Source organism: Eulemur rufifrons, chromosome 19, assembly GCF_041146395.1.
Source record: "Eulemur rufifrons isolate Redbay chromosome 19, OSU_ERuf_1, whole genome shotgun sequence".
Classification (NCBI taxonomy): Eukaryota; Metazoa; Chordata; class Mammalia; order Primates; family Lemuridae; genus Eulemur; species Eulemur rufifrons.
Window position 1 is genome coordinate 8,107,752 of NC_091001.1, and position 144,179 is coordinate 8,251,930.

The following is a 144,179-nucleotide window of genomic DNA, read 5'->3' on the forward strand; positions in this document are numbered from 1 at the left end:
AAAGACAAACAAGGGACTAATATAATGTCTAGAATATACAAGGAACTCAAGGACCTGAACAGCAAAAAACAAACCAAACCAAACCAACAACCCCCACAAACCAAACAATCCACTTAAAAAATGAGCAAAAAGGATCTGAATAGACATTACTCAAAAGAAGACATACTTATGGCCAACAAGTATATGAAAAAATGCTCAACATCACTAATTATCAGGGAAATATAAATCAAAACCACAGTGAGATATCATCTCATCTCAGAATGACTACTATCAAAAAGACAAAAAATAAAAAATGCTGGCAAGGATGCTGAGAAAAGGGAACTCTTATATACCATTGGTGAGAATGTAAGCTGGTACAGCAATGAAGGAAAATAGTATGGAGATTTCTTAAAAAACTAAAAATAGAATAACCATATTATCCAGTAATGCTACTACTGGGCATTCATCCAAAGGAAAGGAAGTCAGAATATTGAAGAAATATCTGTGCCCTCACGTTAATTGCAGCACTATTCACAGTAGTCAAGATCAACCTAAATGTCCATCAACACAGGATGGATAAAGAAAATGAGGTAGGTATACACAATGGAATATTATTCATCCATAAAAAGAATGAAATCCTGTCATTCACAGCAACATGAATGAGCCTGGAGGACATAATGTTAAGTGGAATGTCAGGCACAGAAAGATAAATTCTGCATGTTCTCACTTATATGTGGGAGCTAAAAAAGTTGAGCTCAAAGAAGTAGAGAGTAGAATTGTGGTTACTAGCGGCTGGGAGGGGTGGTGGGGGAAAGGATAGGGAGAGGCTGTTTCATGGATACAAAATTACGGCTAGATGGGAGGAGTAAGTTCTAGTGCTCTGTAGCACCACTGGGTGAATATAGTTCACAATAATTTATTATATAGTTTCAAACAGCTAGAAGAGAGGATTTTGAATGTTTCACAACACAAAGAAATGATAAACGTTTGAGGTGATGGATATGCTAATTACCCTGGATTTGCTCATTACACATTGTATACATGTATTACAACATCACTATATAGCCCATAAATATGAACATTTTTTATATGTCAACGACAAATATTAGATAACAGGAAAAAATGATACTTTCATCTGCAAATAACAGAAGGCGTAAGTCAAAATGACTTAAATGATGAGATGATTTTTTTATTTAGCTAAGAGGACATTCTGAATAGGATGCTTCCCGGATGGTTAATTCAAGACTCACATCACCAAGCACTCAAGTTCTTTCCTCGCTTCCCTCTCTGCCATCTTCAGCCGGTTGGCTTTCGTCTTCAGGCTCCCCTTTCATGCTTTCCAGGAGATTGTGCTCAATGGTGGTGCCACAGCACTAAAAAGCATCACATCTTATACACGACGTCCTTCTTAAGAGTAAAGAAACCTTGACACGAAGCCTCCTCTACCCCCAGAGATGTCTTCTCATGTCAGAGCACCTAGAACTGGGTCACAGGGCCACCCAGTGGCAGAGGAATGGGACCATCACGACCAGTTCAGACCAATCAGGATTGACCTAATTTTCAACTGGGGGAGGGGAATTGATCATCAGAATAAAAACAGGGCTCTGTAAAGAAGGAAAAAGAAAAATGACTATTGGGCGCCTCTGTAAATGTTACAGCTTGATGCGCAAAGAGAGAAACATTTAAAACAAAACGCAGACGTGTTTTTTTCCCCTACCACACTCTCTTGAGGCAGAAAAGGCTGTTCTGCAACAGCCTCTATCTGAAGTTACTTCTATTTTCAGATGGGCTGTGAAAATAGTCCATCTATTTTCGCTTAGGAAAGGTCTGTCCGTGCGTGGTCACCCAGACAGACACAGTAGTTTGTAGTGAGGAGTTGCACAGGCAGTCTACCCTTCTCACAGCCCTACCCCAGTGTCCTCTTAGAGAACTGAGTGGCGTCGTGGTGGGACTGTAAATTGAGGTTTCTCGTCCACCAGCCGAAGGGTTGCATGTGACCTGAGCGAGACCAGTTTGACCCTCCATCCCAGGACTTGGAATTTTGGGTGCAATGACATGAGGGTGGAAAAAATGACTGGAATTTATTCATTCCAGTAGCAGATGTCAGTTGTTCCTAATTCTAAACACCCGATGCCTCGCCTGCCCCACCAGATTGCCTTGATTCTGAGCCGGGTTTTCCAAGCCTTTCCTTCGACTCTGTGAGCTCCCGCGATAGCCATGCAAAATCCTGCTTCCGTTTCCACAGTTAGTTTCTGTTGCCTGCTGGATACAACTTCTGACAACTGTTTTATTTTATAGAGTCATGGCATGTCTGAGCTGTAAGAAATCTTATAGATCATCTAGTTTAACTCCCTCATCCTACAGCTGAGGACACTGATGCCCCTAGAAGTTGAGGGTTTCACCCAAGGTCACATAACAGAGCTCATCAGTGACAGAACTTGGAACAAAGACAAAGTCTCTCCATCCCTCAGGGTAGTGCAGGCTGCTGCTGCTGCTTTTTTTTTTTTTTTTTTTTTTTTGCTTTTTTTTTTTTTTAGAAATTCCCTTTTGGTATAAAGCTCAGCTTCCTCTCTCTCTCTCTCTCTCTCTCTCTGTAACTGCAATATTTAATAGAAGATGGTGACTTAAAAATCTTCATTTTTCTCCCCAGACTGACAATTTGCTTTGTGTAGTTTAAAGACTTGTTTTAAGAAACAAAAGTTTTAAGAAAACTTGTCGTTTCAGGGATTTAGCATCTGGTAAAGACAGGCATCAGGCCGGGCGCGGTGGCTCACGCCTGTAATCCTAGCACTCTGGGAGGCTGAGGCGGGTTGATCGCTCGAGGTCAGGAGTTCGAGACCAGCCTGAGCAAGAGCGAGACCCCGTCTCTACTAAAAATAGAAAGAAATTATCTGGCCAACTAAAAATATATATAGAAAAAATTAGCCGGGCATGGTGGCGCATGGCCCATGCCTGTAGTCCCAGCTACTCTGGAGGCTGAGGCAGGAGGATCGCTTGAGCCCAGGAGTTTGAGGTTGCTGTGAGCTAGGCTGACGCCACAGCACTCACTCTAGCCCGGGCAACAGAGCAAGACTCTGTCTCAAAAAAAAAAAAAAAGACAGGTATCAGTTTATATCCTTCTATGGATCCTTGCTTTTTTCCAGCTCTCTATACATGTTTATTCTCTTCCATGAAATGTGTTTGGAAAGGAAGGGATTTGCCCTAGGGAAACATATGGGCTAGAGTTCTGATTGTTTACAATTTCTAAGTCTGTCCCTTCTAGCTGTGTGTATTTGGGGAGCACCTTCCTCCACTCACACCAGAAGATATATATCTGCTCCAGTTTTTCAGTTGCCTAAGGGCAGTCATAGCTCATGTAACCATTGCCAGAATAGCCCAAGGCTGAGGTAGGAGTTGGGAAGGGAAGTAGTAACAGTCCTGGGTATATGCCAGGCAATATTTGAAGCACTTAGATATGTACTCGTTAATTTTCTCCTCACAAGGCTGGGAGGGAAGTAGTATTATCATTATTTTCTTTCATAGGTGAAGAAATGAAGGCAAAGAGAGGCTAAGTAACTTGCTCAAAATTACATAGCATTTAAGCTGCACAATGGAAATTTGAACCCGGGCAGTCTGGTTTCAAAGTCCATGCTCTTGGTCCTCTGCTCTGTTGCATCTTAATCGCTGAATCTTACCCTTTTGAGGTACAAGTGGATCCTTTTTCTTAGGAAAAAAAAAAAGATTGTCTGAGATAGAAAATTGCCTTTCCATAAATACTTCTAGTGGGGAGTTCTGTATTTCAAATCTTTTTTGTCCCAACAGTGCTTGGAAGTTCTGCGTACAAACAATCTTCTTCCACAAGTATCCTACACAACAAATACTTTTGTTGTCTTGACCCATATAACAAAGTACCTCAAAAAACTCAATTATTTGGTAGTTGTGAGAAGAATTGCACATTCTGAAGCTTTTTGCTCTGAATGCTCATAAAATAGGATCAATAAGGAATGTGTTAATTGATTTTTTTAAAAGAAATTCTTTTAAACCACCTCAAAGTCCCCTGTGGTAAAAAATCTTTTCTCTCTCTCTCTCTCTCTTTATTTCAATAGATTTAGGGGGTACAAGTGTTTTTTGTTACATGGATGAATTGTGAATGCTGAAGTCAGAGCTTTTAGTGTACTTGTCACCAGAATAGTGTACACTGTACCTGATAGGTAGATTTTTATATCTCATTCCCTAACTCCCTCCTGACTTCTTAGTTTTCAGTGCCCAATACATGGCTTTATGACCATATGTATCCTTTGTTTAGCTCCCACTTATAAGTGAGAACATGTGATATTTGGTTTTTCATTCCTGAGATCCTTCACTTAGGATAATGGTCTCCAGTTCCATCCAAGTTGCTGTAAAAGACATCATTTCATTCCTTTTTATGGCTGAGTGGTAGTCCATGGTATATACATACTACGTTTTCTTTATCTACTCATCAGTTGATGGGCACTTAGGTTGATTCCATATCTCTGCAATTGTGAGTTGTGCTATGATAAACATTCAGGTGCAGGTTTTTTTTGTTTATTTTTTTATGAAATGACTTCTTTTCCTTTGGGCAGATATCCAGTAGCGGGATTGCTGGATTGAATGGTAGGTCTACATTTTGTTCTTTGAGGCATCTCCATACTGCTTTCCCTAGAGGTTGTACTAGTTTACATTCCCATCAACAGTGTATAAGTGTTCCCTTTTCACTGCATTCGCATCAACATCTATTGTTTCTTGACTTTTTAATAATGGCCATTCTGACAGGGGTAAGATGGTACCGCATTATGGTTTTGATTTGCATTCCCTTGATGATTAGTGATGTTGAGCATTTTTCGTGTTTGTTAGCCATTTGTCTATTCTTTGAAAAAAATCTGTTCATGTCTTTCACCCACTTTTTGGTAGGGATATTTGTTTTTTTCTTGCTGATTTATTTGAGGTTTTTTTTGAGACAGAGTCTCACTCTTTTGCCTGGGCTAGAGTGCTGTCAGCCTGGCTCACAGCAACCTCAAACTCCTGGGCTCAAGTGACCCTCCTGCCTCAGCCTCCCGGGCAGCTGGGACTACAGGCTCATACCACCGTGCTTGGCTAATTTTTTCTATTTTTAGTTGTTTGGCTAATTTCTTTCTATTTTTATAGTAGAGACAGGGTCTCCCTCTTGCTCAGGCTGGTCTCGAACTCCTGACCTCAAGTGATCCTCCTGCCTTGGCGTCCCAGAGTGCTAGGATTACAGGCGTGAGCCACTGCGCCCGGCCCCCCACTTGTTTATTTTTGTTATTGCTGCATTTGCTTTTGGGGTCTTAGTCATAAATTCTTTACTGAGGCCAATATCCAGAAGAGTTTTTCCTACATTTCATTCTATAATTTTTATGTTTTCAGGTCTTACATTTAAGTGTTTTATCCATCTTGAGTTAATTTTTTATATGGTGAGGGGTAGGGATCCAGTTTCATTCTTTTGCATGTGGCTATTCAATTTTCCCACCACCGTTTATTGAACCAGGTGTCTTTTTCCCAGCAGTTTGTTGAAAATCAGTTGATTGTAACTATATAGCTTTATTTCTGGGTCCCCTATTCTGTTCCATTGGTCTATGTGTCCACCTTTGTACCAGTACCATACTGTTTTGGTTACTATAGCCTTGTGGTATAATTTGAATTCAGGTAATGTGATGCCTCCAAATTTGTTCTTTTTGTATACAATCACTTTGGCTAATTGGGCTATTTTGGGTTCCATATGAAATTTAGGATTGTTTTTTCTAGATATGTGAGAAATGATGTTGGTATTTTTATGGGAGTTGTGTTGAATCTGTAAATCACTTTGGGCAGTATGGACATTTTAACAATATTGATTCTTCCAATCCATGAGCATGGGATGTTTTCCATTTGTTTGTGTCATCTATGATTTCTTTCATCAGTGTTTTGTAGTTCTCTTTGGAGAGATCTTTCACATCCTTGGTTAAATATATTCCTAGGTATTTTATTTATTTTCTTTGCAGCTATTGTAAATAGTATTGAGTTCTTATTTATTTATTTTTGAGATACAGTCTCACTCTGTTGCCCACGGGAGTGCCATGGCGTCATCCTAGCTCACAGCAACCTCAAACTCCTGGGCTCAAGTGATCCTCCTGCCTCAGCCTCCTGAGTAGCTGGGACTACAGGTGTGCACCACCATGCCTGGCTAATTTTTTCAATTTTTAGTAGAGATGGGGTCTTGCTCTTGCTCAGGCTGGTCTCAAACTATCCTCCCACCTCTGCCTCCCAGAGTGCTAGTATTACAGGTGTGAGCCACCATGTCAACCTGAATTCTTGATTTGACTCTCAGCTTGACTGGTATTAGTGTATAGAAATGCTACTGATTTGTGTATATTAATTTTGTAACCTGAGACTTTACTGAATTTATCAATTCTAGGGGTCTTTTGGTGGAGTCTTAGGATTTTCTAGATGTGAGATAATATCACTGGTGAACAGATAGTTTGACCTCCTCTTTCCTGATTTGGATGCCCTTTATTTCCCTCTCTTGTCTGATTGCTCTGGCTAGGACTTCCAGTACTATGTTGAATAGAAGTGGTGACAGTGGGCATCCTTGTCTTGTTCCAGTTCTTAGGGGGAATACTTTCAACTTTTCCCCATTCTGTAGGATGTTGACTATGAGTTTGTCATATATGGCTCCTATTATTTTGAGGTATGTTCCTTCTACGCCTAGTTTGTTGAGGGCTTTTTTCATGAAGCGTGCTGGATTTTATTGAATGCTTTTTTTGCATCTATTGAGATGATCATATGGTTTTTGCTTTTAATTCTGTTTATGTGATAAATCACATTTATTGATTTGTGATTGTTGAACCATCCTTCCATCCCTGGGATGAAACCCACTTGATTATGGTGAATTATCTTTTTGATGTGAGATTTGATTCAGTTTGCTAGTGTTTAGTTGAAGATATTTGCATCTACATTAATGAAGGATATTGGTTTGTAGTTTTCTTTTCTTTTTTTTTTTTTTTTTGTTTTGTCCTTTCTTGGCTTTGGTATCAGGGTGACATTGGCTTTGTCAAATGAATAAGGAAGGATTTCCTCCTTCTCAATGATATGGAACAGTTTCAGTAGGATAGGTACCAGTTCTTCTTTGTAGGTCTGGTAGAATTTGGCTGTAAATCTGTGTGGTCGTGGGGTTTTTTTTTTTTTTTTTTGTTGTTGTTGTTGTTGAAAGAATTTTTATTACTGTTTTAACCTCGCTACTTGTTATTGGTCTGTTCAGGATTTCTAGTTCTCCCTGATTCAAGTTTAGGAGGCTGTATGTTTCCAAAAATGTATCTATTTCCTCTAAATTTTCTAGTTTGTGTGCACAGAGGTTTTCATAGCAGTCACAGATATTTTGTATTTCTGTGCTATCAGTTGTAGTGTCTCCTTTTTCATTTCTGATTGAGCTTATTTGAATCCTTTCTCTTCTATTTCTGGTTAATCTACCGAGTGATCTATTGATTTTGCCTATCTTTTAAAACAGTCAACTTTTTGTTTTGTTGAGCCTTTGCAGTTTTTTGTTTGTTTGTTTGTTTGTTTCCATTTCATTTAATTCTGCTTTGATCTTTGTTATTCCTTTTCTTCTGCTAGCTTTGGGTTTAGTTTGTTCTTTTTTTTCCCCGGTACCTTGAGATGTGACATTAGGTTGTTAATTTGTGATCTTTCTGGCTTTTTGATATAGGCATTTAGTGCTAGTATCTTCCCTCCTAGCACTGCTTTTGCTGTGTCCCAGAGATTTTTGGAAGCTTGTGTTGCCTTTGTTGTTCAATACATGGTATGATTTTGACTTTTCTAAATTTTCTGAGACTTGTTTTATGGCCTAACATATGACCTATCTTGGAAAATGTGCCATGTGCAATGAGAAGAATGTATATTCTGCAGTTTTGGGACAGAATGTTCTGTAAATGACTGCTGGGTCCATTTGTTCTAGAGTCCCACTGGACTTACAGTGTTTCTTTGTTGATTTTCTGCCTTGATGATCTGTCTAGTTCTCTCAGTGGAGTGTTAAAGTCCTCAGCTATTATGATGTTGCTGTGTATTTCTTTCCTTAGATCTAGTAGAATTTGTTTTATGAAAAACATTAATTACAATGCAAAAATGCCCAAGGAATAAGAAAAGGCTGTGTACTGAGTACCTGAAAAGTCCCCTTTCCTCTTAGTGAGCTCAGAACACATTTTTCTACTTGAAATTTGCTCAGAGAGACAGGAAATCATCTCTACTGCATTCTTATTTTGTCAAACAGATAATGTAGGTTTTCTTATTCAACAATCTATCAATACAGAGTCCTATCATGCCAAAACAAAACAACAATGCTTATTGATTACATCATAGTAATAAGAAGGTTTTTTTTGTTGTAATACTCTATTCAGAGTGAAAAATTCAGTAGGAAAAAAAGCATATTCAAAAATTATTGACTTTATTTCAGCTATCTAAATAACAATTAGATTACTAGTAGAAGAAAAGTTCTTCAGGATTCTCAGTAATTGTTGCTTTTTATAGAAGAATTAGTTCAATATGAGCAAAAGAACCTCTTTCAATGCCATGTTTTCGTGTCAGCGATTTCATCAGAGACAGAGCACACAGGCTGTATTCTGGAGACTCTCAGCTGGTTGGGATGGAATGGATGAGAGTGGAGGAGCAGCAGGGAGGTGAGGGAAGAAGAGAGGAGGCTATTGCCTGTCTTGGGAACCATCGTATGTGCCCTGTATATGTAGGCTTCCCCTCCCTGGGACCCAGGTTAGCCTACCTGTGCCCGGAACAAGCCAATGCTGACACTCCATCTTCCCTGCCTGTTTAACACTTCCACAATGGTGGAGCAGCGTGGAACCTCCCCCATCATCTCAGCACCCAGACCTAGCTTATTAGAAGTTTTTTCAGTGAAATTTAGTTGAAGTTTGTTATATATTAAAGCCCTGGATGAGCCCCCTTTTGATTATTTAAATATTGCTGAAGTGGAGGTCTTTTATTTATCCATTTATCTATTAATATAACACCTACCATATGCGAGGCACAGTCTGATACTAGAGACAGGTTAACCCGAACAATTAGCAGTCTGGAAAGGGGATAGGCTGGGTTTTAACTCCTTGAGGGACTAGTTTTGTCTGTCTCTGAATTCCCAGTATCAGGTCAGGTACCTGACATCGGAATTACCCAGTAAGTGCTGATTAAATGAATGGAGTGCTGTGGGGGCTCAGACAAGGGTATCTAAATCCAAGTAGAAGACAGAAGTGAAGGAAGACTTCCTGGAGGAGGAGACATGTCTGATAAGGATAAGTTAAAGTAGCCTTAAAGGATAAGTTTGCCAGGGTAGGAAGAACACATAATAAAGGTACTTGGGTGGTGGTGTATAGAAAATGAAGCCCTAATTCAAGGTCTACATATCCTCCAACACACACACACACACACACACACACACACATACACACACAGACACACATGTCGTGTACATATGCATGGGCTCTTGACATTCAGGAGACAGAAGTATGCTCTCTTTGCAAATAATAATAACTATGCTGTTCTCTGTTCCAAGGACATTGCAGTAATTAATGTGAGAAGAGAGAGAGCCAGAGGTGGGCTTTATTAAGCTTGAAAATGTCAAAGTTCTGCAGGGGAAAACTGACAGTACTGTGATCTATTGCAGTATTTTTTTCACTATATAATTTGAACTTGTAGCTGCTTACCCAATTAAAGATTAAGCAGGCAGGTCTTAAATGCTACTGCACAGCTGAAAGAATGATTTATTACACCAAAGGTTGTTGGAATACAGAGAAGCCAGAGTGCATTCAAAGAAATACCACTATAGGTAGCGGTTAATTGGTGCTCCAGAACCAGTTTCCTTGTTCAACCTGGAGAAAAGCTGCTCCCTAAATCTTCCTCTTGCGTAGAGGTGACAGGGAGCACAGTGCAAGGGATAACCCACGAGGGTTTCTGTGGGGTTTATACTTGAGTTTTGTGGGAGGAATTGATGAAGGTGCCTGAAAATATAGGCAGAGACCAGACTGTAAAAGGCCTTGTTTGGGCATTTTCCTAACTGCTGGGGTGAGCCAGTGAAGGTTTCAGAGGCATGAAACTATGCCAACACTACTGTCAGGGATGAATCAGAAGGGGACTGAGACCTGTGCTGAGACGAGGCTGGTATCGATCACACTGGTTTGCAGGAAGAACAAGAAGAAAGTGAAGAAAAACCAAGGCAAGGAGATAAAGGAAGATGTACAAAGAAGGAGTAATTGACAGCAATTGGAAATTGATTGGGTGTTGAAGGTGAGAAAGAGCAACAATCTAGGGTGATGGCTGGACTTCTGGCAGAGGTCACACTACACAACGAATTAAGACAGAATTTAGGAAGAGGGGGCTAGATGATGAATTCAATTTGGGCATGTTTAGATTAGGTTCAGTGAGGTATGCAAATACTGATGTGTAGAGTTCTGGCGGGAAGTCCACGACGAGGCTGGAATTCAGGAGCGATGTCCAGGCTCCACAGAGAAACTTGGTTGCCATCAGCACACAGGTGGGGGGTTGAAGAAGCCATGGATCCGTCCAGTGGATTTCTTTTTTCAAGCTGAGATGCAATTTTGGATGAAAGAAGTGCAAAGTGAATTTCGAACTGAACCTTATTTTACTTAGGAGAGTGTAAAAGTTGCCGTAAATGCTGTGGACTGACTGGATGGACGTACGGATGGATAGCTGACTAAGTGAGCAGACAATGGAGGTTTATGAAAATCAATAGATGTTCTCTTTTACTTTATCTCAGGATTCATTTCAGTTTTGGCTCTGGCATGAAAAAAGCATGACTAAAAGAAGCAAAAAAGCAACATTTGGATGCAATACATGGAGAACTTTAAAAACCAATGAGCCTTTCATTTTTTAAGCCTATAATTTCAGACCATTTGATGTCCATTATTCCCATTTGGCACTGATGGCCTAGCAGTGACTGACCAACTGCTGCCTCTGCAGCAAACCCAGACAGAGATGACCAGCGGGTGACAGACAGGGTACGGTTCAGCAAGCAAACATGTCAGTTTGTGCACGACTTCCCCTGAGTAAATGTGGGTCTTCACTCTGTATTCCTTGCCAGAGACCAGGTGGTTCTAAAATAAAGAGACGTGTGATACCAGGCATTGGCTTGTAACACCCATATCTTATAAAAAATGGCCACATTGTGGTCCCAGGGGCTGCAGAATAGACCAAGACTGTTTATGGGGCACTCAGTCACGCCCCATCAAGGCAGCAGACAGAGCCGGCTGGAAGCGAGTCTTCCACTGTCACTGATGAAAAATTTTACCTGAGGTAAAAGGTAGTTACGACCCTTCCTGAGTCATTTGAGGAAATGTTTAAAATGCACAGTTGTGGCCCCAAAATGGCCCAAATGCTTTAACACCCCCAAACAGGCACCAAATGGCTTGGGCAAAGCCAAGTAAATTACAAACCCACTTTGCAGTTCAGGAAGGTCATTAGGACTCAGATTCATTATGTGCTGAGACTTTCGCTTCCCATTTATTGCTCTCCTTTGAGTGCAACGAAGCAGCGAGAGCAAGCAGAGACCTCAGTTCGTTCGACCCTGACGCGTTACTGGTGTCTACAATTTCGCCATGAATTTGGAGAGGGAGACACAGACATTGCAAATGCAGGGATTCAAATCCCCGTGTGCTACATTTGTGAAGCTGAGCAGATTGTAAACTGCCTCTTGCAAATATGATATGCATCTGGGCATCGAGCTAATAACTCTGAACCACAGAACCATTCATTTGTGTGGTGTTGCTCTCCAGAAGTTTCTGAAATTGCTTCTGTAGTCATTACGTTATCCCAGTGCTGTTCAGGTTTGGTAGCAAGATTAGAGAGACTGTCTGGCTAAGGAAGTTGGAGGCATTTTTCAATGAGATGGAAATGACAAATTTTTCTGTTTACATCATCACAATCTTTACAAATTATATATTTAGAATACTTGGTTTTGGCTTTTCTGAGGATAGCAAGGAGAGATTTGTATAATCAACTTTGTCTTAGAAACTTATAGGAACATTGATGGCAAAAAATTTCAAATCATTTAGACACTCTCACTGATACTTCTGGCTCTTCTACTGAAGAATAATCTGTGTATTTTATACTTTCCATCTCTGGCAGGGCCCTAGCCTCTTATCTCCCTGATGAGAAGCAAATTGTTTTGCTTCTTGTTTTGATTTTTTACATAAGTCATCCATTAATACATTTTCATTGTAAAAAATTTAAATATTACAAATAACACTGAAGTCCCCTTGGATCACTGTGTCAAACTCTGACATTTTGCCCCACATATAACACCCCTTCCACTTCTGGTTACAAGCACTGTTAACAGCTTCGTGTGTATCCTTCCAGATCTTCCAGGGGTGTGTGTGTGTGTTTGTAGTATTTTTGTGTGTTTGTACCTGTGTTATTTTAGATAAAAATCATACTACAGATTCTTTTTTCATTCAGCAATACTTCTTGGAGCTGTTAGTATGGAGATCTATTCCATTCTTTTTATTCTTTTTTACTGTTGCATAATATTCTAGACTATTGGTGCACCAGAGTTAACTTATTGAGTTAACTATAGTCTCACTATAGTCTACCCTACCTTGAAGAGTGTTGAGTGAATTCTTCAAAGTAAAAATGTAAATTTTATTCATTTTATTCAAAACATTTATGCATTTCTAAGCCTCCAGATCATACCCATTTGTGCTACAACACCAAATACCATTAAAATGGACATAATTACTTCATAACATTTTGTAATTTAACTCAACCAGACATTTTCCCATCAATTACCCTGTAATGATAATGGCTGCTTCCATTATCTCAGTCAACATTTACAGATTGTACACTGAAGACTTTGACCTATTTATTCGTGTGACAAATAGTTATTGAGCATTTACTTACTATGTGCCAAGCACTGCTTTGGGTGTTGGGAATATGGTAACAAACAAAGCAGAGAAAAATCTCTGCTCTCAGGCAGGTAATAGACAAACAGGTAAGATACAAAGGATGTTACTGATACCTCCTAAAGAGAAAAACAAATGAAGCAGGGAAAGGTGCTTTATTCAAAATGTAGCTTTTGAATAAAGCCCTGAAAGAAGTGAGGGAGGGAGCTGCAAGGTGTCTGGGAGAAAAGGATCCACAAGATGCTCTCTGGGACCAAATGATATTTTCCCACGGAGAAATGGCCGGAGTTTTCTGTCCTGCAATTCATCATTTGGTTCTTGTCCTTTATCACTTCCTAGCAGTGAGATTTTTTTCCCCCAAAGATAGTAGACTAGAACTGTCCTGCAGAAGTGTCAAAAGGCAATCCTGGTTTTCAGGAAGAAATGAATGATTCTACATCCAAGGTTTATAACATGAGAGAGAATGGGGCACATAGACTGCTCACTCTCTCCTGGGATCAGAGGAACTTGAAGGAAACTGTGGGCAGCCTTCTGACTGGGAGATTTGTGAAGAAATTTGTCTCTGCTTGAGGCCACAGGATAGAGAGAGGGGAGCCCAGGTATCAGCTGAAAGAGGGGAACTCAGCCTAAGGAAAAATGAGCAACTTTTCTTTTTTATGACCAAATATCTGCTCTTCTGTGGGCTCTGTCTAGCATTTTATGTACTGCCTAGATGTAAATCCCAGCTCTTCTAGTTATTAATATTAGTTGGATAATCATAGGCAGGTTACTTAATCTCTCTGAGCTTCAGTTTCATTCATCTGTAAAATGGGTATGACAGTAGCTATCTCGTAAGGTTGATACGGAGGATTACATGAGATCGTAGATGTAAAATGCGTGTACTATGTGTCTGAAGCATACACAGTACATACTCAATTGGTAACTACGCCATCATCCTCATCACCACTATCACGACCACTATGGGATCATCATTTCCCGGGCTTACCAGGGAACAGCACCAAGTTCAGGGGCAAGAAGGCATTATTCAGTACTTCTTTAAAACATTAATCAGTATCTCACAGGACTTAGAACTGATGATTTAGCTTAAAGGATGTCTAGACAAGTCTAATCTTCAAGGGAAAGCATAAAAAAAAACAAAACAAAAAAACCCAAAAAAAACCCCCATGTTCCAGGAAGGCAGTAGAGGGTTAAGGATTTCCAGGAATGATAGTGATTTACAGAGGGCTTCCCTGGCACCAGAGAAGGGAAAGGGAGGAGGAAATGGAGACATCGTAGTGATATCAAAGGCACCTGTGAGACAGGATGCTGTGTAGACGATGGCCAGGAGGCTGCTTGATGTAAGCGTCTGTGATATGATGAAGAGGCGTGCGGTGAGAACCACCAGGGGCCAAATGACCTCACGTGGCTTCATTCTGTGTCTCTTTAGTCTCAGTTTGTTCTCAGTTGCATGGAAACAACCAAAGCTGACAACCACATCTTTCAGCTACAGATCTACCTCGCAGCTCAAAGAGAGCTAAACATATAAATCTGACCGTTCAGATGGCTCTAAAAATAACATGTTACATTTCTGTTCTATTGGGAAGCCTGTCTTTAAAAGTCTTAAAAGTGAAAAATGCTAGCTAGTCAGGTTAAATTGACCCAGGTTTGAATCCTGGCTCTGTTTTACTGGTTGTGTAAATCTGGACGAGTTATGCAACATCCCTGGGTCCCAATGTTCTCATCTGTACATGGAAATTGTAATCATATCTACACAATAGGGTGATTATGGAGATTAAATGGGATAATGCAAATGAAATACTCAACACGATGCCTAGCATATAGTAAATGTATATTAATGATTATGATTGAAATCTTTTGTACAGATTGTTTTCTGGCAAATGGGGAAAGGAGAGTAAAAATATAGAGAAAGAGTAAGGGATATGGAAAGATATGGAAATGAGCGGCAGGATTTTAAAAGCTGATCCTGGAGGTCAGGTACTTGGTGACTGTCAAAAAAAAAAAAAAAATTCCTGAGAGAGAAAAAGGATAAAGATGGCAGAGACTCAAAGGCAGAAGCTCAGCTTTGTTTTTTGCCAAGGTTTCATCCATCTGGCCTTGGCTTCTACGCTGGCTTTTTCCTCCAAACGGCAGCTTGCAAGCCTAGCGAAACCCAGGGCAGGGAGATAGAACAGCTCTGAGTTGCCCTAATCTTCTGCACTCAGTGAAGGCGTTTAAGAAATGTACATATTATTCTTCTGCAATACAGAATTCCTTTGAGGCTAGTAGGAGAGACAGGCCTGTCAAGAGAGTCAGCAGTGACCACAGGCTGACATAACCCTACTGCTTTGTGGCTGGCAGCTCACGCAGAGAAAAATCCTCTCTGATCTAGACAAAGGTAAATGGAGTTTAAATCCCAACACAAAATTCTGACCCTCCATAATCAGCATCTATTCCCAGTCTATGATGACCCTGGACACCAGAAACAGCACCCATGCATTTCTTCCTGTCTGGGGTGTACTAATTCAATCATTACTAAAGGTAAAATGTTCAAAGGGTAGAATAACTCAGATTATTTTTAGCGTCTAAGAAAAGAATGAGTAGAATGGTGTCTTTCCTTAAATTTGTTTAATAGCAGATATTCTAGGGGAGCATCTCATATGGACGAATACATAGAAAATGAACATAAACCTGCCTAAGTGATACCTAGAAAAATAAAACACACACTTAACCACATAGCTTTTTCTTTTATGTGAAGAATGGCTGGTCTGAATCCACTCCTATGATATTATGAATCCTAATCATCTACAAAACCAGAGCAGAATTGCAGTTCTGAGACAGATTTTCAGTATGATCTCTTTGATGTACCTTTATAAACATGGTAATTTAAGAAACCAAACAGAAGCTTGGATCTGAATATCAGAATGTAGGGCATGCTCAAGAGGAAGATCAAAGGGTAGTTTTTACATTATACAAAAAACTACCTTGACCCCGAAGGATAACTGCTTTTATAAAATTAAATATCATTTGAAGTTATATGTTGTGATCAACCCCATCTGTTCTGTTCAGCACACACACACACACACACACACACACCCCAACCCCCCACACACAGTGTTTAGGAAGAGAAATAAAATGTTTATTTCAAATTTTTGCTAAATTGCTTCCCTGAGATGTTATGTCCTGGACTTCTGGATGGCTATGATTGAAATCTGTCTGCCTTTGTAGCTGAGGTAAACGCAGCACGGCCTGCCTGTGCAGAAGGTGACCTTCCGGATCTTTGAGCACTTTGGGGCAGCTGATGTCTACCAGGTGCAAGGAAACGCTCTCACTTCCGTGCTCAGGCCTCTGTCCTGAACTTCCTTCATCCGTTTGAGCTCTGCAGCTGAGGTCCACAGCCCCTTAGCTGCGCTTCTGAGGGAGCTGCCTGTCCTCACAGGCTCCTGCCACAACCGCAGTTTGCCGTCACACCTCTCCTTTAACTCCGAGCTCCACTGCAGCCCCGCGTGGGAGCCAGAGGAAACGGTCTTCTCAGTGGGACAGCACGTGTGAGCTACGCCTGTGCTTTACGATTTGGGACTCAGTTTTGCCCTTTAGATCTGTATGTGTCAATACTTGACAGCAATTTTTCTTGAACGCATTTTACTTTGAATGTGAAATCTGCTTTTGATGCTTTTTATTTAATAAGGCATAGGCACAGGACATTCATTATTTAGACTAGAACTTACTTTGCACTTGATGTAAGAAAAAGACTGGCACGCTTGTTCAGGGTAATTGCATAGAGTGAAATGAATCCAATTTATGTAAAGGATTATTGAAGGAATACAACACTTCCAAGGGAAGCCTGTTAAATCATTCATTCAGTAACTGATTGACATTTGCCCAGATCTGGATCCTGTGTTTGCCAGGTTTTAAAGCAAAGAAGCAATTACATTATTTAAAAGTGATGGTGAAAAACAGTATTGAAAGAAATTCTGGAGGGTGGATGTATTCTAAGTGATTATGCTCTCTTCAAGAATGTCATTCACAGACCATGGAACTAGGCCCAGGGAGTCACCTCTCAGCCTCTGTCTCCACCTGGCAACCTTCGACATCCTGCCACGAAGAGATAAATGCAACATCAATAATGCCAACCACTTCTTTATGAATAATTATCTTCTTATTCTTTTAAAGATTTCCATTTTATTGTATGATTAAAATTTTTGCTATGTACTAAATGGGTGGAGTTAGGCAAAAAGTCTTTTTGGAAATTTAGCTCCTTGGAGAAAATATTTGTTTCTCTTTTACATTTTCAGTTAATGTCTAAACTGATCTGATGCTAAAAAGAAAACCTGATGTGAAGAAATTGTAAATCTAAATCATTTCCTCTGCTCTCTATATTAAAAAGTCTAAAATTTATGAAGAGGCAAATACAACATTTTCATCAGTTAATCATTCTCTGGCATTAATAAGAGAAACGTTTCAGGCAATCAAAAGGGCGGAAAAAAAATCTTTAATTGATTCCTCAGAGAATTATTTTCTAGATTGTAAATAAATTGTTCTTATGCTTCTATGGCTGTTTCAGGAGATACACAAATAAAATACAGGACTCAGACAAAGCCAATAAACGTAGGGTGACGTGAAAACGCCCCACATTGCCTGGAAGGAAGAAAGGCAGTTTCTTCCATGAGGGAATAAAAGCAGACACGAACAGGAGATTTTCACCCTTGCAGAACTACAAGCTTCACTCGCCCGGCGAGGGCTGCCGGGCCAGGCTCCTCGCGCAGCGCCCGTGGTGTCGCCGGCGTTCGGGCACCGCGCAGAGCCGGCCTCCTCGCCGACGGCTCCTGCGGACCGGCACGCCTGTCGGTGGGAACACGCGGCGTATTTCTGTCTTTACAAGCAATAACGGTGTTTGCCACCAGCTAGTGTAGTGTAGTAGATTTTCAAACGCAGTCTCGGGATTCTACTGTGTTAAAACCCGTTTAATTTTCTGACTACTGTGTGGACAGACTGACTTTATTTTGTTTAAATGCTAAGCCGCCTGGCTAACCTCGAATCTGGGAAAGCCTCCAAAACGTCTAGCTGATGTGCTATTCTTTACACAGGAACACCTGCTCACCGTGCGTCTGGCCTGTCCTCTGGCACCCGCGCTGCCGCCGCAGCGTCCTCCCGGCCACCCAACGTTCCGTCCAGGGCCTGGGTGCTCCTTCCCGGACAGTACAGGCCCGGGACTGGGGGTAGCCGTGCAGAGCTCGACCTGTCTTGCGCCCACCGAGACCACGCTTCTGTCTGTAAGTCCCCCTAATAAATCATCCTAAGGCAACAAACTGGATCTGTCTGCCTTATTCTTCGGTCTCTCAGCTCCTCCAGCATTTGGGGGGTCACTCTGCATACACGACTCTTTCATGGGACAAACGCTTCCCAGCTTTGTGACTCCGCCAGCACGCGCGTAGGATCAGAGGAGGTCGACTGTAAACCACACACTCTTCAATGCCCCTTTTCATACATATGTTCACCCCAAATATGAAGTCTGGGATAAACTAGTTCAGGGAGTGTGGGAAAACATAATCAAATGAAAGGTAAACCACCAATTTTTTTAAACAACCAATTTATCCTGTTCTTAAAATTTTTTAAGTTTTCAAAAATTTGCTAGGATTTTTAAGCATTTTAAGAATCATTGTAAACCCTGATATCTGTCTCTGTTGGAGTGAGATCATGCTCCTTTATTGTAGGCTCACAGTAGGTACTCAATAAATGCTTCTGCAAGAATGAATGACTATAAAGAGATACTTATGTTCCTCTTTTACCATAATTGGTAAAACCTGTAAGTAGTGTTATTTTTGCCCATAACATTTATGTAACAAAAGTTCAATATAAGAATTGATTTAAAGTAATACTATAAGAATGGGACATTTAAAGGGAGAAATTTAAAGGATTAAAAAAACCTAGGGTCTGCCCATGAATTTTTAAATATGGCGTGCTTGACCAGGAAAGTGGACATGAATAGTTGTGAATGAATTTCAGACTAAAGGAAATTTTCAATAGAAGCCATGTAAGTTTAAATTAACATGAAGAAAACATAATTATTTGTCAAAACAACCATATACATTAAGAGAAAAGACAACTCTCTTTAAACTTGCATTCTCAGTACTGTCTGTGCAAAATTGCTTGTAGTGTCCTCAAATGGGTGTCCGTGGCCAGCCGTATAGAAAACATCCGCTTAGATACGGGAGCAACGTGGCCTGCCGTTTCCTTTGGCTCCGCGGAGCCTGGCGGGTCAGGGCTGCGCTTTCAAACAGCTGGTCTGGATGTGCGAAGCCTGCAGAACGGGCAGCAGCAGCTGGAGGGCGTCCAGTACGTACGTGGTGCTATTGCAGCCCTGTGACGGGGAAGAATGGGGTTGAAGGGTTTTTTTCAAAGTTTAATCTTGACAATTCTCTCAATTTGATAATGTTCCCTCTCCTCAACCCCCCCAATATTGGATTATATTTTTCTTTTGATATTGGTGCTTAAAGCCAGTGTGAACACATTCTCTTGGATGGAGCGTGCCCAGCTCCTAATTAGCTACACTAGCAGAGAGAAGAATTCACGCGAGGGGAGGGACAGACATCAGTGTGTGTCTGCTCATGGCCCCGTGTGTTCAGTCTCATCTATCCTTCCCCCAGATCAACTCCGCTGCCCTGAACTAACACAGAAGCACGGTGGGAAGGAGGTCAGTTTGTCCTACCCTACAGACAAACAAACAAGGGTGGTTTACATAAAGCTACTTGGAGGTATGGTTGGGTAACTGTTCATGGCAAATCCTCGAATGCTGTCATCCTCCTATGCATGGTCCTTTCTGCTGCGTCTGAGCATCTGCTAGCACTATGCGCTGGTTTGTCAGCGTGGTGCTAACAAACAGCAGGAGAGGCCAGTAAAGGGTAGGGTAACGAAAACACGCGAAAACTTCCACTGGGAAAATGAAAAAACACTTGACCTAATGTTCTCATGACTGACATGGTAAGTTAATCTGCTGATGACTTCTGGGTGGCCAGGGCGGAGATTTCCTTACGCCATATTCTGCCTTTGCCTTTCAGGGTTTCCTCTGAGCTGTGTCTGTCCTTCTAGGACCCGCCCTGTAGCCCTGTCCTTTCTGATCAACTCCGTCCCACTGCAGGGCTGCGTCCTAAACAGGAGCACTCGTGCCACCACTTTGCTAGTTTTGTACCTTGGTAGTTTCCTTAACAGTAAGGTGCAACTCCCCAAAACATTTCTATAAATATATAGGTAGCCCTCTTGAAGTTATGTAATTTTCAAATTTTGCAATTTACTACATAAAGCAAAACACTGCATATGCACTGCCCGTGTTCAAATGTGGCTTGTTAACACCCTGTGGCTTCAGCGGGTGTCCTGTGGCTACAGACGTGCCAGTTTCTTAGTCTGGCCCTTCCCGGAAGACCTTGTTCCACCCGTCGTCCACCCGTTCCCCACAGGCAGAACACGGTGCCGTGCTGCAGCTCGAGAGGGCCTCCCGGGCCTCTTCTCCTACACGGCTGTTTCCGGAAAACCTACAGCAGTGTTGGGGCAGCTTCATGCAACTGATGCCACCAAGTCCTGGCAGGTGCGCAGGCCACAGAGTAGACGGTCATAGAGGATGGTGCCCCTTGTCACTGAATGGGCAAAGGCTAAACACTCTACTTGTCATTTTTGCCTGGAGCTTGGACCCAGCTAAACCAAAGGTTATTGTGAATGGGTGGGGGGAGTACTCATTTTGATGAAAATCACCACTGAGCAATAATCCCTCATTGCAGCCAATAATCACAGTGTTACATCTAGCGTCAAACTTGGCAGCAGAAATCTGCTTCTGCTGGAGGGAACAGTGACAGAAATAACATGCAAGCTTAGCGTTTCTTTTTATAATCAGGAATTCTTGAAAATTAGGTATTGTTGCTTCCTCACAGGGTTTACAGCTGGTTGAGCTACATAAATGTACTAAAAAAAAAAAAACTGTTGATGATAAGATTTAGAATTGCAAGAACACTTGCTGCCTGGGAGAAGGACAAAAAAAAAAAAAAAAGTAGCTCTAACATTTGCTTTGATTCAGAAGTACTTTCTCTCTGGGGGCCACTTACCTCTAACAATACACTATTGATCATGGGGCTGAGGACCTCGGCCTTCTTGTCACTCTGTGGAATCAAAAGCATGAAATGGACAGATTAGGCGCTCATACTGCAAGGCTGGCCACACAGAACGGAACACACTGGCTTTGCTGAGGGATCTCTCAGAGAGGAAGAGGAGAAGTGGAATGCTCACTGCAGACCAGGCTTTGTATTTGGTGTTTCACCTATACGGTCTCATTTAATTTCTACAGACACCTTAGGAGATCGTTGGATACCATCATAACTCCAAATTAAAGAGAAGAAAATAGGGTTCAGGAAGGTCAGGTAACTTGTTTGAGTTCACACAGCTAGAAATTTCAGACCTTTTAAACTATTTAAAGTTTGCAGCAAGTCTAAGATTAGGGTGAGAGGAGTGAGGATGAGTTGTACAAGTGTGGTGTGGGATCCTGCCTTTACTTAAAATCTTAATATTTTGTTGATCCTTTTTTTGCATTTTAATTTTCTTAAAAATGTTGCCTTAAAATATCTATCTAGATTACTATTTTTCTTTTTCTTTTTTGTGTGCCCTTCAATTTTGCAGGCAAGTTAAATCTCTCACTCATCTAACCTAGTCCAAGCCCTGGTTTAGTCATTTTTTTCTTTCTTCTTTTAAATGTAAACAGGGATACTTGGTTATAGAGAATCTTCAGGAAGAGCAGCAAATTTAAAACATTCTTAAATATAACTTGCAAACAGGTCTGCAGATCCAAATTTGAAAAACACAAATATATGTAAGGCATGGAGCACAGAACCTGGTATAAAGTAGGTGCTCAAAAAGCAAAAGCTGGTGTTAGTATCAGTCAAGAGTCTTCTCTATCTGAAAATGTTCAGTCACTCTTAGGCCATAAATGATTAAAGGGAGAGGGCAATCTCTTTAGGTTGGTTTCTCTTACTTTACCAGGAAGAGTTCATTGTAAGCAAAAATACGTAAATTAAAAATATCTGCCAGAGCAGCCTACTTTCACTGGCATCACTCTACTGAGGGCAAAGGAACGTCTTACTGGGAAACCATAATGGAGTCTTGGGAAAAAACTCTTTAAAATCCCAGTCATTTTAGTTAAGTGACCACAAAACCCATTACAGTATTTGCTTTCTTTCCTGTTTCTTTGATTATCAATAAACCTCTAAAATATAATCAAAATGAGGGCAATAAAATGACATTGGTTTCCAGAATCAATGAGATGAGTGAGCAACGTAAGGGGGTCTGGAGAGCAGTGGACACTCACTAACTGCACGTCTTGAGTCCCGGCTGCTGCAGGGAACAGAGGTGCAGCGACGGAAGTGAGCCGCACAGCGCGGTGTCCGGCGTTGTGTGGTAAGCTGGCATTTCAGCAAACTCTATTTTAAATTCAGCTTTTTCTTCTCCAAAATGATAACCATGTGTTCTTGATTTTGTGCATGAAAACATCTGTACACATATGTGTACGTACATGTACACATATAAGTTCACGTACACATCGTCTGCTGGAGCCTGGCTCCGTGAGCTGTGGACGGTGGGTCTGGAACATTGTCATCACCTGAGAACCTGTTAGAAATGTCAAGTCTCAGTCCTCATCCCAGACCTCCTGGATCAGAGCCTGCGTTTTGCCGAGACTTCCAGGTGACTTGCCTGCACTTTAAGGTGTGAGAAGCACTGTGCTGGACCACAGCACGTTAAAAGGAAAGGAAAGCAATACACTAAGGAATATTATGCACTGATGTAGATAAACGTTTAACACGAATCAAACATAACACACACAAATACACATGCACAGACACACATGCAGACGCACACACCCTCAACCCCAGACAGCCAGAGACCCAGACCGTTGGCCATCTGTCTGATGTATCTGACAGGCAGCCAACTGCCCGCTGGGAAATCAATTGAGAGGCCAGGATGGATCAATTCACCCCTGTGGGTCTCAGTTTCTTCACCTTGTAAACCGTGGCGAGAGTGACAAGAAGGTACAATAGAGCCTTGGGAACCTGGGTTGCCACGGCTATCCTGACAAAGACCTCACAGCTCTCTGCAAATCTAGCATTTGCACCAAAGTCTGTGGGCATCAGGTAACTTAGACCACACGGAACACACAAGTGCGTGTCATCCAGACTGCCGTGCCGGCGAGCGCGCCCCTCCCCCGGCTCTCCTCGTATGCAGTGAAGCTCTGCTGCTGAGGGCCCAAATCTAGACAATCACAGAAGCTGCTGTTTTATAAAATAGGAGACGCAAACCAGATCGCATGACAGCAGAACAGGTGGTATGTACCTTACCCCTTACTCACTGAGTCACTTACAGAAGTGTGGGGGACAGAAATCTTTGGGGTGACAGCCAGGCCCATGATCATTTCTCACTTCTTCTGAGAACAGCTCTTGGCCGAGGTGGGGGAAGAGGTGCACCCCAGCAGCCAGGTAGCTCCGCAAGATCTGACCCTGTCCCTAGCTGCTGCCGAGTGATACCGAGGTGGACATCTGGCCCATGCTGACGAGCTTATCCAGGAGCCAGGACCGTGACTGGAGGGACACGCCAGGGCTGGCACTGCCGCCGCTGAGTCACGCTAATGGCAACACTTCAGACAGAGGGTGCATGAGCTGTGCTGCTGCGTCCCCACAGCTGCTCACGTTCTTCCTCTGCCTTTCATAAAGCTCCTTTTCTCTTTAAATCATTTGGTGCTTGTTTCTGTTGCTTCCTGTTATGGGCTGAATTAGACACACTAAGGTCCTGACCTCCAGCACCGAGGCCTGTGGCCTGGTCTGGAGCTGGGGCTGCCTCGGGGGCAGCAGGTCAGGAGGAGGTCCCGGAGGTCACACCCCAACCCAGCAGGGCTGGTGTCCTTGTGAGAAGAGGGAAATCTGGACACAGACACGCAGGGAAGGAAGGAAGACGATGAAAAGACACAGAGACAGATCGGAGTTTTGCAGCCACAGCCAGGGAACGCCTGGGGCTGCCGGAAGCAGGAGGAAGCAAGGAAGGAGGGTCCGCTCCCAGAGGCTTGGGAGGGAGCACGGCCCTGCCAACACCTTAATTTCAGACCTCTAGTTTCCAGAACGGTGAGAGAATAAGTATCCGCTGTTCAAGCCACGCAGGTACTTTGTTACGACAGCCCTAGGAAAGCAATACACTGGCAATCACGAAAACACCCCAACTCAAACAGGAAGGGAACCTGCTGTTTCTCATGGAAAGAATCATCAGAACTTGCATCGAGGGCTTTAAAAGAAAAAGTAGGAAGGTTAAAAGGGAATACTTTCCACCTGTCTTCTCTGGCACCACTAAGCTGATTTCAAAAGAAAACAGCCAGAAGCCGCACCTTCAAATGAATGCTGAGCCTTTCGAAGTTGTTACCCTGAGAATAGAAACACTTAAACCAATCGGTAACATTTTTCTTTTGATTAAAGTTGGAGTGTGACAATAAAACCAAGAAACTTCTTGTATGGCTTACGAGATAGGCTCTGAGGGCAACAGTGAATGAAAATATTCAAGATTCATTATTTTAATAAAGATTCCTGGATTATATATGTGACAGATATAGCCATCTATCTGTAATGGAAGGACCCTTCATCTGACACTTGAGAAAACATGAAGAAAACGAGGCCTGTGGCGGTTTGAAAGCCCCCCACGTCGTGTGTCTGGGACGGCGGCTGCAGCCCGGACCCGTCAGCGGCCGCGCCGCCCCGAGGCCCCGTCTGAGTTGGGTCACAGCCTCTGTGTCACGCGCCGTGAGAGACGGTGCTGCGTCGCCCACGTTGCCTCCAAGCCCCTTGCAGATCCACTGCCCTTAAAAAAGGTGAAAAAAAGTCAATATTGTAATCTTACCCCAACAGTGGTTAAAGAATTCGTAAACTTCTTTGATAAGGAGGCCACTTCACTGCACATCGCAGTAGTTAATCTGAAACAAGAAAGAAGAGGTTTGGGGGTTGTCAATGAGGTAAAATGATTTCGCTGTCTGACAACTGTTGATACTAACACAGCATTACGTTTAAAAGGACGGCAGGCCCGCTTGGAGATGCCATTACACGGAAATGGGCAATCAGACAGTTCCCCACTAATCTTCCATGGTTCACAACCATGGCTTAAGCTAATCCTGGTTTTCTCTCCATGCTTAATGAAAGAATAATCATCTAACTCACTTGGCCTCTTTTTAGAATCAAAATCAAGTGCAGGAAAATACCAGGCTGGAGCTCCACACGTACAGAGGCACAAACTCTTGCCAGGTGGCTTCTCTCCAGCTTCTTGGTCATTTTAAAATAATAATGAACATTTATTGAGGCACTATGTTCAGTACTTTTGTATGCCTAATCATTTTTTAATACTCGTAGTGACCTTACGCGTTAATGTTCCTATTATTAATACATACAGACGAAAAAACTGACATTGTAGGTTAAGTAGCCCACTCAGGACACACAGTGGTGCGCAGGAGAGTGGGATTCAGACTCAGGGGTCTCTTGAAACTTTGATTATGCCTTTATTGGATGACCCAAAATAGAGATCTTGTAGAATATGTTTTTATGAATTATATCAAAATTCCAAGTTTATTCTAGCCATTGTATTTCTAGGACTTTATGCCAAGAAAATAATGCAAGATGGACACAAATATTTAACCAAAACAATATTTATCCTAATATTATGGATGACAAAAACTGAAAACAATCTAATAACCTAATAATGTGGCTACCGTCTGATATTTTTCTAACAATTATTATATATAACTTTTATAAAAAGTGATTAAAATGCTATTGGACAAAACAATAACCCCAAGTTAAGAATCTTAATTGTCAGAAGATAAAGTCAAGTCAGTAGAGGTGAGTTTTGTTTTGATAAGTAGGGGCCTCTCTAACGTACATACTTAGGTTTGATGAGCTATATCCATCCAGCCAGCCAGCCATCCAAAGCTTATCTGCAGAAAGGGTTGAGAGCAAGGCCAGGGTGGCCCAGAGCCATTCTGTCTATGCTCTTGGGCAGGTGGGTGGGGCAGCACCTACTGCACAGACCAATCAAGGGCTTGGTGCAGCTTGGTAAGGTTGGGACAGAAAGGAGCTAAGAGTAAGGTCCTCCTGTCCTACCCTACCCTTTCTATCCTACCCCATCCTATCCTACACTTTCCTATCCTATCCTATCCTACCCTTTCCTATCCTATCCTATCCTACCATTTTCTATCCTACCCCTTCCTTTCCTATCCTATCCTATCCTACCATTTCCTATCCTACCCCTTCCTTTCCTATCCTAGCCTACCCTACCCTATCCTATCCTACACTTTCCTATCCTATCCTATCCTACCATTTCCTATCCTACCCCATCCTATCCTACCCCTTCCTATTCTATCCTAGCCTACCCTACCCTACTCTTTCCTACCCTACCCTTTCCTATCCTATCCTATCCTACCCTTTCCTATCCTATCCTACCCCTTCCTTTCCTATCCTACCCCATCCTATCCTACCCTTTCCTATCCTACCCTACCCTACTCTTTCCTACCCTACCCTTTCCTATCCTACCCCTTCCTATCCTATCCTATCCTACCCTTTCCTATCCTACTCCATCCTATCCTACCCTTTCCTATCCTACCCTACCCTACCCTTTCCTATCCTACCCTACCCTTTCCTATCTTACCCCCTCCTATCCTATCCTATCCTATCCTACCCTACCCTTTCCTATCCTATCCTATCCTACCCTTTCCTATCCTATCCTACCCTACCCTTTCCTATCCTACCCCATCCTATCCTACCCTTTCCTATCCTATCCTATCCTACCATTTCCTATCCTACCCTATCCTACCCTTTCCTATCCTACCCTACCCTTTCCTATCTTACCCCCTCCTATCCTATCCTATCCTATCCTACCCTACCCTTTCCTATCCTATCCTATCCTACCCTTTCCTATCCTATCCTACCCTACCCTTTCCTATCCTACCCCATCCTATCCTACCCTTTCCTATCCTATCCTATCCTACCATTTCCTATCCTACCCCATCCTATCCTACTCCATCCTATCCTATCCTATCCTACCCTTTCCTATCCTATCCTACCCTACCCTACTCTTTCATACCCTACCCTTTCCTATCCTATCCTATCCTACCCTTTCCTATCCTATCCTACCCCTTCCTTTCCTATCCTACCCCATCCTATCCTACCCTATCCTATCCTACCCTACCCTACTCTTTCCTACCCTACCCTTTCCTATCCTACCCCTTCCTATCCTATCCTATCCTACCCTTTCCTATCCTACTCCATCCTATCCTACCCTACCCTACCCTTTCCTATCCTATCCTATCCTACCCTACCCTACTCTTTCCTACCCTACCCTTTCCTATCCTACCCCTTCCTATCCTATCCTATCCTACCCTTTCCTATCCTACCCCATCCTATCCTACCCTTTCCTATCCTACCCTATCCTACCCTTTCCTATCCTACCCTACCCTTTCCTATCTTACCCCCTCCTATCCTATCCTATCCTACCCTACCCTTTCCTATCCTATCCTATCCTACCCCATTCTATCCTACCCTTTCCTATCCTACCCTACCCTTTCCTATCCTACCTGTCCTACCCTACCCTTTCCTATCCTATCCTGTCCTACCCTACCTTTTCCTATCCTATCCTATCCACACTCAGGGACTTCTGAACTCCAGCCCTCCGCTTTCAAATCGGTACTACCAAGATAAAATAGTGCCTAGATATTGTCCTCAATATTTTAAACTTTTCCTATTTTGCCCTTTCCTCTTCCTTCTATATGTTAAGGTGAGTACGTATTCTTTCTAGGAATATTAAGGGAGGTATTATGTGGTTCTTATATTTGGTTTTTATATGCTTAGATATGAAAATCTGATGAAATTACCAATCTTTACAAGTGAGGAAAAATGCCACCAGTACAAAGACACTAATACTGACCTTCTGAAAGGTCCTTCCACTAAAAACTCACTCCTCAAGCTACCATGTCAAATGTGGTGATAAGCAAAGACCAAGTAGCTGGCAAAGTGAATGAGTGTGCTGAGACGTGTGTGTGTGGTATGTGTGTGTCCCCATGTTTCCAGAGGGCTCTGATTTTGGCTCCTGTGTCTGTATAACAAGAGGGTACTTGGACCTGTGCTAATTTCCTATATTATAATATATAGTCACATATATAAAAGTTAAGAACTTACTCTTCAGCGCCATACTGACTATTTTCATGTATAAATATTCCCTAGATCTCATATACATATATGTTACATATATACACATTTTTATTTCACTCATTAAACTAGCAAATAGCTACTATTTATTGAAGAACACAATACATGACACCACGTATGTGCACAGGTGCAGTCCTCAGGGAACTGGCTCACATGAGCCACCGTCACTACAGGGTTCAGACGCAGAGCTGGCGACGGTCCCCAGGAACAGTGCAGTGTGTCTGTCTGCTTCTGGGGAGCGAGCTGAGACGCTGTATTAGTGTTTCCTTTCTATTCATATGGTAGGTTGAAAATGGAATTGTCCTCGAAAGTCTGCACTTTCAAGACTTTGATCTATTAAAATAAACACTTTTGTGGCTCTGAATGATTTAGCGTATCTTCCCTTTAATCTCTTCATAAATAATTCCTAGTCAATTCTTCTTCTTCTTGTTAACATAATGCATTTCTTAAAGGAGCCCTTATTTCTCAAGATGACCATGGAACAATGGAAGACTTGAAATCTGAGTCTTTAGTGGCCTAGGATATTTGTGTGTGAGTGTGCATCTGAATGTCACATAAATATATAAAATTGGAAAGTTAAGAATTAGATGTAACATGTATCAGAAATAAAATAATGATTATTTACTTTATCAGAACTTTTGCTTGGTCCTGAGCTGGTTTTTCCTCTTCTTGCCCATGAAGAATCAGTTCTGCCACTTTATGAAGCTGCTCGATACAGCGAGCTGTTACTTCTGCCAGACTCTCAATGGACAGCATGTAGACTTCCTGGAATAAATGAATACAAAGAAGAAAATGAGTCACTGAGCAGGTGCTTTTTGTTTTAAACCCTGTGACATTAAAAATTACAGAATTCTTTTAAAAAACCCAAATACAACATGGAAAAGTTTACCCAAACATTATGGGCACGGCTAAGACTTTGCTAGGTAGAATGGTGTTGTAAAATGGAAGTGCCACCTGGTCCCCAGGGATGCGGCAACCTATTCACAGCTGTGTCCCCAATACTTAGAGCTACGCTGGGCACATGGCAGACAGGTGCCAAAGAAGGTGTCTGGAAGGGAGGCTGAATGAATACACCTCAATGGATATTTTTCCTTAGAGTGATCTAATTTAAAAAAATTTCATTACAATTAAAATTCAATGTAAGATGAAGTTATTGCAAACTTCTTTTTTGAACACAGGCAGGGTATAAATTATGCACACATAAATTTATTAAACTACAGAATAAAAGCTGCAGCAATGAAATTTTTAAAAAAAAGCTTCAATTACTTCATTAGTTATAAGGCATAAAGACATTTTATAGTAACACATTTGCATATGAGATAGAAATCTACCCTCAAGATAAATCAACTATGTTCTTAAAGATCTCTTTCCCTTTAAATTATAATTGTAAAGCTATAAAGAAAAAGCTATAAAATCTGCACTAAGCCATGAATTGTCTTGGCATAGAGAAATTTTAGTGTTTATCACATTCCTACTCATATTTCTATATTACGGAACAGGGTACAAATGAAAGAGAAATGGCCTCTCCTCACTTAAAATTGGGATGCCAATAAAATGAATATATTACTGTCCTGGAGGTGGACAATCTAGAATAAATTTACCTCTACAGTCTTAGTTCTCTTTTCTTCATTTTTGTCTTCTTGAGGGTCTTCAAGTTTCTCTTCTTTTTCTTCCTTCTTCATTTCCTCCTCTGGGTCTTTCGCCACATCTACTGACACCGTGGTTTGAGCCTCATCCACCCAGGTGCGAGCTTTTCTCATGGCCTGCAAAGGCCCCAGCCAAGCAACACAGTCACTGTGCAATGTGGAAACTAAGCAACTCCTGCCCCAAGACTAGAATCACATGTCTCTAAACCTTCAAGGAAGAATCACCGTATGCTGAGGGGGTGGAGTGGCAATGCCTCAGCCCTCTTAAAAGATAACCTTGATGTTGATTTCTGGTAGATATAAAGTAGGAAAAAGGAGACAGAATAGAAAGTACGGAGAGAACATGGCAGGACTTGAGGATTCTTTAAAAAGCATTTTAAAATGATGTTCCGATAAGAAGAAAAATGACAGTCACATCGAAAAATCTATGGTATATTTTTCACTTTTCATGACTAACTTTATAGTTAACAGTATTTTTTTAAAATACAGGTTAGAAATTGAGCCAGGGCCATGGCTAAAGCCAATTTCCTCATCTGACATATCTCGTGAAGCTCTAAATGTTTCATGAACCTAATAGCTGCCATGTGGGGTGGGCAAGGACGGCTCTGCGCCCTCTAGGGGAAGGAGGCAGGGGCTGCAGGGAAGACCCGGCGACGCTCTGTGGCGAGTTCAAGTTCACGCAAGTGCAGTTTAAGTGACCTGTGGTCTTAAAAGTCATGGCCGAATTAAACGAGCAGAAACCATCTCCCCTGTTATTTCCTCAATTTAGAACAGGCGGACTCATCTACATTTTACCATTATAGTTTAAGCTGTTTACTTCAGTAAAAATTGCTTCTGAGCTCATGCTGAACTTACTTCTCACCTTAAAGCTTAACGGTCGAAGTTAGTATGTCAGCGTGCTGAATGGCAAGTTAACAGTAAGAAGATCTGGGGAGAGAAAACCCAAAAGACCTGTCCTTGGTGTGATCTGTTTTAGGGCAAAGGCTGACCCTGACGGTGTAAATAAGCCCGTGGGAGCTGGGAGCCGCCACACGCCCCTCTGGGCCAGGGCAGGGGCTGCCGGAGATGAAGGCGGCAATTTCCCACGTGCTCAAGTCACCGACCTGCAGAGTCAGTGACCCTCTCGGGGACAAAGACATTACTCACACTGCCACCTCACCGCTGCATTCTGCCCTGTCCTCACCCACCTTGATGAATGAGTGAATGCCTAGATGAACCGCGGCTCGCAGAAAAGGAAGGGGAAAAAGAGAGCGAGCGAGAGAGCGAACGGAAACACATCGCACAGTTTTAGGTAATTAATGAACAGTGTCCTCTAAAGGAACCTCACAGCAAGACCTTGTACTACGCACTGTGGTGTTACTAGAGGAACCCAGACTGCCACAGCTGGACGGTGCTCAGACATGCTTCAGCACCTGTATTCCAGGTGGGGGAAATGCATGGTCAACCTGGCCAATGTGCTGCTCTCTGCCGAATTGTGGCATTTCTGTTTACAAGGGAGACCGGGAGGTGGAATTTGGAAAAGCCCCTTGGTGATTCTGTCCCCCTCTTCCATCTCCTATCCTGATGATAACCACTGCTTTGATATAACGTTCTATTTTGCCACAAAAAGGTAAATGACTGGTTCAAGGTCACAGGTAATTATTAGTAAAATTACAACTAAAACGCAGGTCTCATAACAGCATAGCATGTTCTTTACTATCACTTTTTATTATGTTGCCTCTTCAAATCTTGACTACTGACCTCAAACTCCCCTCTCCCCACTGTGCCATATGGGATTTTTCCATTTCAGGTGGATCTCTGGAATTTTACAATTTTTTTTACAAAAAATTTTACAATTTTACAAAATTTGGGAATTTTTCGCAAACACTGTTTGTTTGGGAAAACAAAGTGTTCGTTTGAGAAAATGGTGCTGACCTTATTGAGTTTGTCAGGTGTGGCCGCGACATGTAATTCAAAGAGAAGCTCTGTAAGCATGCTGGCAAATTCTTCTCCCTTTTCTTCCAAGCCTAGAAATGGAAGATGACAGAAGAAGCATGATTTATTTTTCATTCTTCAGAATGTGGCAGCTCCCCCAGCTTTCCCGCCTGCAGTCAGGGCAGACCGAGGGCAGGGGCCGCGGCAGCCCCGCGTGAGGGCAGCGAGGCCACCAGGACACCACACCTGGCCCCCGCGGCCACCACACCTGGCCGCCGCGGACACCTCACCTGGCCGCCGCGGACACCACACCTGGCCCCCGCGGACACCACACCTGGCCCCCGCGGACACCTCACCTGGCCCCCGCGGACACCTCACCTGGCCCCCGCGGACACCACACCTGGCCCCCGCGGCCCGACGGGGACACCGCGGCGGCTCTCACAGCAGCAAGAGGGCAGGCGGGCCTCGCCTGTCTCGTTCACAGCCATAGGTGGTCAATAGCTACGTGCTGAAAGAATGACCGAGCGAATGAATGTACGACCCTTCCGAGGCCTAAGGGACCTGGGGCGACAGCGGGTCTCTGACATGCCCAGCACGGCAGAGGCGAGGGCCGAGCGAGGGATCAGCCTCCACCGCGCTCTGCGGAAACCGCCCAGGGCTCCCTCGGACCCCGCCGGGGCCACACTGTTTCTTAATGCTCTGTCTCCCCTTCACACTGGGAACTACCGAAGGACAGAGATAGTATGTTTTGCTTGTTCCTGAATCCAGACCATCTAACATACTACCTGGAACATAAAAGGTGCTAAAACGAGTATTTAATGAATAAATAATTTATTAAATAAATTACCTACCATACAATAATATATTAATTATATATACCAGATGTTATACATGATACATTAATATATATCATAAAATGAAAATAAATTAGTATCACTGGTGGGCAATAAAGAGAATCTAATTTCTCTCATTTTTATCTCTATACAAGGCAATGCCATTTTAAAAGTTTCTGACAGGTGCCACAGAACTGACTCCACAAGGGGTTTACCAGGAGTCTGGGGGACAGTAAGAGCATCGCTGACCTGGCCTGGTCACACGCTCTCCAGCCCTCTGAGAAGAAACTGCTCCCCGGTACCCCAGCCGGGGAGGCAGCGCCCTCAGGGAGCACCAAGCCGTGGAGAAAGACTGTATCTAGCGCTTGTCTGGATATGCCATTTTCTGTTTTATGACAAAATGGTTAATCAGAAGCTCATGAAGATAGCCAGGGTAGCTTGTAGGGTTTTGTTCAAAACATTCGGCTTAGATCGGTTTATTATTACCTGTAATTCACATATTCTCAGGAGGGAGACACATCAATAATCAAAACAGATAAGTAAAACACATCTGTCAAATGGCAAGTTTGATGGAGAAGGATAAACCGAGGAAGAGGAAGAGAGGCAGCTGGGGTTTGGGAGGTGTGAATCGGAGGAGCTGTGGTCTGAATGTTTGCACCTGCCCATTCACGTGTTGAAACCTAATCACTGGTGTGATGCTGGTAAGAGTGAGGCTTTGGGGAGGTGATCAGATCATGAGGGTGGAGCCCTTGTGAATGAGATTAGCGCCCCAGTACAAGTCCCATGGTGCTAGCTGGTCCCTTGAAGGCACCGTCTATGAATCAGAGGGCAGGGACCCTCCCTGGATACGGAATCTGCCGGCACTCTGATCTCGGACTTCCCAGTGTCCGTAACTGTGAGAAATAAATTTGGTTGTTTATAAGCCACCTAGTCTGTGGTATTTTGACATAGTAGCCTGAATGGACTAAGACAGCAGGGAAGCTAAGCAGGTGACATTTGAGTAATGACCTGGAGGAGGAGAGTGGTGAGCCACGATGTCGAGATGTCGGTGGGAAGTGGGGAAGGGCCTTCCAGCAGTGGTGCGGCGGGAGCAGGTGCAGGAGGGAGTGTGCCCAGGAAGTTCAGGGAGGACTAAGGAGGTCCACGTGGCTGCAGCAGAGCGAGCGAGGGGCGTGTGTGTGTGTGTGTGTGTGTGTGTCCTGGAGAGTGGGGGGGGGGGCAGAGAGAGATGATTGTCTTTGCTCAGGATGAAGTTGCAACAACCAAATGATTTTAACCCAAAGAGGTAGGTGCTCTGAGGGGGCTTTTGCACACTTAATCCAGTTCTTACAGGGATGTTAAGAAGGCTTCCTGGCAAGTACATGTGGTGCCTATTCTTCCATTCTTGTGATACCTCACTTCGGAGGATGGGCTCAAGCTCTATCCAGGAAAATATAAGAGGTGCTAGATCACCATCATTTCTTATAATTGAGTAGTATTCCACTGTATATTTTATTAATCCACTCATGGACTGACAGGCACTTGAGTAGTTTCCACATCCTTGCTATGGTGAATTGCACTGCCATAAATATTCGAGTAGAGATGTCTTCACAGTAGTAATATTCTTTGGGGGTGGGTAAACTCGAAACTATTGGACACAGTGAGCATTGTAGGGAGGGAGAGGCATGTCTCAAATCATGGTTGGGATGTGGCAAAGTCATAATATGTAACCAAAATGTTTGTACCCCCATAATTTCCTGAAATAAAAAAATTATTTAAAAAAAAGGCGGCTTCCTGGAGGAGGTGATGCCTGAACAGAACCTTCAAGAATAAGAATGCATTAGCCATGCAAGGGAGAGCTGTGGGGCTAGTGGGTGTCAGAGATAGAGAGAGAGAGAGAGAGAGAGGGAGAGAGAGAGATTCCACTAAAAGCTGAGATTCTCTCTCTGCTGGGCAGAGGTGTAGGTAGGCAAGTTAGACGGGCAGGGCCACACCTGGGCAGCATCGACAAGGTCTCCTTCCTATACTTCCTGCTCCTTCTCATTCTGCACGAGGCACTGCTGCAGGGCACAAAGAGCCCTGGACTGAGACCTGGGAGGTGTGGGTTCTCCCCGCCTCTGCCACCAGTCACAGGGCTCCCTCAGCTTCCACAGCTCTCTGTGAATTGAGGATAATGACCCCGCCACTCTCCTCGGTAGAGTTGTTATAAGGACCAGGTACTACAACAAATCTGAAAGTGTTTTGTAAACATGAAAGTTTTATGTAAATAAATGCTTATGTGCTACACAGATATAAACATAGGGAGATTAACTTTTTAGTAAATATTTCAGGGGAAAAAAACCATAGAGAAAAATGGAAGTAAATAAAAACAGATGATGATAAATGTTGCAACGAAGAATACCTATTACTACAATTCTTGATCTGTGCACAGAGCCAAGATCTTCACCAAGGCAATAAAAATAGAAAATGGCCTTTAAAAATCTCTTCTCAGCCGTGGTAAATCAAATTAGAGACCTACGGCAGTGTGATAAAATTACAGTCTGCTAGAAAGACAAACATGCAAATCATTAGCTAACATTATTAACTGCAGAGGAGAATGATATTAAATTTATCTAAAAATGAAAGTTTATTACATTTTCTGAGAGTATCAAATAAATTATTTAGTTGTTAGGAGGCTTTTAGGAATATAAGTGCTTACAAGGAAAAAATTTGATGAGTATGCTGTTTTCTCCCAGAATTTTGCTCCTGGATTTTCTGTCCACCTCCAGTGATAAGATTCTCCTCTGTAGCTTTTGGGTAATCATTCACCCTTTTTGGAGTCATGACACTCCATCATAGCTGGATTAATGTAATGACAATGCCTCTGTTCTATTTTCCCAGTTCTTCATTAAGTGTTTGAATGACAATTTATTTATTAAATTAAGTTAATTAAAATTAATAGTGTTTTGATAATCTGGAGATGCCCTTTGGGAAAATGGATATATTACGGGGGATAATAGGGTTTTGTCACTTACGGAGAGACAAATCTATCATTTCTTAAAGCATGCTATTGAGCACTTCAATTTTGTGTGTGTTTGTGCATGTGTGTGAATGAGATCTTCAAAAATCCTGATTCATTAAATGTCTACAGTCAGACTGGAACATATCACCTACAGCAACATTTTCTATTTAACAGGGTTAAGCTTCCTCTCTCCCCTGCTGCGCCAAGTGGGAGTGCTGTGATGCTTTAACCCGCATCGCAACAGCGCCTTGATGTCAGGGCAGAATCTGGGAGAGCCTTTTTATCCTCCCTAGGAGACGTCCCTACCAGGATCAAGGTCTACCTCAGGCATCATGAGACTTGAACAGGAACAGCCTGATTCTCTTTGGTGATTGTAAGTCTGGGACAGGGGCATCTACCAGTTCATCTTGGGCCTACAATGTGAGCTTCATGACCTTTAACAGCTAGTGTTTTAGTTTCTTCATTAGGAATAAAAAACAGACCCGGCTGTCATCCTTTGTGACTTTTGTAGAAACATACAAATGCTCAAAAACATTATTCCCCAACTGTATCTTTGACACTGACCTCTTTCTATACTTCAGAATAATTGATTCTTTTATTTTGATGCAATGAGAATAAATCTCATTAAGCTGAAGGCAACTAAGGTCAGTATGTGGGCTATAGAGGGAAATGGTGTTTAAATGACAGTTTATGAATGCTTAGAATAACTTTGCCCTGAGCACTGAGGTTCAAGCATTTGAACTCTTGTGTTTGAACTCTGAAAAAAGGATGCAACACACTTGGGCACAAAACACTGCCAGTGACTTATGACTGCACATTATCGTTAATAATTACCTACTTTGCATGGTAGGTAATAACAAGCAGAATAATAAATAAAAGCTGCAATTTATTGCACCTTTGCTATTTTCCTGACATTGTGTTAGCACTTTAAATAATAAGAACAGCTAACATTTTGAGCAGTTTTGTGTGCTAGGCACTGTAGTATATGTGTTTACAAATATTATCTAACATATGTAAATGGCCCTTGGGAATATATATCATTGTTTCCATTTTACAACTTTAGATACTGAGTTTCAGAAAGATTACATAACTTTTTTAAGGCCATACAGCAGAAGAGTGGTGAAACTGTTTCAGATGGGACCCTTCCTATGGTTCTAGGAGAGGCCAGCCTCGTGTCCATGGCTGCTGGACCCTTCAGCGTAGCCTACATGCAACAACTGTGGCGCGGTGCTTGGCTACGCTGTCAGCAAGAAATCACTCTGCAGGTACATAACAAATGGTTTACTCTACTCTCAGATGGAAAGCCTAAAGTAATCATTAAGCATGCTCAACTTTGAGAATAATTTTCCCCCTCTGAAGGAAGCCTTGCTTCTCATAAAATAGGTTCTAGTCTCCTTGGGGTTCAGTCACCGTCTGGCCAGGAGACTACCGGGAAGTGTGCACCTGGGTCGCTGCAGTGACTGCCAGCCAACACATCCCGTCCTGGTGCACTGCAGAAAAATGGCACAGCCTTTGTCAGAACTGTGCTTTTTAGGTGGAGTGTAGGACACTTACTAATACACTCTGACTCCTAGACATATAAATTAAAATAAGAAAAATATGCAAAGAAATCATTGAAAGGTTTTCCCACCAGCAACATGAATCATATTAAACAAGCAGATAAAAATTAGAAGTGGGGCATAAACTCTATTCATCAGGGCCCTGTTTAGCATGCTGCACTCTTTGCTCATTTGACCATACACATTTATTATGTGCCCGAGATGTGCCAAGGATTGTGCAGAACATCAGAGAAATAACAGGCGTTCCCGCCCAGTGAAAAAGAGGATTTAAATCAATGTACCATGAGCAGATGCCAAGGGTGTTTTAGAAGCACAGAGGGGGAACGCTTGAATGAGATAATTCCACCCTGCCCAAAGGGCTGTGTTTGTTAACAGCAGTTTCATAAGGATTCTGCCAACAGATCCTCTTGCTATTTAACTTATTTTCCTTTACCTTCTTCTTGATTCTCTTCATTCTCTAATTCTTTGGCTGCAAAGATGTCTTTAATGGAAATTAGGTCATTTTTTAAGAGTTCCAGCTTCTCTCCATCAAGTGATGCTAAAAATGACTGAACCTGAAAAAAGAAATAGGTCAGTATAACTGTCGTCTTTCTTCTCATTAACAACGTTTCCATACAGCTGTCCCCAGTCTGCCTGGGGACGGATTCACGTGTGGGAGGCGATGCTGTTGGCTTCACTGCGTATCAACTGTGCAACTCTGGACAAGTTCCACGAGCCCTCTGGGCCTCAGTTTTCTTATTTTTAAAGCAAGATTCTTTGTGGGGTAAATGAGATAAAGAATATGAAATACACAGTAGATGCTAAATAAACGGTGGTGGTAGCTTCTCTATCACACTTTGGCATCAACCCGGGGGTCAAATATCAGCTCCTCACTTACTATAACCTTGGGTAATTATTAAGCCTTTCTTCCTTGTTTGTAAAATGGGGATTAACCACATCTACCTTACAAGCTTGTTTTGAGGGTTAAGTGAAATAATGTACTGAAAATACTTAGAGTGATGCTCAATATTTACACACATGTGTATATGTATGTATGCACACGGAAACACATAAGTGTTATGTATATCCACATATACACTTGCTAGATGTCAGTTATTGTACCAGGGTCACAGAAATGCACAAGACACATTTTCCTTCTCTGAGATGTTGCAGGCTAGAGGAGAGAGGCCTGTGTCCACCAAGAACGGCCACAACAGATGTGAATGGAGGGCACACCCGGGGCACTGGGGAGGCGAGAGGGTGTGCAGGGAGGACTTCACAGAGGAGGTGACACTTGGACTGATGCCGTCCCCGTTCACTGTCTTCAGAGCCCCTCTTTTGAAACTGTCCTCTGTACCCACTTAAAAAATTATTTGTACAAAGGGGCAGTCATCCTCTGAAGATTAATCTGAATTTCTAAAACGGTCAAAGGGCATGGAGCACCAGATAAAAAGTGAAGTATGACTGCAAAGTAGTAAGGTTTTCTGGTTTCATTCTACAGGCTGAACACTTGCTCTGGAGGCAGGGCCAGCAGAGGAGCTGCCGTCCCCTCTGGAGTATGTTTGAATATTCGTTATGGTAGTAGACGCGCACATCACGCATCAGGACGAGTGAGAGAGTTGGAGAGGGCATCCCAGATGCCAGAATGCCACTTTCCTAAAAGTTGCTAACGTGTATCTCCATAACGCAGCCGGTGCAGAGGCTGGAGGAGGCGCGGCAGGAAGTCCTCAACACAAACCCCGTCCGCACAAGGCTCAGCAGACGCCCTGCACGGTGGCTCCGGGACTCTCCCTTCTGCCCGGACCTCAGAGGCTTCACTTCAGCTCACACATACATGTGTTGCCGCCAGGGTCCCAGATACGTGCACATCACAGTCCTGTGCTTCACGTGTATTTTCTGAACACCAGTTTTCTAACAGTAATTATAAATGTGTTTGAATACAATGCTTAGTGAAAATGTATGTAAGGCGTGTGGGACATTTTGGTTTCCTGTGTTCTTGTGGCGATGGCAATCTTCCTGGAGGGAGCACACCGGGGTTTTATGTTTTGGGCACCTCCTGGGAAGGGTTCTTTTTAGCCTAGGACTTTGTTGTTAGCATCTTTCTATTAATATTATAGCATCTCTTGCTTCCACCTAGTTCATTCCATTATGCCAAGGCAATATGCATGGAATCTTTAGTTCAATCCAATAACAAATAATAAATAATCACAGATTCCTCAATAAATATTTGTGGAATGCTGACTGTACGCTTGGCACTGTGCTAAGGGTCGTCTGAACACAAGGGTAGGCAGTCTGCCTTATAACTCTTTTCCTTGAAAGGTGGTGTGTGCTGCCATTTTGAGGATTTTGTTTACTATTTAACTAGTGAGTAAAATGGCAGTGAAAATGATTAATGTTTCTATAACTTTTATTAAACACCACCTTGCCATGCCTGTTGTCACCCTAGAATCAATCTAGTCAAATGATAATAAGAGTTCCTTATATTTCCATTACAGTGTCTGAGTTTTAGCCAACGGAATGTCAGCAGGGATGATGTGCATCATTTCTGGGCCAAGATTTTAAAAACTGGGAGTGTCCCCTCTACACTCTCTTTAGGATGCTGATGCAATTCAGAAGATGATAATGCCCTGGAGGACGGTGAGGTCCAATACTGCCTTTAGACTCAGACACAGGGGAGTCCACAAGGCCCAAGGGATGTGCCTACCAGAGCCTGTACTCTCCCTTCCAGAATACTCTCCCGGTTACTGTGGCTTCTCTCTCATGGCCTGCATGGGCCTCTTCCCTAGGCGGTGCTCCTCATGGGGGTCCACGCCACTGGCCTGTGTCCCACTGGGCCCAGGGGACAGCCAAGAGTGGCTGTCTGCAGGAGGCATGGGTGAAGCTTGAACTAGGGCATCCTCACACATGCACACCAGGTTCCCTGAGGGGAGAGCCAGAGCGGGGGACACAAGGCAGGGACAGGCTGAAGGGGGCTGTAGAAATTTGAGGAGTCTGAGAATTCTGAATGGGAAGGTGGCCTTCCAGGTCATTTGAAAGGATGTTTGTCAAGGCAGGAGAACAAAATATATTTTCTTTAACAGCTTGTTTCAAAAGTTCTTTAACTTTTAAATATTTGGTATATGTAGAGCTGCCAGATAAAATATAGGATGCCTAGCTAAACTTGAATTTCAGATAAACAATGAATATGTTCTCAGTATAAGTGTATGTCCCCAATACTGCATGGGACATATGTATACCAAAAAAAAATTCACTGTTTATCTAAAGTTAAAATTTAACTAGTCAGGCTGTATTTTTATTTTTTAAATCTGGCAAACCCAGTCTAGGTCTCCATTTGTATTCTTGCTGGAGGCCTGTGGACACTGGGAGGGGCCTGGTGAGCCACAGGAGGGAGAGAGCCTGGTTCCTCAACTCCTAAATGCAGGAAGCTGCCTGCTGACCAGGCACTCCTGTCTCGGACTGTTATAGGAGTGAAGAATAAATTCAACTGTTTTAGACCCATACATTTTTAGAGCTGTTTATTATAGCACCCAGTAACCATCATTACTAAGTCAAGAAAAAATTCTGCATGCCTTACTATGAATACCACAAAAACCTCCAGGCTAGAGAAAGAGAGCAGAGCTTACGGAAGCAGTGTGCAAACAGAAGAAAATATATCCCTCCAAGGAGCAAATTTCCTTCCCAGCAACATAAGTCCTTTGGGGCTCCTTTCCAAAGGGCTGCTTCACAGCTGAAACCTGTGATAGAAATAGTCGGAACGGAATCTCTCTCCACCATGATAGCTCGTAATGTTTTTACAGGGGGGCCATGCTCCCTTGTAATACATATATTTTTAAAGTTTGGTAGAGACAGGGTCTTGCTATGCTGCTCAGGTTGGTCTTGAACTCCTGGCCTCAAGTGATCCTTCTGCCTTAGCCTCCCAAAGTGCTGGGATCATAGGTGTGAGCCACCATGGTTGGCCTCTGTAATATTTTTAATAACAATAATAAATACATGTAACATAAGCATGCATATAAAAATCAAATGTCATCAACATTATATATACATTGTTGAGTGCTTATTATGTTTTAAGCATGCTGTTACTAGCTCCACACATAATCTCGTTTGATTCTGTTAATAACCCTACGAGGTAGGTTTCATTATTATTCCCATTTTGTAGATAAGGATATTGAGGGAAGAGGAGCCCAAAACACAGCTACTGCATGGTGTTTAACAACATGTCTGACTCTAGACCCCACCTTTGCAGGGAAAACTTGTGCTTCAGCAGAGAACTGCACCGACTAGAGCGTGGGCTACTGGACTAGCAGGTTCTGAGTCTACGGGAGCAACTTCACAACTCTGAATTGTAGACAGCTGGTAACAGTGCAAACTCACTCTTGTCTGTGGACATGTGGGTGAATCCTGGGTAGCAGGGGGACAGCCTCCCCTGCTGTGGAAAAACCAGGCTCGTGTCTAAACCAGGTTTGTCGCACATTCATTTTAACATTCCCTTACTCCATATAAATTGGTGCCTCTTTGGCTTTTCCTTTGAACTGGTTACAATATCTGCCTGGTTCCCTCATTTAATTAATGAGCTAAATAAATTCTTTAACACATGGTCATTTTGTATCTGTATGAGAATCACAATTTTTCCTTTATTTTTTGAAAATTATCTTTGAACAGTTTTAACCACAAGACTCTCCCTGAAGGCTCATGGCTCACAAAAAAGGAAATAAACACAGAGAGTGACATGTCACTCGATAGTGTGGGCTGGGGAAGGGCGTCTCCATCCTGTCTGGGGCCTGTGGGTGGTGCCACGGCAGGGGTGGTCTCTCCCTGCTTAGGCTTCAGGAACTGCCTCCTCAGAGTCCACACGCAAAGCTTAGAGTCAGAAATGGCTCTGCATTGGAAGGCTCACTTCCAAATTCAGCTTCCTGTCTGAGGACCTGCCCCTCTGCAGGGAATGTCCCCAGAACGGCCCAAGGCCCATCCTTCACGGGAGGTCCAGAGGGTACTGTCCTGTGGCCTCCCCTGGAAACCGACCCCAGAGTACAGTCAGCCTGACAGCCACACGAAAGAGCCATATAAACAATTAAGTGAGTTTATAGTTTTATGGTGTTTAGAATAGTGACTAAATAAGTGCCATGTAAGTGCTCGCTAAATAATGACACACACACACACACACACACACACACGCACACACTCACATCTCACTGCAGAACCTTTAAGGAAAGAACATCACCAAACCCTGCTGATGCCGCTGCTCATCTGTTGTTTTCTGGGGGTTGCAGCGGGGGAGTGTGAACGAGCAAGGCAGGCTGGGTCTCCCAGGTTTTCTGCATGGGGGAATTCTCAAATAGAACTTCAACCCTCAGTAAGATAATTCTGCCCTTTGTGGCCCAGGCATTCTAACAGAGGGCCAAATAAATAACTATATAGACCACAAAACAAAATGCATTAAAATCTTGCCGTCTAAAAGCAGTATTAGGTGCTTTGTTTTTACTGGGTAGGAATGAAGACGGGGGGCTTGCGGGGCGTCTCCCATCTGAGTGCTATGTTACCAAGTGGAGGCAGGGGGCCGGGAGCCTGATGGCCGTGGTTTTGAGCAGCCCCGATGCAGGGCAGTGGCGACTCTTCCTGTGCTGGGTCTCTTGGGGTTGGGGTGGGGTAATAGGTTGGCACACGACAGAGAGGAGATTATACGGAGCTTGAGGGGCATCAGCCTGGGGTGTATCTGTGACCTCAGCACAATAATGAGGCTCTAAAAATGAGATATTTTAATGGCAGACTTTTCTAGTTTCTTTCATGTTTAAGATAACACGTTAAAACCTTGCTATTTCAAACGAGCAGTGCAGACATACCTTGCTTTCGCTTTCACTGGACAGAATTTCCAGGGCTTCCAGGTGTGACAGACCTTGATACTCATCGAACAGCATCCCGTAGTGCGCAGCTCTCTCCGCTGGGAGCTGCTGTGCCCGTCTCTGCCTTTCTTTCTCCTTGGCTTCCCTCAGCATCTGCAGAAACACACACTGTCGGTACACTGGATGGGGGACACGGGGAGGACTGACTTTGTATTTGAGAAGGGTGGATTTCGGTCACCTTGGAATTTCTAAAAAATGATTTTTTGATTGATGCTATTGATAATTTTTACATAATGCTCCACTTTGAATTTCACATGTTCATAATGTGCAAGGCAAAACAAAACAGAAATTCTAGGTTGGTAAGAAGCACACCACAAGCTTGACAGTGGTTTCCACCAAAGTGTCCCCACTTATATGACTGACTTTCTTAGTTTCTAAAATGCCTAAATTTTCCATAATGACCTAGTTTTATGTATACTGGGAAAGTTTAATCTCTTATGACAGGATTAATTGCAACTTTTGTACCCCAGGCAGAGTTCCAAGCAGAAATAAGCTGGTCTGATTTGATCTGAGTTCCATTATTTTTAAAATTTTGTGCGTATGGTTATTGAATATCTTCAATGAAAAAAATTAATAAATATAAACTCATAATGTATTTGTTATCAGATACTTAATACAATTAAGACTATTAGTTTATAGATTGTTAGGCTGGTTTCCAAAAGTATTGATGGTGAACCAAGTTCCTTATCCACATTAATAATTTTTCTCTGGTTATTTTTTGGTGATTAAATAAAAAGACAACAAAATGAACCCAAGTCCATCAGTTATGCCCAATTTTCTGCATTTGCTTTCTTTGATTCTAAGCATCTTTTATTTGATTCCTCATTAAGTTTACTAGGGCATTAACTTTATAGGGTTCTTTAATTTCTGTGGAGAGCCCCATAAATACACCAGCCATCACTACAAGGTCACAAGGGGAAGAACACCGAAGAGCAGACTTCCGTTTTTATTGTGTGCCAATAAAACAATCAGTCTCATTCTCCTTTTGGGTTCTTTAGGGTGCTGGCCAATAACCCACTGGGCTTCAGAGAGAACTCTCTCTCCTGTCTGTCTTGAAGACTAAATTAGTACAGGCTCTGAATTTTAGAGTTTTCCAAACAACCCAATAAAGTCATCACCGTGAATTTTTTAACACTTGCAGTAAAACCCAAGACCCCCACTTATCGCAGGGCTTGGTGGTGGCAAAATAAAATAACAAAGTGACAAGGGAATCACTTCCTTTCTCCACACCAACTTCCATCTCTAAATCTGTCCTTTGGGGTAGAGGGAAGAAGGGGTATAATGGAAGGGAAAGGGAAAACGTCACTTCGGAATGGGCAGGATTCACTCAAAGACAGGGACTGAAATTAAAACTGTCTACGGGATAAACGGGATAAACAGCTTGACAAGGGACGCTGGTTCTGTTTTCCCTCTGGAAAGAAAAGGGGAGGGGTTTTAACAGCAGTGAGTGTGATTCTGGCCTGGAGGAATTCCTGGGAGGGAAGCCATGGAGACTTACATTGGTGAGATTCCAGCACCACCTGTCCCGGTGTTATTCAGAGTGTTCCCTGTACCACCGTGACAGCACATGGGAGCAACTGAGGTAGTGCACGTATGCAATTTAGGGCGTTTGTACAGTTATGTATTCCTTTAGTGTATAAAGGAAAAATATAACAGACTGCCCTATCTCAGTGGATGAGAGCTTCATCCTTCCAGTTACTCAAAAGACCTTAGATTCATCCTTGATGACTCCTTTTATCTCATAGCTCACTTTCACTCCATCGGAAACTCTGGATCTATCTTCAAATTACACTCGGCATCAGGCATTCATCACTACCTGCCAGCCCTCCATGCTGTTCTGAGCCACCATAATCTCTTGTTTAGATACTGGCAATTGCAATTGCCCCTGGCGAGGGTGTAGGGGAGCACCCTGCAGACCACCCTCCTATTCCCAGGAGCATAAGTGAGCAAGGGCCCGGTGGCTGGGCTTGAAATCCATCCCTGAGCCTCCCAGGACTCCTCCCTACCAATCACTGGTGCAGTAGGGACACTAAGGCAGACAGTTCCTAGGAGATGGGGAACTCCTTTGTCAGCAGACTTTATGGAAGGACTCTCCCATGGCTTCACCCAGCCTTCCTCAGGCTGCACAGCAGTCTAGGACACGTCACCCAATCCTCTCTCCCTCTCCCCTTTGCTGGGGAGGGACCTGCATCTTGGTCTAATGGCTCTCCCAGCCTTCTTGGACTCCCTCCCCATCTTCTCTCATGTAGGCAATTCCCCTGATGCAAGTCTTGCACATTTAAGCCCATGTTGGTGTCTGCTTCTGGGAAGACCTAGACTGAGACACGCCGTAGCTGGTTTCTTCAACAGTCTCACCCTGGCTCCCTCCTCCCCCTACCACGTAGCACGTTGCTGTTCCTTGTTCAGACCAGACACACAGACACTCCTGCCTCGGGCCCTCTGCCTGGAATGAGTGTCTCCCAGATTTCTGCATGGTCAAGTCCCCTCTCCTTCGAGTATTTGCTCTAATGTCATCATCTGCATAAGGCCCCTCATCGTCCTCCTTAATATTTAACCTGCCCCTCACCCCACTTCCTGACGGCCTCTTCCTGCTTTGCTTTGTCTTGTTTTCTCCACAGCACCCATCATCTTCTAAAATACTAAATAATGTTTGTCTCTCCTCGCTAGATCAAAAGCTCCGTAAGGGCAGGGATTTTCATCCATTTTGGCTACCGATGTATCTCAAGTGCTTGGAACAGTGCCTGGCAGAGAGCGGACACGCAGGGTGCATCTGTGGAATGGCTGGCTGGCTGGCTGAAGTGTTACTGTTCGGAAGGAGGTTAGATCAGTAGTGTTGTGGTGATCCAGCTTAAGCAGGCCACGGGACTTGCGGGTGCAATGTTCAGGGGTGCCCCAGAATGTTCCGTACCACACTTCCTGCCATAATGGTTCAGATGTGAGATTAGGACACACACTGCAGATGGCTTGTGTGGTTCCGGGGTGACATATTTCTAGGAGCAGTGCTACCTTTTAACAGTAGATTACATGAAGATGTGATAAAAATGGTGACGGGAGCACAAAAGTTACAGTAATATGGGGAACTAACCTAGTCCAATTCTTCATGTTACAGCCGAACGGGCCACGGAGTGAGCTAGCTTCTGGACTCAGTCTCATTTCTCTCACCTCATCACCATCTTACCTAGAATATTCCCATGTGCTCATCAAATATTCTTTTGCTCCTAGACACATGGCGAACCAGTATTTCTCAGCCCCCTGAATTGAGTTAGGTGGACCATGTGACAAGTTTTGGCCAAGGGCACGAGGGTGAAAGCAACGTGTGCACTTCCAGCGCTGGTCCTCAATCGTCCCATGTGGCCCTCCACATCTTGCCCTCCCCTCTGAGGCTGGAATTAAAGGATTTCAAGACAATGGAGCCAGAAGATGTGGGCTCCGAAGAGAGCTACCCATGAAGAGCCCCCCGGGACGGAGCCTCCCATGTGAGTAGCCATACTCCTGCTGTACACTGTGGCACAAAAGGTCCTAAGCCTCACAGATATGGGGGGGTTGTTCTTTTACAACATGTGGTGTTCATTACCTCACTAATACTAATCTACCTTCTTTTTTAAGGAAGAGGAGGGCGATGGCCTGGATGATCCTGCAAAGTCCCTACCCGGGCCATAACATCAGAGTGGTCATACTTGGGTTATTTTGGAAGAGATGAGAAGAAACAGCCCGAAGTTGAAGGTTTCGGGGAGCTGCCGTGCACATGCTCCCAGGGACAGCTCTCTGTGAAGACAGCCTTCATGGGCTCCTAGTGCCCAGCCACGAGAAGATATTCTGGTCCTGCCTCTGATGTCTACAAAATCTGCTGCTGCATCAGCTGCCCCTGATTTTAATGAGGCACAGAGAGACCTGGTGTCTCAGGCTCTCGCAGAGGAAGTGGGGCGGGGCATGCCTGCACTCTGGGGATAGACTGGCGGCATGTGCCATCTGGAAGAGCAAGTTCAATGTTAGAGCTTGATATTTGGAAAATAAGATAAATATTATTTTTAATTTTCTTGACTACCGTGAGTAAGCAAAGAGATTATTATGTTTCTTAAGGAGGGCTGGAAAACTTTAGTGCTGCGCTGGAAGTGTGAGAGGAGAAGCCCATCCTTGCACATATCGAGAGAAACAGAAATTAAAATTCCAATAAGATACCATTTCCACCTCATATATTGATACATAACAATGACCACAACAACAACTAACATTTCTGAGTGTTAAGTATGAGCTGGGTTCTATTCTAACTCATTTAATCCTCATAACGAAGTTATTAGTAAGTACTGTCGTTATACCCAGTGTACAGATGAGTAAACTGAGGCACAGAGGAACTAAGTAACCTGTCCAAGGTCATGCAGCTAATAAATGGTTGAGCTGGGATACATACAATGGCATATATGGAACAATCTTCAAGAAATTATTATGTGAATAAAGTATAAAAGAGTATCATTAGTATGCCACCATTTGGTTGAAAAAGTATGTGTATATGTATGTGCATGCATGTACACATGTATAGATACGTATATATATGTATGTATGTATAGCTACATATGCATTCATATATCTATATGTATAAGATTACCTGTATCTCTCTTCACATATTCATATTTAGGTGACATCTCTGATAGACTCCATAAGAAAACTGTTAACAGTGGTTTCTCCTTTGAGGAATTGAGTGGCTGAGGAAAGGGGTGTATTAGAAATTCAATTTTCATTCTCTACTCTTTGGTGCCATTTGAATTTGGATTATGTGCTTTAAATCCCCTATTCAAAAAGATAAACAAAAATTTATTTACTTTATTGACTGGAAGAGAAAATTGCAATAGTATACAATCCAACCTGAGACAAGGAAACGGTTCTCTCCATGAGGGTCTTGGTCCGCTTAAAGCCTGGATCACTTTCCGCGAGGACATTCATGGTTTTCTTGCCGATGAACTCCAGAGCATCGAGACCTCCAGCCAGGACGCTCTTACCCTGTGGAGGAGACGACTGCATGAGCCTGGAGTTCCAGGTTTTGCTGCTTCACAGCAGTCAGCAACTCCTAGGTAAGTGGCACTATCTACCTTCATATATTAAAATCAATATGAAGTCACAATTTTTTCTCATCAGATTTATCACCCATTTGATCCTTTTTTTTTCCTTTGGAAAAGCATATGTTATATAATTTGTAGGACATACAATGTTATTAAAAATGATGCTTAGAAAAAAACTACAGCACATTAGGGATGCAGTTTACTGACGCTGTGCATGAACAGATATGTATTTCAGACATGAAATTAACAGTGACCTAGTTGCTGTTTTCATTTGAAAAATTTTTAAACGAAGTAACAGAATTATTTGGAACAGTCCATTAAAATGGCAAATACTCTTGCTAATTTAGGGAATTCTTTAATCTAAGGCCTTGGAGCGTAGGACCTTCAGGCTGTGTCAGACAGCTCTGGAATACTTTCAGAAACTAGCAATAACTGCCATTAATTAGTACATTCATGAACTAAGATAGGTTGATTTCCATGTACTTCTGGCTTTAGAAACTGTTCTGTTATATAGTTATCCCCCTATAAATCCCTTTGTCAGCCACTGTCTTCTTGAAAAAAAATTAAGATAACCAAGACCTACCCACATAAACTATTCAAGTGAACAGAACTGTGTACATTTTTTGCGACCTCCTCTGTATATACATCTCAACTGTTTAACTGTAATTACAATATGCACACATCTGTGTTTTTTCCCACCATACATAAAAAGATATAAATTATATTTTATTATATTATTAACTATATGCATTTTCTAATCTTCGTAATTATCATTAAATAGCAATATTCAATTTCATTGAATTAATATACTTTATTAGTCACGTCCATCTTGGGCATTTAGACTTTGTTTTCAGATCTGGGAGACGATCAATAATCATGCTGTGAAATGGATTTTCAAATGAATGTACTTTGGGAGGATGATGGGATCTCAGTCATTCACACTTCTGTGTAATCTGACTTATTGTCTACTACCATCCTGAGAGGGGTTACTTTAGCACAAAGTAAAATGGGGACGTTTCGTAAGGCAGACCTGGGGGGTGGGTGCCTGGCACTTGGGAAAAGGGGGTCATGGAGGCTGCAGAGAGCACAGAAAGGAACATGAAGATACCAAAGCAAACGCAGAGTGCCCTGTGTCCTACAGGCAGGCTGTGAATTCGTGTCTTAGACCAGAGACCCTGAAGGAGCTTCCCCATCCCCAATTCTACAGACTCCTCCGTGGGGGTGCCTGACTCGAACTGCTACTTGGCTCCGAAAACATACTTGCTGCTGCTCCTTCACTCTACCCAGTCCAGAGTCCTCAAGCAGCAAGGAGGAGAGCAGGCGTTTTCTGTATTTCTGCCATGCCCTGACCCCAGAGTCTGGGTAAGATATTCTCACACTGTCCATAGCCCTCGTTTCTTTCCATGCTACACTGCGTTTATCTGCCGAGCTGCCTCAGTCTTCCAGGATGTCGTGCCCTCTTGTTTGCCAGCCGATGTCCAGCATCTAGCATAGCTCCTGGCACACGGTGAGGGCTAATCACGTTTGTGTTTTTATACATGAATGAAAAACGGGACACAAACCGTATTGTATAAAAACTAGTTAATTGGTTCTATGTATTAGAACATAAACCTTTTCCTCCTGACCCTGAGCACCAGCAAGCTGCCTCTTCTCAGTCGAGGTGCTTTTTTCCTTTTCTCATTGCTCATCAGTGTGCTGTTGTCAATATCGAGCTTCTTTTAAGAGGCAGGCAGGGATCTGGGGGGATAAACTTAGGGTGATGTGAGTTGGGGGAGAGTGGGAATTAGGAGGTAGGGATGGAGCAAGAACGTTGATCTGTGTCTGGAAACACTTTAGAAACATATCCGAGCTATTATTCCTGACTCATTACTCGTACTTTTTTATTTGAACGGTTTTATGATTTTTCAAATTTAGGGTTCAGAGAAACAGACCATTTAGGAAAAACAGTTGTCCCAGCTCTGACAAAGACTCCTCTCTCCCTGCAACCAGAGGCTGTCCTTGCTGCAGTTAGAAAGGACACTGTTAAATCAGACTGAAAAATGTTCCACTAAACAGCTCCTTTCTTTTAAACCTAAAACATATTTCATTTTGCCCTTATTATTCTGGATACAAGGTTATTCCTACTCTGTAGCAGAAAGCATTAAAAAGCCCATAATGCAAAGTTATGAGCAAGGCCATCTTTTCTCTGATGTATCTAGGTCATCGGTAAATAGAAATATCAAAAGAAGGCCCTGGGAAACACACGGGGACAGAGAGGAAGCAGCTAATGACTTACTGTGTTTTGAACCACATTGGTGATGGCTGACAGCATGCCCCGAGACCCTGACGAAGGAGAAGTGGGTGGGCTTTCTGCAGGCCCCTGATCTGCAGTCACATCTGTTACTAAAGAGAAAAAAAATCCTTTTAGAGTTCATTTTGCAGATCCTAACTCGGAGACCTTGTAGTCGTGCACATGGTACAATAAAGCCCAAGTCCAAGAACACCCAAAGTAAACACACTACTCACTTTCAGGGACTCTGTTTTCAGTATCAGTTTGAGCCCCTTCGGAAGATCCCGAATTTACACTATGAATCCGTAGGGTGGCTCCTGCTTTTTCCTTGACTGCTGTCAATCCATGACCTGTTGGGAAATAAAAATATGGTTCATGGATACATTAGAAATCCATGGTGTGCAGATCTTCTAATCTTATAAAAGTTGTAGATGTACGTCTTGACTGAAAGCAAGTGGTCAAGAGCAGAGGAATGCCTGCTCCCTCAGACGTTGGTTCCGATCTGAGCACAGCTTCGCCACTGGCTGGGTGAGTGACCTTGGAGAAGTTACCTAGCCTCCCTGTGACTCAGTTTCCTCATGGGGTTACTGTGAGAAGCAAATGAGATAAATGTACATGAAGTCCTCCCAGATGTTGTCTTGTTCTCTTTTTGCTGCTCAGCCACCTCGCTATCCACCTGGGGTTCCAAACCGAAGACGCTGTCTTTGCATGGCGGACCTGTCTTATTCCCTCTGCTCCTCTGTGAGTTTCTCACGGCACATAGTCCTCATCCGTTTTCTCATTCCTTGCAGGCCCAGCACATCGCAGGTGCTCGATTAGTGCTGCTCGAATTGAAATCAGCTGGGCCTCAACATGCTCCTTCCAAGGCTCAGGCATTCCTTCAGGCTCGGAGAACAAGGGGTCTGGAGCCCACGTCCCCACATCAAAAGGCAAGTCAGTGAGGAAACCAGGAAGGTCACTCAGTAACTCTGATAGCCGTCTTAAGCAGGAATGGTCCAAACAAGCTTTCGCAGGGTCAGCAGGCTGAAGGGCACTGGTCTTACTCCATCTGAGCAGGGGCAGTAGCTATATTCTCCGGGGCCAGCACAGTGAGTATTCAATAACTGCTGCGTGAATACAGAGCTGACCTTACTGCCCACACAGGAAAACCCCAACCCCTAACCTGATAGGGAAATAGCCCTGTCTACATTTTATTCTGGAGAGATTCTTCCCCTTTTGAGACCCTTCTGATGAGCTATAGCTTTTCTTAGTTGCCAAACGCAATGAAGGAATTCATAGCCTACTGACGGTCCCAAGTGGCCCTCGGAGTTCTTGAAGGAGAAGCAGCATGGGCTGCCATCGTCACACACTCACATCGCCCTTTCCTAAGGGACCTGGGCAACCTCAGGCTGTTAAAACGCAAGGCAGCGGCAATATTAATAAGTCCCAAGTCACAGCAGGACTTGAGAGCTAAATAGAACCACCTAGTCTTAGAAGGCACTGGTAAAATGACGAGCTAGTTGTCCATCTCCTGAATATGAAAGAGGAAAACATGGATGAATCCCAAACCCAAAGAGTAGTATTTTATCAACTGTAACCTTACTTATCAGAGGGTCTTAACATAAATAAGACACTGATATTTACCAAATATAGGACTAATTATATCCAGTGGAAACCACCTGTCATTATACATGACCCAGAAAACTCTGAAACTTAAGAAACATTATTTACCCTATCTACAACTTTAATTACATATAGAAATATCTCTCTATTCATGTGCAGATCATTAGACACAATCAGAACTCATTAAGGAGTTACTTGAAAAACTGAAGACGTTCTATAATTGCTAAAATTAAGACTTGAATTCTCTCTAGCTTCCAGTGAATTCCAAGCATTTCAATGGAAACGTAACTGAAGTTTCGGTAACACATTTAAGTAATAGCATATAATCATCTAACTCTTTTACATATTGAGTCCATACTCCCTGCCATTAAAAAAAAAACCATATGTCTTCCAGAAGGAAATGATGTACATCCAGATCTCACCCCATGATTCTCATCTAGATTCTGAGAGCCGCATCAAGGAATAAATGAGCTGAGGAGGCGGGGAGGCACCGTCTGCTTCACTGTCTTTGCTTAAGTTATACGAGAAAGATGAGTACACAGCCTTCCCTCAGATCATTTCAGGGTTTAATGAACCTCATATTCATTATCTTCTCTTTTACCTTATCCGCCCCGTGCAGGTTAGGGCCATATCTGGTTCTTTTTGAAGGGAAAAACAGCTTCTCACAGTCTCAGAACACAAACGATCATGAATATGTATGTATAAACTGCCTCTAGAAAAACCACTTTGTTTCTGGAAGGAAACACCATTTTTATGTGCATACAAATGGGATGTGTCTGTTTAGGAGACATGAAAAGAGGCTGCTACGCCAACTATATTTTCTGATTAACAATTCTTTTTCTGATTTTTTTTTGTTAGTCAAAGTATCTCTTTACTGCATTCTACTAGAAATATAAAGTTAGGCTTTATATATATGTATAAGCTGTAATTTTTCATAGACAAGGTTTAGACACTATGCCACACCCTACTCTGAAGAGTAACTTCTAAAAACTTTACTTAGTCTGACATCTAGTGCCCAGAACAAGAAAATAATAACATGGAGTCACTGTCACCTTTTGACTGGGAGTGATTCATTTCCAGAGGTATTGATTGGGTTCTACTAATAAGAGAAAAATAACAAATATGAGTAACACTATATGTATAGTTCATGGATTAATTTCTTCATGTCATCATGAACCCTAAGTATCCTCAAAATATGAGACCCCTCTAAATTCCATGGTTCTAAGGATGGAATATCCCCCCTCCTTGACTTATTGCAGTAAAAGGTGATTACTGCAATGAAGATAATAAGAATGTTGTATAAATGCTGTTGCACTGTATCATTTTAAAATAAATGTTAAACAATTGCCTGGTGTTTAATTTATCAGCTATACTCTAGTGGAAAACACCTTAAACTTAGGAGCCAAGAGTCTTGTGGAGGAATTCTGGTTCCATCACTTCTTAGCTGTGTGATGTTGGTGAGCTATTTAACCTGAGTCTCTGCTGCTGTGTCTTCTCTGAAAGGAGAATTACAACACCTACCTCCCAGGGTTTTGTGAGACTAAGGAGAAACATGTGAAACCCCTGCTATAGCCAACACTTATTGAGCACTTACTATGTTCCAGGCACTGTACTAAATACTTTTATAAGGCAAATTATCTCATTCAATAATCTCACCAACCTTATGAGGTAAGGGACAGTATTATACCCATTTCACAACTCAGAAATCTGAGATCTGGTGAGATGAAATCACTTGCCCAAGTTCCTAAAGCCAATTAGTGATAGAGGCAGGATTCCAACCCAGTCATTCCGACTCTAAAACCCATGTTATATAAAGAAAGTTTTATATGTCATTTATAGCTGATTAAATGTCATTTCAATCCCATGTCTATAACTTCTTGGTAGGAGCGTCCTCCTTTCTAAAACATTGTTTTTTCCAAAATGAGCTTGACTTGCTTTACCTTGACCAAAAACCAAGGTGAAGGTCACCTCCACTGTGAAACCTTGCCCTAACCCTCCCCCTCCCAGCTGTGTCTTGTGGTAGCACAGCTGGTGATTTTAGGATCATCTCTGTGCTGTGCAGGCTGAGTTCTCAAGACACTGGGTCATGCTATCTTAACACATCTACTTCAATTTTTCTTCTCAAAATGCACTGTGGTTTTACCAAGCCCTCTTCTTGTTAGTTCCACTGAGATAAAAAAGCCATTGAAGGGACACCTCTCCTTTTTCTGGAAAGATGAAATAATTTGCTGCTGGTGGGAGGTTCTCTCTGACCAAGTGCTAACTCAGGGAAGCAACAGTGGTTCTCCATAGCACCCTAAGGGACTGGGTGCTCAGCGGGTACTTTCTGTGGGGCCCATATGCTGAAAGACACCAAAGAGGGCACCAGCTAATTCATCAGGAGAGTTTCTCTCTTTTAGATTACTTCATTTAAAAGTACATTTCCTTCTTTTTCTTTTCTTTTTACTTTGTTTTTCTTCTTTTTAAAAAATGTATATACAAAAAAGAAATTAAAAAAAACCCATAATATCATTTCCCTGATATATCTGGATGAATTTGTTTCCTCATTTTTTGTGGTAAAATGCACATAAGATTTATCAGCTTAACCATTCCTAAGTGTAACATTCAGTAAAATCAAATATACTCACAATGTTGCACAACCATCACCACCATCCATCTCCAGGACTCTTTTCCTCTTATAAAACCGAAAACCTATGCCCACTGAACAATAATTCCCCATTGCCCCTTCCCACCAGCTCCTGGCAACCATCATTCTTTCTGTCTCTACGATTTTGACTACTCTGAGCACCTCATGTAATGGAACCACATAGCATTTGTCTGTCTGTCACTGACTTCTTTCACTTGGCATGATGTCCTTAAAGTTCATCCATGTTGGATCATGTGTGAGAAGTGCCTTCCTTTTCGAGGCTCAGTAATATTCCTTTGCAGGTATATAGCACATTTTGCTTATCCGGTCATCTGTGGATAGTCACTGGGGCTGCTTCCATGTTTTAGCTCTTGTGAATAATGCTGCTGTGATCATGGGTCTCTTACAGACCGTGTGTTCAACTCTTTGGGATATAGACCCAGAAGTGGAACTGCTGGATCATATGGTAATTCTCTTTTTACTTTTTTGAGGAACTGCTATACCATCTTCTACAGTGGCAGCACCATTTTTTTATTCCACCAACACCATGCAAAGGTTCCAATCACTTCCCATCAGCACCAACACTTGTTTTCTGCTTTTTTGATAGTGCTCATCCTAATGGGTGGGAGCCAGTGTCTCCCTGGAGTTTTGATTTGCATTTCTCTAGTGCTGTTGAGCACCTTTCCACATGCTAATTTTTAACATGAAAATATTTGTAATATTAGGAAATCCAAAGAGTACAGAAACACAGACAGCAGAAGGTGAACCAGCCTCTTTGTGCTTAGACAGCTTCTAGGGACATAACAGGCAATAGGGTGTGTGAGCTTTTAAGGGCCTCTGGAAATAATTAAGACCTGGAAAAATTGTTGGCTTTAAAAGACAAAAAAGAAAATTGCAAATTAGAAATTAATATTTACTTAAATGTATTCAAAACACAATATTGGATCAACTGGTCAACCTATCATTCAAATAAATTCAACTCTTATGTATTTTTTTATATTTTTAAATTATATTTAATGAGAGATGTGGGTGCATTTTGATGCATTTGGTGTAATATAGGAGGGACTTCCAAAAGGAGGAGTGCTCAGAGCTTTTAAAAGCTTTTAAAAGCTTTTAAAAGTGGCCCTGTCTCTCCCCTCCACCATTTCCTCCTGAAGATAACAACTCTAATTTACTTCTTGTGATTCCCTTCAGGAAAAAAAAAAGCACATATACCTACATATAAGTATTGTGGACCCGGCTTTTTCCACTTGGCAACATGTAGTTGAAGTCTCAGCACACACAGACAGTGGTAGATGCTGTGTGTTGTCTGGGACCACGGTGCTCATTCTCCCTGATGCTGGGAGTGTGGTCTACTGACAGCTCTCAACTAAATGCCTCCTTCTGAATTGCCCTTGTTCCAGGCAGTTCCCCAGGTTTCCCCAAGACTGTACTACAATGACTGATGAACGGGGGGGCTTGGTGATACAAAGGCCCTGCCCCATTAACGGGAGACATCTCTGAAGAGTCATTCAAACCCCAAGCTCCCTACAGGACAGGCTGAGACCGCTGCTGCAACTGCACGTAGTCCAACTTCTCCCTTGGCCCAGCTCTGCTTCCCAATCCTTCCCTCCCTTGCAAAGCTTGTTCTCTGGGGGGTTGGTGTGTATGGAAGGTACTAACATCTGATGTGTTTATTTACTTTTCGAAATTACTATTGTTCCCCTTCAAAGCCCTGGGGTTGATATTATGAGAGAGAGAGAGTGTGTGTGTGTGTGTGTGTGTGTGTATTCTGTATATATACACACACACACACACACACACACATTGTGTTTCTGACTCTTCTGTCAATGGATTCAAGATATTATAAAAAGTGGTGAAGTGCAGTTGTTTAGAAAAACATGTTGCTACTGCCACGCTCAACTAAAAGCAAACTATAGTGTGGCAAAAACAGGAACTGATTAACCTTCCTTTTGGAAAAGTCTTCCTTCTCCATAATCACGGTTGATGTCCACTCTGTAATCAAATGCTCACTTCCCTTTAGGTTCAAAATTGACAAGAAGTGTTACTGCACTGACAATGTCTGCCTAGCAGTCCAACAGAAATTCATTACCCCTGAGACTTATTCACAGATTCTACAGGATTGTGGACAAACTCCAAGTATTAATCCTATTATCTTTGTATCAATGATCCTTGAGAATTTCCACATCGTCAGCAATGTCACCTTCAGAAATGAATCTATGCCATAGTGATTTACACAGTGCGGAGTTCTCATCGTAGTACCAGTTTGACAAGTTTGCCATTCTCTGTAACAAACACTGTCATTATTTCTGACAGGACTGGTAGAAGAGTTTCATTAGAATGTGCAGAAGGAAAAAACTGTGTAACTTGGGAGAGGATGGGGAAAGGGAACAGTGGTAATTTTGAAAAGTAAATAAACAGATCAGATACATTCCACATACGCCAACCCCCAACCCTAGGCACTCTTGCATAAGGTGTTCAGACTCATAAAACTGTCACAGCTAGAATTCCAAATAAACAGTCAGGTCTTTGGTGTATCTAGAAATAAATTACTCTGTTCTACTATAGAGTTTTTTCTTTGGTATACTTGCGTATGTTACAGCTCATTTTCATTATTGGTCTATCACTCTCAGCTTAGCGATATATTTTAGGAATAAGTCGAGTCTATAAGATGCTCGTGGGAAATCAGCTGGTTCTCACATCACTTAGAAATTACCATCAAAATTCCTTTTTTTGTTACATTTTCCTACATTGTTTTTTTTTTTATATTTCCCACTATGGTTTTTGCCTAGAAAAAGTAAGCATTTTTACTGTATTTTATGAACGTGTCTAAAGGCACGAGTGGCAGATGATCAAGTCTTAGAATGCGGTGATGGTGCGGCTATGGGTGAACCTAACACAACAGTTAAGGCCTGTCCGAAAAGAATTGCTGACCGGAAAGTGTCTGACATCATGCATGCGTTGAGCAGGTCACTTTTTCTCACTTTCCCTTAACCTTAGGGTCAAAGCAGTGAGGCAAAAGATAAACTATAAAAGTAAACAGCAGGTAAATGTCAATCAATTTTCTGTATTTTTCCACTCAGCACAGTGGTTACAAATATCTTTCTCCTTCTAACATACCCACACTTTATGGAATCATCAAATTCTGGAAGTTGGAAGGGACTTTAGAATATCTCAAGTTCCCCTACCCACATTTTTCCATATAAAGAACCTGAATCTGAGAGAGGTTAAGTGCATGGTGTAGCTAGTTGGTGCCAGTCTCTTATGATCACAAGGTTAGTAGCATTCAGGACCTGGTCTTGGGTCTTATGACCCATGGTACTGTGCTCATTCCCCAAGAACACCGCCTTCCCAATGTTTCTATCCTCCAATTACTCCCCTGCCAACTCTCAACAGTTCTAACTATTCTAACTGCAGTTTTTCAACAACTGGTAGAAGTATTGGTTTCTATTTCTAGTGCTCAATTGACAGCTTTGTGTTTTGTTAAGGACTATGTGTTTCGCACTCCTATCTGCAACTGGAATTACCCTGGGGGTAGCATGAGCTTTCTGAGTGGAAATCAATTGCAATTGAACATGCGGTTATTTTCTTTCTTTACTTTCCACAGGCAATTTGTAAACCTTCATGAGCTTGTCTACCGCTGTGAGTGATCTGTTTTCCAATAGTTTCTTTGCCCAATGATAATAAACTGTTCGTGCTGCAAAGCCCTGGGGTTGATATTATGCCTGTACATAATGGCATCTGTGTCTAACCTGCCTCTCTCAACCCCAAGACAGCAGCTCAGCACAGACCCCAGTCCAGGAAGGCACCCACAACTTCTTCAAGCCTGTGTGTACAGATGGTTGAGCTCCATTCCAACCTCTGCTTCAGGCCGTGGGACTGGCTATGGCATCTCCCCATGTGTGGGATACCTGCGACCCCTGTTACCTTTCGGGAATCAAATTCCCAGCCACTCCTTCTTGTTTCCAGCCTTGGAACCCATGACTTCAGCCTCTTCTTATGCTACATGATTTAGTTCTGTATAAGGTCCACAAAGATGCTTATCTAGTTGTGAAGTATACACTGTTATTGTTTTAGCTATTATTACTACGTAAAAGTCACAGCATGTCCTGAACAGAAGTGTCTAAACTATGCTTTAGGAGCAACTTAGGGATGGTACTCCCATTTATATTTCTACTGCATTTATTGAGGTAATGATGACGGGTGGTGATGAACAATTTTAGTGCCTGCTTTTCTAAAAATAGCTCTAAAATTTTTCCAAAGGCATTTTTAGAAAGAGCATCAATATTTCAACAATTTTATGATCTTCCTCATGTACCCTTTGCCATTGTGGGTGCAAACAAGAGAAAATGCCAAGACTCACTTGGTTTTCAAAATTCTAGCATGTCGCCAGCACCATTAAAAAATACAGAGTTTCTGGGGTTGGTGGTGTAACTCATAAGGATTTCGAACGGAAAAGAGAAGTGTGGTAGGAGGTACGGCCACGCAGCACACAGTGACGTCTCCGTCAGCAGTGGGCCACAGGCACGACAGCGGTCTTGTGAGATTACAATGCCTATTTTTACTGTACCTTTTCAGTTTAGATATGTTTAGATGCACAAATACTTACCATTGTGCTCCAACTGCAGTATTAGTCCAGTAACGTGCTGCCCAGGTCTGTCTGCGGATACAGTGAGCCACCCCACACAGATGTGTGTGAATACACTCTGTGATGCTCGCACAATGATGAAATCACCTAACAAAGCGCTTCTCAGAATGTACGCCCATACTGAGAAATGGCCCCCAAGACTCTTGTCCCCCCCCCACCCCCAGGTGTATACACCCTATGTAATCCTCTCCCTTTTGAGTGTGGGCAGGAGTGTGAATATGATGGAATTTCATTCCCGTGATTAGGCTACTCTATCTGACAAAAGTGAAGGGACTTTTCAGATGTAATTAAGGGCCTTAATCATTTGAATTTGAGTGAATCCAAAGAGAGCATCCTTGGTGGGCCTGAACCAATCAGGAGACCCTTTACAAGGGATTGGGCCTTCCTCAAGGTAGAGATTTGACACATAAGAGAGATTATCCTGCGGGCTTTGAAGGACTTGAGGGCAGCCTCTTGGAGGTGGGAGTGGCCCCTGGCCAATAAGCAGGAGGAGAATGGGGACCTCAGCCTTATCGCCACTGAATCTGCCAAAAACCTGCATGACCTTGAAGGATGACTCCTTCAACGCAGGGGTGCCAGCTGAGTAGGCAGAGCCGCCGGCCCCTTCTCGTGTGTGGGCCCCTCCTGGCTGCACCAGCCCACCTGCGCGGTTACAGCCGCCACGCTGCCCCAGCAAAGGCGAGCCTCGGATGAGAATGCAGCTGGCCGGCACTGTGACTTCAGCCTGGTAAAATGCTGGGCAGCTACCCCAGACCTGGGCTCCCGACCCACAGAAACTGTACTATAATAAATGTATGTTGTTTTAAGCCTCTAAATTTGTGGTTATTTCTTACAGAACAACAGAAACTAATACAAGACGATATACTGAACTTCACTCTGATATTGCATGGGCCAATGTGCAAATGTCACACGATCTCAGAGAAACCATATCTTTACCAGCCATATCAGGGAAGGTGGCAAGTGACTGGCACAACGATCACGTTGCTTCACAGGCAGTTACCTCTTTAGGCTCTTCTGGATCAATTACTACACAGAGCCAGGTGAGAACCACCAGAAAAATTTGCAGTTGTTGTGAAGGTAACAAGATGCAATTTAGCATCTGCACAGTGCCTCAGACACAGGGAAATTTAAAGAGCAAGTCCAAACACAAGCACTGACTCCAGATCAAGCCCGAAGGGACCAGCCACAGAAGCAACATCCTGCTTTCTAAGCAGGAAAGCTGGCACCATCTGCTGGCTGTGTTTGACCAGGGCATCAAAGCCCGAGGCCTTGAGCACAGCGCGCTGGCGCCACAGCAGCACCAGTGCAAGGTCAGATCACAACAGGACACCTAAGAAGATGCTGGAGAGCTCAATGGTAAGCTGTCCGTCGGTAACCTTGTGAGGATCTAGCAAAGCCCAAGTCAAATGAGGAGCTGCAGCCACTGACTGATGAGAAACAACCGCGAATGGCCTGACAGATCGGGGGCGGAGCAGTTACAGGCAGGTGTACCTTTAAGTGTGAACAAAAAGCACTTGCAAGTGCTGCCCACAGGGTGGATGGTTTCTGTATCTGCTGTGACAGAAACCTATAGTTAAAATTTTAATGCAAAAGTAAATATCTGTGATAGGACCTTCCTAAGCACCAAATTCATTATAAACCAGACTGGTTTTGGACACCATTGTAACTGGCAGCATCCAGGACACTTTATTGTTTTATGATATAAACCATGAGAGCTGTGTGATTTTGGTGACAATATTATTTACTTTTCCATGACTTGCTCCAATTTAAAAAATCTTTTCAAGCCCCCATTTTGAGTTTCTGGTTCAGAGGCACGCTACTCCTAAGTGCTGCCGTGGCAAGACCCATTTCGGGCAAGAAATCAGCGGCAAGGCCTCTCCACTTTCAAGACGAGACGCCTTTGCTAAATTACTTTAGACATGTTGATGTTATGCCTTCAGTTTTTATGAGGAGTAGACATAGGAAATGGTAACATGACTATCTTAACAAATTTACACCGATGAAGACACTGTCCATTATACTTTCTCTTTGTATTGGAACAAATACAGAAAATTTCTTTAAAAATTTAAAACCTGGAAAATATACTTATTTAGATAAGTTAAATTGTGTTTTATTATTCAATGAGAATAAACAATGTACTGGCAGCCAAGAAGCTCAGGGTTAAGGTCAATGCTCAAGTACAAGTAACTCTATTAGCCTTGGGAGATATATTAATATATATAGTATACATTTATGGTCACAAAATATAAAATGTCCGATTTTGAATCAAAAGTGTAGTTTCTTATATCTCAAAAAAGCAGTACAATTAATCAAAGTATGCACCTAAACTATTGACACAGTTTTGCCATCTTAACAGTAGCTTGTTTATGCCAACAGTGAAGAAGCCTGGAGAGCAAGTGGCAATGAAATCGTGAAAGGCATTTTCCACAGCTTGTTGAGAATTGAATATTTTTTCTTGCAAGAAGTGGTCCAAAGCCTGGAAGAAGTGGGAGTCGGTGCAAGGTCCGGTGAATACGGTGGATGACAGAGAGTTTCCAAATCCAGCTTCTGTAGTTTGAGCAGCGTTGTTTGTGTGACATGTGGCTGAGCCTTGTCTTGCAAGAGGATTGGCCTGTCTCTATTCACCAAACTTGGCTGCTTAATCATAAGCATCCTCATCATTTCATCCAATTGGTCACATTAGACTTCCCCTATAAGGGATTGCCTAGGTTTCATGAAGCTGTAGTGGATCATACCAGTGATGGACCAAATAGACACCATTAGCTTTTTTAGATGAATATTTGGTTTTGGACTGTGTCTTGGTATTTTATCTTTATCCAACCATTGTGCCGAATGCTTGTTATTGTCAAAAAGAATCCATTTTTCATCACACGTAATAATACAGTGTAGAAATGGTTTACCTTTATGTCATGACAGCAAAGAAAGGCAAGCTTTGAGACGATTTCTCTTCTGATGCTCGTTTTATTCATGGAATAACATCAAACCTTGCTGCTAATTCACATCTAGGTTGGGATGGATTGGCTTCCACTACAGCTTTCAGCTCATTGTTATCCACCTTAGTTTCAGGCCACCCATGTGGTTCATTTTCAAGATTAAGATCACCAGAACAGAACTTGTCAAATTATTGGTGTACTGTGCGTTCATTAGCCACATCCTTCCAAATATGTCATTGATATTTGGAGCTGTCTGCACAGCATTGGTTCCATAATGGAACTCATATTTGAAAATAATCTGAATTTTTGACTTATCCATGGTTTCACAAAAATGGCTCTTAAAAAAATTTGAAAGACAGGCCGGGCGCGGTGGCTCACGCCTGTAATCCTAGCACTCTGGGAGGCCGAGGTGGGCGGATCGTTTGAGCTCAGGAGTTCGAGACCAGCCTGAGCAAGAGCGAGACCCCATCTCTACTAAAAATAGAAAGAAATTATATGGACAGCTAAAAATATATATAAAAAATATTAGCCGGGCATGGTGGTGCATGCCTGTAGTCCCAGCTACTCGGGAGGCTGAGACAGGAGAATCGCTTGAGCTCAGGAGTTTGAGGTTGCTGTGAGCTAGGCTGATGCCACGGCACTCACTCTAGCCTGGGCAACAGAGTGAGACTCTGTCTCAAAAAAAAAAAAAAAAAAAAAATTGAAAGATAATCATAAGCCAAACATGCATTTGAAAGACTGAGGAGGTTGAGGATGTTCCTTCATAATAAAAATAAAACAAGAAGTGTCAAAGTGAAATGTCCGAGATATAAACTGTCACATTTAGTACTTAAGGAAATCAGACATTTCATATTTAATAACCATATATAATATATATTTTATATGTATGCATATAAAATATAGCCCTCCTACCTGCATATTTTTTTCTATGTATATTTTAATGCCCTGCTGATGAAATGCTTTTTATCAAGCTACCTCAAATCCTTTCAGGGAATAGGTGAGTTGTACATGAAAAAAAAAAATCAATTGGGATGATAAACACAAAGCTTTAAGAACATTTGGTTCTTAAAACCAACATTTGGGTTATAAAAGCCCAAATCTTATATGTTAAAAGACAATATAATACAGTGGTTAAAAGCCATACTATTTGGTTTTCAAATCCCAACCCAGACATTCCTGACTTTGGTCAGCGTCTTAGTCTGTGATTCAGCTTCCCTATCTGTAAAACTGAGAAAATGTGCGTACCTCCTTATAGGGTTATTTTGAGGAATAATTAATGAAGCACTTAGAACAGTAAGCACTACACATGGTTTGCTTATGTGCCAATGTCAAACTCTATCGGTATGTGGTATAATCAAAACATCTCCCCATCAGGCTCCTGGACTTTGTTCCAGTGCAACGTGTGACACTTACCTACTGTGGCTGATGCCGAGGAGAGCAGAGACTTGCCCCAGGAGCCCCAGCCTGCCCATCCTGCTCCACCTGGGGGGAGGTCCACAGCCTGCAGAGAACACATCAGCCACAGGTCAGCAATTCCGTCCACCCCCAAATGGAAAAGCACCCACTGGTTTGAAACAAAGAGAAGGCTTAAAAAAAACCACCCACAATCACATCTCACTGGCTTCTAGTTTATAAGGGTCATAAAGGAATATGCTGACCCACACTGTAATGTGTGCTTTGGAAGCAAACTGCTCAGTAGTGGTGTTGGCTTCTGAGGGCTTGGTTTGAAGTGAGAAGGGAGTTTGATGTTAACTGAGCCTCAATTCTCTCTCTACCTGCAAGACAGGGACAAGGTGTGTGTGGGGGAAAAGATATAACACATTAGGGCACAAGAGTGATTTGAAAAACTTCAAGATAGCCTGGACCCAGGCAATTCTTACAGAGCTAAACAAATGTGCTCTGCAAGGGGGAGTGAAAGTTCAAATCTCTGGAACGGTGGGTGGAGCCTTGGTGCAGAGGGTGGGCAACGTGTCTAGAAAAGCCACCACAAGCAGTGCACAGGAAGCTTGCTGAGGTGGACACCTTTGACTCAAGTTGTCTGCTCCACTCTCAGTGACCCCTGTCACACCTGGGGAAGACTGTCCCTGGCCTCAGTGGATGCAAATTCTTTTGCCTAGGCTTTTGGAATTGTGACTGAGAGATTGCGGTTAGTGCGAGCTGTCTGAATGGAAGATGAAAACTCAGGCTATGTGGGTCACCATATTTTACCCCCCATGCAGATGAAATAGTAAGAGAAAGTGGAGTGTGCAGAATGAAGGAGATAGGTCAGAAGAGCTGCTGGATTTCTGATGGCTTCTCAGCCCCTGGTTTCTGTCCCTTCCCAAGGCCCTGCTGCATTCCTGTCTTTGGAGTCTACGAGATTCCCTCATATTCTTGCTCACTCTTTTTTTTTCAATGTTTTGGTCACTGATATATCCCCAGCGCCTATAAGAGTACCTGGAATATAACGAGTGCTTAACAAATGTCTGCTGAATAAATGACTGAAATGCATCCATTTTCTCAGTTAGGTGTGCATTCATTTCTGTTACTTGCAACCAACCAGTTCTGACTCAATTAGTGAAACCACAGCTTTCTGTTTCTATCTGGGAATACATTCTAGAAAACAAGGTGAGTATACTACATTAGGAGTTAACTATATGAAGAATCATAGCTCTTTCAGTCAAAACAGAAGGACAAAGAAAACAAAAGAAGTTAAGGAGGAAGTGGAAAATTCCTATAGAGCTTGTAGATTCTGTAACGTTCTACCCAGAGCGGGCCCCTCCTTCTTTCTCCCTTGCAGTCTACCACCCTTGCAGATAGGGTGGCCGTGAGAAACAGTTTTCGACCAATTCAGTGATCCCTAGCCTTTTTGGCACCAGGGACCATTTTCACGGAAGACAATTTTTCCACTGACAGCTGGTTTCAGGCTGATTCAAGCACATTACATTTATTGTACACTTTATTATTTCTATTATTATTACACTGTAATATATAATGAAATAATTATACCACTCACCATAGGTTGGGGACCCCTGAGATACGCAAATGGGAAAGTTTTTGCTTTCCTGATAAGTTACATGGTTATGGACGAAGCAATCATTTTTCCTGCCAGGAGAGAAGGGCCAGGGACACTGGTCCCAGCTCTGCAGAGCTACTAAACCAGCATGGCCAGCTGCCTCTCTCCACTCTTCTATTAAGTGAGGAAAAAAAGTAATTTTGTAAACTACTATATTTTAGATTTTAGTTATTTCCACCTAAATGCATTCCTAACAGATTCGCCTAGTAAATATCAAACACTATCCATCAGCGCAGAGTTCTACTCAAGAGAAAAGGTTATGGAATTAAATTGCTTGGATTTGACTCCAGGCTTTGCCATTTTGGACAATAAATTACTCAAGTTCTTTTAAGCCTTCTTTTCCTCATTACAACAAGAACCGTAAGTATAAGAACCAATAATCTCAGAGGGCTATTGTGAAGATTGAAAAAAAATTTATATAAAGTTGTAAACATAGTGTCTGGCATATAATAAATACTCCATAAATGTTAGCTAATAAGAAGAAGAAACTATACTTTCAAGACTAAGAAGCAAAAATATTTGAAAGTTGGCTGTCATTATTTTCTGTCTGGAAACCATGAGACGCTTGTTAACATGAATGGAAATACTCATGACTCATGACTGTCTGCTTTCATTTTTGGTGTCTACACTGATTTACTTCACTTCAGCAATGGAACCCAGTGGCAATTTTTTATACCATCATGAAGACAGATGGAAGTTGGTGATTAATATTACTCTTTTAGAAGACAAATCACTACCTATGATTAGGAAGAGTTTAATACAGTTAGGGGTGACAGCTTCTGACTCAGATTTACAATATTTATTATGCTCTGACAGCCAGTAATTGACTAGCAAATGGAAATAAATGTTAAATGAATCTAGAACTTTTGCTGAATTATAAGTGACTACTTCAATTGCTTTATTAATAAAGTCCTTTGACATTGAACTGTGACTTCTTGATTAGCTACAAAGAGTATTTATCAATGGCAAATACTCTAATGACTAAATACACACATGTAATATAAGAACATCAGCTAAACGTTAAATATGAATTATAAATATACATCATCACGTATATTGGCTCCACTTTAAATGACCTTAATGTCACATATTTATGAGACTATAAAATAGGCAGCATGGATCTCAAATCTCCCATTATGAAATATAGTTATTTTAAAGCTTTTTTCTCACTCTTCCCCTTGTAACTCCCACCACCTTTAACAGACAACTTGACATCCTAATTCATAGAGAAAACAGAAGCTAACAGATGAGAACTCTCTCAACTTCCTGTCTACTCCCCATATACTCTCAGCACAATGACCTCATATGTTAACAGCTAATCAGACTTGGCTTGGTCAACAGCGATATCCAAAACTCAACTGGGGATCATTTAAACACTGTGGTTCCAAGAATGTGAAAGAATGCAGGATTCTATCAAGTTCAAATTTCTTTAAATAGAAAAGATATTTAAATATCTAGTATCCTATTTAAAGGTCTTTATCATTAAATATAAAATACATTCATTTATTTTATTTATGTATTTTGATTTATTTATTTATTTTGAAACAGAGTCTTGCTCTGTCACCTGGGCTAGAGTACAGTGGTGTCATCATAGCTTACTGAAACCTCAAACTTTCGAGCTCAAGCAATCCTTCTGTCTCAGCCTCCTGAGTAGCTCAGACTACAGGCACACACCACCACGCCCAGCTAATTTTTCCATTATATTGTTGAGATGGGGTCTCATTCTTGCTCAAGCTGGTCTCCAACTCCCGCCTCAGCCTTCCAAAGTGCTAGGATTACAGGTGTGAGCCATGGCGTCCAACCCATTTATTTATTTTAGGCTAGGAAGTTTGAAGGTATCATTAGATAGAAAAAAAATTTACAAACCTTAGAATTCCATCAAATTCAAAGGTCTTTAACATTTAGATGGAAAATATATGTACCTATCTTAAAGATCAAAGATCAACCTGGTTGTCCAGATCCTAGCTGCTTGAGTAGATTGAGAATCAGGTACTGTGTATAATTTGCATCCCAGGATGTGGGCAATGGGACCTATGAGACCAAACGCTTGCTGAGTTTTGTAACTTGTGACATAGCTACTTTAAAAAAGGGCTCAGTACGACAGTTAGGAGGATGTAAATTGCTCTGGAGCCTGCAGCTCCATCAAAAGATCTGACCGAAAATGGCCTCAGTTATTTCCAAGTAATTTTCTTTCTTGGTGAGTATGCATCATTCAACTCTACGAAGATTTAAGAATTAAATACAGAAAGGATATCCTATTAATATTTTTATGCATATTTGGTCTTTTCTGTACTACTAGTATTTAAGGAATCTGACCTCTTAGGGTGACAATTTTTGAAAAGCAATTTAAACTGAATAATTGAATTATTAGACTTCTGATTTTTAAGTTGAAATCTAAGTTTACGCATACTTTTACAACATCTAAGAGGTCTTTAAGTCCACTATATAAATTTAATTCAGTGGCTTTATAACCATTATTAAGTACTAAGCAAGGTTTTATATAAGTAGACAAATGAGGTACTTAAAAAGGAAATAGAATGTATTACACTTATACATTTATACACTTACACACAAATGCAGTTTAAAATATTTGAACATGTTTAAGTTGGTAAAAAGGATCAAACCAAACATTAATCAAAAGTCCCTTGAAAATGACTGTTCAATTTTGCTAGATGTCTAAACAGAGTAAGATTTGTGAAATGAACGTAAAGCCTAAGGAAGAACCGAGTTTTTGAATTTGTAATCTTAATAAATTGAACACCAATTGTTTAAACTAAATTAAATGTCTGAGTAGTTCTTTTTATGTACAAAAGATACACTGGCTTGCACCAAAAACCCATCTAAACATAAATCTAACTATACTATTCCCTGACTCACAATGACTTCTGCCCTTTTATTATTGTGGAAATGACGTCTTCCTCTGAGTTACCACCATCTTTTCCACTCTACGTCCTCCAGCCTAGGTAGGTTGGTTATCCTCTGTCCTGGGTTCTCAACCGTTCACTATACAGGATACTTCCTGTAAGGCTGGTGGCAGGCACCCCTCCCTTCCCTAATGAAAAAAGAAGAAGCCCCTCCTATTCCTCAGTACCTGCCCTAAAGCTGAAACAAAGGAATTCCTCACCCTTCCCGTGGAAACCTTCCCTCCGGAAAAACTCCCATCCCCCAGCCCTAAAAATGTATATAAGCCCACCCAGACTTCTGGGCGGGGTGACTTCTCTGGTCCACTCGTGGAACCGTGAAGCTCACCCGGGTCCCTCTCTTGGGACTCGTTACCCCCCACCCGGGAGCGTCCCAATAAAGTCTCTTTACTTATCCCTTTCAACTCTGCTCGTCTCTATTTCTCTGGCGCCGGCCAGTCCAAAAAACCTTACACTTCCCACATTTAATCATGCACACGATTCCTCCATCTTAAAACCAACAAATGAAAATTACAAGGACAAAACGTTACTTTCAAATCTATCTGGTGTCTGCTCCAAATCTTTCTTCTTTACCTTTTGAAAAGGGTGCCTACCTTCTGTATCCACCCCCTCTTCACTCCTCTACCACCACAGCAAGACTCCCTCAGGTTCTTATCAAGGTCACAGTGGCCTCCTGTTGTCAGAGCCCTGGTCCCATTTTAGCCTTTTTATTACTTGACCTCTCAGTAATTCCAAAGCTTAACTACTTTTACATCCTTAGAGCATTCTGTTCTGATGGCATCCATGCTCCATCTTCTGACTCTTACTTTTTTGCCATCCTTTAGCACTGTGATTTCAGTCATTTGCTTTAGAATGTTTCTTCATGCATATTGTGATATTATGGGTGCTTCGTAGATTAAGTTACAATCCAAGCACTGGCATTCCAATAAATTATACACATGTTGTACAGTCCAGGGTGGTCAGCCAGCATTCTAATCAGGAAAGCCGTACTCCGGAGGCAGCTTTAATGAGCAGTTCTATATCTCTAGGAACACCTGATGCTTTGCTGTTTAGCAAACTGAATTGCAAAAATGGGCTTTCACTGGTAAACATGGTGGACTATTTACTAGCATTCTCAAAATCTGAAAGGGTTCTAGATGGTGTAATTAAAGGTATTCAAGATTTGTAGATGGTTAAGTGTATTTTAGAGACTCTTCCTACCTTTGCATGAATGGGGTGTAAGAAAGGATTTTGCCCTGTGCAGATGGTCTTCCACCCAGCTTTGAGCTCTGGGGAACTCTGGTTCCTTGATGCCAGTAATCAGGGAAGAAAGCCTACCTGTAAAATCCAGGCAGGTGCCTTGAGTGAGCCTTTCACTCAAGGTGGTGGGCAAAGCACCTATAAGGATAAACAGAACAATGGGACGTTCTCAAGTCTACATGAGAAATTTCTCATGAACTGTTTTTAACTCTCTTGTTAATTAATATTTCATTTAAAAATGTCATTGTGGTACAATGTAATCTAAGACTTGTTTTCATTTAGAGAACGTCATGGTAAGATTGCAGAGGGAAGAAGTAACTCTCATCACTTTAACTTCTTTGCTGGCTACCATAATCTATCAGGAAAAATCTAAGAGCTGTGCATGAGCCAACTGGTGTAGAGACAGGAGGCTTCCAGGGCTAAGTCCTTGGCCTCTGTTCTTCTTTATTTATATCTAACACCTGGGCAATCTCACCTACTTCCATTACTTAAAGAACCATCCAAGTGCCGATAGCCTCTAAATCACCTCTCTGTCCAGACTGTCATAACCAACTGTCCACAAAATATCTTCACTTGGACGTCTGATGGCATGTTCAATACTGAACTCACCATCTTCTCAATTCCTTCCTGTGCCCCAACTAGCTCTTTCTGTGTCCCAGTATTAGGGGTTCCTGAACACTGGTCCACAGACTGACTGCAAGAGTATCATCTACAGGGGAACTCATTAAAAATACAGAACCTCAGCTTCCACTACGATCTTTTGAATAAGACCCTCTAAGGGCACAGCCCAGGAACCTGAAGTTTTGTTTTTTTTTGAGATAAAGTCTTGCTCGGTTGCCCGGGCTAGAGTGCCGTGGCGTCAGCCTAGCTCACAGCAACCTCAAACTCCTGGGCTCAAGTGATCCTTCTGCCTCAGCCTCCCGAGTAGCTACAGGCATGTGCCACCACGTCCAGTTAATTTTTTCTATATATATTTTTAGTTGTCCAGATAATTTCTTCTTATTTTTAGTAGAGACAGGGGCTCGCTCTTGTTCAGGCTGGTCTTGAACTCCTGACCTCGAGCGATCCTCCCGCCTCAGCCTCCCAGAGTGCTAGGATTACAGGTGTGAGCCACCACGCCCAGCCAGGAACCTGAATTTTTAACAAGCTCCCCAGGTGATTCCAATGCACCCACCAGAGTTGGGGGGCACTGCCCTCTATGGCCAAACAGCACCACCATCCATCTGCCTGCCCAAGCCAAAAACTGGATGTTATCATGTAGAGCAGGCTTAAAAGGGGAAAAATACTCAACAGAACTGGAACCAACTCACTCATCCAGCAATTAGGAGGCAGAAAGCTGCCATCAGCATTTCTTGCCCTGTGTTCCCTCCTCTTTGTCTCTTCTGACAGCAGTTTCATGGCACTTAAACACTCTGCTTTTCCTTTTCTAAGGAGAGGACGATTCCAGTGGTGGTCCATCATCTCATGTTTTCCTTTGAGAGTACTTTCAGTGATAACACTGGAATTCTTTACCTTCTCCATAATTGGCCTTATGTACTGGTGTTGGGCAGTAGGGATGACATTTTTAAATTCTGGGTAACACTTCTTAGTGTTAATAACTTAGAGAAATTCGATCCAAATTGGGTCTTTTAAGAGTCAACAGGGTAGTATTTCATAAGGTCCCACAAGATCTTCAGGAACAAACGTGACTCCCAACCAGTACCCAAGACACACATATCTGAAGTGAGACTGAAGGCTTCCCTGACTCCTTCAGATTGATTTACGTGCTCCACCTGACGCCTCCCTCGTGCCTGTCCTATCTAGTACAACAGGACATACTGCAATTGTTTTCCTACAACACTGCCTTCCCCGACTGGTCTGTAGGCATCCTGAAGATAGTTATACCGCCCAGATTCCTGGGCATACCGCATGCTGTCATGGGGCTGGTAGAGGCCTTAGAGCACCGGATCCAACCCCCAATGTTAGAGTGAGGCTGGGGACCATTTCTCATGGATGTTGTACAGTGGATTCCTGGGGAAGGCTCAGCTCAATGGCTCTGAGTCTGTGCATCAGAATGGATGAGAAAGAGGAGACCCAAAGACAGAGATAGCTTCTCAGAGTGCATAAACGGTGTGAGCCTTCAAAGCAGAGGTGCCAGCTAAGCAGAAGGCAGAGCTACTGGCCTCATCCTCATCTCTAGGCCCTTTCCAGTTGCACCACCCTACCTGCCAGGTTATAGCTGCTGTGCCGTATCAGGCAAAGGCAAGCCTAATGGTATGGATTTTAAGGGGACCTAGACCCAAAATAACTGTGCAGATACAAATCACTTATAAAAAATATATATTTATGCACATTATCACAAAACCTAATGTGTCCTAGAAGATTCTGGTTTGTACTTCCTCAAAGGCTATTCTGCCAATTTCTTCTTTTTTAGTAAAGCAGGCATTTTCCCATAGAAACTTTTTTAAACAGGTGATGAGATTTTATCAGGCTTAGGTACACCTGGGATCAAATAGGCTTTTGCACTTGGCTGTTTTCCTACAGAACCTGCCATTCCTTGGGGGACCTGTATACAAGACCTAAACACTCAACTTGTAAATGAACTTTTGATTCAAAAATTTGTTTTGTAGAATTCACTCTCTTCTGGATCAACAGATAAAGAGTTGTTTCGTCACAACTTTAGTTGCTTTCATAAAGCAACTATGTAAGCTCCACTAATTCAAAAAGACTTAAAAGGAGAAGCAGGCTTGTCCCGCTGAGTCACCCACGGGTGCAGATACAGAATATTTTATTTGCCCTTTGTTGGAGCTAACAAAATAGAATAAATGAACAATACTCGATATGCTTGATGATGAGGCACAAAATTGACTTCTTGTTTTTTATTTCAGCATATTATGGGGGTACAAAAGTTTATGTTACGTATGTTGCCCTTGCCCCCGCCCCTCGAGTCAGAGCTTCAAGCGTGTCCATCCCCCAGACGGTGTGCATCGCACTCATTATGTATGTATACACCCACCCCCCCCCACATCTGCCCGGCACCCGATTAATGTTATTCCTAAATGTGCCCTTAGGAGATGATCAGTGAAACCAATTTGATGGTGAGTGCATGTGGTGCTTATTTTTCCATTCTTGGGATACTTCACTTAGTAGAATGGGTTCCAGCTATATCCAGGAAAATACAAGAGGTGCTATATCACCATTGTTTCTTATAGCTGAGTAGTACTCCATGGTATACATATACCACATTTTATTAATCCACTCATGTATTGATGGGCACTTGGGTTGTTTCCACATTTTTGCAATTGTGAATTGTGCTGCTATAGACATTCAAGTGCAGATGTCTTTTTTATAGAATGTCTTTTGTTCTTTTGGGTAAATGCCCAATAATGGGATTGCTGGATCAAATGGTAGTTCTACTTGTATCTGTTTAAGGTATCTCCATCTGGCTTTCCACAGAGATTGCACTAGTTTGCAGTCCCACCAGCAGTGTACGAGTGTTCCTATCTCTCTGCATCCACACCAACATTTATTGTTTTGGGACTTTTTGATAAACGCCATTCTCACTGTAGATAAGTAATATCTCATTGTGGTTTTGATTTGCATATCCTTGATGATTAGAGATGTTGAGCATTCTTTCGTATGTTTGTTGGCCATACTTCTATCTTCTTTTGAAAAATTTCTATTCATGTCCTTTGCCCACTTTTTGATAGGGTTGTTTGATTTTTTTCTTGCCGATTTTCCTGAGTTCTAAATAGATTCTAGTTATCAGCCCTTTATCAGATGTGTAGCATGCGAAAATTTTTTCCCATTCTATAGGTTGTCTGCTTGCTCTCATGACAGTTTCTTTGGCTGTGCAGAAGCTTTTTAATTTAGTCAGGTCCCATTCATTTATTTTTGTTGTTGCTGTTATTGCCCTTTGGGGTTTTCTTCATAAATTCTTTGCCTAGGCCAATGTCTATAAGAGTCTTTCCCACATTTTCTTCTAGAATTCTAATAGTTTCACACTTAGGTTTAAGTCTGTTATCCACCGCGATTTGATTTTTGTGAGAGGTGAAAGGTGTTGGTCCTATTTCAGTCTTCTATGTGTGGCTATCCAGTTTCCCAGCACCATTTATTGAATAAGGATTCTTTTCCCCAGTGTATGTTTTTGTCTGCTTTGTCAAAGATTAGATGGTTATATGAGGATGGTTTTATATCTGGATTCTCAGTTCTGTTCCACTGGTCTGTTTGACTTCTAATATTAACTTAAAGTAAAAGGATTTGTCACTAAGAGAAAGAGCAAAATCCCCTTTTTTTCTGGTAATTCCTAAAAAGAGACTACACAAAAGGGTTTAAATATGACCTGGGGGAAAGAGATACCCTCTCCCCTCAAGGCCTTTCAGCCAGTGGTATCAGCTTTCTGCCTTTCTTAGAACAAACACACTCAGAGGTATCAGCCGGTGCCTTGGTTCTACCCGAGCTCCTGGTGCAATGTCACACACATACATTCAGACCCCCAGACCCAACTCTGTGGCCAATGTTTGCACTTCCATCCAGATCCTTTTGTGGTGCTTCATTATGAGGAAATGCTCACCTTTGCAAAGTCTTTGAAATGCTATCAGTGTCATGTGGGGAGGCAGGGAGTATCTGATGCTAATTGGCTTTATTCCTGTAGCATTAAGAAGGTTTGGAAGGTGTTTTCAAAATAGGATTCATTCAGTTTGATCAAAAAATTTAAGAAGGCAGATGTGATAGAAAGATGCTGATTTTTTACTGTGCTATCTTCATTAACAATCCTGTTATAATTATCAGAAGTCTGAAATTGTAATGTTTATCTCTCAGCAACACATGGATTTTGAATTAGTGGAGTTTGAATTGTTCCTTTAAAGTCATCTCAGGTCAGAATGGTGTGGCTAAATTATATCTTTCTTACTATACTGAGATATTTACTAATAGTAGCATTTATAAGAAAAATTGGGAACCATAATTCCCCACAAGAGAAAGAGTGTGGAGGCAAAACAGGTTCTTGAGTCAGGGACTTGGCTCGAATTCGCACTCTGCCATTTCCCTATTTTGGGTGGACTGTTTGACACATCTCTACCAATAGCATGCAAATTGCCAAGCTTGAAGTTTATAATGTTGGACCTCTATTTTCTGTGTGGCTGTTGTTGTTTCTGTTTTAAAGATTAATGTATGAAAAAGTATCCCAGTGTCCAGAAGAACAGACTTGTTCTCCAAATGCTTATGAAACATTATTTAAGCACCATAGAATTTTAGAGCTGGAACGGTACTAAAGATCTTGGAGTCAAAGAATCATAAAAAGGACCTTGAAAGTTCTTTAGCCTGGAGCAATCGCTCTCAATTTTAGCTCAACATTAGAACCACTTGGAATATTTTCAAAAAATACTGATGGGACACCAGCTGCCAGAGCGTCTCAGTAAGAAGTTGTTTTAGATGAAAGAGAAAAAATGGACAGACAGACATAGATCGTCTAGAGGCCTGAAGGAAGAGTGCCAGGGCCCTCAGGAGACTCCACGGGAAGAAGGTGCAGCAAAGAACAAGAAGGAGCAGGGTATTCCTGAAGATCAACTCCAGAGAGGCTTGCAGTCCAGCGAGAAGGGCAGGTGGAGCGGTTTCCTTCTCCCTCCCTTGCATCTCCGACAGGTGTGGGATCCTCAGCTGCTGGAGAGACTTTCTGCCCACACAAGCCCAGAGGCTGCTGCCACCAGCGAGCTGGGAATTTCTTGGGGACAGGGCACCAGGCTCCCAGCCCCCCGGGGCACTTCCCGCCGACAGACCAGAGCTGGGACAGTAGCACCAAGTTGCTTCTCCACCCACCCTGCGCCTTTGTCCTCCCCAGGGAGCTTCAACTCCTCAGGTTTTGTCCTGCCCGTTCCCACAGACGCTTCCCAGCTCCAGCCCAGACTGCGGGAGCCACAGGGGTCCAGCGGGTCCCAGGTGATCTGTGTGACTCCAAAGCCTGGACGTTCTGGGCGGACTGCCTCCCGGACAGCGGGCCGGAGATGACCAGGGCGCCAGCACTCCTCCTACGGGCACTTTCCTCCCCTTCCCCACCCCCACCCGCGCCTGCTGAGAGAGGCAACCGAGCCACCGCACTGAGGCTTCCACAGAGTGTGGGGCTCAGGCCTTTCCTCTTGGGGTCCTGCAGCAGACCGAGGGGCGCTCAGACTGGGAGCTCCCTGCTGGCCGCCTCCGTGTGCTCCTCGCCCAGCGGCTCCATCAGAGCAGGGCACGCGCGAGGCGGAGGGACGTCGATGCTGCTTGGGCACCACACGGGCGACTGGGCACCAGCGTGCTTCTCCCTGGCACGGTCAGGGGTTGACCTTGGTCTGGGGAGGCGAGGGAGCCCGCGTGGGCAGAGCGCGGGGACAGTGCAGTGTGGGCCCAGCTGTGACGTGCCCGCGGGGCACCCCTCCCCCACGGGAGGGCCGCACTCTGGGCTCAGGCCAGGATCCTGGGGGGACCTCCCGGCCCACAGCACAGTCGTGGGGAGCTCGGCCGGCCTGGGCTCCTGCCTGCCCGGACACTGGGGGAAGACCGGAGCAGAGGAGGGGACAGGAGCGAGGCCCACTGCAGACGGCCAGTTGGTGACTCTCAGGGGGACCTGCCTCCACAGCAGGCTTTCCGGTTGGGTGGCGCTGCGGCCGCTCCCTGGCAGCTCTGCCCGGAAGCTCAGAGCAGACCTTTGACCCCTGCCAGAGCGGCTGCCCTGCCAGCCTCTGCGGAGCCTGAGGGCAGGCTCGCCCGCCCGGCCCCGCCCCCACCTCACCTCTGCTGTCGCAGAGAATCAGGACTCACCTGGAAGTCCCAGGGCCCCACCCACCACCTGGGGCATTCGACTGCTTCTCCTGAGGGACTGGAGCTGGTCACAGGACCCAAAACAACACTGCAGCTTGTTCCTTCTGGCAAGCGCCCCCTACTGACAGGGAGGTCAATCTGCACGCCCTTTACAGCATTCACTGACTCAGTTTTCCGGGTGTTTGGGGGTCCAAGGAGTGGCGTGTGGGGGAGAGTCTACTGCTCCCCACAGAAAACTCTGCTACTGGATAAGGATGGACAGATCCCAGCCCGGGGCCTTGGCACACAAGCCTTTGGCGCCTTCCCGCGTGAGCAGCCCGCCTGGTTGGAGAGCTTGTCCTGACCCTCCCGCCAGGGCTCCCCCTAGTGGCCGGAAAGGCAACTTCTGCGCCCCACCAGGCTTTGCACAGCCCTTCAGGCTCCCACAGCCCAGCCGGGAGCCGCCCTGCTGCCGCCCACACCTCAGTGGTGGTGGAGACCGAGAAACCCCCTGGGAGCTACAGGGTCTCCCCTAAAGCTCGGGGCGCTCACGTCCTCCACCTGGGGGACCAGAGTCTACCACAGACACAAAAGAACATCTCGGCAGCTGGCTCTGTCACACAAACATCAATCAGTGGCAGGAGAACAACAATATAGCCCATCATAGCATCTTCCAACTCAAGCAAACAGGGTGTGGCTGATTCACACTCACAAGTACCACCCACCATCACCAAAGTAAGCTGGGGGACCTAACTCACTACACACTGTTGGGAAAAGATGAAAACAGCATGTCAGAGGTTACCCAAGAGGTACACCACACCTGCTAGAACACCCCTTAGGCAATTAAGAATCAACACTCCCTCCCTGGCATGCTCAGGGATTGACCCTAGGGGACTTGGAGACAGGCCCGCAAACCAGGCCTAGCAACCCCAGTTCTCAACTGAGAGGCCAGACAAGAAGCAATCAGCGAAAGAACTCGGGCAACATGAAAAATCAGAGTGAAAGAACACCCCCAAAAGGAAACAATAACTCCCTATCAATGGATACCAAACAAAACAAAATGACAGATGAAGAATTTCAAATATGGATTGTAAGGAAGCTCAATGAAATACAACAGAAAATAGAAACCTGACACAAAGAAATCACAAAAACAATGCAGGAAATGAAACAAAAATTTACTAAGGACATTGAATTATTAAAAAAAACCAAACAAACAGAACTTCTAGAAATGAAAAATCCATTCAAGGAAATACAAAACACAATGGAAAGCCTTAAGAATAGGCTAGATCAGGCATAAAAAAGAACCTCAGAGCTTGAAGACAACACCTTCACATTAAACAAGTCAGTCAAAGAGAAAAGAACTGAGAAACAAGAGGAATGAACAAAACCTACAAGAAATTTTGGACTATGTAAAGAAGCCCAGCATAAGAATCATAGGCATCCCTGAGGACCAAGAAGAAAATATACAAGGGTTGGAAAACCTATTGAGGGAATAATCTAAGAAAATTTCCCTGGCCTTGCTAGAAACCCAGACATCCAGGCTCAAGAAGCTCAAAGGACCCCTGGGAGATTCATCACAAAGAGGCAAGAGGCAATCACCATGACAGATAGTCATTAGACTGGCCAAAGTAAACATGAAAGAGGCACTCCTCTGAGCCATAAGGTGAAAGCAGAAGGTAACTTACAAAGGAAAACCCATTAGACTAACTGTAGACTTCTCAACTGAGACCTTATAAACCAGAAAGGATTGAGGGATTAATCTCAATTAATCCCATTCTCAGTCTTCTCAAACAGAATAAATGCCAGTCTAGAATTTTGTATCCTGTAAAACTAAGTTTTTTTATGTCAGGGAGAAATAAAGTCTTTCTCAGACAGGCAAACACTGAAGGAATTTGTCAAGACCAGACCTGCCCTGCAAGGCATACTCAGAACTACATTATATACAGATCAGTATAATAGACACCCACCAGTGTAAAACTACTCAAAAGTTAAAGGTCAGAACCCAGATATCACAATGGCTCAAGAGGTAAAACAAAGCAATAAAGTTCTACTCAACAGGATGAACAGAAATCCACATCACCTATCAATTCTTTCAATAAATGTGAATGGCTTGAACTCCCCACTCAAGAGACATAGGCTGGATGAGTGGATTAAAAAAATATAAGCCAAGTATCTTCTGTCTCCAGGAAACACATCTAACCCACAAGGACTCATTCAGACTCAGGTAAAGAGACGGAAAACAATATTCTATGCAAATGGAAACCAAAAGAAAGCTGGTATAGCCATTCTCATATCATATAACATAGACTTCCAATCAGCAAAAGTAAAGAAAGACAAAGATGGTCATTATATAATGGTGAAGGGAACAATTCAACAATTTGACATTACAATGCTAAATATTTATGCTCCTAATACAGGTATGCCTAGATTCATAAAGCAAATCCTACTTGATCTAAACAAAATGATAAACAGGAGAATCATAATAGCTAGAGACATCAACACCCCACTGACAAAATGGGACAGATCCCCCAAGCAGAAAACAAGCAAACAAATGATGGACTTAAAATGGAACCCTAGAACAAATGGGCCTAACAGACATTTACAGAACATTCTACCCCAAACCCACGTTCTTCTCATCAGCTCATGGAATATTCTCTAAGACTGATCACATTTTAGGCCACAAAACATGCTTTGACAAATTTTAAAAAATAGAAACTACATCATGTATCTCCTCAGACCACAGTAGAATAAAATTAGAAATCAATTCCAACAGAAACACTCACCTCTACACAAAGTCATAGAAATTAAACAACCTACTGCTGAATAGGTATTGGGTCAAGGAGGAAATTAAGATGGAAATCAAAAGATTCTTTGAACTAAATGACAAAGAGGACACAAATTATCAAAATTTGTAAGACTTAGCAAAAGCAGTCATAAGAGGAAAATTCATAGCCATAAATGCCTATACACAAAAGACAGATCACAAATCAATAATCTAATGAATCATCTCAAGGAATTGGAAAAGGAAGAGCAAACCAATCCCAAACCCAGCAGAAGAAAAGAAATACCTACGGTCAGAGCAGAATGAAATAAAATTGAAGACGAAAGAATTATATAGAAGATAAATGAAACAAAAAGCTGGTTCTTTGAAAAGATGAACAAAATTCACAGACCTCTCACTAGATTAACAAGAAACAGAAAAGAAAGGACCCTAATAAGCTCAAAGAGAAGTGAAAGAGGAGATATTACAACTGATACCATGGAAATCTGAAATATCATCTATGAATACTATAAAAATCTCTATGCACATAAACTTGAAAACATTCAAGAAATGGACAAATTCTTGGAAACATACAACCCCCCCTAGGCTCAATCAGGAAGAAACAGAACTCCTGAACAAACCAATATCACGTAACAAAATTGAAGCAGCAATAAAAAATCTCCCAATCAAAAAAAGTCCCAGACCAGATGGTTTCACAGCAAAATTTTACCAGATCTACAAGAAGAACTGGTACCTATACTGCAGAAATTATTTGATAACACAGAGAAGGAAAGAATCTTCCTCAACTCATTCTACAAAGCCAATATCACCCTGATACCAAAGCCAGGAAAGGACACAACAAAACAAACAAACAAACAAAAAACTACAGACCAATATCCTTTATGAATATAGATGCAAAAATTCTCAGTAGAATCCACCAACCAAATTCAGCTGCACATCAAAAAAATAATCCACCACAATCAAGTGGCCTTCATCCCAGAGATGCAAGGATGGTTCAACATATACAAATCTATAAATGTGATTCACGACATAAATAGAAGCAAAACCAAGACCATATGATCCTCTCAATAGACTCAGAAAAAGCATTTGACAAAATTTAACACCCTTTAATGATAATAACTCTTAACAAAATAGGCATAGATGGAACATATCTCAATATTAAAAAAGCATATGTGACAAACCCATAGCCAACATCATACTGAATGGGGGAAAAACTGAAAGCATTCCCACTTATAACTGGAACCAGACAAGGTTGCCCACTGTTACAACTTTTATTCAACATAGTGCTGGAAGTCCTAGCCAGAGCAATCAGGCAAGAGAAGGAAATCAAGAGTATTTCCAAACAGGGAAAGAAGAGGTCACACTATTGCTCTTTGCTGATGATATGATCTCATATCTAGAAAACCCCAAATATTCTGCCAAGAGACTCCTGGAATTAATAAATAAATTCAGCAAAGTCTCAGGCTACAAAACCACTGTATACAAATCACTAGCATTCCTGCACACCAACAACAGTCAAGCTGAGGATCAAATCAAAGACTCAATACCTTTCACAATAGCAACAAGGAAAATAAAATACCTAGGAATATATTTAACCAAGGAGTTGAAAGACTTCTACAGGGAGATCTATGAAACACTGAGGAAGGAAATCACAGAGAATGTAAACAAATGGAAAAACATATCATGCTCATGGATTGGCAGAACCAACATTGTTAAAATGTCTGTACTACCTAAAGTGATTTATAGATTCAATGTAATTCCCATTAACATATAAATGTCATTTTTGGAAGATCTAGAAAAAATAATTCTATGCTTCGTATGGAACCAGAAAAGACCCCAAATAGCCAAAGCAACCTTAAGCAAAAGGAACAAATTGTGAGGCACTGCTTTCCCAGACTTCAAGCTATACTGCGAGGCTATAGTAACCAAAACAGCATGGTATTAGCACAAGAACAGAGACCCAGACCAATGGATCAGAACAGAGAAACCAGACATAAAACCATCATCATATTGCCATCTGATCTTTGACAAAGCAGACAAAAACATACACTGGGGAAAAGAAACCCTATTCAATAAATGGTGCTGGGAAAATTGGATAGCCACATGTAGAAGACTGAAACAGGATCCACACCTCTCTCCATCCACAAAACAATTAATTCATGATGGATAACAGACTTAAACCGAAGGCATGAAACTATAAAAATTCTAGAAGAAGAGGTTGGAAAAACTCTTATAGATATTGGCCTAGGTGAAGAATTTATGAAGGAGACTGCTGAGGCAATCACAGCAACAACAAAAATAAATAATTGGGACCTGATTTAATCAAAAAGATTCTGTGCAGCCAAGGAGACAATCAACAGAGCGAATAGACAATCTACAGAATGAGAGAAAATATTTGCATGTTATATATCTGATGAAGGGCTAATAACCAGAATCAAAAATAACTCAAGCGAATCAGCAAGAAAACATCAAATAATCCCATTAAAAAGTGGGCAAAAGACATGAAAAGAAGCTCTTCAAAAGAAGATAGATTAATGGCTAATAAGCATATGAAAAAATGCTCAACCTCTCTAATCATCAGGGAAATGCAAATGAAAACCACAATGAGACATCACTTATCTCCAGTGAGAATGGCTTTTATCAAAAAGTCCCAAAAGAATAAATATTGGCATGGATGCAGAGAGATAGGAACACTCATACACTGCTGGTGGGACTGTAAACTAGTGCAACCTCTGTGGAAAGCAATATGGAGATACCTTAAACAGATACAAGTAGACGTACCATTTGATCCAGCAATCCCGTTATTGGGCATCTACCCAAAAGAACAAAAGATATTCTATAAAAAAGACATCTGCACTCGAATGTTTACAGCAGTACAATTCACAATTGCAAAGATGTGAAAACAACCCAAGTGCCCATCAATACATGAGTGGATCAATAAAATGTGGTATATGTATACCATGGAGTATCAGCCATTAAAAAAATGGTGAACTAAGACCTTTTATAACAACCTGGATGGAACTGGACACCATCCTTTTAAGTGAAGTATCACAAGAATGGAAGAACAAAAACCATATGTACTCACTATTAAATTGAAACTTACAGATCAACACTCATGTGCACATATGGTAGTAAAATCCAATGGGAATCAAGCAGGTGGGAGGGGGCAGGAGGGAATGGGTAAATTTACACCTAATGGGTACAATGCACACCATATGGGTGATGGACACACTTATAACTTTGACTAAAACTGTACAAAAGCAATTCATGTAACTAAAATGTTTGTACCCTCATAATATTCTGAAAAATATAAATAAATAAATAAATAAAATCTAAAGTTCTGTTTTGCTCTTGGAGATTTTAGGCAAGAAAATTATATGTTTTTAGAACCATGAATGTTGGCAGATTTCTAAGAAAAAAAATACTGATGTCCAAACCCCATTGCTGAATCAGAATCCTTGGGATGGGTATCTTGGCATCAGTATGTTTCAATCTCCCCAGTGTTTATTATGTTCAGTAAGAGTTGAGAACCTCCGGTCTAGGGGCTCTTAATCTTTTAGGGGATCATGGATGGCTTCAAAGGGTCTGTGAACTCTCAGAACTCATAAACAAAATCTTGTAGATGTTTAGCATATCTGGTCCAAACTCCCAGCTGAGGGCAGACTCCAAATCCCCTTTCTTGTACCATCACTCAAGAAGGCAGTCCAGTCCAGACAGGATGAGGAGGGCAGCCCATCTCCTCCTTTCATGCTGACTGCATCCCACCCCTGCTCATAACCACATGGCTGGAGGTAAAGGCACCAGGAAAACCCGGCTGGGGCAGTTGTACTGGTACAGTACAAGGTGCCAATGGAGAGATGCTGGCCTAGCTTATCCCCCAGAGAGACAGGTGCAGGCACTGAGGGGAAGGAGCAATGAGTGTGCTTTGCCTCTGGTCCCAGGAAGGTGGTATGTGATGATAAAATAGGGACCCAAATGGTGAAGGTCTCCAAAGTGGATTTGTAAATATGCATTAGAATTTAAGTGGTCTTACAGAAACATTGACTTGTTTAGGATTGAATTAGACTTGTTAATCATCCAGTCATCAGTCTGAATTACAGTATCTCCTGTTTACTACCAAGTAGGCCAGGACAGGCTAACGTCTGTGAGCCCAGTTGTGTCATCTATAAATCGGGGTTAATAATACCAGCTTTGATGGCTAGCAGAGGGCCTGGCACACAGGTTGTGTCCAGTAATTGGTGGCTGTTATTGTTAATAACACAATTACCAAAATGCAAATATTACGACAAATTATTCTCATATATATCTTACCACGCAACATGTTTTTGATGACAGAAGTGATGTCATAATATATTTTGAACTTCTAATTCCCACCCACAGAGCTTGCTGCTAAGCTCTGCACGTGGTATCAGTAAGAACTCGGGTTGAAATGAATTGAGGGCGTTACTCTTACCGGATCATTCTGTTCTTTCAGAGGTATTTCGGATCTGGGTTCTGCCTCAAGGCTGACGGAGTCAATGCACTCAGCAAGTGTATCCTCAGTCACTTCTCCACTGGGAGGGGGCTCCGTGGCATTGGTGTCTCTGGGCTGCTCAGGGTGCCCAGCGGCAGCAGTCTCTGTACGCTGAACAGCTGCGTTTTCATGCACTTCTTCTCTGGGGTCAGCTGGCATTGGCTCATTTGAAATTGTGGCTGAATCACGGGGCACGTTTGCATCTTCAGGTAAAGAATCACTATTGGGCATCTCAGTAATTTCTGCTCTGTCTCCAGTGGCTAAGGTGTCACCAGCATCATCAGACATTTTGTTATCTGTCAACACAACCACAAACACTTTATGCTTTAATCTGAATTCTTAAGTTTTAATTTAAAGCCGTGCATAACTAAATTAAATCCAGTAGGGCTAAACTTTCTTCTACTATTAAGAAACTTTATGTAACCTTGTAGGAAGTTGAATAATGGCCCCCAAAGGTATCCCTGTCCTAATCCCCAGAACCCGTGAGTGTTACCTTACATGGCCAAAAGGGACTTTTCAGATGTGACTAAGTTAAGGATCTGGAGATAGGGGGGTTATTTGGATTATCTGGGTTGGCCCTAAATGTAATCACAAGAGGCCTTATCAGAAGAAGGCAGTGGGAGATTTGACTACAAAGAAGAAAAGGTTATTTGATGACAGAAGCAGAGGCTGGAGTGATGCATTTTGGAGACGAAGGAGGGGGCCCCAAGCCAAGGAACATGGGCAGTCGCCGGAACATGGAGAGAGGCACAGAAACCACTCTCCCCTCGGACTCCAGAAGGACCTGGCCTGCCGACACCTTGACTTTAGCACAAGACACTGATTTCAGACTTCCGACCTCCAGAACCACAAGAGAATAAATCTGTGTTGAAATGTGTTACAGCCACAACAGGAAACTAATGCAAACCTACAGTGCTATCTTTAAACTTTCCTGGATCTCTTACTTGGCATGAAGGGATATGCATATGGGAACTGAGAGTATTATCTGTAAAAATATTTATTTAATCTGACTTTATTAATTATATTTAAAGCAATAATGAGAATAAGCATAGGAAATACCCAAGTGCTTATCAAAGAAATACTTGCTATTTAGCTTTACAATGTCATCAGAGATTCAAAGGGAGAAAGAGACATACATACACATGTGTGCTTTGTCGGGGATCAGCTGGTGAAGGCCTGGGACAATAGTTTAGTCAGAGTTATATTAATGTTTGTATAGAGATACTCAGGAGCTCTCTTATAGCCCGTGGTTCCAAATAACTCATATTTCCCTATTGTCTTTCTTTTGTTCCCTCACCTCCCAGTTAAACGAGTTAGAATACATTTTTATAAACAAAAATACCTGCCAGACCTTGAATTCAGTGATAACACCCTTATAAGCAAGCCTGTAGGTAAGAAAGGCAATGAATGCACATTTCCCTCTAGCTGGTATATTACGTTTAGGATATTCGAGGTTGGCCATGGGCTGTCAAGGAGTTTGGCCAAAGCCTAGCTGACACAGTAAAGAATGATACAGGCTACTGGACAGGAAAGCGGCAGATATTGTGGTTCATGGGAGGGGAGTGGAATTGACTGGGGGGGCACTCGAACATCACTGGGAAGTTTATAAAATCTTTGTGACAACCTCTGAGTGAGGACTGGCCTAGGACATGGGATTGGCAAACTACAACCTGCTGGCCCAAACTTGCCCTCTGCTTGTTTTGATAAATAACATTTTATTGGCCCTTTTGTTTCCATACATACTGTCATGGCCTCTCTAGCACTACAACAGCAAAGCTGAGTAGTTGTAACACAGATCATATGACATGAAAAGTCGCAAAGCCTAAACTATTTACCACCCAGCCTGTTAAAGAAAATGTGTGCTGACCTGTGGCCTAGGACAGCAGTCCCCAACCTTTTTGGCACCTGGGACTGTTTTCATGGAAGACAATTTTTCCACGGACTGGGGATGGGGGAGATGGTTTCAGGATGATTCAAGTGCATTACATATATTGCCCACTTTATTTCTATTATTATTACATTGTAATATATAATGAAATAATTTATTTAATTCACCATACGTTGCAGACTCCTGGCCTAGGACATTGCTTGATTGCCACAGCCTAGGTATCTCTGTCATAACTTATTCCATCCTTGCCTAAGGGCACAACCAATAAGGAAAATGGACCCAGGAATAAATGATACTTCGACATCATTTTTATTCCATTTTTTTCATCAGTAGCTGGTTATAGGCATTGGCTGGCATTTTTATTTCTTTGTAAGCTAACTTGAAAACCCTTACTATTAATCTGGAGTATTAAGAAGCTCCAAACTATTTTAGTTTTCTATAAGCAGCAACATGAGAATAAATCTGGCTACAATAAACATTCATGGCCAAATAAAAACCACTGTGGACACTTTGATGTACATGCTTTGTCCTAAACGTGTTGTCATACTGTTTGTAATGTATTCTAAAATACTTCATGTGACAAATGTGCCTGTTAATTACCTTTAACTTATGCCCTAGGGGTGGTTAACATCAGAAGTGCTCTATTCAGGAATATACTATCCAGGTCTTTAGTAAGCACTTTAAAATTTATAATTGGGTGTCCACCTCTTGAAAGGGTTCAACTACTGTCCTCTCTGATTGGCACTCCAGGGTATGCTAATTAGCATAAGGGATATTAGAATCATTTTCCACTGGTGAAATGGAAGATGTTTAAGATACACGGAACAGTGAGAAATAATGAACAGGTGCTTCTGTCCTTCTATGACCAGAGCATAAGATTGTATGAGCCCAGCAGCCGACTGCCCTTTGGAGTAGGGGTTTGCTAGTGCTTCTGGCCGACTGCAGAACTCCAAAGTCTGAAGGTGACCTGGAGTCCTGCCCCTAGAACACAGGCTTAAAAGGACAGCAAGTTTAGGACTTCAAGCTTACGAGAAGAGGCTGCATAACTAAGCCTTGTTGTTAATATTTGTGTACATGGCAGAATTCCATCGGAGAACTTGGATTCATGGTAACATAGCTCTTGGTAGTGAGGCCGCAGGGAAGGAAACCTATAGCCCTCACCTATCTCTGATGGCCAAATTGCCTTAGATCAGTTTATATCAAGCATAGAAAAATCACTGCAATAAAACTTGTCTTCTCTGCAGTTGCTCTGCATTCAACCAGCAACATGAACCATCCCTTCAGAAATACCCCAAAAAAGCAGCTGTAAGGTGTTGAACTGATATTGCTAAAAAATATTTATGGATAACTCATGAATTTCAGAAAGACTAGATTTTTATATTTATTTAAATAAGAAAAATGGTCACCATAAGATGAGCCCTATTTCAACTTCTAATTGTGTATATCTCTAATCTGTATTTAAACCTGTTACAGGTTTAATTTTCCCTAAATAAAAACAAAAAAAAAATCTTTGTTTGTTCTGGTATACCTTTATCAACTGTGGATGCTACTGTGATGGGGGAAAGGTAATCATTTTTAAGCCTGTTCCATTTTGTCTGAAACCATTAGAAACTGTGTTCTAAATGCATAGCTGTTTCGGAGCGGGGACTGTGGGAGCCCACCAGGACCACAGCTGCGATTTGCACTGTTTCCTGGGATAGTCCCCATCTTGGTCTGGGGCCCCCATAAGCACAGTCATACTTAGAGGCCTTTCCTGATTTATGGTTTGGAATGTCATCACCGCTACACGTCCCGTGGCTCCGAGGCGACCAAGACTCAACCCACAGAAACAAGGAGGCTGCTTCCAAGGAGAGGAAGGGTGGCATATAAAGAAGTCTTTGTAGGTTGGGAATAAGTTAGCTTCTCATGAGTAAATTCATTCATCACCTAAAATGCTCCTAGAACTATGCAAGGTATTGGAACAGCAACATCAGAGCTCCCAAAATAAGCGTAAAACAGAAGACACGGTCACTATCCTTCAGAAATGAGTAACCTCAGGTGCTAACACAAACAGTTAAAAAGCCATGCAAAATCAGAAAATGGAAAGATGTGCCTGAACTAGACTGACGCTGTGCAAGGGAGAGTCTTGAAAGTGCCTTTGATGTGGTTACTCAGGTATCACGGGATGAGAACACGTGCAAATGGCCAGCATCAGGAAAGAATTCCAGATACTCAGGACAGACGTCTATCTGCATGACCAGGAAAAGAGGCTGCAAGGAGGAATAGCAGGGACAGTATTCTGAGGTGGAAGAGCCATGCCCTGCAGGGGTCAAGACCTGTGGCCTCTGGTCCCACTGTCCCTTTGTAAGGAACAACTTACTCATTCTCACTGGGCTTCCTCACTCCTCCTCTGCACAGCGAGGTTGGACAAAATGATCTCTGCACTTTGTTCCCAAACCCCAACTGCAGCACTGGGGCCAGTCCATGATGATAGACAAAAATAAGGACAAGAGTGCAAGTTTTTCATAAATCTAAATTTATTACATGTAAAGGACTGCCTTCGTCTCACAAGTTTAGCCTTCGCGCTTTTCTTGGTATTAAAACAGCTTTCATTTTACGTAATAGTGGTGACAGTGGATGGATGTTTTTAAAATGGCCTCAGTTGGCAAAATAGAAATTTCGTTAGCCCGAGATCCTGTGTGAGATCATCTCCCCCAATTAAAAAAAGTGCTACTCAGTGAAGGAGTAGGAATAAAAACCGTGGATGAAAGGCTCTGAATCAGGCTGTAACAGCTCCTATGAAGCTTGTCAAATACATGCGCCTAGCCCACTGCCTGAAACAGAAATGGGACCCATTTGCGCCCTTGTTTAAAAACCATTAGGTGTAAACATCTTCACACGCACCCGTGGCCCCTCATGATCCAGCTGCAATCTCTCCGTCCCTCCCCTGCAACTCTCACCACCCCTCCACTCCTGCCTCACCAGACTTTGCATCACTTCCCACACCTTCCTGCCGGGCTGCCCTGCCTCCAACTGCCTGGCAAACTCCTATTCCTCCTAGAGACTCATCTAATGTCACCTCTGACTCTGAAGTTTTCCTTCATTTGCCCCACTCCTTCCATTAACCTCTCCCTTTTCTATGTGTCTGGGACTCTGCACGGATTTCTGCTGCATTTATAGGGAGTATTTGCTTCTATGTCTCTCCTCCAGGACTGTGACCAACAGCACCTAGCTTGGTTTCTGACCCTCATATAGTAACTGAACTGAAATATATCGTGTTTGATATTAATTGAAGAAACGATATTTGATATAATCCTGGTCTTGTAAATAAATGGAGACTTACATGGACTGAATCTCTGAGATTCAGGAAGGCCCCTGCCACCCTCAAATTCCTTCTGCACGGGCTCACTTGTGCCTCAAATTCCACCCCTGAAGTTCCATTCCTTCGCTTAAAGCTTACAATGTAAGAAGTTTATCAGATTCTTTCCTGAGTTCAGGTTTGATGTTAGCAAGGAGGGAGAGGACATAGGAATATGGGTGGGGTAGGAAAGGGGCCACCAGTGGGAACAGAGGACTAAAAGAGGCCTCTGAGGGCAGGGCGTGTCTCCTCAGGCACCTCAGCTTGGCTGAGGTCTTATGGAGCTCAAGAGACTTTGATTTAAAAAGCCATCTGCTTGCATCCTTCAAGATGTTTAGGATAGGCGCTGAGGGGGTCAGCAAAGCAGTGTCCTCACGGCCCGCAGAGAGGTCTTCCTACTCTAGGCAAGGCAGTGACGTTCAGGGGCCTGATCCGAGCGGCTGGAAACACCAGACTCCAGGGGCGAAGACGAGCCCACTGGGTGGAGGGGCCAGGGCTCAGGGGAAGGGAGTGTGACCCAACCCGGGGGCTTTGAATCGAGGTGGCGCCAGCTTAGTGTTTGCTGGGGTGGAAGAGCGGGCAGCCAGGGCGCGGGTCGGCGGGGCAGGAGTGGTGCGCTTGGGTGGGAGGTCAAGGCCTGAGCTCGGCTTTCCAAGGCCAAGCGCAGGACCACCCCCGGCGAGGCCTTCGCCTCACGCGGACCTGCTCCCTCCGTGCGCCGCCCCGGGCTGCGGGACCCTGCAGCCTGCCTCTGACTCGGACGCGGTCACTGGGGGACTTTTTCAGACTTGCTTGGTGCCCCGACGGGATACTTGGGAGTTCGAGGCAGGCTCCGCGGAGGTCCACGCCGGCCGAGGGGGCAGACCCGGCGTGCGGGCGTGTGGGTGTGTGCATGAGCGTGGACCCGGAGCGACACACACTCACACACACACACTCACACGCCCGCACCCACGCAGGGCCCTCGGCCGCGCCGCCCGCGCCTCCGCGGACCTTCGCCCCCAAGCCGCTTTCAGCCGGGGCGCGCCCGGCGCCCAGTCCCTGCCGATGGCTTCTCATTAACGCAGAGGGCAGGGCCGGGGCTCCCGGACACGGCGCGCGGTAAGGTCTCCCGCCCCACCCCGCCCCGCCGTGCCGCGCCGCGCTTCTCCGCCCGCCCGCCGCGGGAAGGGGACGGGGAGAGGGTGCCCGGGGCTCTTACCGCTCCGGCGGCCGAGTGCGCGCGGCAGCGCCCGCGGGTCCCGCCCCGCCACGTCGGCAGGGCCGGCGGGGACGCGGCCGGAGGGCGGGAGGGGAGGGGCCCGGGGGGCGGTGGAGCGCCCCGCCCCCGCCGGCCGGAGAGGGGTCCCGCCCGCTCCTGGCCCCGCCCCGCCCGCTCCTGGCCCCGCCCCCTGGGCGCGGCGGGGCGCTCCGACACCCCCGCGGGGGGCCCGGGGTGCGCTCTCCGACTGCCCTGGAAACTGCGCGTCCGAGCGCTGCGCCCGTGGAGAGCAGGGGGCGACCCCGGCACCCCGGGGCGGGTCTCGGGTTCGCCGGATGCCTTTCCTTCCTTTGAAAGCGCCTGGGAACCCCACAGTTTCCCCGGGAAGGGGTGGCTCAAGTTCAGCGGGAGAGTTTGTGATCTTTTAATTCTGCGTTAAACTGCATTCCCTTCCGCGGCCGGTGGGAGTGCAGTGTGATTTTAAAAAAGAAACCAACAAACAAAACCCAAACAACAAAAGAAACACTTTCTAGAAGGCCTGTTTGGAAAGGTGGATCAAAACTCAAATGCATTAGGTTTGGCCCAGGAATTCCTCATCTGCGAGTTTGTCCTAAGTAAACAGTCAAATGTACAAATATGTATGTAAAAGGATGTTTATTGGAGTTGTTTGTGCCAGGGAAAATCGGAAACTAAATGTCACACAATAAGCGATTGGTAAGGGAAGCTGTAGTAACTTTAGACAATAGGATGTGTTGTAGCCATTCAAATTAGAGTTTGTTGACATGGAAGGAAGGCCATATATTAAGACCTTCATCAAATAAGGCTAAATATTAACTCTGGGGCGAGGGAAGCTTAGTATGTATTGTATGAACTAGTTTCGTAAATATATATGTGTACATACATTTTATATAAAAGTTGGGGAAAATATAATTTAAAACCAGTGATTCTTTCTGAGTGATGTGTTTAAGGCAAATTATCTCCTCTTTCTCCCACTCCACATCCTCTTCTTTAGAAAAAATTATAAATTCAAAATTAAAGAAAAAACAGTACAGCCTCACTCTCTCACCATCAATTATCATTACCATTTTTAATAGCGTGTGGATCCCACTGTAGTTTTTCTAAACATATAAACATATGCACATAGTTTTTTGTTTGCTTTTTATAAAAATGACAAGATATTGACATATTTTATAATTTTTTTCTTACTTATATATTATAATCATCTTGGTCAATATGTATCAACCCATCATTCTTCTAAGACTGGCATTATATTTTGTAATATGTTTGTATTATAATTTTTTCAATTCTTCCTCTATCGATGGGCTATCAGGTTATTCCTTATATTCCAGTTTGTTGCTTAAATTTTCCATATTAAGTAAAAAAATTATATTTGTTATTTTTATACTCATAGAAAAACTGGAAAGTTATCTTAATGTGTGTGTGGGGGGGAGGGAGTGGAAATTGCTTTAAACTGAAATCAACCTTTCTGAATTGAGCCGGAACTTTGAATCGTAACTAACACTTGGCTTCTGTACCTCAGTTTTTTTGCCTCTAAAATAGGGAGCGTTGGTCTGCACCATCCTTCCAGTTCTGACATTGTGAGTCTTATCAAATTGGGTTCCAGTACAACAGGTGTGTTTGGGTGTGGCACAAATACAAACATGCCTGCGTGTGACTTCTGTGCCTGCCTAGAGACCTTTGTGAGCACCTTTGCTGCACCTGCCTTCCCTGCCCTGCTGCGTGACAACAGTCCAACCAGACAGTGCCTTTTTAGAGGGCTGCTTACTTTTCTCCTTTGACCCAAATCATACCTATCTACTAAAGGACATCAACCAAACAATCCTAGCAGCAAGGTTTTTTCCTTTTTGCTGACTGCGCATTATGCCCTTTTACTCAAATGTAGCTGCTTCCAAGCCTACCAGGTTTTATTTATTTCAGATATTTTGTTTTTCTGCAACTAAAAATTTAAAAATTCATTAAAAAATTCTGGAATACTTAAAACATATTTAAAAAGTAGAGAATAATGTGACAAATAGTTATCCGTATAAAAAATGTAGAGAATAGTACGACGATACTCAGATTTAATAAATTTTTTTGCCGTATTTCTTTTAGAACCTTTTTTTTTTTGTTTATTCATTTTTTCTTTAATCTCATGACAGGTTCTAACCTTCTTTTGAAAGAAAAAAAACTGTTATAGCTATGTCTGAAACCCTGTTCCTTCCATTTTCCCCCTTCCGTTCAGGTAACCGTTGTCCTGAGGTGGTTGTATATGCCTCCCACCTATATTTCTATATGCTTACTGCATATACCCTTATCACCCGTAAATGTATAGAGAATTGTTCTTCAGTGTTTTAAACTTTTATAAATAATATCCTGTATGCTTGTTTACTCAACATTACATTTCTGAGAATCATTCAGACATGTAGCTCTAGTATTATTATATTCATTTCAGAGTCTTCATAGTATTACAGTGTATGAACATGCCACAATTTATCCATTTCCCAACTGAAGGACGTTTTCTGGTTTCATATTTCACTCAGTGCTGCAATGGCCACCTTTGTATATATTTTCTTGAATCCTAGGCTAGAAATGGAATATCTGGGTCACTTTTACTAGACATTGCCACGTTGCCTTTCACTATGGTTCAACCAGTTATTGAACACAATTTTTCAAAAAGTATGTACTATGTACCATGTACTGTTTTAGGTGCCAGGAACACAATAAGGAGCAACACAAAATCCTGCCTTCAAGAGCTTACATTCTACAGAAAGGGAGATAGACCCTAACTAGGTCATACATCAGGTGGCGGAATAAAGCAGGCTGGGGTATCTATAGGGTCCAGGGAATGATCCTTGTGAGCAACTACGGGCAGGGAGCGCCTTGCTGATAAAGGGACATTTCAGTGTAGACTTTAAGGAAGTAAAGGAGTGAACCACGATGATATCTGAGGACAATCTCAGGCAGAGGGAACTGCAAGAGCAGTTGTGGATTCAAAGGGAGGGAATCCCTTTGTAAAGATGGGGCAAATTGCAGCACTATATGCTGGGTGAACTCCCCAAAACGTAAAGTCATTGTGGCTGGAGCAGCCAGTGGAAGGAGGTGAGGCCAGAGAGGTAGTGGGGTCTGGAGTGGGTGGGGGCAGACCAGGCAGTGCCTTGCAATCCACACAGGAATTTGGGTTTATACTTTGAGTGAGAAGGGAATCTTTACAGCTTTCGAGTAAGAGTGCGTGTGCATGATTCTAGCATCTGATTCTAGTCAGATTGGGATGAGGTGGGGGAGGGGATACCAATTATTCATGTGAGAGATGATGATGCCTTTGACTGCCATGGGAGTGGCAGAGGGCATGAGAGGTGCTTTGCTTATGGACGTATTTCAAAGAAAAACCCAACAAAATTTGCTCATGTATTGGATGTAGAGTTTGAACAAAAAACAAAGGAGTTACCAGTTATTCTGGGGATTTTAGCCTGAGCTATTGGAAGAGTAGAAATATCATTTACTGTAATGGGAAAGGATGCAAAAGGAGCAGGTTTGGAGTTTGAAGTAGTGAGGATTCTAGTGTTTGGTTTTCAATAAGAATGATTTAGCAAGTGTTTAGTAGGCAGTTGAATGTGATAGTTCAGGGAAGTCTAGGCTGGAGATAGTAATTGGGGAGCCATTGGCAGACAGATGGTTCTGAAGCCATGGACCAGGGTGAGAGTGCATGGAGTTAAAGAAGAGAAAGGATCTAAGACTGAGTCTTGGGAAAGATAAAGAGGACCCAGAAGGAGACTGGGAAGGAATGCCAGTGAGTTAGCAGGAAATTTGGGGCAGGTGGAGTGGGGAGGGGAAATATGGGGTCCACGAAGCCAAGTAGGAAAACTTTTCAAGATCTTTCAACTCTGTTCAATGCTGCTTATGGTTTACATAAGATGAAAATTGAGAATTGACCATTGGATTTGGCCATGTGGTGATCATTGGTGACCTTGAAAGGAGCTATTTCTCTTGAGTGGTGGGGAAGGAATCCTGACTAGAGTAGACTTGAGAGAATGGGAGGAGGATAATTAGAGAAAGCGAATGAAACAACTTTTTCAAGGAGTTCTGGTGTGTAGAGGAACAAGGAAGAGGAGGTTGTGGATCAGAAGAGAGGGATGTCTGTAAAGATGGAAGATATTGTAGCATTATACGATTATTGTAATAATACACGAGAGCAGAAAAATGTTGATGCAGTAGAGAGAGGATAATTGCAAGAGTGATTTCCTTGAGTAGATGAGCAGGACAGGGATCCAGTGCTTAATGGGGAGGGACTGGCTCTGACACAGAGAGTTTATTCAGAAGGGCAGGGCAAGTGCAGGCAGACTGGTAGTTTTGGTGAAAGTTGTGGAAATGCCCTCTGGTAGCATTTTTTTCCTTGTGAAAATGAAGCATCATCAGCCAAGAATGAAAAAGGGAAGGAGATTTGGGGAGTGTATGAGAAAGGAAAAGGTGGGAGATAGAAGAGTAGGAGAGTGAAGGGGCTGGGGAGGGTGGTAGGGAGGGCAGTGGGATTGCTGCTCCCTCTTCTCCCTCTTGAGTTTGGGCCCCTGGCATGAACTTCAAGTGAGACAATCAGCCTGGATGTGTATTTCTCCAGGTCTGTTCAGCCACTTGAGTTCAGCGTAGTCCAGTGGAGACTTGGATTCAACCTGGGTTAAGTAGGGAGGAGTAAGATAGCTGAGGGTGAATGCAGAAAATGATTAAAAAGAAAGATCATGATCTTGCAGTCTGGTGCAGTAGGCTTGGGGAATTGCTGACATCAGAGGGAAAGAGTTGGAGGTGGGAGCTAGAAAGTGGAATGCTGGCAATAGACATTATGGAAGGGGTGCAGGCAATGGTAATAACAACATCTAGGATATAATAAGGGAATGTGCGACTGAGGTAGGATGCAGGACAAGATCGTTAGATGAGAGAATATCAAAGAATCGAGAGGCAAGAGTAATAGAAAAATCTCTAGATAGCTATTGAAATCACTAGAATTATGAAAGGGATGGTATTGGACTTAATGAGTGGTGCTAGAATACTTGATGAAATGATGGAGCTCAATAGATGATTGCAATCAAAAGGAGTAGGTTTCCGGGGGTGGAGGGAGGAACAGTGATCTGGAAGCGGCAGTGAGAATCTATCAAGAACACCTGCACCCCTGCAGGCCCTGAGGTGTGAGGGGTGCAGTGCGGAAAATAGTGACCACCAGGGGGCGCTGTACTTAGGCTAACGTGTCGGTCTCAGTGCCCTGATCCTCGCGGGGTGGGAATGCAGTCACCTCACGGGCTTTCAAAACGACACTTATGCCTGGCCCCTCAGGGGTGTACAGTGGTGTCTCCTGGTTATCTGAATTGTCTTTTCCTATGTCCTAATGAGGATGCATGCCTTTTCATATGTTTGAGCTATTTCTATTTCCTTTTCTGTTATCCCGCTGTTTATATCCTTTGCTCATCTTCCCACATTGGGTTTGGTAGTCATTTTTGCATTGATTTGTAAGGAATCTTTATGTATTTTGGATATGAACCTTTTTGTGATTATATGTGTTATTAATATTTTCCTCCCTCCTGTAGCTTGTCTTTTTTTTAATTTAGCAGAAAATTTTAGTTTTAATATCAACATTCAATATATACATTATCAATCTTTTTCCTATGGTTTGTGTATTTTATGATAGTGATATTATAATTGTCATGTAACTTATTTCAAAGCTGTTGATAGACACTAATATTTATTTATTCATCTGGAGAAAGATGAAGGGCAGTTTTTTAAAAAGTAAAAATCATCAAAATAATGCTTTGCTTCTGCATAGGGACAATATTTGCTGGCTTTAGACTATGTTATTTTACTTATCCCACTGCAACACTATTTTAAAAAATTAAAAACGTGTAGAGTAAAAAATTCAAACAGGACAAAAAGGCATCATATGGAGAATAAAAATCTTTCTCTCTCCTTTTCTCTCTCAGTTTTCCTGCTCAAAGGTAACAGTTTCTTACATATCCTTTGAGAAAAAAATATTTTTATTCCTGTATCAACACACATAGGTATACCCTCGCATTGGTTTCCTGTGGCTGCCATAACTAATGACCACAAATTGTGTGGCTCAAAACAGCAGAAATTTATTCCCTCACAGTTCTGGAGGCCAGAAGTCCAGCATCGAGGTGTTGGCAGGGTGATGGTCCTCTCCAGCCTCTGGTGGCTCCAGGCAAGCCTTGGCCTGTGGCTGCAGCGCCCCGATCTCTGCCTGTTTGCAAAGGCTCTGCTTCTCTCGGTGTCTCTCTTATGAGAACACAGGATGTCTTCTAAGGCAGCATGGGGTAATGCGGAATCACATAGACACGGGGGGCCCCACACTGCCTGGGTTCGAACCCCAGCCCCACCACTGACTAGCAGTGCAAACCTTGCACCACTACCTCACTGCTCCTGTCTGATAAGTGACAATACTTATCTCATAGCACCTTTATGAGGGTTAAGTGGACTAATGCTTGTAAAGTACTTGTAATAGCGCCTGGCAAGAAGATGACCTACAGGAACGTGTGACAGCCAGATTCCATACAAATGATGTCACACCCTCCACACTGCGCTGCACCTCGCCTTTCTTCACAGCATATCCTGGCAGCTTCCCACTGCAGCATATGAAACATATGACTTGCATGGAATCCTAAACTCCTTACTATTGTGACTGCTCTACTGTGTCAATCACTGTTCGAGCTACTTTAAATTCATTATCTTCCCTAAAAAACCATAAGGACTTCCATTTTGCGGATGAATAAGTGGAGTCTCAATGACGGTAAGGAACGTGCCCCAAGCTGCAGTTTGTCCGTGGCTGAGTGCGGAGCTGAACCCGGTACTGTCTGTTTCTTCTTTGCTCCATGACAGTGCTGTCTTCCCTATTACTTGATTTTTGTGGTTTTCGTCATCCCCTTGAAAATACTTCTCAGAGTTATGACAGCCTTCACAAGAACAGTCTCCTTGTTCCCAAACACCAGTGTTATTAAGCAATACCCCAATGAGACGTGTGCAGTGTGACTGTATCTGCAGTGATGTGTGTGTGTTTTCTTAAGACTTTAGTCCAGTGTTGCTTAAAATTCCATCAGAGCCACAGCTGGTCCCTCTCTCCTCTGCCTGTTTCACAAATCTGGTGTCCCAGTGCCACAGATACCTGCTGCGTGCCAGCTGTCTGTCTCCTTTTGCTGGTGTAGCAGAGATCCGCCCGCTCCCCCGGAGCCAGCCCAGGCCTGAGAAGACTTCCTGTTATGTTTGATGAGTAAGGATGAATCTTACGAAGCTGGCCTTTCTCTTCCTCCTAAAAGCAGAAGTGATTCTTACCCAGATGTCCAACTTTGTCATTGGCCAAATTGTAAGGTCTTAACTTGTTTTCTGTAAAGATGAGATAAGAACTGATCATGTGTTCAGTTCTTCACAGAACCTCAATTAAGAGAGAAGTCTGGGAAATAGAATATTCTTGCTACCTGAAGTCTTTGGTTCACCAGACACCTTTTTGTATCAACCCTTGTTGATATTATGCTAAAATTATTCTATTCAGGGCAGCAGAGTGAGATTCTGTCTCAAAAAATAATAATAATAAAATAAAATAAAATAATTCTAAATGGTCTTTAGAAGATTGATTTTTAAACTAGTCCTGCAGGATCTCAATCTTATTTATTAATCCAGAATTAAAAATGAAAACAGCTAATAAAACCAAATATTGATCAGAATGTAAGGAAACAAGATGCAATTCCTCTTAGGTATCGCTAAATATCAACCTCTAAACTTTCCTTGAAAGTTGATTTTAAAAAAAAATTGTGGACCTAAGCTTATTTTATTTTAAAGTATCTCATCTAGCTAAAATAATGCTCAAAAATTGCTTGATAATGGTAATAGCAATTATTTTGGAAATGTTAAATATGGTGATGATAGAAAACAAGCTAAGTTTAGTAACTTCCCACTCTTGTGACAATTTAACATTCAGCCTGCAAACTCCTGTGGAGAAATATTACTTTAGAAAAATGTTTTTTTCACACTGAAATTTTCATAAGCTGCTTGCTCATATGAATTTAAAAATTTGATTACTGATTTAGTCCGTAGCCCAGAAAAAGCTACCAACTCACATGCTTTGCTCCTGACCTTTGAAAGTGAAATTTATTGAGAGGAGTAATTCCCGTGGGGGCCGACAGATGGCACCACACTGTTCCCAAGATACCGCTTTACTTCAGGACTTGTATTTGTCAAGCCTTTTCAAACGTATTTCCGTGCCTTTACAGGTTATTTTCTCTTCTGAAAATGAAATCTTGGTAAGTAGAAATGATGTTGTAGCTTTTCAAATCATGACGCGAGTGTTTCAAATAAGCAAGAAAATGCTAATTATTATAGGAAATAGGTAACATTTCCTTGAAGTTTTTGTAGAATGATTTGAAGTGTTTTTTTAAATGCTGCGAATGTCCTTTGACTTGCACAAGAAAGGTAAAAAGTAGCTTATCTTTATGGCTATCTTGAAAAGATAGAAAACAACTAGCACTTGCAGTGAAAGTTGAGGAAAAAACTCATTTATTTCTTTTGCTTTGATCTACTACATTTTCTCTTTTCACCTTTTCCTAGTTTCTTGTTTTTTAATAACATTTAACAGTAATTTATGCCACTGATCAGTACCTTTATGTTATACATTTTTATAGTAGCCATGTGTGTTTCATCTCCTCTGTCACTTGGTAATGTAATAGTTTATTGGTCTGTATCTGTCACTAATGCATAAGCTTTCTGAAAGCAGGAATTGTCAGTTCTATTTGTATTTATATCCCCAGCCCGTAGTGCCGAGCCTGGACGCTGGCACAAAGCAGACTCTGTATAAACATTTATTAAATGAAGGAAGTGGCAGGGACCAAGCTCTTTGTAATGTTGAATGCTACACAGGTGCCTGGCACTTGCCTTCCTCCAGGTCTCTCACCTTAAGTTTGACAAATGAACTATGTTTCTCTTGCAAATTTGTTGACTTGATTATGGAATCTCCTTCACTTACCTCACTTAATGTTTTTTTCTGACCTCTCCCTTCTTGTAGTTGTAATTTGTATAGATCTCATCCCTCGTTGTTTTTTTTTTTTTTCTGAAATAGAGCTTATTTCATCTTTTATCCTTGTCCTTCTCATTTGATGCATTAAAAAAACAGCTTTTTCTTGTTATCTTTTTACTTCCTTTAAAAAACTGTGAACTCTCTAATCTTTCACTCTTTCTTCCCCCTTTCCCCCTTCTTTGTTTCCCTCTTAAATATAAAAGTTACTGGCTTGCTCATCAACATTTCTGTTTTGTGGGAGGGTGTTAGAAGGAAGCTGATCAACTTTTCACATAGTGGCTGAATTTCAGTCCCCTGAACACAGACATAAAGTGGCGCCAGGGGGTGGTGGGCACTGGAAGGTGGGTCCCCATCTGTGAAAGTCAGTTACCTACCATCATGTAGAAGTTCTCTGTCTTTATATTTTAATATTCCAAATAATACAAGCATATTTCTTTAAATATAAAATATTTTTACATTTGCTATATTTAAAGACAACTCTCAAATTGTCTTAAGATAACTTTTTCAGATCATAACAGATGTTGAAAATTAGAAATTTTAGAAATATTTAAAAGTATAAGAAAGAAAATTAAATTCATCTATAATTCAGAGATTCAGAGATAATCACTATCAGCATTTGATATATTTTTTCACATTCTTTTGTCCCCTAGGCTTTGTGTATATGTCAGTTTTTAACCATATTTTATGAAATTAGAGTCCTACTACATGTGCAATTTTGTAATCTTTTATTCACTTAACATTATATTGTAGTCGTTTTTTTCCAACATGCAATATTTGAGGCTGCATGCTGTTCCATGTTATGGGTCTACCATAACTGATTTAACAATTTTCTACATAAGACATTCTGATTTTTTCAATTTTTCATGTCATCAGTGTCCTCATAGTCATATTACATTTTTGTGTATATCTCTGATTATTTCTCTAGAAAATTCCTAGATGTGAAATTGCTAAAATAAAAGGAGGTATATTTTTAAGAAATTTATGTAAACTACCAAATTGCCCTTTAGAAAGGTTGTACTAATTTTTCATTCCTGCCTAAGTAGTAAATGAGAGTTCTTGTTTTAGTTCTCATCTACCAACACTGGGTATTATATTTTTGAATTTTCCAAATTTGGTATGTGAAAAAAATCATACCTTTAAAAAAAATATTTTAAGGAACAAAAATTCTCATTTGATTCACTTTATCTTTTTATACTTAAATATCTTAAAGTAAAAATTATAAATATTCTGGAAACATATTCCTAAATGCTTTATTTTGTATCTCTAAAAAAGTATATTTTCCTAAATAGCCAAATAACATTATCAAAAATTAAAATTTATTCTTTTTTTTTTTTTTTTTTTGAGACAGAGTCTCACTCTGTTGCCCAGGCTAGAGTGCAGTGGCGTCAGCCTAGCTCACAGCAACCTCAGACTCCTGGGCTCAAGTGATCCTCCTGCCTCAGCCTCCTGAGTAGCTGGGACTACAGGCATGCGTCACTATGCCCAGCTAATTTTTTTAAATATATATGCATATATATATTTAGTTGTCCAGCTAATTTCTTTCTATTTTTTTTTTTTTTTTTTTTTGTAGAGACAGGGTCTTGCTCTTGCTCAGGCTGGTCTCCAATTTCTGAGCTCAAACCATCCGCCCGCCTTGGCCTTCCAGAGAGCTAGGATTACAGGCGTGAGCCACCATGCCTGGCCAAAATTTATTCTTAATAATACCTAATAACTAGTCTATCTTAGAAATCCCCCCTTTATTATTAAATATCATCTAGATGTTATGTGCTATTTAGTTTTAACATGTATTTTTACTTTTTGTGAGATTGGACATTATACATATTATTGGCTATTGTTTTTTAGCAAATAATATACTGTACTTAATTTTTAATGTTGAAAATTTGGGAAATACAGGTAAAAACTAAGAGGAAAACAAAACTACCCTGTAATCTTATCATGCACAGATAATCACTGTTAATATCTTGGTATGTGTCTTACTAATTTTTCCACGTGTGTACATATTTACTTAGATCTTTTCTTATAAACTGTTTTTTGTCACCTACATGGAGATAGAAGATTTTTCTCATGGAATTAGATTTTTATTTTATTATTTTTAAAGGCCACTTAGTAATACTTCTTTATATGGAGATTTTATAATTTATTTGACAACCTGCTCTTTTAGGCCAATTAGCTTTCTTTTTCAAAAATAATTTATCTTGTGCTGGCCACTTTATTGTACTCTTCTACTAGTGCTAACAGTGTTTCAGTTGCTTCTCATGGGTTTTCCTCGTTGACAATCTTATGATCTAAAAATAATGATAATTTTATTTCTCCCTCCCCATATTTCTTCCTGTCATTTTTTCCCCCTTATGATAGTGGCCAGAACTTCTAGTAAGTTAATAGTGTGCCCTCTGGACACTGACTTTAACAGGAAGCCTTGTGTTTGGATATTGGCTGAAGTTAAATATTTGAGATATTCTTTATCAAATATCTTTTAAATATCTAGTTTAAAGTTGTATTTTTAATCAAAGATGAGTGTTGAATTTTGTCAAGTAGATTTTTGACATTTATGGAGATGCTCCTCTGTCTTTCTCCTTTGACCTATTCCTATGAATTGTAGTCATAGATTTGCTAATCATAGACCATTTTTACAATCCCAGAAACACCCTAATTACTCAATGGGTTATTCCTTCAGGACACAGCTAGATTAATTGGGCTTTCTTCATTCTGAGCTTCTACCCCTTCCTAACAAATGACTGAAATTTATCCCTTTTATTGTATTTTCTAATAATTACTCTTAATTTTATAACATGCATACTCAAACTTATGTTTTCTAACATCTTGAGTTAATTGGTATCTACAGCTTCCTCTCAATCAAACAAGGATCTTAACATGCTTTTAGAGCATTTTCTCCTTCTCCCCCCACCATCTGCCAATTCCCTAGTTATCATTGGCAGTTGTAGCTCCAGATTTTTATTAAAATTGTTGTCATCAATACTTACTGGTACTTAACAGTAAATTTTACTACTTTGCTAAGTATTCCTTCTTGCATCCCATTTTTTTTTTTTCTGGAGTCAATTTCTTTTCAGAGGAGAGACTATCCTCAGGGAATTCAGATATGGATCTGTCTTCCATGTCTCTTAGCATTTCTTTTGTATATTCCATCTCTTTGGCCGCCTGTGCTGAGTTTTGGGGAAAATTCCTCTTCCTGATCTTCACTAGTTTTCTAATCAGTGGTGTCATTTTGCAATTCAGCTCATCCAACAAGCTTTCCATTTCAATTATTAAGTTTTTAATTTTTATGATTCCTACTCCATTCTTTTTTTAGAATCTTGCCTCTTTTTGCAGATATCTATTTGTTAGAAATGCCTGTTCTGCTCTTTTATTTCTGTTTTGTTGGGTGTTAACTTCTGTCGCATCATGAGTTTGGTGCCTTTCTATCACAGCGTTTGCTTTCTGCAGTGTCATGCCTCTTGGTTGTGCAACCCAAATTGTGTTTAGGGCTCCTTGTGAAAGTGTTTGTTGATCTGTTTTTACAGCCTGTTTGTTAGGATGGTGGATCGAACTAGTATGTACTAATATTCTACTACTGTTATAACAAATCATCACAAACTTTGTGGCTTAAAATAATATACATTTATTACCTTATAGTTCCCTAGGGTAGAAGACTGACAGCTCTTGTTAGGCAAGGCAGGGGTTGTCAATGCTGCATTCTTTCTGGAGCCTCTAGGGGAAAATCCCTTTACTTGCCTTTTTGAGCTTCTAGAAGCTGCCCACATTTCTTGGCTCATGGCCCCTTCCTTGATCTTCAAAGCCAGCAATTGTGGGTCAAGTCCTTCTCATGTCATATTACCCTGACCTCCTCTGACCTTCTCTTCCCCTTGTAAAGATGCTTGTGATTACATTGGGCCCACCCAAATAATCCAGAATAATCTTCCCATTTTAAGATCACCTGATTAGCAACCTCAGTTTCATCTGCAACATGAGTTCCCCTTTTCCATGCAACACAGCGTATTCACAAGGTCTAGGGATTAGAAAGTGGACATCTTTGGAAGGCTAGTATTCTGTCCATCATAGTCCAATCTCTTTATGAATTTCAGAGACTTTTCCTGGTTTCAGTTCCCTAAGGTCCTCTTGCTTTTTAGTTCATGATGGAGATTTTATTTATATATATGTAATATATATATAATTTAAAAATATATTTAAATTAATTAATTTTAAAAATATTTTAAAAAATTTTTGGTCATTTTAGGGATTTAGGGCAAGAAGAGGAGGCTGGAGCATGTGCAAACCACCCTCCTGACTTTCATAATTTTTAATGTTTGTATTTGAAAATGTGATTTTCTTGATCCAGAATTTATTTAGAACATTTTAAAAAGTGGTTTAAAAAGTTTCTGTTGTGGTCAGAAATATGCCTTTTATAATTTCTGTTTGGGGATATTTATTTAAAAATATATTTGATCTAATAAACAATCAATTTTAGTAAATGCCTGTATGAACCCTCAGAAGTTACATATACAGTATTTTCTTTTGGCAGAGTACAAAGTTTACAAGTTTCTGTTAAATCTTCTATTAATTATTTTATTTGACCAATAGAAATATACTAAATACTTTCACAATCAATGTCTCCTTGTGTTTTTAACATGTTTTACTTCATAAATTTTGATGCAGTGTTATTTGCTGCAGAGGTGTTCTTATATATTTTGGCTTCATTTTGAGCTATTTGTTTTGATTGTATAACCAGTATGAAGTATAGCTTCTCCTTTCCCCACTGTCCCGTTCTCTGGTACTTCAACCTAATGGAGTATTATATACACAAACTGCAGTTCCTGGTGAATACAGCTACCAGTATTCCTGTCACCGCCCCTAGGTACAAGTATTATTGTATGGGCTACACCTCTCAGAATGCAGTGTGCCCCTCCTTCCCTGCCTCTCATTCAGTTCTTACCTGGTAGAGTCCAGCACTAAGTGTAGACCCTGAGGGGCCTTGGGGTGTGGTAGTCCGTGGAAGGAAAACGCAGCATGCTGATCCACTCATATCAGTACCACTGGGGTCAAAGGAATGCTGCCTAATTACTGATCAGGTACTGGCTGGTACACATCCTTGGTGTGGGACTCAGAGACAGACAGAGAGAGGGACAAAGTTTCTTCCTGCCTGTCATCAGGGAGTCTGTCTTCCTGAAGCAAAGCTTGAGTGTCCCAGGCTTTCCTTAATACAGCTCCAGTTACTTCTTCATGCGTGAAGAGGCCCCTGGATCCGGCCATCAGGTTTCCATCCTTCTTTGCTTTCGGTGGCAAGGTGCATTTTCAAATGTTTGTGTGTCTTCACGGATGTTTTGATGGGCAATGGGAGAGGTTATATAGGGGAAGCTTTTAACTATATTCCATTTTGTAATAAAAGTTCCCTAACTAAAGTTTTCACTCTTCCAAAAAATGTTTGGTTGAAGCCCTCCTCATCTCTTGACTGTTTTAGTTTTCCAGTATATCCTCTGGTGATGAAAAGTAGGTCCTTTTGTAAATAAAACTGAGTAACAGTGAGCAGTGAGAATCTGCTGTCCATTATTCCTGCAGCACAAGGCTCTACTTAAGAAATGTGGTTTCCTGCTTTTGTCCCCCAAGAGCACATGGATGCTTTTCTCTGCAGAACAGAGCCTGGAAGGGGTCTGAGCCAGCCTGGAAGCTCCAACCCTTTGTCCAGTCACAAACATTGGCTTATACACCTGCCTCCATGCCTCAGCCAGGTAATCTTTTCTTGTTCACTGAATACTGTCATGAACATCAATGTCTATAATCTGTTGTAATGCAATGAGGCCTTCTGTGGCCTGAGAAAGTAGTTATCTCTTACATAAAGCAACTTTAGCCTGACATACCTTCTGAGTTCTTCAATGTACCTTTTTTCTGAGACAGGGTCTTGCTCTGTTGCCCAGGCTGGAGTGCAGTGGCATCATCATAGCTCACTGCAACCTCAAACTCCTGGGCTCAAGTGATCCTTGTGCCTCAGCCTCCCGAATAGCCACAGACACATGCCATCACACCTGGCTAATTTTTTTTTCTAATGTTTTGTAGAGATCGTGGTCTTGCTCTTGCTTAGACTGGTCTCAAACTCCTGGCCTCAAGCAATCCTCCCACCTCGGCTTCCCAAAGGACTAAGATTACAGGCGTGAGGCACTGTGCCCAGCCTCAATGTACTTTTTAACATCTCTCTATCTTCTCCCATTTTTTCACTATGTCAACTGTTGGAACTTGAGGTTTTCAGATTATCAAATGCTGAATCATGTCTCCCTGAATTTGTTGCTTCTGGTCCAATGTAGGTTGGAAAAATGCTTATCCGTTTTCATGAAAATTGTGTCAAAAAAGGAGATTCCATGACTAAAGAAATTTTCTAAGATGAAATACAGTGGAGTATATATATCTTTGCTATGGTCTGAATATTTGTGTCGCCCCCCCCCCAAATTCATATGCTGAAACCTGATCCCCAATGTGATGATACAGGAGATGGGGCCTTTGGAAGGTGATTGGGTCATGAGGATGAACAGTCCGAATGCCACTGTGGGATTTAGACAACCATGGAGCCTGTTTGGCCATGCGGGCTGGTACACGGAGGTGTGCTGGCTTCTGTCCCCTGTGAGGGCTCACAGATGCTTTTCTGTGCAGATCAGAGCCTGACCAAAGTAGCCTCCTGAGTGTATGTCTGAGTTTCTGGGACTAGCTCCTTGTTTCCGTTTTGTACAATTGTAGTCCCACCCCCTTTTCCCAGTCACAAACATGGGGTCTGGGTTCATGTGCCTACTACCACCCCTCAGCCAGTTATAAGCGCCAGGTTTGATCTGCATTAATTAGACCTCTTCCAGTGGCTCCGTGAACAGCGTTATCATTTCTGCCTGGCCACCTGTAGCTAGTTTTGGTCAGGCGGAATTCATGGAGGAGAAGAGGGTCGGTAGTTCTTCCTTATGACGTGGACTCGGACTCATTCCAGTCCTCATGTGCCCTCATGAAAGGATTTATGCATGTCGTCTTCTGGCTGGCTTTAGCCAGCAAGCTGCAGCTGCATCCGCCTCCTGGCTGGGCCTCAGTGTCTTGTCACCCAGCTTCCTCCCTGTACTTTTCTTCTCACGCTGCCTTGGACAAAATGAGCTGAGTGTCTGAAAGTAGGATTTGGGCCATAATCCCAAAAGACACAATCCCAAATGCCGTAATTCTGAATGTGGAAACCCTGGAAGATCAAAGTCCCAAAAATATTATTCTGAAAACAAATTTTAAAGATTCTTTAAAAGACATTTATTTAGATTTTGAAAAACATAAAAATACAACATAACACTTCATAGACCACATCACACAATGAAATAGACAATAATAACATACATATTTTTGCAAACATAAACATTTAGGTGTACTAATGACAGTCACATGGGTATAGCAGTGGTGAGTAGCTTTTCCCAGTTCAGTATGATGTGAGCTGTGAGTTTGTCATATATGGCCTTTATTGTGTTGAGGTATGGTACTTCTATACCTAATTTGTTGTGAGTTTTTATCATGAAGAGATGTTGAATTTTATCAAATGCTTTTTCCATATCTATTGAGATGACCATGTGGTTTTTGTCCTTCATTCTGTTGATGTGGTGGATCACATTTATTGATTTGTGTATGTTGAACCATCCTTGCATCCCTGTAATAAATCCCACTTGATCATGGTGTATTACCTCTTTGATATGCTATAGGATTCAGTTTGCTAGTATTTTGAGTATTTTTGCATCTGTGTTTATAAGGGATATTGGCCCATGGTTTCCTTCTGAGCATGTGTTTTTGTGTGGTAATGCTGGCTTTGTAGAATGAATTAGGAAGAATTCCTTTGTCTTCAATTTTTTGGTATAGTTTTAGAAAAATTGGTATTAGTTCCTTTTTAAAAGTTTAATAAAAAGCAGTCATCCAGTCCTTAGCTTTTGTTGGCAGACTTTTTGTTACTGATTCAATCTTGTTACTTATTATTGGTTTGTTTTATTTATTGGGTAGTTTCTCTTTTTTTCTTGGTTATTCTAGCTAAAGGTTTATCAATTTTAACTTTTCAAAAAAACCAATTTTTGTTTCATTAATTCTTTGTATTTTTTAGTCTCTATTTTGTTTAATTCTGCTCTGATCTTTATTATTTCTTTCTTTCTACTAATTTTGGATTTGATTCCTTCTTGCTTTTCTAGTTTCTTGAAGTGGATTATTAGGTTGTTTATTTGAAGTCTTTCTACTTTCTTGATGAAGGTGTTTATTGCCATAAACTTCCCTCTTACCTCTCCTTTGCTGTATTGCATAGGTTTTGGTATGTTGTGTATCCATTTTCATTTGTTTCAAGGAGTTTTTTTATTTCTTTTAAAATTTTTTCATTGACTTATGGTTATTCAGGAGCATGATGTTTAATTTCCATGTATTTGTATAGTTTCCCATGTTCCTCTTGCTATTGATTTCTATTTTTATTCCATTATGGAACCTGTTTACATTCAAGGTTATTATTGATAATTGAACATTTATTTCTGTCACTAGACTGTTTTCTGGTTGTTTTATGTATCCTTTGTTCCTTTTTTCGTCTTATTGCTTATCATTGCGGTTTGATGGTTTTCTCTAGTGGTAACATTTGATTCCTTTCTCTTTCTCATTTATGTATATGCTCTACCAGTAAATTTTATACTTTGTGTTTTCCTGATGGTAGATATCATCCTTTTGCTTTCAGATGTAGGACTCCCTTAAGCACTTCTTATAGGGCTGATCTGGTGGTGATGAATACCCTCAGTTTTTGCTTTTCTGGGAAAGACTTTATTTCTCCTTAATTTTTTAAAATATTTTTTTCTTTTAGCTTCTGACCATATACTGCATGATCTCCTTTGTTTCTTAAGGATACCTTAGCTATATATAGTATTCTTACTTAGCAGTTTTTTTGCTTTCAGCACTTTGAATATGTCATCCCATTCTCTCATGGCCTGTAAGGTTTCTGCTGGAGAAATATGTTGATCTAAAGGGGATTCCCTTACATTTGACTTGAAGCTTTTCTCTTGCTGTTTTTAGGATTATGTCTTTGTCTTTGACTTTTGACAATTTGACTATGATGTGCTTTAGAGAGGATATTTTAGGGCTAAATCTATTTGGGAATTTTTTCACATTCCTATATCAAAACATTGGAAGAGATAGACATCCTATATATTTCATTAAATAGGTTTTCTGTGCCTTTTCCAGTCTCTTCTCCTGTAACTCCCCAAATGTGAATTTTGTTTGCTTAATGGTGTGTCATATGTCACATAGGCTTTTTAAATTCTTTTTAATTCTTTATTCTTTTTGTTTTTTCTTTTTATTTTGTCTGACTGTGTTATTTCAAAAGACCTGTCTTCAAGTTCAGAAATTCTTTCTCCTGCTCAATCTAGTCTCTTACTGGAGTTCAAGATTGTATTTTTTATTTCATTCATTGAATTCTTCTATTCCAATTTCTGGTTGGTTTTTTTTTATGACATCTATCTCTTTGTTGAATTTCTCATTCAGATCATGAATTGTTTTCTTGATTTCTTTGTATGTGTTCTCTTGTATCTCACTGAGTTTCTTTAACATCATTGTTTCAAATTCTTTTTCAGGTATTTCATAGATTTCCTTTTCATTGGGACATATTACTGGAGAATTATTATGTTCCTTTGGAAGTGTCATGTTTCCTTGCTTTTTCATGTTTCTTGTGTCTTTATGCTGATATATGTGCATCTGATGTAATAGTTGCTTTTTCCAATTTTATGGTTTGGCTTTTATATGGAAAGATGTTTTCCTATAGATGTATTTATAGTGTTAGTTGGGTAGGGTACTATGGCTTCCATTCTGGGTGGGCACAGGGGTGTTGTATTTGTATGATTACTTTGGCTATAATCAGTATCACTGATGTTTATGAACTCCTCAGTGGCTTAGGCAATTGTTAGCAGAAGCTGTGGCAAGGCTTTGCTGGGGACAAGGATGACAAGGGTGCCTGTCCTCAGGCACAGTGTTGGTGGCATTGGGCTGAGCATGCTGGTCCTCAAGCCCCTGGGCAGGAGGTCTTTGGGCCTCCAAGAGGCTTACTTAGGTGCCTTCAGTGGCAGTGATGTGCCAGGTGTTTGAGCAGGTCCTTGGGCCCCTGGGTGATGTGCATAGCATTGGCAGTAGCAGCAGTGGTGGTGGTCCAACCTTTGGGCCTCAAAGTGCTGGCAAAGGTACCAACAGTGGTGGTTTCATGCTTGGTGGGCCAATCCCTGGAGCCCCAGGTGGCATGCATGGGTGGGTATCAGTAGCAGTAGTGGTGTGTAGGTGCTGGCAGTAGAGGGTGGGGAAGACTTGTCCTCAGGCCTCCTGAAGGTGCATGCAGGTTAGCAGTGGCCTCACCACATGGAGGGGACAGGGTTGTTGTCAGTGATAGCAGCCCTGAGTGTGTGCCTCTTAGGCTTTGGGGAGTTGATGCTTCAGCTCCCTTTGTCCTAGGGGCAGCCTCCCTAGTGCACCACACTGCCTATTCCCAGGGGTGTAGGACATCACATGGGCTAGAGTGCTGGGGACTTGGTTGTACTGCTGGGTTTAGCTGGCATCATGATGCTTCAGCCATCTGAGTGGATATAGGGGGATGTCAGCGAGGTTTCTGGGATGTGGAGATTTAGGAGCTGCAGGGCTTCAGAGGAGGATATAGTCTGATGGAGTCTGGGCTCTCAAAATGGCATTGTGCTGCAGCTGCTTGGGTCTCCGGCGGTGTGTGGGGGACCCAGAGTGAATTCCCTCTCAGGAACAGTGCTGTTTCATGGGCTCCAAGCAGCTTCCTATATTATTCTCAGGGCCCATAAGGGCTGAGGGGCTCTCCCGTGGCTTGGATTGCAGTAGTCCATGGTGGGAATGTGGACTGCTGGGGATCTCTCGCTTATCCTTTCCCTGGAATGGGGAGTTCCTCTTGGCTTCAAGCTGATCCTGGCTGGGCTGGCTACTTTGCTCCCCTCTTCTTCCATGCCTCAGAGGTTCTCTGTCACTTCCCTGCTGAATTCCAATGTTCTCTCTTAAAATCTCTATTTGACGTGTGGTTATCTAATCACTGTTTTGGTCCTTCTTTGTGGAGAAAGGAAGTGCTGGGTGCCTCTATGCAGTTATCTTGAAGCCCCTCCTTTTATTGTTGAATAATATTTTATTGTATGAATGTACCAGTTTATCTTTTTATGTGTTGAAAGATATCTGTTGCTTCCAATAAGCTTCTATAAACATCCACATGTAGGTTTTTGTGTAGACAGAAGTTTTCAATTCATTTGAGTAAATACCTAGGAGTGTGATTGCTAGATCATATGGTAAGACCATGCTTAGCTTTGTAAGAAACCATCAGATTGTTTTCCAAAGTGGTTATGCCATTTTTCTTTCCAACCAACAATGAAAGAGAGTTCCTGTTGCTCCACATCCTCACCAACATTTAATGATGTTTTGGGATTTTAGCCATTTTCATAGGTGTGTAGTGGTATCTCATTGTTATTTTAATTTTCAATTCCCTGATATATGATGTTGAGTATCTTTTCATATGTGTATTGCTATTTGTATATCTTCTTCGGTGTAGTGTCTATTCAGAGGTTTTGCCCATTTTAAAATTAGGTTGTTTGTTTTCTTATTGTAGAGTTAAGAGTTCTTGATTTCAGAATCAAATCCTTATCAAATATGTGTTTTGCAAATATTTTCTCCCAGTCTGTGGTTTGTCTTTTCACTCTCTTAGCAGTATCTTTTGCAAAGAAGAACATTCTAATTTTAATGGAGTACAACTTAACAGGGTTTTCTTTCTTGGTTATGTTTTTAATATGGTATCTAAAACATCATCACTAAACCCAAAGTCACTTAGATTTTCTCCTATTACCTCTTCTAGAAGTTTTATAATTTTACATTTTACATTTAGGTCAGTGGTTCATTTTGAGCTAATTTTTGTGAAAACTATAAGGTCTGTGTCTAGATTTTTTTTTTTTCTTTTGGCATGTGGATGTCTAGTTTTTCCAGCACTGTTTACTGAAAAGACTATCCTTTCTCCATTGAATTGCCTTTACTCCTTTGTCAAAGATCGGTTGACTATATTTGTGTGGATCTATTTTTGAGCTCTCTATTCTTGTCCATTGATTTGTTTGTTTATTCTTTTGCCAAAACCACATTGCCTTGATTACTGTAGTTTTAGAGTAAGTCTTGATGTTAGGTGGTGTCAGTTCTCTGACTTTGTTCTTTTAATTTCTTTTTTTCCCATATGAATGGGCAACACTTTCTTATTTATTTGCATAACTAATAGTTAATAGGTTTTTTTTAAAGCCAGACATTTTGAACACTATCACGAGATAACTCTAGAAACCAATTTCCTCTCCTTTTCCCAGGGTTTATTGTTGTTGCTTGTTGTGGCTTGTAGTTGTTTGTTTGTTTAGTGACTTTTCCAAACTATTTTTGTAAAGGCTATATTCTTTGTCATGTGTGGTCATTGAATCCTCTGTTCTCTTAGCTTAGTGGTCGGCTAGTGATTTGAGGTTTCCTTAAACACCTGGAGCAAAACCAAAAAACAAAACGAAACACCAAAAACAAAAACAGAAGCTCTCCTGATCTTTGTAGATTGGCTCTGTGTTGGAGCCTCAGTGCTTATCCAGGCTATTCACAACTCTGCCTTGGCCTTCACTTTCTACTTGCATGGAGCCTAAAGGCCAGCCAGAAGTGAAAGTTTGGGATTTTCTCATGTCTTCTCTGAGCGTGTGTCCAGCCCTGGCCATGTGTGTGGCCTTCTGGATTCCTTGGTAAACACCAAGCTTTCTAAAGCCTTTTTTCTCCCGTGGACCTCCTGTCCCAGCCCCTTCCTTCCCTTACTTTCTGGTGTGTCTGCTGTTTGCCCCATCTCTTGTCTCTTGCTTCAGAGGCTGCAGCTAGTATATTTGCCCTTAAATGTTTTTAACAAACTCTGCCCAGGAGGCTGCTTCAGCCCTGAGAAAGTTCTGAGGTGTATAAAACAAAAGCAAAGCCCTGAATGAAGCCCTCAGGCAGCCACCAAATGCGTCAAAACACACAACCACAATTTTTTGATAATAAGGTCTATATTGTCCTTCTGGTATGAGCAAACTGCCTGAGTGAGGGAAAAAATCACATTAAATTATAGAGACAGAAATGACTTTAATATTAAATGAAGAAATCATTTAGATTTTATGTTTAGAAAGTAGCGGTTTGAAAGAAATCAATCTTTACTTATCTTAATGTGTATTATATTTCTAGAATTTTGAACTTATATCAAGATTCTCTGAAGAACAACAACTCTTTGGGATAGCCACTGCAACATCATGGCCAAAAACAAACAACCTACTGTCAGAAGCTTCCATTTTGTTTGTGTTATGACCGTAATAGTTGGAACCATAATACAATTGTCTGATGAAAGTGAATTTGCAATAAATAGGTCAAAAATAGGCCTCACTCATGTTCCAAAAGACCTGCCACCAAAAACCAAAGTCTTAGATATATCTCAAAACAACATATCTGAGCTTCAGATCTCTGACATCAGCTTTCTGTCAAGGTTGAAAGTTTTGAGACTTTCCCATAATAGAATCCAGAGACTTGATTTTGGTATTTTCAAGTTCAACCAGGATTTGGAATATTTGGATTTATCTCATAATCAGTTGCGAAAGATATCCTGCTATCCTATTGTGAGTTTCAAGCATTTAGACCTCTCATTCAATGACTTTGATGCCCTGCCCATCTGTAAGGAGTTTGGCAACTTGACACAACTGAATTTCTTGGGATTAAGTGCTACGAAGTTACAACAATTAGATCTGCTGCCAATAGCTCACCTGCACCTAAGTTACATCCTTCTGGATTTAGGGAATTATTATGTAAAAGAAAATGAGGCAGAAAGTCTTCAAATTCTAAATACAAAAATACTTCACCTTGTTTTTCACCCAAATAATTTTTTCTCTGTCCAGGTGAACATATCAGTTAATAGTTTACGGTGCTTGCAACTGACTAATATTAAATTGAATGATGAGAACTGTGGAGTTTTAATTAAATTTTTATCAGAACTCACTACAGGTTCAACCTTACTGAATTTTACCCTCGACCACATAGAAACAACTTGGAAATGCTTAGTTAGAGTTCTTCAATTCCTTTGGCCCAAACCTGTGGAATATCTCAATATTTACAATTTAATAATAGTTGAAAGCATTAATAAAGAAGACTTTACATATTCTAAAACAGCATTGAAAGCTTTGAAAATAGAACACGTTACCAACCGAGTTCCTCTTTTTTCACAGACGGTATTATACAGAGTGTTTTCTGAGATGAACATTATGATGTTAACCATATCAGATTCACCTCTTATACACATGCTTTGTCCTAAGGCACCAAGCACATTTAAGTTTCTGAACTTTACCCAGAATGTTTTCACAGATAGTATTTTTCAAAATTGTTCCACGTTAGTTAGATTGGAGACACTTATCTTACAAAAGAATGGATTAAAAGACCTTTTCAGTGTAGGTCTCATGACTAAGGATATGCCATCTTTGGAAATGCTGGATGTGAGCTTCAATTCTTTGGGATTTGATAGATATAAGGAAAATTGCACTTGGGTTGAGAGTATAATTATCTTAAATTTGTCTTCAAATATACTTACCGACTCCGTTTTCAGATGTTTACCTCTCAGGATCAAGGTACTTGATCTTCACAGTAACAGAATAGAGAGCATCCCTAAAGATGTCACCTGTCTGGAAGCTTTGCAAGAACTCAATGTTGCTTTCAATTCTATAATCGACCTGCCCGGGTGTGGCACCTTTAGCAGCCTTTCTGTTCTGATCATTGACCATAATTCGGTTTCCCAGCCATCAGCTGATTTCTTCCAGAGCTGCCAGAAGATCAGGTCAATAAAAGCAGGGAACAATCCATTCCAATGTACCTGTGAGCTACGAGAATTTGTCAAAAATATAGGCCAAGTATCAAGTGAAGTGGTAGAGGGCTGGCCTGATTCTTATAAGTGTGACTACCCAGAAAGCTATAAGGGGACCCCTCTAAAAGACTTTCACATGTCTCCATTATCCTGCAACTTGGCTCTGCTGATGGTCACCATTGGGGCCATCACGCTGGTGTTGGCTGTTACCGTGACCTTCCTCTGCATCTACCTGGATCTGCCCTGGTATCTCAGGATGGTGTGCCAGTGGACCCAGACCCGGCACAGGGCTAGGAACATGCCCTTAGAGGAGCTCCAGAGAACTCTCCAGTTCCATGCTTTTATTTCTTACAGTGAACATGATTCTGCCTGGGTGAAGAATGAATTGGTACCTTGCCTAGAAAAAGAAGATATACGGATTTGCCTCCATGAGAGAAACTTTGTTCCTGGCAAGAGCATTGTGGAAAATATCATAAACTGCATTGAGAAGAGTTACAAGTCCATCTTTGTTTTGTCTCCCCACTTTGTCCAGAGTGAGTGGTGCCATTATGAACTCTACTTTGCCCACCACAATCTCTTCCACGAAGGATCTGATAACTTAATCCTGATCCTGCTGGAGCCCATTCCACAGAACATCATCCCCAGCAAGTATCACAAGCTGAAGGCTCTCATGACGCAACGGACTTATTTGGAATGGCCCAAAGAGAAAAGCAAACATGGACTTTTTTGGGCTAACATTAGAGCTGCTTTTAATATGAAATTAACACTAGTGACTGAAAATGATGATGTGAAAACTTAAAAAAATCAGAACATCTGACTGAAGCAACCATCATTAACTTGGATTCTGATGAAGACTATGGTTCTAAGTTACTGTTTGGGGGTACCTATATTATCCCCATGTCTTCAGGAAAGACTTAAGGAAAACTGTATTTCAACTGGGGAATTAGCTGGGGCAGGAGGTGGTGTTCAACTTGCCAGTTAGAGGCAGCTCAGTGTTTTCTGACTTAATCATTCTTTTTCAAATTGAAACAGTCTCTTTTGAGCAAATGCTCACTCTTTAAAGGGTTCCTCCCCCCTCTCCTTTCCCGAGTGGATTTTGTGTGAGCAGGAGTTTATGTGGCTTCATGGCAGCAAGAAAACCGTCAACCTTGGGATTGTATTCACGGGTCATCGGAGTGTCCTGTGGCTCCCCACTGGGCTCTGGATGAAACTCACTGTGTTCAACTTTGGGGCTTGGGAAAAAAAATAGCTATGGAATATAGAAAAGTATTTTGTTTTATATCTGTGTAAAAGTGTATTTAATTGTTTACCCTACTACACAAATACGTAATTAACCAGTGGGACTCATGGCATAATAATGTACATGTTAAAGAGAAACATGGACTTCATCATAGGCTGCTGAGGTGAAAGACATAGATTTACCCACTTGCCAAGGAAACTCAGAGCCAAATTTATTTGTAACTGGGTAATGATTGGGACTTTCCTGATTGTGTTAGAATTTTGGCTAAAACCTGAAAGCCGACAAAAGACAGTAAATGCTCCCACATTTTAAACAGATACTAGACACAGCCCGCTGAACTTACCCAGGAAAAGACCAATAACCATCAATCCATATTACCCATCTCCAGAAGACGAGATTCAAAATGGTGGTTAAAGAGTCATTAAGTGGAGGTTCTAGACCTGCGGTCCCCAACCCCCAGGCCATGGCCCAGTATCAGTCTGTGGCCTGTTGGAAAACAGATGCTGGGCATCACCGCCTGAGCTCCGCTCCCACCCCCTCCCTAGTCCCCCCACCATACGTGGAAAAAGTGTCTTCCATGACACTGGTCCCTGGTGCCGAAAAGGTTGGAGACTGCTGTTCCAGACCATGGGGAGATTGCTTTGCATTTCTTCCAAAGAGGGCTCCAAGCATAGTAGGAAAGTAGTCTGGCATCCCACTCTGAGACTGGAAGCTTGCAGAGCAACAGAAGTGCACAGCTTCAGTGTAGCAGAATGGGTGTGGGGTGAGAACTCTTGGAAGAGCTTGATGAGTGTTCACTGAAGTTTTGGGTGAGGATGGGCATAGAGAATGGTAATAGTGCTTGGCAAATATAGGTGCTTGATAAATATTTGTTGCATGCTTCCCAGCTGGAGAATTCAGAGGTGAGAGATTGGCTTGAGCAGCCCAAAATGGCGGGATGAGAGAAGGGAAGCAGTACCTGCAACCTGCTCTTCCATTGTTGGCATGGCAAAAGTACATGAATTTTTTTCACATGGCCTTGACCATGGAAAGGGTAGCTGGGCTTGAGTTGTCATGACGGGACCTCAGCAAACCAGGCAGCCTGTTGTACAAAGGGACTATAGCAGTAAGAGGCCATGGGGTTGGGCGGAAGAGGGTTATTGCAGGCGGTGGGGGAGGCAGATTGCTTCAAGAGGTCAGCCAGATAATGTGCCACTTGCACCAAGGAGCTGTGCAATGTGGGGTCCACTTAAGACCTTCCAATAACCCACAGACGCACCCCATGAAAGAGCCAACGTATGGACTCTGCCACAATAGGAGGCAGGGGCATGATGGCCTGCCTGCCTCATCCAATGTTAACTGCAAGGAGATCTGCTCCTTTGTGTCATTCCCTCTTCCCTTGCAGTGGCCTGGGGACATCCAGGATATAGAGAAGACGAAGGTGGAGGAAGAGTAAAGAAACTGACCACATTCCTTTCTCGCTTCACTGCAAGAAAGGCCTGAGCTAGGGCCAAGCAGAATTTTGAATGGGATGTGAGGTTGCTGTTAGATTGGATTGGGCTGCATATTTTAATGCCCGAAATAGAGGTGCAATTACTAAAATGAGACATGGCACTAAACTTTATGGTATCTGCCCAAGATTCAGGAGTGACGGAGGGAGATCCAACAGAACCTGGTTATCAGGCAGTGGTTAGAGAAAAATAAAGCCCTTTCTTTCTGGATTTAGCTCATTGAATAAATCAGTTTCATAATGAATAATTGTAAAGAAATAAGCCTTAATGACATTTTATTAGCGTCATCTGTCTGTGTTAGCCCTTCCTTGCCCTTCAGGAGAACACCTATTTTCCTTCCTAGGCCCTATCCTAGGTGGTAAATTCTGCCATAACCTCTGTCGAACAGATCTGTTGAACTGTTTCCTAAACTAAAAACAACAGCAACAACAAAAAACTATGTCCCAGATTCTAAATGACCAAATATTTTAAATGGCATCAATATAGTTCTCACAGAATATTGCTGACATTAAAAGTACAGAATTTTAACATTTAAAAGGAGAATGGAACAAAACCTACATTTTGGTCACATAGGAACATATGTGTATCTCAGACATACAGAAGTTCTATCATAAGAAATCCATCTCTTCTGTAGGTGAAAGGTTTCTATCTCCAGGAAACTCTGTTCCCTCTGTTGAATTCTTCTGATTGCAAGTAACAGATATCAGCTTGAGAAAAGGGGTGTTTATTTCAAGGATATAGAGGTGTCTCACAGAACCCAAAGGCAGGGACATAGCTGAGCTCCAAGAAAGTTTGAAAAAAGGAAAGATAAACTGCCCGGCCCAGACCCATTTGCTGTGATGGGGGGAGGCTGCAGGGAGAGGAGGGGGAAATGGGATTGCCTGCCCCGTGATCATTATTGAGAAGGAAGATGTATTGATCTGCTCGGGCTGCCATAACAGAATACCATAGACTGAGTGGCTTAAACAGCAGAAATGTATTTTCTCACAGTTCTGGAGGCTGGATGTCCAAGATCAAGGCGCCAACAGGCGTGGCCTCGCTTACGTCTGCCCCCTTGATTTGCATAAGGCGCCTTCTCACTGTGTCCTCACACCGCCCTTCCTCTGTGGAGGCTCTTCTTTGGTGTCTCCTCCTCCTCTTGGGAGAACAGCAGTCACGTGAGAGTAGGGCCCATCCTTATAACTGAATTTAGCCTTCATCACCCGCGTAAAGGCCCTATCTCCAAATACACTCACCTTTTGAGGTACTGGGGGTTAGGGCTTCAACAGATGAATTTTGGGTGTGAGGGAGACACAGTTCAGTCCAAAACAGGTGGCTATGCAGAAAAAATTGAAAAATATTGTGTCAGAGATGGTTAGTTGTCATCAATCTCCATTCTCCCCTTATGGAGTCCCAGAATGCTCGAGTTTTATCAGGCACCTGACAACTCATCTGGAGATTACATTTCCCACCCTGCAGCTTGATGTGGACATGTGACAAAATTCTTGGCAAGGGGATGGAACTGGAACCCATAGCCGCTCTGGGCTATGTATCTAAGAAAGGTGAGTGTGAATTCCTTTGCCCCTTGCACTTTTCCATTGGATGAGAGATAAGAATTGGAAGAACCATCTAGAACCTGGAGATGAAAGCCACACGTTGAGGACATGCTCCTCCTTCTACCATTTCATGCTGCCCATGCCAGTCTCTCAACGTGTCCTGGGCTGCTCACCTCTGTTGTGCGAGGGCATAGCCTTCTGCCTTGTGCAGCCCCTGTGCTTTGAGATCCCTTTGCTGCAGCGTGTTAGTCTGTACTCTCAAGACATCTACAACACCCAGTAGAGGTACGGACCTCGCATATTTCCTACCTATGTGCATCTGTGATGAGAGGACAGTGTGCGTGTTCCACTCTGTGACCTGGAGCAGAACGCCCGCCGTCCTGACTGAACCACCAGCACTTGTCCTGGTCTGTTACAGCTGCCTCCAGACTGGCCTCCTTGCTTTTACTCTTGCCTCACACATTCTCCAAACAGCAATTGGAATGATGGTTTTTAAAGTACAAATTAGCCAGTCGGGTCATGTGTACCTGTAATCCCAGCTACTCGAGGCCAAGGGAGGGGAGGATCACTTGAGACCAGGACTTTGAGTATAGCCTGGGCAACAAAGTGAGACACTGTCTCTGGGGGTAAAAAAAAAAAAAAAAAAAAAAAGTGAAATTCGGGTGTGGTGGCTCATGCTTGTAATCTCCTAGCACTTTGAGAGTCCAAGGCCAGGAGTTTGAGATCAGCTTGTGTCAAACTCCCAGCTACTCGGGAGGCTGAGCCGGGAGGATCTCTCAAGCCCAGGAATTTGAGGTTACAGTGAGTTATGATCGCACCACTGCTCTAGACTGGGTGACAGAGTGAGACCCTGTCTCAAAAAAAAAAAAAAAAAAGAAAAGAAAAGAAAGTGAAAAAGGCTACCCCCCCAATCTTTTGCAAATCATATATGCAATAAGGAATTCTTATCTAGAATATATATAGAACTCTTACAATCATTTTAATCAATCATTAAAAAGGCAAATTATCTAATTAAAGAATGGGCAAAACCTTTGAATAGACATTTCTCCAAAAAGATATACAAATGGTCAATACACACATGAAAAGATCTTCAACATCATTAATCATCAGGGAAATGCAAATCACAACCACAATGAGATACCACTTCATATCCAGTAAGACGGCTATAATAAAAGTCAGATGATAACAAATGTCAGGAAGGATGTGGAGAAATTAGAACCCTTGTATACTGCTGGTGGGAATGTAAAGTGTTGTAGCTGCTTTCAAGCAGTCTGGCAGTTCCTCCAAAAGCTAAACATAGAGTTACCACATTATGCAGCAATTCTACTCCTAGGTATATCCCCAAGAGAAAATATGTCTACACAAAAACTTGTACCTGAATGTTCATGTTAGCATTATTCATGAGAGCTATAAAGTCCACCAACTGGTGAATGGATAAATAAAATGTGGTATCTACATGCAACTGAGTATGATTTGGCAATAAAACTGAAATTCCGATTCTGGCTACAGCTGCATGAGCCCTGGAAGCATCGTGCTAAGTGAAAGAAGCCAGTCACAAAGGGCCACTTGCTGTATGATTCCATTTATGTAAACTATCCAGAATCAACAACTCTGCAGAGACTAGTATGATCTATAGAGTAGATTAGTGATTGCCTAAAGCTGGGACACATGGGGGAGTGGAGGCTGATGGCAAAGAGGTGTAATGTTTCTTTGTAGGGTAATGAAAATATTCTAAATTGATTTGGTGAAGGTTGCACAACTCTGTGAATATGCCTAAAGTCAATGAATTGTATGCTTGAAATGGGTGAAACTTTTTTATGGTATGTGAATTATGCCTCAATAAAGCTTTTGTTAAAGAAAACCCCAACTAACAACAGATCACATCTAATTGATAGCATATTTATACTGCCCTGGATCCAAAAAGAAATGCGTGGTTATGAGATAGGGGTGGGCAGAGAAACTGCTATGGAGAGAACTACAGGGTTGTCTAGAGTATAAGATATTGGAACCTTTGTTTTGAATTAGCTCTGTGGAATGCTGTTAACTGGACTTGGGCTTCTACTTCTTTGCATGGTTGCAATAATTCCATCTAGACCTGTGTTGTCCAATATGGTAGCCATGTGTGACCACTGAGCGCCTGAAATATGTGTAGGCCAACTGAGATGTTCTGTTAAGTGTAGAACACACGCTGAATTTTGGAGACTTAGAATACAATACAAAATATCTCATTAATAATGTTTTATATTGATTGCATGTGAAATAGTATTCTGGATATATTAGGTTAAATAAAATGTTAAATATTTTTTACAAAGAAGCCATGCTTTCTGAGAATTAAGGTTTTCTTTGGGAGGTGTGGCTGCATCGATGCGTGCGTGCACGTGGTTCCCAGTGTGTGTGTGCAGTGGTGGCCCACGGGACAACAGGGAGAGAAGCAGCAGGGGGCGTGCGGCTCAGAGGGTGGCGAAAGTTTGCAGGGAAACAGGGCGTTCTGGAGTGCCGAGGTGCTTCACTTACTGCCCTGCTGACTTCCCTCCCCGGGGCATTCCTCTCTACACCGAGAGTCACAAAGTCAGTGCCTGTGGGAGCCGAGAACTCATTTCTTAGCCAAAGACCACCCTCGAGTCCAGCTGTGCGTCTCGGGGAGGAAATGGTGGGCGGGCGGGTGGGGGTGTTTCATCCCTTCAGTTTCAGAAATGTGTTTATGGACAAACCTCAGAATTTTAAACAAATTCTGAGGAGGGGGAAACAGAGAGAGACAGTGGTAATACTCCAGGCCAAAAAGAATCCCGGGGTTTTAGTTTGGGGACGTGGCTGCTGTGTGGCGAGAGCCGATGGCGGGAGAGAAGCGCGGGGACAGCGAAGGGCGCGAGTCCTGCGGTCGCGCACCGGCGCGAGGCTGAGGACAGGCTCGGGGACACACCGCTGGCGGTCCTCGGCTCTGTTTGCCCATGTGTCGTTTCGCTGTTCTTGTCGTTGTTATCTTAAAAGACAAGGGTGCAGCCATCAGAATGGCTTCCTTGAACATGCTGACAACAACTCACCCGAAGGAAGCGTCTCGGACCTTATCTGAGAAAGGAGATTCTCAGCATGTTTTTCACACAGAGCTTTTAAAAGTCACGTTTTGAAGAAAGTTTGAAAATATCAGTGGGAAAACATTTCAACATCAAATTTTCTCTGAAAACCAATCTGTAATAAAAATAAAAAGTACACCCCCCCCCCCCCCCCGTGATTAGCATCCTTTCCGTAACTGGCGCATGAATTATCTTCCCTCTTTGTGAATGTGTTCAGCAAAACTTTAACTTTAACCTCTCCCTCTTTTCACTCTCAGGCACTTTCAATAGTGGCAAGATCTAAAGACAAGAGGAAAAGCAAAGCGGCCGAGACGCCCCCAGACCCACACGGCCTCTGCCCACCCAGCGCGGCGACAAGCACGCTGCATCCGGCCAGTCAGGATCTGTGGGTCACTGACACCCGCCTTCGCTTCCTCTGTGTAGACAAAGCCGAACTGACTGCAGTGAAATGCAGAACGCAGAGACACGATTCTGTTTTGTACAGGTCTGTCAGCTAACCCACAGACCCTCAGCTCTACACGAATGGGAGAAGACACGTTAATACTACGTCATGTAATGCCAGTGGCATTCAGCAGATGGCAGACAAGAGCTGTTTTGCTTTGTTTTCAACACTAGATGTGGTTCTAGCAATGAAATAAATGTTCAAGGAAGTGCTTGAATTCCCTACAGACTGCCAAACGGAACAGAGGAGCAGGTTGTGTTGGTAAGTAACATTTTATTTTGTAAAAGAAAATTAATTGTATAGCTAGTTATTGGGTACAGAAGTCTCAAAAGTCTCTATGACTAAGTCCTGGGTGCTTTTCTATGCGGATTATATTTCTGATAGATGCATAGCTACTGTGTGGTTTGAGCTGGCATTTGTTTATCAGCTCCTAGTCCTAAATCAGAGAAAGTTTTTTGTTTTTTCTTTTTTTTTCCTGGAATAACACCTCATGAATGATTTGCTTTCAAGAGATTTTTTTGAGTTCGGAGATGAATACCTGGGTCACAAACATCTTCTGGTTTTCTTCCAGAGCAGCTGCTAGTTGTTGCTTTCAGAGGGCATTTCTCTTCGCCCTGCACCTGCCATTCGCGCTCTCTTCGCAATGATAATGTTAAGGAAAATGAGATAAAGTCCGAGACTCCCAGAGGCAGTGTACAACTCCTGTGTTTTTATGGGCAGGTTTATTTTAGTTTTTTCTCTGGGCCATTCCCACTGTTCTTTTCTGTTTTCTCAGCCCACTGAAAATGTTCTGGGAGCTAGAAGTCAGGTGGCATGGAAATGTTTCCCAGGCTACACCCAATTTGGTCAAAAGACTTGAAAGTGAATGCGTCTCTATAACACACAAAAAGCAAAAGTTCACAAAACCACATAGGAAAAAAAGCAGAAAAGCTCTTGAACTACTTCCAATCCTTTCAACTTGTGGTTAATAGCTAGTTGGTCTGGTACAGAGAAGACTCTTAATAAATATTTGCAGGACTGAACTTAAATGGGCCAGATTGATTGTATGGGCATTATCCATTAAGACCAGTCAAAGCCCTGATGTGATGCTCCCAAACAAAGGCAATTCACATGCTTTCAATCAGTGCTCTGGGACAGGCAGTTTTATAAGTTTAAATCCTTTGTGGTGGTTGTGGTTGTTAAGGGAACAAGGACAACTTTCATTCTGCTCGTGGTGGGCTCTCTGTGAGCTAAGCACTCACGTCCATGCACAAGGTCCTGTCTGCCCCTTGTCTCTCTGGTCACTCGCTGCATGCCACACCTGGCAATGCTGATCACTGCTTCCTTGCATGTGAGCTGGCCAGCAGGTGGAAGAGGGCCTTTAATTTGAATCCAGGCATAGGAATCAGTAGGGAACCCCATTTGGGCCTTAAGCCCTAAACCGTTTTCCTTTGACCCAGCTTATAACAGATAGTCCTGTTTTGAGATATTAGGCACTGGCCCAGGGAGTATTGGGTATTATTTTTATTCCCATTGTCTTTGTCAGTTTGGGTTGCTGTAATGACGTACTATAGACTGGGTGGCTTATAAACAACAGACATTTATTTCTCACAGTTCTGGAGGCTAAAGTCCAAGTTCAGATGCCAGTCTGGTTGGGTTCTGGTGAGGGCCCTCTCCCGGACTGCAGATTACTGCCTTCTTCTTGTATTTTCACATGGGGGAAAGAGAGCCAGAGAGTTCTCTGGGGTCCCATTTTTAAGGGCATGAACTCCACTGATGAGGGCTCCACCTTCATGTTCTAATCATCCCCCCCAAAGACCACATCTCCTAATACCATCACATTGGGGGTTAGGATTTTAACATATTTGTTAAAATATGGCGGGGGGCACAAGCATTCAAGTTATAACATCCATTTAAGTATTGCTCCTGGTGTGAATAGCTCTTTTAGGAAGCTGAAGAGGAAGAATTGGGAAATTTCTGGGTCTTTCAGCCAAATACAATCAATGCCATAAAAAGACCACCTTGACTTTTAACATGAACTTTAACTTCAGTGTAATCTTCCTTGCTTCGGGTCTTCATGAATGCTGATGGGGCTCCCTGGCCCTCTTCCATATTAGAAGAAATCAGGATGACCAGAGCATCATTGGGCACCTCTACAAAAGGGTAAGTCCAAGAAAAGCTCTGAAAACCAAATAAGTTTGCATGTTTAATTTGGGGAACTTTTGCAACCCAGGGTTGTTTCTGGGAGATGAATTATTTATGCCCTTCTGTGTCTGTTGAGATACGGGAGGGGACATGTGAAGAGGAATTCAGCGCTTTGCTGATACTGATGGCGTACTTGCCTGACAGTTCTGGGGAATAAGTTCCTTGAGAGAGCTGTGCAGTCCCAGATGAAGGGTCTCTGGGGCATGGGGTATACACTCTCTAGGGTTCATCCCAACACGACTCCCTCTGGTCTCATGCGCCACTGGAATGCTGACCACAGAATGGTGTCTGAGCTAGAGTGGTTTGACCGCTGGTGCAGTAGGCGTCACCTAGAGCAATGCCTAGCACTGCATAGGGAATAAATACATATTGGATGAATGAATGACAAAAAGTTTTCCGAATAACAGAGAGGAGGAAACAACTCCCATCCTGAGAACCTTCCAGTCTCCTCACCCGCTCAGCACTCTTGGAATAGAATCTCAACTCCTCGCAAGGCCCTGTATGATCTTGGTCCTAACCGCTCCCCCTCGCTCACTCCGTGCTAACACTGACTGACCTCTTCTCTCCTCCTCAGACAAGCCAACCTCAAGTCCATCTCAGGACCTTTGTACTCGCCTTTTCCTTTCCCGGAAATTCTCTCCCTCCAGGTCTTCCCATAGGTTACTCATCCACTTCATTGTGATTTCCACCCCAGTATCATCTTCTCAAAAAGGCCTTCTCTAACTAAACCCTCAATAGCCGCCACCAAGCACCATCCCATGCCCACGATTTACTCTGTTTTATTTTTCTACATAGTATTTATCACTCCATCAAATTAAGTTTGGTCATTTACGTATTTTCTATCTCCCCACTAGATAATAAGCTCCTTGACAATTAGGACTTTATCTTTTCATTGCTTTATGTCCAGTTCCTAAAACATGGCCAGTAGGTGATCAATAAATATTAGTTGAATAAATAAATGAATGAGTGAATGGATCTTCTGAGAGACCTTTTATCACGATCCAATTACTTCTTACCAAGTCAGGTCCACACCATAAGCAGGTAATAAAAGGCAATGCAGGAACAGTCCCAATTCCACCACCTGGGAGGACTCTGAAGAAATGTCACGGGGAGACACAGTCAAAGCGTGCAAGCACACCTAAACAGAGCTCTAAATGGTCTTGGGAGGGGTGGGGCCAGAGGATTTTCCATGAACCATCTATATTGTTCTCTTATGGCTGCTGTAACTAACTGGTGGCTTAAAACAACAGAAATTTATTCTCTCATGGTTCGAGACCAGAAGTACAAACTCAAGGTGTCGACAGGGCTGCAGTCTCTCCAGAGCCTCCTCTCACCTCTGGTGGCTGCCAGCATGCCTTGCCTGGTGGCTGTGTCACTCCAGTCTCTGCCTCCGTCTCCACATGGCCTTCTGCTGTGCCTCTGTTGTCTCTTATTTTGTCTCTGTCAGATATCCCTCTGCCTTTCTCTTATAAGGGAACTTGTCACAGGATTTAGGGACCACCTGGATAATTCAGGATGATCTCCAGACCCTTAACTTTATTATCTCTGTAAAGACCCCTTTTCCAAATAAGGTCACATTCATTTTCTGGGATTTAGGACATGGTGAAGATGTAGACATCTTTTGGGGAGTCACCCTTCAACCTACTGCACCAGCCACATTGAAACTCAATTGATTAGAGCTAGCGTAATCATTTGTCTATATGTACATTCCCCTGGCTTCAGGCTGTGTAACCTAAAAGAATGTAGCCTTCATTTCGTGTGTCTCTAATAAAAAATGTTTAATATCAGCCATGCCTAATTTAACATAATCATTTAATTTTTTTTTTTTTTTTTTTTTAGAATATGAATCCGTATCAAGATGCTCTGAAGAATAGCTTTTACTTTTAGGAATGTCTAGTGTTACAATATGACAAGCATCTTCCATTTTGTCATTATCTTCATGTTAATACTTGAGATTAGAATCCAATTATCTGATGAAAGTGAATTTTTAGTTGACAGGTCAAAAAAAGGTCTCATCCGTGTTCCCAAAGATCTATCCCTGAAAACAACAATCTTAAATATATCGCACAATTACATATCTGAGATTCAGACTTCTGACATCTTATCACTGTCAAAGCTGAGGATTTTGATAATTTCTAATAATAGAATCCAGCATCTTGATATCAGTGTTTTCAAATTCAACCAGGAATTAGAGTACTTGGATTTGTCCCACAACAAGTTGGGAAAGATTTCTTGTCATCCTGTCAACCTCAAGCACTTAGACTTGTCATTTAATGCATTTGATGCCCTGCCCATATGCAAAGAGTTTGGCAACATGTCTCAACTAAAATTTCTGGGGTTGAGTGCTACACAGTTAGAGAAATCTAGAGTGCTGCCAATTGCTCACTTGAATATCAGTAAGATTTTGCTGGTGTTAGGAGAGCCTTTTGGGGAAAAAGAAGACGCTGAGAGCGTTCAAGACTTCAACACAGAAAGTCTGCACATTGTTTTCCCCATGAAAAAGGAATTCCATTTTATTTTGAATGGGTCATTCAGTACTGTAGTAAATCTGGAACTATCTAATATCAAATGTGTGCTAGATGATAATGCATGTTCTTATTTCCTAAATATTCTGGCAAAACTTCAAACAAATCCAAGGTTATCAAATCTTACTTTAAACAACATCGAAACAACTTGGAATTCTTTCATGAGAATTCTCCAGTTGGTTTGGCATACAACCATAGAGTATTTCTTAATTTCAAATGTGAAACTAGAGGGTCAATTAGACTTCAGAGATTTTAATTATTCTGGCACTTCCCTGAAGGTCTTATCTGTACACCAAGTTGTCACTCAGGTGGTCAATTTTCCACAAAGTACTATCTACAAAATCTTTTCAAATATGAACATCCAAAATTTCACAGTGTCTGGTACACCCATGATGCATATGCTTTGCCCATCCCAAATTAGCCCATTCCTATATTTGGATTTTTCCAATAATCTCTTAACAGACACAGTTTTTGAAAATTGTGGAAGCTTGACTGAGCTGGAGACACTTATCTTACAAAAGGAATCAATTAAAAGAACTTGCAAAAATAGTTCATATGATCAAAGAGATGAAGTCTCTACAACAATTGGATATTAGCCAGAATTCTCTAAGATATGATGAAAATGAAGGAAATTGCTCTTGGACTAAAAGTTTATTAAGCTTAAATATGTCTTCAAATATACTTACTGACTCCGTTTTCAGATGTTTACCTCTCAGGATCAAGGTACTTGATCTTCACAGTAACAGAATAGAGAGCATCCCTAAAGATGTCACCTGTCTGGAAGCTTTGCAAGAACTCAATGTTGCTTTCAATTCTATAATCGACCTGCCCGGGTGTGGCACCTTTAGCAGCCTTTCTGTACTGATCATTGACCATAACTCGGTTTCCCAGCCATCAGCTGATTTCTTCCAGAGCTGCCAGAAGATCAGGTCAATAAAAGCAGGGAACAATCCATTCCAATGTACCTGTGAGCTACGAGAATTTGTCAAAAATATAGGCCAAGTATCAAGTGAAGTGGTAGAGGGCTGGCCTGATTCTTATAAGTGTGACTACCCAGAAAACTATAAGGGGACCCTTCTAAAAGACTTTCACATGTCTCCATTATCCTGCAACACGGCTCTGCTGATGGTCACCATTGGGGCCATCACACTGGTGTTGGCTGTTACCGTGACCTTCCTCTGCATCTACCTGGATCTGCCCTGGTATCTCAGGATGGTGTGCCAGTGGACCCAGACCCGGCACAGGGCTAGGAACATGCCCTTAGAGGAACTCCAAAGAACTCTCCAGTTCCATGCTTTTATTTCTTATAGTGAACATGATTCTTCCTGGGTGAAGAATGAATTGGTACCTTGCCTAGAAAAAGAAGATATACGGATTTGCCTCCATGAGAGAAACTTTGTTCCTGGCAAGAGCATTGTGGAAAATATCATAAACTGCATTGAGAAGAGTTACAAGTCCATCTTTGTTTTGTCTCCCCACTTTGTCCAGAGTGAGTGGTGCCATTATGAACTCTACTTTGCCCACCACAATCTCTTCCACAAAGGATCTGATAACTTAATCCTGATCCTACTGGAGCCAATTCCACAATACTCCATTCCTAGCAGCTATCACAAGCTCAAAGCTCTCATGGCACGGAGGACTTATTTGGAATGGCCCAAGGAGAAGAGCAAACATAGACTTTTCTGGGCTAACCTAAGAGCAGCCATTAATATTAAGTTGATGGAGCAACCAAAAGAAATAAGTCAGATGCAGAGCTAAAAATATTTCTCTTTCCCACTCCAAAATATGCCAAAATAAAACAAAATTTCCTGTTGTCAATGTTGCTGCTTTTGGAAGTTCCAACAATGACTTTATTTTGCATCAACACAAATCTAAACACAATTTTGAGTTTATGATGTAGATAAAAATATGTGCCTTCTTTCAGGTTCCAGTTCACCATTTATATATGGTGATAAAACTTAATGAAATGATGTAATTTTGATTTAAACAGTTAATTTCGAAGGATTCACCTGTTTCTTTGCTGTAACTGAATTCATTGAATTTGTCATGAAGTCGCGAGAAGCACTTGTTTCTCTTCAGTGATGTATGTTCGTGGGTTCCAGGGTCAATATTAGAAAACTTCATGACTTTCACTCCTATAGCTGGGCTTCTACAGGAGATTTATGTAGCTCTTGGTGTGTTGAGCCTAAGAATACTGATTTATAGAAATGCCCCCTGTATTTTTAGAGACAGTGATGATTTCAGAAGTCAAATAAGGCTTTGCCTTAAAGGAAAATATAGACATGTTAATTCGCATATCAAAAGCTGCCTCGCCTCAGGAGGGCATCTCATTGGTCAGTAACAGCTGCATTTCAAAGGACAGTTGTAAGCTGGGCCTTATGGTTCTCACCTGTTTTGAAAGACAAAGCAGGTCTTGCCTAGAGCCATCGGTTGCCAGAGCTGATCAACAAAGACAGGCCACCTGAGATGAGAGCTGATCAAATAGATATGCTAATGTTCAAGCCGGGCCCAGACGGAACCATGCGGTAAAAGTAATTAGCACAAGGCACAGCTCCTGTTGACTTCTGAAATCTCTGTTCTAAAACACAATGACCAGAGCCAAGATGTCTCTGTTTTTGCTAAAGTAATAGCCTTATCATAAAACTTAGAAGTTTGCCCTAAGAAGATTTTGTAACTCATTGTTCACCTAGATGGAGTTAGTTAAAGGATCTGTAGTAGCCTTTTAGAAGACTTTGACCAAACTACCTATTATTATGTAAACCAAAATACCTATTATTATTGGCAACGGGAGCCTGTATCTGCCCTATAAGTACCTGTGTAAAAGTTCAGTCTTTGTTGCATCTCTGCAAGAAGGGATGGAAACCTTCTGGATACCCTCCGTTTGTCTATCTTCATAAATCTTTACTTTATAAACTATATCTTTGGCGCTGCGTATTATTTTCTATTTGTTTCCTACTATTTTGTCATCCTTTGTGATGACCCCTACCTGAGAGACCCGAGGCAAACCCCTTTGTGGGGAGCGTAGCTAATTCCCCGCATCGGTGCCATCCCCATTTCCACTCAGCATTCACCTCCACATGCTGAAGGCTGCTCATTGCTAGTGCTGGAGACTATGTCTGAAGGGGCTGTTTCCTGGCTATGAAGCTCATACAAAGGGCAATTCAGGAGTTATGGGAGAGCTATGCTTGGAAGCAGCCCTCAACCAATGTCAGAAAGGCAACTGGTGGATAAACAGGTGAACTTTCTCACCCAGTTTTTGAGATAAACCTGGGGTGTACTTTACACTTTCCCTGACTTTCTCCGTAGGATAAGATTCTGCTTGTCCACCACAGAAATGGCTTCATAAATACAGTATTCTCTATTGGGTTCCTTCCTATTTTTTTCTCATTTATTCATTCCTCTATGAGTGTTTTCTGGGATCACTTCTGAAATAAACTACTTGCAGTTGAATACTTGTCTCAGAGTCTGCTTCCAGGGAACCCAAACCAAGAGTGTTTTCTACCTCAATCGAAATGTAAATTTGGAGTCTAGTTTTCTGTGGCTGGAGGTCTTGCTGAGATTCTAGTTGTCTGAACTAACACACACAAGAAACTTTGCTCTTTGGATCAGAAGAAAGAATATAGTTGATATGTAGTACTTCTACACATAGCATCCCTCTCTTTGGGGAACTATTAAAATAGAGGATGAGTGGATTGGGGCAGTGCAAGGAGTGGACTATATCAGGTGTTTTTTACACCCATCAAACACCTTCTCAGTCTACCTTTCTACTCTGGTAGCCAGCTCTGGAAAGGTGTGACCTGACAAGCCCTTGTCATAATTGCACCATTTAACTTTCACTTTATTCCCCATGACTTCACGAATAGCACTGCATGGGATGCTTACGGAAGCCTGTCCAACCATTCTGATACATGCACAAACCTGGAAGTGCCAAGGATATCCTGTGAGGTGATCCTTGACAAATTTGTGATGGGAGCCATTAGATAAATATTCTTCTCTTCTCTTCTTGGGTAAAAGCAACAACAGCAACAAAATGAGGCATAGCCTACACCATTTCTCAAGCAGTCCCCAGTGGCCCTGAGCTTTACTTACTCACAGAGTAACCAGCTCAATAACTCACTCTTGGATTGGCTTTCCATTCTTCCTTCTTTTACTCTTCTTGTTCTCCTCACTCTTGAGCCCTGAGATTACTTCTCTAAACAAATGACCTGCACACACCTGTCTCATTTTCCACATTTTTGGGGGGAGGGGACCCAAATAACACATATGTATACTATTAGCTTCTTGCCTTAAGGAACTTACAGACAATCAGAGGATGTTACATGTATCCAAATAACTAAAATAAAAATCAATGAAACAAAAATATACAATGGAAGTTCAGAGTGGGAAAAAAAGTATTCTTAGAAATGATGGTTTTTCCACTAGTTCCTGAAGGAAGATTTTAACATTGGATTTTTCAACATGTAATGATGAAGAATGGGAAGGCCATTCTAAACAGAGAAAAGACGAGAGCAGAGGCAGGAATACCCACGCCTATTCTGAAACTGGTGTCCCACTTTGTACCACGAGGTTTATGAAAAAGGACAGTAGGATATGAATATGGTAAGTGATATTAAGAATATATTGTTAAGGATCTTGAAAGTCAAACTATGGAGTTAGAGCTTGGGGATATAGGAAAGTCATCATTAAAACTTCTACGAAGCATGATAGTGGAAAGTGAATTCAAACCATGAAATATATGCTAAAAAAATATGAAAAATCTTGTTCTATAATGGAGTTACAGCAGCTGTTAGAACTGGATTTTCCCATTTTTTCCTAGGGTGATTGCACTTCCTATATTGAACTTCATGATTTCACAACCAAGTTTCAACTGCTCGTGAAGCAGTTGTATATTAGTTTTCAAGGACGACTGTAACAAAGTACCACAAACTGGGTGATCAGAACAACTGAAATTTATTTTCTCATAGTTCTGGAGCTAGAAGTCCAAAATACAGGTGTTGGCAGGGTTGGCTTCTTTTGAGAAGAGAGAGGGAAGGATCTGTTCCCTCTTGACTTGCAGATGCTGTCTTCGCTCTGTGTCTTCCCTCTGTGCCTGTCTGTCTCTGTGTCCAAATTCCCCTTTTATATAATGACACTGATCATATTGGATTAGGGGACACTCTGATGACCTCATCTTAACTAATTACACCTACAGCAAACTTATTTCCAAAGAAGGTCACATTCTGAAATACTGGGATTCTGTATTTCAACATATGAACTTTGGGGGACACAATTTAACTCATAAAACCTTATAAGTAAAAAAAAAAATCCCTGAAGGGAATAATGTCACTTAGAGTTATCTAACAAACTCAAGATTTTGAGTAGGGAAGTTAGATCAATCTTACATATAAGTAGCTGATCTCATAATTGGTTTTAAGGAAGCTGGTAGGAGGATGACACTGTATTGGTGGAATCTCCTGCCAAACAATTCCAAGTTGGGAGATGAAGAATTCAGGCAAAAGTATGGCTAAATATATAGTAATGAAAATAAAACCAATTTACTTCATGGATAAATGAGAGGAAGTATTACAGAATGGGGGACCAATGCAACCTTTGAATCAGAAGATCTGGGTTTCAATTCTAGTTCTTACACTTATTTGTGGATGACCTTGGACAAGTCACTTAAACTCCCTAAGCCTAGATTCCATTATTTGTCAAATGTACCTTAGGGTAGCTAGCCAAGACCTTTAGAGTTCCAGGTGTGAATTAAAGATTGGACCAACATGTGGTCCAAACTACAGAGTTCACATAGCAACTTTCCAAGCGGTTCTCTCGAAGCCCTTTTGCCTATAACTGAGGTCAGAGGGAGCACACCCTCCCTACCCCGCTCCCGTCCTTCTTGAGAGGAGATAGAACCCATAATACACAAAAACTCCTCTCTGAAATCCTCTTCTCATTTTTAACTCCTCTCAGCCTCTTAGCGCCTTTTATTGGCTAGAGGTAGGTGGTCAGCAAAGGTCGCAAAACCAGTTATATAGTCTCACACCTCACTCACGCACCTCCACCAAAATTTAGACTAACATAATTCCATTTTATCAGCTTTCTATGCCTGTGAGACTGCAATGGAATGAGCATTTTATATGGTGATAATAAGGGCAAAGTAATACGGCAGTATATGTTGGGAGCTTCAAAGTATTCATGCTCTTTTACCTGGTAATTCCACTTTTAGAAACCTATCCCAAGGAAATAAGTTGAAATGTGGACAAATATTTATTTACAAGTATGTTAATTGCAGGGTCACTTGTAATAGTGAAAAATTGGAAACACTCCAAATTTCCAACAATGGAGAAATGTGTTGTGCTCGTTTAATGATACATTTTACAACCTAAAATAACGTGTAGGGTTAAGATGGTAAGTTTTATGTTATGCATTTTTTTTTGTTTGTTTGTTTTTGGAGACAGAGTCTTGCTCTGTTGCCTGGGCTGAAGTACAGTGATGTCATCATAGCTCACTGCAACCTCACACTCCAGGGCTCAAGCGATTCTCCTGCCTCAGCCTCCCTAGTGACTGGGACTACAGGCTTGTGCCACTGCTCCCAGCTAATTTTTTCTATTTTTTGTAGAGATGGGGTCTAGGTCTTGCTCAGGGTGGTCTCGAACTCATGATCTCAAGCATTCTGTTATGTGTTTTTTACCACAATTACAAAATGTATAGGAAATCTTTTATTAACATAGAAGAATGCTTATATTGTTCTATGCGAAATAAAAAGCATAGGATACAAAATTATATGTACAATATGATTTCATAAAGATATGTGTAGGAAAAAAATCTAGATAAAATATATAAAAACATTATCATTGTTTGCCTGTAGTTGGTGTTGGTTTTTGTTTTTATACTTTACTTAAAAAATTTACAACCAACAAATAAGGAAACGGGGCTTAGGAGATGAAAACTAGGTCTTCCTCAGTGGACCAGCTGAGAATAAAGGTTATGAAGCTGGGCTCTGTACCAGGCACTCTGGGGTTAACTCCTGGCTCAAGTTCTCTGTAGCTCCATGCCCTCTCCCAGCCTCCTTCCTCATCTGTGCAATGTAATGGCACCTCTGTCTTAAGGTGGTTGTACGAAATCAGTGGTGCAATGTGTGTAATGGACTTAGCTCAGGTTCTGGGTACTCACTTCAGACACAGTGGGGAGGAGAAGCATCCCAGAGACAGATCTCCTCAGCCTGAATTATGCCTCTTCCACCTCCTTCTAGTGACCTTGGGTGGTTATGTCTCTGCTTTACCACCAAGATATAAAATGAGAAGAATAACACCTGTCTTGTATATTGTTAGGAGGATTCAATGAGTTAATGCATGTAATGTCCATAGAACAGTGCCTGGCATGAAGCAAAAGCTCAATAAATGTTGATCATTATTATATCATCATCATCATCATCATCATCCTCATTATCTTATACCATCAAATGTGGAACTGGAGCCGAGTTGCTAGTCATGTTCAATCTAGATTATCCTGGGCTTTCTAAGATTTAATAAAATAAGCTAAGAGACAAAATTTAACTACACTAAAAACTGGAAATGGCCCAACGTTAAAACAAACAAGTGAATGAACAAACGGACTAATAAACCAACTAAAAATAGCAAACGGGGAAATGAGAAATCAGAAAGTAAACTGGTAGCAAATATCACATATAAAATTCATATATATATATCAAGAACTAATAGAATAAAACAGAAAAGCACTAAGATCTCAATCTATGTATTGGCAATGAGCATGGACAGCTCCAAATAGGATCTAGTTAGGAAACAAACATGAAAAATTCCACCCTCACTAATGCAGCTGAGTGTCCCCAAGGTTTCTAGTTTTGGGATCACCACTTTTTTTTCATTCTAAGTAAAATCACTCAAGTCCCCAACCTATGTGGTTACAGGAAAGTGGTTCGTCCTGAGGATTTGAAAGGAAGCTAAGTTTTCTGGCTGCCTCTCACATTCTCTCTTCTAGACTACTTCTTCTGGCACTCCCCGTCACTCCGGACCCCCTCATGTTCCAGAGCTGTGTGGTGGACTTCATCCTACCAGGACACGGGAACTCTTTGAATCCCCCAAGTAAACATGTTTCCAAGTGGATGACAAGCCTTAATAAAAATCTATCATTAAAGTTAATCAATAAGGTCCCAATAAAGATGCTTTTGAGAGTCAGGAGTGCTACGTGTTATGATGTAGTCACAGGCAAACCTACGAGGATGTTTACTTTTCTTTCAAGATAACTTGAAGTTCCAGGTACTTATTGGAACTTAATTTGATAAGAATTAGTTCTAGATTTCTAGATTGGAAATAGCAAGGTGGGAAAATATGCTAAGGGAATTTTTAAGAAATGAGAACAAAATGACTAACTACCAATGCAGGAGAAAAAAATAAAAACTAAGAGCCTAAGTCTGGGAGGTCCACATCCATCTAACAGGTGTTCCAGAAAATAGAGAAAATAAAGGGACAGACATTACCAATAAAACAAGACAGAGAAATCCCACTGAAGGACATGAATCTCCTAACAGTGCCCAGCAAAATGAATGGTAAAAAGAGCCAAACCAAGGCACTTTCTCTTGAAATTTTAGAACACCACGGACAACAATCCTAACATCTTCCATTGTCACATACAAAGAATCAGAAATCAAAATGGCATTGCATGTCTCAATACAACACTAGAAGCTAGTATGGGAAAATTACTTGCAACTTAGAACTTTAAATTCAGCCAAACAGTCAAATATGAGGCATGGCATTTAAGTTCCCCTCCAAATTAACCACCAATGCATTCTTTCTCAGAAAACTACTGGAGGATGTGTTCCATTATGACGGATAAAAATCAAGAAAGAATATGCTATGCATTCCAGGAAACAAGAGATCTAGTACAGGAGAGAGGAGCAAGGACTTTCTGCGATGGGAGCAGCTAAATGTCAGAGGACATCAGCTCTGCAGGAGTCCGAGAGAGCAGTCAATCCACACTGGGGCAAAGGACAAAAGGTCGTTTGAGAGAGGCGATAGTTCATTTGATAGATTTAACTGTTAAAAAATTTGACTTGAGAGCTATTTGAGAATGTGGTGGAAATTATCACAGATACATAGAAAACTAACAAAATAAAATACAAGGCTATTACTAACTAAAAGAAAACCAAAATGTCTAATCCTGGATTGTAATCATAGTGTATAATGTACTTTTTAGCTATAGCCCAATATTACATAGATCATAATAATGTAAACAGTTGAACAAAAATTTAACCAAAAGTAAGAGATTATTCATATGTAAATCCCTGCTAAAATAGTGTTCTTTTAAAAAATGACCATTGAGCCCGAGGGAGACCTACTCAATGCGTGCCTTGCAGGTCAAGTGGAATCACCTCCCGCCACTGCCCCCCTCCCCCTCTCCCTCTCCCTCAGATCTAGGTCGTCGCTCTCCTGCCTTCCTTCCAGGTCTGTTCTGTGACCTTGGCATAGTCGCGAGTCTTCGCCCAAGCGGCCCCTTTTCTTGGAAGAGCTCCGGGCCCAGAGGGGTTAAGGTAGCTCTTCTCTGAAGGGGGCTCTTGAGGGAAGTAGCGAGTCAGGGCTTCGGGGGTGGTGGGAATCAGGCAAGAGGATGAGCTCCCACAGTACTGACAGGGAAGAAGAGCCTGCAGTACCAAGTGGACCACTGCTGAGCGCCATGGAGAGTGAGCTACAGGTGGCAGCGAGAAGCGGGACCCCACAGAGTGCCACCTGTGCTTGGGCCAGCAGAAAAGCAAGCTGTGGCTGTGCTTCAAGGAGCTCCCCAAGGAAATGATCATGACAGGGACGCAGGAGGATGTTCCTGGTGTTGAAGGTGAATGTGTCTGGCCAGGACTCCAACACTAGGTACTCCTTCCTGCTGGACTCGTGGCAGCCGACAACCATCTGTAGGTGAACTGGGAGTGGCAGTGGGCGCAAGCCCTAGGCACGGGGGCCCAGATGGTCTGTCCACCCTGACTCTCCCAACTCCGGGGCCACTGGATGAAGGCGCTTGTCTCCTTCAGCAAAGTCAAGCTCACCAACAAGTGCGACGGAGGCCAGATCATGCAGAACTCACACGGTGAGAGCCGGGGGTCCTCAGCGCAGGGTCACCAGCCATTGCTTTCCTGACACCCAGTTCACAGCTGTGATAGCTTATCAGAACGAGGAGATCACAGCCCTTAAAATTAAATACAATCCATTAGCAAAAGCTTTCCTTGATGTAAAGGAAAGAAGTGATCACAAAGACATGATGGAAGAAAGTGGAGACAGCGAGCAACCTGGGTACTCCCAGTGGAGGGGTTTATTCCCAGAACCAGCACCCTGTGTCTGCCTGCCATCCCCACCCGCAGGCCCCCTCTCGTTCCCCTCCATGCATGGCGGGAAAGGGAACCCGCCCTGAGGAGCCACCCGTCCTCACCCTACCCCAGCCCTTAAGCTCATGGGAACAATTCTCCAACCTATTCTGACAATTTGCATGTTTATACTATACACGCTGCAATCCCGTGAGAATTGGTCCAGCCTGGGAACGCCTGCGCATACCAGCATGCTCCCCATGAATCACAACGCCACCCCTCCGCTCCTCTAGTGAGCACCCCAGCCTGTGGTCTGTGAGCAGCGAGGCCATCACTGCAGGCTCTCAGACAGCAGGGGTGTCCAACCTGCCGGGAGCCCAGTTCTTCCCGGCTCCCAGCGCACTCTGCACCCCTCGCCCCTCTGTGTGAGCGTCCTCCTCCTCAGGATGCCCATTGTATGAAGGGGCTGCTGCGGCCACAGACATTCCTGACAGCCAGTTCCACGGTTGGCCCAAGGAGGCCTCACAGCTTCACCGACACCTGTGTCATCACATTTCATGTGAATCAAGGCCCTTGTCTTAAAGCATGCAGTAACTTTTTGTTGTAGCAACCAGTGTGGGTTGCATTGATCTGCTAGGCACAAAATGGCAGTCTCACGGGTCAAAGGAAGGAAAGCAAGCCTCATTAACATCACTGTAAAATAAGAATACATGCTCTGCTACTTATCAAGAGTCCCACCACCCCTTGCTCACATCTGCAGTGTTGTCCTGAGTGGTTTACAGGTGAATCCAAGCACTGAAAAGATGGAGTTGGTCCAATGCCCCACGATTCACAGTCAATTTTTTTTTGCCATGGTCTAGAAACTTTAAAAATTTATTTCTCATACAGCATATAGGTGACTTTGGCACACTAGGATTTGTACACTCCACTGCTCCTACTTTAGTGAGATAAAAGGCACTTTTAATTCTCTTTCTTGTTGCTTTAGAGTAGTTAGAATTGAGCTGTTGAGGCCAGAATAAAACCATAGTTGAGGACAGCAGGCTTAAGTCGCATTAGAAATTGACTGCTCTGCCACTACGATGTGTTTATTTTGAGCAAACGTAGTTAATCTCTTGTATTGTTGAACATACTGTTCAACAACTGTTTTATATTTTTCTTTTGACAAAGTAGCCAAAAATAATAAAAAGCATTTCCTGAAAAATAAAGGCAATATGCAAACAAAAGTGAACCATTGAGTTGAAGAAATGCTTTCTTTTTAACATCAGATATAAATGATACCAGATGCAGTGGTATGCTGGTAAATAAATATTTAAAAACAGATTCTCAAAAAAAAAGTTTGACAAATTAACATTTTCTCCATTTATTTTCAAAAGTCTAGAAAATTAAGACAATAAATAAAATCCTAATTTATAGTGTTTGCCAATTTCATCGTGTAAATTACTCCTACTATGGTCAATTTCAAGATATCAGCGTGACAACACTGAAGATGGAATTGGAAAGAAGTGTGCAGTGACCATTAGTAGTGTTTTCATGTCACACATCCGATAGACATAGATAAGCTCAAACGCATAATAATAGCAAATATATAGTAAAATAATTAGGAAGTGATGAGTTCTGAGTACTTACTACCTTTGTTTTAAATATAGTTTATGCCAGAGAAAGAAGTAAAGGGCATTTGAATCAGAAAGGAGGAAATCAAATTGTCCCTTTTTGCAGACAACATGATCTAATATATAGAAAAACCTAAAGATTTTACCAAAAGACTCTTGGAATTGATATGTGAATTCAGTACAGTTGCAGGGTACAAAAGTAATATACAAAAATCAGTATCATTTCTACACATGAGCAATGAACTGGCTGAAAAAGAAATCAAGAAGGCAATCCCATTTACAATAGCTACAACCACCCCCTAAAAAAAAACCTAGGAATAAATTTGACCAAGGATCTCTACGAGGAAAACTACAAAACACTGGTGAAAAAAACAAGAGGATACAAACAAATGGAAAGAAATCTTATGCTCATGGATCGGAAGAATTAATATTGTTAAAATGACCACACTATCTAAAACAATCTACAGATTTGATACAATCCCTATCAAAATACCAGTGACAGTCTTCACAGAAATAGAAAAAAATTCTGAAATTTGTATGGAACTGCAAAAGACCCCAAATAACCAAAGCAATCCTGAGCACAAACAACAAAGCTGGAAGCATCAGACTACCAGACCTCAAAATATATTACAAACCTGTAGTAACCAAAACAGCGCAGTACTGGCATAGAAATAGACACGTAAGCCAATGGAAGAGAATAGAGAACCCAGAAGTTAATCCACATATATACAGCTAACTGATTTCTGACGAAGGTGCCAAGAACATTCATTGGGGAAAGGAGAGCCTCTTCAATACTTGGTGCTGGGAAAACTGGATATGGATTCATAGCAGCAGCAACCTGGGTGCGGTGGCTGATGCCTGTAATCCTAGAGCTCTGGGAGGCCGAGGTGGGAAGATCGCTTGAGTCCAGGAGTTGGAGGTGGCAGTGAGGTACAATGATGCCACTGCACTCCAACTGGGGTGACAAAGCAAGACACTATCTAAAACAAACAAACAAACAAACAAACAAACAAAAGCATAGGCCGCAAAAGCAAAAATAAACAAGTGGGATTATATCAAACTAAAAAGCTTCTATACAGCAGAGGAAATAATCAACAGAGTGAAATGACAACCTACAGAAGGGGAGAAAACATTGGCAAACTACTCATCTGACAAGGGATTAATATACAGAATATATAAGTTCTCAAACATCTCAACAGCAAAAAACAATCTGACTACAAAATGGGCAAATGAGATGAATAGACATTTCTGAAAAGAAGTCATACAAATATATGAAGGCAACAAATGTATGGAAATAATGCTCAACATCACTCATCATCAGGGAAATGCAATTCAAAACCACAATGAGGTGTCACCTCACCCCAGTTAGGAAGGCTACTACAAAAAAAAACCAAACCCAAAACTAACAAATACTGATGAGGTTATGGAGAAAAGGGAACTCTTATACACTGATAATGACAAAGTAAACTAGTACAGCCACTATTGGAGAACAATATGGAGGTTCCTCAAACTACAAATAGAACTACCATAAGACCCAACAGTCCCACTACGGGGAGTCTGTCCAAAGGAAAGGAAATGATTATATTGAGGAGACATCTGCAGCCTTCATGTTTGTTACAGCACTGTTCACGATAGCCAAGATATGGAATCAGCCCAGGGGTCCAACAACAGAGGCAGGGATAAAGAAAATGTGGTACACATATACACAATGAAATCCTGTCATTCTTGGCAACATGGATGAAGCTAGAGGACATTATATTAAGTGACATAAGCCAGGAACAGAAAGTTAAACATTGCATGTTCTTATTCATCTGAGGAAGCTAAAAAAAAGTTGATCTCATAGAAGTGAAAAGTAGAACAGAGGATACTAGAGGCTGGGAAGGGTAGGGAGAGATTTGTTAAAGGATACAAAATTACAGCTCAATAGGAGGAATAAATTATAGTGTTCTATACTGTGGTAGGATGACTAGAGTTAACAATAATACATAGTTTCAAATAGCTAGAAGGAGAATGTTGAATGTTCCTAACACAAAGAAATGATAAATGTTTGATGTGATGGGTATGCTAATTACCCTGATCTGATCACTAGACATATATGTATTGAAACATCACTATGGACCCCATGAATATGTACAATTATTATCTTTCATTTAAAAAACAAAATTAAATACAGTTTATTTAAAAGCAAGTAAATATAATTTAATTTTAAATTATGGCTGCTTTGCCAACTGGCTCACAAAATTCTTGAAAACTAAAAATTAACTCTCAGGAGCTGGTATAAACTGGCTCTAGTACAACCCTGGCTGCCTTGGAAAATAGCAAACATGAGTCAGTGTGTAATTTTTCACATTCAATCAAAAGGATGGCACATGGTTTGGATGCATCCTAGGAAATTCAAGGGAATTCCTCCCGCTGACATGTCTTACAGGATGTTTATTACCTGATTGAGCTCAGTAACTCTGCCTGAGATAACGCTAAGCAGCTCATCAATAAAGTGATAATAGTAACTACCCCTGGCTTGACAGTCCAGACTTTCTGCTTTTCCTCTCATCTCTTTTCCCTTCGCACTCCTTCGTTTAGCCTGCGGATTTCATTTTCTCCCTTCTTTCCTGTCTCCATTCGCCTCCTGTTCTTTGCCTTCCACCCTCATTTTCTGCATTTTGAGGTTCTGTGTTTTTTCTCCCATCGTTTTGCTTTCTCCTTTTGATCTTCATTCTTTCCAAACTGAAATGTGCTGTAAGTATAAAAGACACACCAGATTTCAAAGACATTGTATAAAAAATGTAAAATATCTTATTGATTTTTAAAACATAGAGTTCTTTTAAAATAATCTTTTAATATGGTGGATTACATAAAATATATTATTAAAATTAATTTTACCTTTCTTGTCTTTTTAAATGTGGTGACCAGAAAATTTAAAGTTACTTACAGGGCTTGCATTATTTCTATATTCTCGTGGACATTGCTGCTCTACGCCTTGAAAATAAAGAATTTACCACATCTCTGCAAAGTCTTTAATTAGGTTCCCACTAGATATCTAGGACTATTTAAATTGATCTGTTTGAACTAAAATGTTCTCCCTTCCTTATACTCTTCAAGTACAATAAATGAATGACAAACTATTTGAATTTCCTAACCATGTGAGAATTTTATTACCTTTTATTTATTTTTCATGATTATGATTCAGAAAACATAACCCCTGTCACTATTTTCACTTACTGATTACCCGTACAAAGAGTTGCTTTCTCCAGCTAACACGTGCTCCTACTGGACTCCGAGCCAGCCCGTGTGCCCACAGGGAGAACCAGCCCAGGGCTCTCCCACCCCTGAGCAGGCCTGAGTCATGTGACTTTCCTACCTGCCTGGGGGAGGGACCTAGGCACTGTCAGTCAAAGGCAAGACCCAGCATAGTCCCGACTTTCCTACCTGCCTGGGGGAGGGACCTAGGCACTGTCAGTCAAAGGCAAGACCCAGCATAGGCCCGCGGACTCTCAGGTAATCCGTGCATCCTCTGCGCGTTTTGGATGGTGGACGAAGACCAGTCAGATTTCTCATCTCGGGGGAAGTTTCCTCCGGATTAGCCTCAGCCCGAACTGCAAACCTGGAGAGCGAGGCGGCTGCAGGAGGAACGTGCAGAAGCAAAGGCAGCAAAAAAGAGAAGTGGGGAACAGGAAGAGGAGCAGATTGAGGAAGAGTTAAAGAGAAGCCAAGTCATAGCTAAAGTGAGAACAACAGCCCATGCCGTTTACGAGGGTCCGACGAGACGGCCTGACCAGCAGGGCTGCTTCCGGGGGGGGGGGGGGGGGTCCCAAGCAGCCCGTGCCCCGCCCCCTCCTTCCTGCGGCCGGGAGCTGCACCCCGTTCACGGGCAGCCCGCGCTCCGCACGTGCAGGCGGAGGTCTGGAGTCCGAGGAAGACGGAAGGGGGAAGTGTGTGTGTATGAGGTCTGCTCAGAAAGTATCCAGCCATTGCATGTCACATTTTTCATACTCCACGGCTGGAGACTTCCCGGACAGATCTCGTATGAGAGAGAGAGAGAAAGGGGAAAGTTTTTGTTTTTTTTTTTTTTAAAGGAAAAAATAAATTACATCCCAAAGTTACCTTCACATATGGTTCTGAGCATACTATTTTTGGCTGCTAATTGTGAAAAATGACTTAAAGATTTTAGAAATCCCACGTGAAGGCAGTGGGAGAATTACATAAACTCTTGGACACCTAGATTAGTGAAAAAATTGTGGGCTTTGGAACCAGGCAGACTCGGTTTTGAATCTTGGCTCCATCTCTTACTGGATGATGACCTTGGGCAAGTTTCTTGTTCTCTCTTAACCAGTGTCCTCACCTGTCAAATGTATATGTTGTATGTAGTTTGTGGTCAGGATTAGGCAATATCTTGTGCTCGATACTTCCTGCACTTAGAAAGTAAATGCAAACTTTAGTGATAATGATGAAATGACACAGATTCCTGTTCCCTTACTTGGCCCAACTTGTTTTTGGTAAATAAATCAAAAAATAAGTAAAGAAAACGTCTTCATTTACTGACAGTGTAAAATGTTTAAACATGTTGGTCTCTGGAAACAGGACGAATATGTCTTTGGACAAGTGATTATATACGATATGCAATGTGAGTGTGCTGATCATAGTTGTTGGAGAATTTCTGAAATGAAAAAGATTTTAGAGCTTAGTTCATCCAACAAACTAGGAATACCCTCTCCAACATTCCTGAAAGGTCCAACACTTGTTTTCCTGTGTCTGTAACGTAGACAAGCTTATATATATTTGGGTGGGCAGCAGAGCAAACTGGCTTTGTTTGTCTTTGTTGTTGTTTTTCTTTATGCATATATTATGTGATTTCCTCCCCTCTACATTATATGTAGAAATACATGCATTCTATTTTTAATAAAAAATTGCCAATGATTATAAATTTTTTTAGAACCCACCCCCTCCTCAATTTTACACTACATAAACCCATTATAATCATTAATTTTTAAATTGATCATTCCTCCTGTGGACAAATCCATTTGGAAATTTTCATTACTGGTGATCTCCAGCAATGTGGCCTAAATCTTAAGTCAAGTATCAATACAATCTCAAAAGTGATACTTTAAAAAATTGATTTATAGTCTGCAATCTACATATAAGGTATCATGTCTATTTTACCACTTCACTTCAAGACAAGGCCTCCAGGTAAGCCTTTCCTATCCTCTCCAGTCAGATTGCTGAAATTATGAAGCCACAGTTTCTCTTCCTTCTTTTCACCAGGTGGCCACCCCACCCGATTTGATGGGCAGAATAACTACCCTGGACTTTGAAGAAATGCATCATCAAAGTGCTCTAAGATGTTGTGGAAAACCAGCAAAAAATTAAACATAGAATGATATTTCTAAACATAGAATGATCTAGCAATTCCATTTGTAGGTATATACCCAAAAGAATTGAAAGCAGGGACTTGAACAGATACTTATGTAACTCATGTTCGTAGCAGCATTATTTACAAGAGCAAAAGGTGAAAAGAACCCAAATGTCCATTGATAGATGAATGAATAAAATGTGAGATTATATACATAAACACACACACACACACACACACACACACGGGAATATTACTCAGCCTTAGAAAGGAAAGAAATTCTGCTGGGCGCAGTGGCTCACGCCTGTAATCCCAGCACTTTGGGAGGCTGAGGCGGGAGGGTCACTTGAGGCCAGGAGTTCATGAAAGGAAAGAAATTGGGATACATGCTACAACATGGAAGAAGCTTGGAAACACTGTGCTAAGTGAAATAAGCCAGCCACAAAAGGACAAATATTCTATGATTTCACTTACGTTGCAAGGCCTCACCAGGTTCATTGCCTGCTGCTCAAGAGGAAGCCAATACGCTGAGACAGCAGGGGTTACAGCAGAGCAAGAGTTTGATATTGCAGGCGCCATGTGAGGAGACGAGAGGAAGTTCTCAAATCCGTCTTCCTGAGAATTTGGGAGACACGGTTTTTAAAGATAGTTTGGCAGGCAAAAGGCTGGACAATTGGGTCTGCTAATCAGCTGGGTTTGGGGCAGAACCATAGGGGTGTAGAAATTGTCTTCTTTGCTGAGTCGGTTCTTGGGTGGAGGTCCCAGGAC

General features: G+C 42.0%; 3 protein-coding genes and 1 pseudogene across 3 annotated transcripts; 3 read left to right on the forward strand and 1 right to left on the reverse strand.

The window, feature by feature from the left end:
- Positions 1–17,359: 17,359 nt before the first annotated feature.
- On the reverse strand, positions 17,360–89,788 carry FAM114A1 (family with sequence similarity 114 member A1). Its single transcript, XM_069495281.1, has 14 exons — positions 89,750–89,788; positions 83,267–83,622; positions 63,474–63,561; positions 50,488–50,601; positions 50,258–50,364; positions 47,789–47,923; positions 42,869–43,021; positions 37,486–37,606; positions 31,681–31,772; positions 29,722–29,883; positions 28,746–28,885; positions 24,774–24,846; positions 20,957–21,010; positions 17,360–19,224 (listed from the first exon to the last, which is right to left on the reverse strand). Exons 2-14 carry the CDS (start codon positions 83,612–83,614, stop codon positions 19,123–19,125), a joined length of 1,689 nt encoding a protein of 562 aa, XP_069351382.1. The 5' UTR covers positions 83,615–83,622; positions 89,750–89,788; the 3' UTR covers positions 17,360–19,122.
- A 22,248-nt stretch (positions 89,789–112,036) lies between these two features.
- On the forward strand, positions 112,037–114,932 carry TLR6 (toll like receptor 6). Its single transcript, XM_069494417.1, has one exon. The coding sequence runs from the start codon at positions 112,091–112,093 to the stop codon at positions 114,479–114,481; it is 2,391 nt and encodes a 796-aa protein (XP_069350518.1). The 5' UTR covers positions 112,037–112,090; the 3' UTR covers positions 114,482–114,932.
- A 10,618-nt stretch (positions 114,933–125,550) lies between these two features.
- On the forward strand, positions 125,551–128,150 carry TLR1 (toll like receptor 1). The gene is given in 2 exon segments (XM_069494437.1): positions 125,551–126,687; positions 126,689–128,150. Coding segments are annotated over 2 exon segments (2,376 nt in total). The 3' UTR covers positions 127,928–128,150.
- Positions 128,151–128,689: 539 nt separating this feature from the next.
- Positions 128,690–137,017, forward strand: LOC138400083 (T-box transcription factor T-like; annotated as a pseudogene).
- Positions 137,018–144,179: the final 7,162 nt, after the last annotated feature.

Excerpts from the sequence above, each read along its gene's own strand:
- FAM114A1 (XM_069495281.1), bottom strand. The coding sequence starts at position 83,614 with ATGTCTGATGATGCTGGTGACACCTTAGCCACTGGAGACAGAGCAGAA. Across the intron at positions 63,562-83,266 it reads TGAAAGAACAGAATGATCCG|GCTGTGGACCTCCCCCCAGG; the intron begins GTAAGAGTAACG and ends TGTTCTCTGCAG. Across the intron at positions 29,884-31,680 it reads CACCTGACAAACTCAATAAG|GCCATGAGAAAAGCTCGCAC; the intron begins GTCAGCACCATT and ends GGGCCTTTGCAG.
- TLR6 (XM_069494417.1), top strand. The coding sequence starts at position 112,091 with ATGGCCAAAAACAAACAACCTACTGTCAGAAGCTTCCATTTTGTTTGT.